The sequence below is a fragment of the Phoca vitulina genome, unplaced genomic scaffold (assembly GCF_004348235.1).
Source record: "Phoca vitulina isolate PV1807 unplaced genomic scaffold, GSC_HSeal_1.0 scaffold1, whole genome shotgun sequence".
In the NCBI taxonomy this organism is placed as follows: domain Eukaryota; kingdom Metazoa; phylum Chordata; class Mammalia; order Carnivora; family Phocidae; genus Phoca; species Phoca vitulina.
Genome location: NW_022589704.1, coordinates 104,267,175 through 104,411,353, shown reverse-complemented (window position 1 = coordinate 104,411,353; position 144,179 = coordinate 104,267,175). Strand labels below are relative to the sequence as shown.

General features: G+C 38.0%; 1 pseudogene; it reads left to right on the top strand.

Annotated features, from left to right (window-relative positions):
• The first annotated feature begins 35,681 nt into the window (after positions 1-35,681).
• On the top strand, positions 35,682-105,605 carry LOC116633139 (annotated as a pseudogene).
• Positions 105,606-144,179: the final 38,574 nt, after the last annotated feature.

Here is a 144,179-nt window from a genome sequence, read left to right as displayed (position 1 = left end):
ACTATATCCAGCTAGGCTGTCATTGAAAATTGAAGGAGAGATAAAAAGCTTCCAGGACAAACAAAAACTAAAGGAATTTGCAAACACGAAAGCAGCCCTACAAGAAATATTGAAAGGGGTCCTCTAAGCAAAGAGAGAGCCTAAAAGCAACATAGACCGGAAAGGAACACAAACAATATACAGTAACAGTCACTTTACAGGCAATACAATGGCACTGAACTCCTATCTTTCAATAGTTACCCTGAATGTAAATGGGCTAAATGCCCCAATCAAAAGACACAGGCTAACAGATTGGATTAAAAAACAAGACCCATTATTGAAAGTGAGGGGGTGGAAAACCATTTACCATGCTAGTGGACACCAAAAGAAAGCTGGGGTGGCAATCCTTATATCAGACAAATTAGATTTTAAACCAAAGACTGTAATAAGAGATGAAGAAGGACACTATATCCTACTTAAAGGGTCTATCCAACAAGAAGATCTAACAATTGTAAATATCTATGCCCCTAACATGGGAGCAGCCAATTATATAAGGCAATTAATAACAAAAGCAAAGAAACACATTGACAACAATACAATAATAGTGGGGGACTTTAACACCCCCCTCTCTGAAATGGACAGATCATCTAAGCAAAAGATCAACAAGGAAATAAAGACTTTAAATGACACACTGGACCAAATGGACTTCACAGACATATTCAGAACATTCCATCCCAAAGCAACGGAATACACATTCTTCTCTAGTGCCCATGGAACATTCTCCAGAATAGATCACATCCTAGGTCATAAATCAGGTCTCAACCAGTACCAAAAGATTGGGATCATTCCCTGCATATTTTCAGACCACAATGCTTTGAAACCAGAACTCAATCACAAGAGGAAAGTCGGAAAGAACTCAAATACATGGAGGCTAAAGAGCATCCTACTGAAGAATGAATGGGTCAACCAGGAAATTAAAGAAGAATTAAAAAAATTCATGAAAACCAATGAAAATGAAAACACAACTATTCAAATTTTTGGGATACAGCAAAGGCAGTCCTAAGAGGACAGTATATAGCAATACAAGCCTTTCTCAAGAAACAAGAAAGGTCTCAAGTACGCAACCTAACCCTACACCTAAAGGAGCTGGAGAAAGAACAGCAAATAAAGCCTAAACCCAGCAGGAGAAGAGAAATAATAAAGATCAGAGCAGAAATCAATGAAATAGAAACCAAAAGAACAGTAGAACAGATCAACGAAACTAGGAGCTAGTTCTTTGAAAGAACTAACAAGATTGATAAGCCCCTGGCCAGACTTATCAAAAAGAAAAGAGAAATGACCCAAATCAACAAAATCATGAATGAAAGAGGAGAAATCACAACCAACACCAAAGAAATACAAACAATTATAAGAACATATTATGAGCAACTCTATGCCAGCAAATTAGATAACCTGGAAGTAATGGATGCATTCCTAGAGAGGTATCAACTACCAAAACTGAACCAGGAAGAAATAGAACACCTGAACAGACTTATAACCACTAAGGAAATAGAAGCAGTCATCAAAAATATCCCAAAACACAAAAGCCCAGGGCCAGATGGCTTCCCAGGGGAATTCTACCAAACATTTCAAGAAGAATTAATACCTATCCTTCTGAAACTGTTCCAAAAAATACAAATGGAAGGAAAACTTCCAAACTCATTTTATGAGGCCAGCATTACCTTGATCCCAAAACCAGACAAAGACCCCATCAAAAAGGAGAATTACAGACCAATATCCCTGATGAACATGGATGCAAAAATTCTCACCAAAATACTAGCCAATAGGATCCAACAGTACATTAAAAGGATTATTCACCACGACCAAGTGGGATTTATCCCTGGGCTGCAAGGTTGGTTCAACATCGGCAAATCAATCAACGTGATACAATACATTAACAAAAGAAAGAACAAGAATCATATGATCCTCTCAATAGATGCAGAAAAAGCATTTGACAAAGTACAGCATCCTTTCTTGATCAAAACTCTTCAGAGTATAGGGATAGAGGGTACATACCTCAATATCATAAAAGCCATCTATGAAAAACCTACAGCGAATATCATTCTCAATGGGGAAAAACTGAGAGCTTTCCCCCTAAGGTCAGGAACGCGGCAGGGATGTCCACTATCACCACTGCTATTCAACATAGTATTGGAAGTCCTAGCCACAGCAATCAGACAACAAAAAGAAATCAAAGGCATCCAAATCGGCAAAGAAGAAGTCAAACTCTCACTCTTTGCAGATGATATGATACTTTATGTGGAAAATCCCAAAGACTCCACCCCAAAACTGCTAGAACTCATACAGGAATTCAGTAAAGTGGCAGGATATAAAATCAATGCACAGAAGTCAGTGGCATCCCTATACACCAACAACAAGACCGAAGAAAGAGAAATTAAGGAGTCGATCCCATTTACAATTGCACCCAAAACCATAAGATACCTAGGAATAAATCTAACCAAAGAGGCAAAGGATCTGTACTCAGAAAACTATAAAATACTCATGAAAGAATTTGAGGAAGACACAAAGAAATGGAAAAATGTTCCATGCTCATGGATTGGAAGAACAAATATTGTGAAGATGTCAATCCTACCTAGAGCAATCTACACATTCAATGCAATCCCCATCAAAATACCATCCACTTTCTTCAAAGAAATGGAACAAATCATCCTCAAATTTGTATGGAACCAGAAAAGACCCCGCATAGCCAGAGGAATGTTGAAAAAGAAAAGCAAAGGTGGCGGCATCACAATTCCGGACTTCCAGCTCTACTACAAAGCTGTCATCATCAAGACAGTATGGTACTGGCACAAAAACAGACACATAGATCAATGGAACAGAATAGAGAGCCCAGAAATGGACCCTCAACTCTATGGTCAACTAATCTTCGACAAAGCAGGAAAGAATGTCCAATGGAAAAAAGACAGTCTCTTCAACAAATGGTGTTGGGAAAATTGGACAGCCACATGCAGAAGAATGAAACTGGACCATTTCCTTACACCACACACAAAAATAGACTCCAAATGGTTGAAAGACCTCAATGTGAGACAGGAGTCCATCAACATCCTAAAGGAGAACACAGGCAGCAACCTCTTCGACCTCAGCCGCAGCAACTTCTTCCTAGAAACATCGCCAAAGGCAAGGGAAGCAAAGGCAAAAATGAACTATTGGGACTTCATCAAGATAAAAAGCTTTTGCACAGCAAAGGAAACAGTCAACAAAACCAAAAGACAACTGACAGAATGGGAGAAGATATTTGCAAATGACATATCAGATAAAGGGCTAGTAGCCAAAATCTATAAAGAACTCATCAAACTCAACACCAAAAGAACAAATAATCCAATCAAGAAATGGGCAGAAGACATGAACAGACATTTTTCCAAAGAAGACATCCAAACGGCCCACAGACACCTGAAAAAGTGTTCAATATCGCTCGGCATCAGGGAAATGCAAATCAAAACCTCAATGAGATACCACCTCACACCAGTCAGAATGGCTAAAATTAACAAGTCAGGAAATGACAGATGTTGGCGGGGATGCGGAGAAAGGGGAACCCTCCTACACTGTTGGTGGGAATGCAAGCTGGTGTAGCCACTCTGGAAAACAGTATGGAGGTTCCTCAAAAAGTGGAAAATAGAGCTACCATATGATCCAGCAATTGCACTCCTGGGTATTTACCCCAAAGATACAAAAGTAGGGACCCGAAAGGGTACGTGCACCCCGATGTTTATAGCAGCAATATCCACAATAGCCAAACTGTGGAAAGAGCCAAGATGTCCATCAACAGATGAATGGATAAAGAAGACGTGGTATATATATATACAATGGAATATTATGCAGCCATCAAAAGGAATGAGATCTTGCCATTTGCAATGATGTGGATGGAACTGGAGGGTATTATGCTGAGCGAAATAAGTCAAACAGAGAAAGACATGTATCATATGACCTCACTGATATGAGGAATTCTTAATCTCAGGAAACAAACTGAGGGTTGCTGGAGTGGGGGGTGGGGTGGGAGGGATGGGGTGACTGGGTGATGGACACTGGGGAGGGTATGTGTTCTGGTAAGCGCTGTGAATTGTGCAAGACTGTTGAATCTCAGATCTGTACCTCTGAAACAAGTAATGCAATAGATGTTAAGAAAGAAAAAAAGAAGAAGAATGTAGCAGGAGGGGAAGAATGAAGGGGGCGAAATCGGAGGGGGAGAAGAACCATGAGAGACGATGGACTCTGAAAAACAAACTGAGGGTTCTAGAGGGGAGGGTGGTGGGAGGATGGGTTAGCCTGGTGATGGGTATTGAGGAGGGCACGTTCTGCATGGAGCACTGGGTGTTATGCACAAACAATGAATCATGGAACACTATATCTAAAACTAATGATGTAATGTATGGGGATTAACATAACAATAAAAAATTAAAAAAAAACAAAAACTCACAATTTGAGGAAAACGTATGCTAAAATTAAAAAAAAAGAAAAAGAAAAAGAAATAGTACACACACACACACTGGAATATTACTCAACCATAAAAAAGAATGAAATCTTGTCATTTATAATGACATGGATGGAACTAGATTGTATTATGCTAAGCAAAACAAGTCGGTCAGAGAAAGACAGATACCATATTACTTCATTCATATGTGGAATTTAAGAAATAAAACAGAGTGAAGGGAAAAAAGAGAGAAGGAAACCAAGAAAGAGACTCTTATTTGTATATATGAGACCATGTTATTTATAAAAAGAGATCATTTTATTTTGTCCTTTCCCATTTGGATGCCTTCTATCACCTAAGTGTCTTGGCTAGACTAATACTGAGCAAAAGAAACAAAATTAAATTGCATACATACAATATAATTCCATTCATGTAAATTTCAAAAACAAAGAAAATTAACTTATGTTGTTTAGGAGTGCCTTGACAGATGTGAACATTATAAAGCAAACAAATAATTTAGTATCACATATTTCAGGAATTTGGTTTCTTCTGGTTGGTGTGAGAGAGAGGTTAAGTTAAGTAAGGGTGTCAAGAGTGGGGGGATTCTAGGGTTCTGACAATGCTCCATTTCTTTATCTGAAGGGTGACAAATGGGTATTTGCTTTACTGATATCTGTTTAAGTTTACATATTGATTTTATGTCCTTTTCTATAAGTATATTTCACAATAAAAACAATGTAAAAATATACTCTGCGTATATGCTGATGCCACCAACTGCTTTCTTGACCTTTTGCAACCATTTGCTTTTCAACAACTCCCTGCCAATAGGCATCTAAAAGTCCATATGCTCAAATCTTTATTCCTATCCCCCTCTCTATCTTGTCATTCTCTCAGCCTTTCTAATCTCAGTCAATAACAGTATTAATTAAGAGGCTTGAGCTCAAATATATGGAATCACCTAGGATTCCTCTTTAATTCATAGGATACTTTTAATGCAGTGGAAAATCCTTCTGGCTCTGGCTTAAAATCCTATCTTGATGCTGCAACCACTTATTTCACTGTTACCTTCTCTGAATCACACTCACATGTCCTTATGTGACTGCATTCTACCCAGTGAGTTATCAGCACGCTGCACCTCTTTATTCACTTCTCTGAACATTTCCTGAATGTTGACATTGCTTTCCCTTGAAGAAACCACATCTCTTTTAGCCTTCTCAAAAGCTGAGTACTTTCTTTTCATTTTTTTCAGCTTTATTAGGATATAGCTAATATATAACATTGTGTAAATGTAAAGTGTACCACTGTCCAATGTGATGATTTTATATATGTATATATTGCAAAATGATTACCGCAGTAAGGATAGTTAAGCCCCCTGATACCTCACATACTTAACCCTTCCTGTGAATGTGTATATGTTGAGAACTTTTAAGATCCACTCTCCTAGCGTCTTTCAAGGATACAATAGAGTATTGTTACCTATAGTCATCATGCTGTGTCTTAGATTCCCAGAACTTATTCATCTTATAACCGGAATTTTAAATCCTTTGACCACATTAAACCACTTCTTCCTCATTCCCACTCCTGGCAACCACCAATCTACTCTTTATTTCTATGACTTGCTTTCTTTCACTTTCCACATATAAGTGAGATCATGTAGTAATTGTTTTTCTCTGAGTTTTTCACTTAGCACAATGCTTAAAAAGTCCATCTGTCACATAGAGCAGATTTTCCTCCTTTTTTACAGCTGAATGATATCTGTGTGTGTGTGTGTGTGTGTGTGTGTGTGACACTTTCTTTATCCATTCATCTGTCAATGGACACTTAGGTTGTTTCCATGTCTTGGCTGCATGTACATAATGCTGAAATAAATATGGGGGAGCACATATCTCAAGACAGTGATTTCAACTCCTCAGATATAAACCCAGAAGTAGTATTTCTGGATCATATGTTAGTTCTGTTTTTAGCTTTCTAGGAAACTTCATACTGATTTCTATAATGGCTACACCAATTTACATTCCCAGGAACAGTGCACGAGGGTTCTTATTTCTCCACATCCTCACCAGCACTTGTTGTCTCTTGTATTTTGATCATAGCAATTCTAACAGATGTGAGGTGATACCGCACTGGGTTTTGGTTTGCCCTGATGATGGGTGATGTCAAGCACCTTTTCATGTACTTGTTAATCATTTGGATATCTTTTTTGAGAAGTATCTATCCAAGTATTTTGCTCATTTTTAAATTGTGCTATTTGGCTTTAGCTATTGAATTATATGAGGCTTTTATACATTTTAGATATTGACCTCTCATCAGAAATATAATTCGCAAGTACTTTTCTCTTTCAGTAGGTTGTCTTTTCATTTCATTGATCATTTCTTTTGCTGTGCAGAAGGTTTTTGTTTGATGTAGTCCTTCTTATTTATTTTTGTTTTTGTTTCTTGTGCTTTTAGTGTCACATCCAAAAGTCATTGCCAAGACCCATGCCAAGGTGTTTTTCTCTATGTTTTCTTCTAGGAGTTTATGGTTTCAGGTCTTCCTTTTAAGTATTTAGCCTATTTCAGTGGTCCAGTTTCACTCTTTTGCATATGAATATCTAGTTTCCAAACATTATTTATTGAAGAGACTAACTTTTCCTATTGTACATTCTTGACAACTTTGTTGAGCACTACTTTATTGTATATTCATGGGTTTATTTCTGGGTTCTATATTCTGTTCTATTGGTCTATGTGTCTATATTAATGTCAGTACCACACTATTTTGATTTCTATAGCTTTGTGTGAATTCAGGCAGCATGATTCTTCCAGTTTTTTTCTCTTCTTATGATTGCTTTTGTTACTTGGCATATTTTGTGGTTCTGTACAGATTTTAGGATTTTTTTTTTCTATTTCTGAAAAAAAAAAAAAAACATTGAATCATGATAGAGATCACACTGACTCTGTAGATGGCTTTGTATAGTATGGACATTTTAGCAGCATTCATTCTTCCAATCTATGAACATGATATATCTTTCAATTTATTTTTCTCTTATTTCTTAATTCATATCTTTCTTCAATTTCTTTCAGTGATATCCTATAGGTTTCAGTGTACAGCTCTTTCATCTCCTTGAATAAATTTATTTCTAAATAAGTTATTGTTTTTGATGCTATAGTGAGTGAGATTATTTTCATTATTTCTTTTCCAGATAGTTTGTTGTTAGTGCACATAACTGATTTATGTGTGTTGATTCTGTATCCTGCAACTTTACTAAGTTTACTTACTAATTCTAAGAGTTTTATTGTGGAGTTTTTAGGGTTTCCTATTTTTAGATCATGTCATCTGAAGACAGAGACAATTTTGAATCTTTCTTTCTGATTCAGATTCTTTCTGCTTCTTTAAATGTTTGGTAAAAGACATCTGAGAAAGGATCTGTTTTTGGGCTTTTCTTGGTTTGGGAGTTTTTGTTACTGAGTCAATCACCTTACTTGTTGTCTATTTAGATTTTCTGTCTCTTCTTCATTCAGTCTTGATAGGTTATTTCTAGGAAATTATTCATATCTTTAGGCTGTCCGGCACTTCCTCTCACTATCCTTACTCTTAGCCATTAACTTTGTTTCTTATTTCAATGAGAAAATAGAAGTAATTGCAAGATAACTATGAGACTCTTCCCACACATATAACCACCAATATGTATCTTGATCCTTAAAATCTCCATGCCCTTCTATTTTTGTGGGTAAATGATTCTTGAGTATTTCTCATATACTGCTTGGCCAATCGAACAGCCAGATTTTATAAAGTATATTTTTAAGGACATTGGCTGCTTTACAATTAGATTGTCTATTTCTCATTGATATAAAGATATTATTTATACAATCTGGATATGAATATTTTTTCAGCCTTTCCAGTCTTTTTGCACTATGCATTGAATAAAAGTTTCATTTTTTCCATACTATATCCAGTGGTTGCAACACCATTTATGGAAAATATTATCTTATTTTTACTGCTCTAAAAAGCTACCTATGCATGAATCTGTTTCTAATCTCTTAATTCTGTTCCATTGCTCTAACTACCTAATTTATGCCAGTGCCATTCTGTCTTAATTACTGTAGCTTTATAAGAAATCATTACATTTGTTAGGACAAATCTTTCCAACTAGAAATTCTTGATGAGTGTCTAGGCTATTCTTCTAACTTTGCATTTCCATATTGTACTGGATCCACATTCCACCCTTGATCATGTTTTTCTGTATCTTGGTGCGCTGATTTCTATGGGCTGTAGCAGAAGCTTCTAGGTCATCCAACTTCTAGTTAGGTTTAGCCACTTGGAGACATAGCCAATTAGAGTGCAGGTGGTGAGTGGAATTAGGTTCTTCATTTCCCTGGCTTCCTCATTTTCAGGTTTTCATTATTTGGCTGCATTGCCCTACCTATGGCCTCAGTTTCTAACGAACATCTCTCTCATATAATTACCTATTTTGGGGTTGGTTCAATAACAGTTTCCACTCCTTGGCCTTTCAAGAAACTGTATTGGAGGTATAACAACAACAGCAAATAAAAAAGGGCACAGCTTCATTTGTATTTGGTAGTAGAAATACATATATATTTGGTAGTAGAAATGCATATATAAATTAATTAATATGCCATCTTCCTTTCTCTTTATGATTCTTATTTAAGAAGATAAATTTTGAGAATTATAAATATGGTTATAACACAGGTGTTTGGTACAAACTAACAAAAAAAATGATGAAGTACAGAAGATTGTGAGGGATTTCATTTACAGGCTCTGACCGAGTTATCTACTTTTCCTATGGAACTATATAACACATTGGGTTTCTTTTTTGAGATGGCAAATAACTAAAGATATATGTATGTGATTTAATTTAAACATATTTTTTTCTCCTACTTCCTTATTTTTATTCTGTTTTATTCTTACATGCATTCACTTTTTTTGGACTTACCTGAAATTTTATTGTAAAATATCTGGTCCTTTCTTAGACAGATTGTATAGGTCAACCAATAATGTAAAAAGAAAAAGAGATATTCAAACATTGTCTCAAAGTTAGTAGATTCTAAAAATGTATTTTACACTGAAAGAAATGCAGTTTGTAGAAAAGAAATCAGCATTTCAACCAGTGAGAATTAGTTTCAAGGTAAAATAACTTAGCAATGTAATCATCTGTCTACCCAGTGTTTACAATGTGAGGGGCTGGCTGATTTGTTTGTGTGGTTATTTCTGAGATGCTAAATATGATTAGAATGAACTCTCCCTCTGGGTGCCTTTGCATGCCATAAAACAGACATGCACTGACTACTATTAGAAAGTCAAAATCTATAAATAAATTTAGAGTTACAAAAAATACTGGGCACTATGAACATTTTATTATTCAATATGTTTTTTGCTGGTGTCATAACTACTTATTCCAAAAGATCCATGTTTCTCTAAACCAGGCAAACATTTAATATCTAATACTTGAAGGCTCCCTTTATATAAGCAAATGTTCTCAGACACTTAACAAATAAAGATCTTTGCAGAAAACATAAAATCATAAGATGTTGGAAAAAAAAAATGCTTCCAAGCTCTGGAGGAAACCAGGGAATACCAAAGTGGAAACATTTCTTTCTTCCATCCTCCCTTCCTCCCTTCCTTCCTTCCTTCCTTCCTTCCTTTCTTCCTCCCTTCTCTTTCTTTCTTTCTTTCTTTCTTTCTTTCTTTCTTTCTTTCTTTCTCTCTTTCTTTCTTTCTCCTCCTTTTTTTGGGCAAAACTTGATAAAATATAGCTGTTGAGTCTATAAGCATATTGCCAAATCCATGTATACAAAAGAGAATTACAGAGACTACTTCCCAAAGTTACATATGGATTTTTTTTTTTTTTTGAGTGATCTTGCTTGACCTTCCAAGTTCTGTGCTGTCAGTGACAAGATGAAGAATCAGATGGGAGAGATTAGTAAATCTTCATTTGTTCTTTTAGTTGCTTCAGTTTAGCATCTGTTTTTCCAAGCTTCCAGAACTTCTAATCCACAATTTGCCTTATCCTAGGAAAAGCTAAGTGGCATTTTGACAAGAGTATGACTCTGAATGAGATAGAGACAATTTCTGCATATTGTAAACTTGCATGCAACTTTAGGCAAATCACTTAATATTCCTTATTTATTTATTTATTTATATTTTTTATTTTTATTTACATTCAATTAATTAACATATAGTGCATTATTAGTTTCAGAGGTAGAGTTCTTTGATTTCGGTTGCATATAACACCCAGTGCTCATTACATTTCTGAGTCCCAGTTTTCTCATGTGTAAAGTGGAAGTTACTGGATCTCTAGCATTTTAATACTGCATTTATCATACATATTTTATAATATTAATATTTAATATATAATAAGGGATTATAAGAGTATAAAATATTTTGTGAAGATTATGTGAAATAACATATACAAAAGTCCTGTCACATAAGAATTTGTCCTTTTCTGTTTTCTCTATTGTTTTAAATTTACTTCTTTAATTTTTCCTTCCCTCCAACAAGGATCAATTAAACATGTCTAGGACACAGATTATATGCTTAATTGATAAGTGTCAACTGTAGTAGATCATGCCCCAGAGCCTAGGGGATAGGTTGCTATGGGCAGGATATAACTTGTTCAGGAAGAGAATAAAAACTGTGTTTATTGAGTGACTAAAACAGTGAGGAAACTCAGGCTTGACTCACAAAGCAACTCCTGTCCAAGTTCTATACAGGAAAGGGAGTGGGTTTTCGACTATCGCCATCCCTAATGGAGCTCTGTAATTCACCCACTGCATTAACTCATTCTCCACACATCAACAAATACATAAGTGCCTCTCAAGATTAAGGCCTTAGATGACAGTGAATAAGACAGACTTTGGGTCAGTCTTCATCATGGAGGAAACACGGGCAGAAAACCATATCCACACAATTTCTCTGAAAAGATATATATCATGCAATTTGCTATTATAATTTTGAAACAATATTTATTTTAGGTCACCCTTAGTAGTCCTCAATTTTATTATGTACAGGCATTGTGATTTTCAATCTGAAAGATATAACTCTTAACTATTTGACTTTTAAAATATTTTTTTTCTTCCTTTTACAAAGTCAGTAATAGCCAAAGAGGTTACTAGAAGAGAGCTAGAAAAATCATTCTAATGACAAATCAGTGCCCAAGATATTGAGGACATGAGCACATATGCGCTGGAAAAGCCAGACAGTGAGAGGCACGGATGTGTTTTTTCTAACTAAAGGAAAAATAATAAGAGATTTAGTCATTTTACAAGCACATTGTAAGGTCTGGAAACTTGAAGGAAACTAAGGGTTAAGATGACTTTTCTTCTCATCTCTTAAACAACGGTGTATTTCCCAACCCACATATGCACACTTCCCAGATACTGATGTCAGAGAATTAACTTGCACAAGTTTATGACATTGAAGATTCATTAGTACATTTTGAAGAAACAGCTTGTCCATTTGTTACCGAGTAACTGACATAGACATTGCTCTTTGGGGCGCCTGGGTGGCTCAGTTGGTTAGGCGACTGCCTTTGGCTCAGGTCATGATCCTGGAGTCCCGGGTTCAAGTCCCACATTGGGCTCCCTGCTCGGCGGGAGTCTGCTTCTCCCTCTGACCCTCCCCCTCTCATGCTCTCTCTCTCTCTCAAATAAATAAATAAAATCTTTTAAAAAAAATAGACATTGCTCTTTGATAATATTATCAAATATGTTAGCTAGGACATTTCACAAAACTCAGAATAATAATCATAGTTATAAGTTAATGATTCACCCAAGGTGTTTCTTTTTCTTACATCTTCCATTCAATTTAGGTATTATTAGACTTATTTAAAGTTGTGTTATTTTTTTTTCTAAGATTGCCACCTTGATCTTATTCTTATTCTGAAAATGGAGTAATTATGTGTTCTACCTTGCTCAGAACAGTTCCCTTCCACATAAGTTGTCCTGACATTCCATCTGGCTTAGTATCAGTCTCACCATCTCTCACTATCAAAAGTGTCCTGTTTTGGACCATAGTTATATATGGTCACCCTATGACAATGACATATAATCCAAATTATAAATTTGGATACCTAAGATATTAATTAAATCTTGTAATATGTTAAATAACTAAGCAATTTAAAAATAAGGGTTCTTTAGGTCAGACTATAAATAAAGTTGAATTGCCAACAGAAAAGATATTGGCTCGGGGCACCTGGGTGGCTCAGTCATTAAGCGTCTACCTTCGGCTCAGGTCGTGATCCCAGGGTCCTGGGATCGAGCCCCACATCGGGCTCCCTGCTCCACGGGGAAGCCTGCTTCTCCCTCTCCTACTCCCCCTGCTTGTGTTCGCTCTCTCGCTATGTCTCTCTCTGTCAAATAAATAAACAAAATTAAAAAAAAACAAAACAAAACAAAAGAGATTGGCTCTCACATGAGGAAAAATTTCAGGTTTACGTAAATTGAACAGCAAGAAGTAATCTTATAAAGGAGATTAGATATTATGTCTCTTGACTTTGTAATTAACAAGCTGTCTGACCTTGACCTAATCATTTTACCTAAGCATTGTTCCTTCATCTGTCAAAGGTAAAATCCATGCTACTGAACGGCACTTTGCAGGTTAGACATGTTAGAAAATCATGCTTTAATCCTCACAATAGACTATTTTTTTCTTTTTTTAAATTTTATTAAAAGAAAGAAAGAGAGCAGAATGCTATGGCTGAATTTGTATAAAACTCTTAGTGCCAGGATTATTCTAAGAAGGCCTACTAGTGTTTGTATTGTTTTGTTTTTGTCAGAAAATTTGAATTTAGCAATAAACTGAGAAAAGACCTAAATTTATTTATTTGTCACATAAATTTTAATATGACCCTTGGAAAGGATTTTTCCTTGTTGTTTAATGATAGGGGCAACATTTGATTTACATAAATTAGAAGAAGAAGCTATGTGGCTATCTGAGATAAGTATAAATTCAATGATCAAGCTATGTGGGAAAAAAAGTAAAACATTCTGTGTGTGTGTGTGTATGTGTGTGTGCTTGTAAAGGGAGAGTGGCTAATGCTATCTGCCATTTTACACATATTACTCAATGTATTCACTACAACCAGCAGAATATTTCTATCATTAGTTTACAGGGGAGAAAATGAAACTTTCAGTGCGACTGTCCTCTCATCTATATAACCACTGTTGCCCAAACACTTGTGAAAATGTAAATTCTGTGCCCGGCATTATGCCAGACATATTACAAGATGAACTCTTTTAATTTGCACAACGAACTTGCAAAGGAAGTAAATTACTTTGCCAGATGAATTAAAAACAAACAAAAAGGATTCAAAATGAGTAAGCCTAATTCCCAATTCATGTTCTTTCCCTGTTGCACGCTTCTCCTTAACTGGGAAATAATGGGATTAAGGCAACTGCTCCCACCTCTCTTCCCACATCTGTTCCACCCCTAAATGCACACCCTAAGTGGTGCTTTTAGATTTGTGCTCACTCTCTATCTCCCTTTCTCTCTGCATGCAAAGATGTCTCTAAGAAACCACATACACACATGCACACACAACATACATACGCACGCATGCATGCACAGAATATTTTCCTCTTTTCCCACATAGCTCAGTCATTGAATTTGCATGTCTCCCAGACAGCCTCATAGCTTCTTCTTTCAATTTGTGTAAAACAAATAAGCAAAACCTACCAAACAACAACACAAATCTTACAATCTATTTCTTGATACGATAAAGTCTCATGACACAGGTAACAGAATTTTCTTTGATAATACATATTATTTCATCAAATCACAAGGCATAACTATATAACTGTCAGAGATCCTGCACTTGTTTTTTGGGGGGAAAGACTTTGCCTTAGTGCTTTAAGTGTGCTTGATTTCCTCCTCTCTCTGCTTTGCTTCCTATATGCATCTGGAGTTCAAGTGTCTCTAATTCCTTGTGCAGGCCTCTCTGACTTTTACATTTTTATAGATTTTTATTTGTCTGCAAATGAAATATTCAGCCAAATAGGCTTCTTGTCTTCCTGTGTTTTTAATTTAAGTCTAATATGTTTTTCATCAAAAAAGAGACTGCAGGGACACCTGGGTGGCTCAGTTGGTTAAGCTTCTGTCTGCCTTTGGCTCAGGTGATGATCCCAGGACCCTGGGATCGAGGCCCTTATGGGGCTCCCTGCTCAGCGGGGAGTCTGCTTCTCTGCCTGCCTGTCGCTCCCCCTGCTTGTGCTCTCTCTCTCTCTCTCTGACAAATAAATAAATAAATAAATAAATAAATAAATAAATAAAATCTTTTTTTTAAAAAAGACTGCAAAATGCAGCTTTTATTCATTTTGTTGTTTTTTGTTTGTTTTCTGGATAGGTGATCATAACTCTAGTATATGAAATCCAATTTTATAAATATGTGGATCCAAATTAATTAAGGAATCTGTAACAGAGATGTTATTTTAAGAGATGGAAATAGATAAAACAAAACATAGTAATAGCACCAGTCATGGTGATTCTAGGTGTTGTTTTTTCCATAAATACTCATGGGCCCAGAAAGCAGAGTTTTGTAGAATGTGAGCTTTTAAATTCAGACAACTCAGGTTTAAGGGAATTTACTAAAATGCCCAAGGCACTATAACCTATAAAAAGTCAGTTTTCTTATTTGCAAAATTGAGATAAAATACCGATTTAATAGTAAGAAAATATATGTTCCATGGTCATGGGAGATGTGTGCTTAATATATTTTGCAATTGCCAAGTCAGGGAAGTGAGGGGACACTGCAGAAATGAACAGCTATGAAATTTCAGTTTCTTGAAGCAACAAAGGATTATTTCTTACTCATGTCCATTGAAAGTGAACTGGGGGCTCTGTTCCACGTCATCTTCAGTCTAGAACACAGTCTGTGAGGACAATGTCTCTCTGGAACATTGCTAGCCTGCGTGGTAAAAGGAAAAATACATGATAATCACTATTAGCAAACAGTCGAAATGCTGTGGGTGCTTCTGTTCACATGACATGGGAAGAGCTTTAGAAGGATGAAGGAGTGTAATCTTCACATGTGGAAGGGAGAGAACTGGAATACTGGAAGAGCTGTAAGCATTTCCACATCTCCTTTCTCCACCATCTCCTGATTTTAGGAGTCTCAGTAATACGGACACACAGTTACACAGGTGAAAATTACCGCTGCCAGAAAGCTGGACTAAAACTTCATCAGCATGTCTTGTAGCAACAGCAGCTCACTATTGCTCGCACACTACCTTTTAGCTCAGCACAAAATTCATATTAAAGAATAGACATTTGTGTTCATAATTCGGTCTAACATGAAATTACAAAAAATACTAGAATTTACATGACTCTTGTAATGTGCATATTCTGCAAACATCTTAAGTTTCTTGATCATCAAAATGTAAAACTTTTGCATTCCAAAGTCCAGCAGGAGATAATGAAAAGTCAATCCACCGACAGGGAGAAAATATTTAGAAATCATTTATCTAAGAAGGGACTTATATCCTGAATATGAAGAATGCTTACAGCTTAATAATATGGAAGCATATAACACAATTTTAAAAAATGGCCATATGAATGACCAATTAGCAAATGAAATGATAATCCAATATGATTAGTTATCAGAGAAATGAAAATTAAACCCACAATGAGATACCACTTCACACCCACCAAAATGGCTATAAATTTAAAAATAATAATAAGTGTTGGCAAGATGTGGAGAAATTACAATCCTTGGAATTTACTGGTACATATGTAAAATGGTACCATTTTTAATGGTACATTGGAAAACAGTTTGATATTTTCCCAAAATGTTAAACACAGAGTTACAATAAGACCCAGAAATTACACTCTTAAGTATCTATACAAGAGGACAAAAACATATATTCACACAAAACACATGTTCACACATTGTACAATTCCATTTCTATGAAATGCCTGCAACAGGCAAATCTATAGAGATGAAGAGTAAATTAATTATTTCCTTGGGGTGCGGGGTATGGGAACTTACTGCGAATGGACATAACATTACTTTTTGGAACATTAAAAATGTTCTAAAATTACATTGTAGTGATGGAGGCCCAAGTCTGTAAATATGCTATAATTTACTGTATATTAAAATAGGTAAATTGTATGGCATATGAATTATATATTAATAAAATTGTTAAGTCCACAGAAGTTTTCTTTTTGGTGGGATACTCCTTTCTATCATTTATTAGGAAATCCATTCTTTAGATATCTATCCCATTGAATCCTCAATATTATTATCATTTTTTGAAGATTTTATTTATTTATTTGACAGAGAGAGACACAAAGAGAGAGGGAACACAAGTAGGGGGGAGTGGGAGAGGGAGAAGCAGGCTTCCCGCAGAGCAGGGAGGCTGATGCAGGGCTCCACCCCAGGACCCTGGGATCATGACCTGAGCTGAAGGCAGAAGCTTAAGGACTGAGCCACCCAGGTGCCCCATGAGTCCCCAATATTATTATGTAGATTTTGTTCACCTCAATTATTTGTGCATTTAAAAACTATAATTTAAAAGCCACAAATGAAGCAACTTCTATCTGAATTTGTTGACCCAAAATAATCTGATAGAAAGGAAAGCGTTTAAATGAGATCTGAATTTATCCACAGAATATTATCAGCTTGCTTTCTGAATGTTAACATATTACTATTGAATTAGATCACTCTTCATTAGCATGTTAATCAGAAATAATATAGAACTGTGAATGGAAGCCCCTGAGGAATTCATGAATCTGTCTTCAATATTTATGGGCACCTGCTGCAAATTTCAGAATCCTGCAGGGAAGAACAGAGGATAATTCTTCTTTAATCAGTCCACAATCTTTCAGGGCATTCCTATTATTATTTTGAATCAGCTTCTTTGAGAATATTATTTCTAGCTTCTCTCCCAGCATCAGTGACAAATAAATTCTCTTAAAACTGTTCAGCTATGAAAAAAAAAAAAAAAAACTGTTCAGCTATGGATTTTTAAAAAGTAAAGAACATAGTCCCTCCAAATGTGGGTTATTTTGAATGCATAACACCTACATTGACAGCCATCTGTCTGGGTTAAAAAGATTCATCTAGAGTCTCATAAGATATCAAGAAAATACTGACTATGATTAAAAATGATACTTCACTGAGTATATCATTTATGTAATTTTCCTTTACCTGTCTTAAAAAATATTCCAAATTTGACCAAAAAAATCTTCAATTTGTTTTTGTTATTTATACTGTAGATATATTTACTCTGGCAAAATGTACTAGAAAATCAATTAAATTTGCCTTGACCTATATTGCCCATACACAGTTTTTAAAAAATTGTAGTTATTTTTTAATGTATTATTTGTTTCAGGGATACAGATCTGTGATTCATCAGTCTTATATAATACCCAATGCTCATTACAATACATACCCTCCAGAATGTCCATCACCCAGTTATCCCATCCCTCCACCTCCCTCCCCTCCTGCAACCTTCAGTTTGTTTCCTATGATTAAGAGTCTCTTATGGTTTGTCTCCCTCTCTGGTTTCATCTTATTTCATTTTTTCCTCTCTATACCTATGATCCTTGTTTCTTAAATTCCACATATCAGTGAGATCATATGATAATTGTCTTTCTCTGATTGACTTATTTCGCTTAGCATAATACCCTCTAATTCCATCCACGTCATTACAAATGGCAAGATTCCATTTTTTGGTGGCTGCATAATACTCCATTATATCCTTTATCCATTTGACTGTCAATGGACATTTGGGCTCTTTCAGTAGTTTCACTATTGTGGACATTGCTGCTATAAACTTTGAGGAGCAGGTGCCCCTTCAGATCATTACATTTGTATCTTTAGGGTAAATACCCAGTAGTGCAATTGCTGGGTCATAAGGTAGCTCTATTTGCAACTTTTTGAGGAACCTCCATACTGTTTTCCAGAGTGGCTGCACTAGCTTGCATTCCCACCAATAGTGTAGGAGGGTTCCCCTTTCTCCGCATCCTCGCCAACATCTGTCTTTTCCTGACTTGTTAATTTTAGCCATTCTGACTGGTGTGAGGTGGTATCTCATTGTGGTTTTGATTTGTATTTCCCTGATGCCAAGTGATGTTGAGCACTTTTTCATGTGTCCGTTGGCCATTTGGATACCTTCTTTGGGGAAATCTCTGTTCATGTTTTCTGCCAACTTCTTGATTGGGTTATTTGTTCTTTAGATGTTGAGTTTGATAACTTATTTATAGATTTTGGATACTAGCCCTTTATCTGATATGTCATTTGCAAATATCTTTTTCCCATTCTGTCAGTTGTCTTTTAGTTTTGTCAACTGTTTCCTTTGCTGTGCAAAAGCTTTTTACCATGATGAAATTCCAATAGTTCATTTTTGCCTTTGTTTCACTTGCCTTTGGAGATATGTCTAGCAAGAAATTGCTATGGCCGCGGTCAAAGAGGTTGCTGCTTGTGCTCTCCTCTAGGATTTTGATGGATTCCTGTCTCACATTTAGGTCTTTCATCCATTTTGAGTATATTTTTCTGTATGGTGTAAGGAAATGGTCCAGTTTCATTCTTCTACACATGGCTGTCCAATTTTCCCAACACCATTTGTTGAAGAACTGTCTTTTTTCCCATTGGATATTCTTTCCTGCTTTGTTGAAGATTAGTTGACCATAGAGTTGAGGGTCCATTTCTGGGCTCTCTGTTCTGTTCCATTGATCTATGTGACTGTTTTTGTGCCGGTACCATACTGTCTTGATGATTATAGCTTTGGAATATAGCTTTAAGTCCAGCATTGTGATACCACCAGTTTTGGTTTTCTTTTTCAAGATTCCTCTGGCTATTTGGGGTCTTTTCTGGTTCCACACAAATTTTAGGATTATTTGTTCCAGCTCTGTGAAAAATGTCGATGGTATTTTGATAGGGATTGCATTGAATGTGTAGATTACTCTAGGCAGCATAGACATTTTCACATTATTTGTTCTTCCAATCCATGAGCATGGAACATTTTTTCATTTCTTTGCGTCTTCCTCAATTTCTTTCATGAATATTCTGTAGTTTTCTGAGTACAGATCCTTTGCCTCTTCGGTTAGGTTTATTCCTATTCCTACTCCTAGGTATCTTATGGTTTTGGGTGCAATTGTAAATGGAATTGATTCCTTAATTTCTCTTTCTTCTGTCTCATTGTTGATGTATAGAAATGCAACTGATTTCTGTGCACTGGTTTTATACTGTGCCACTTTATTGAATTCCTGTATGAGTTCTAACGATTTTGGGGTGGAGTTTTTTAGGTTTTCCACATAGAGTATCATGTCATCTACAAAGAGTGAGTTTGATTTCTTCTTTGCTGATTCAGATGCCTTTTATTTCTTTTTGTTTTCTGATTGCTGAGGGTAGGACTTCTAGTACTATGTTGAACAGCAGTGGTGAAAAAAAATGTAGTTATTTTTTAATTATAGCTTTTATTTTATTTTTGTTTTTTTAAGATTTTATTTATTTATTTGACAGAGAGACACAGTGAGAGAGAGAACACAAGTGGGGGGAGTGGGAGAGGGAGAAGCAGGCTTTCCACTGAGCAGGGAGCCCAAGGTGGGGCTCAATCCCTGGATCCTGGGATCATGACCTGAGCCGAAGGCAGACACTTAATGACTGAGCCACCCAGGCACCCCTAATCATAGCTTTTAAATTATCTTATGATAAAATGGACTTTTTTTTATATACTTCGACAAATTTCAGCACCCAACAGATTCCTTTAGCCACCAGCACAGTGAGGAATCAAAACATTTTCATCAATCCAAAGTCCTTCCTCATGTTATCCCTTAATAGTTGCACTATCCTTCCCACTCATAACCCCTGAAAACTACTTATGTGTTTTCTGCCACACTAGTATTTCCTTTTGGGGACTGTCACATAATTGAAAACACACAATGGGTAACTGGTTGAAATGGACTTCTTTCACTCAGCTTAGAGATTCAACTAAATTGTATACAACAGTAGTTTTTTTCTGATGTACTTGGTAGTATTCCATTGTATAGATGGACCATACTTTATTCTTTCAACCATTGGAGGGTATTTACATTATTTCTACTTTAGGATGATTATGAATAGAGCTGCTACATGCATTCATGTACACGTTTTTGTGTGAAGGTAAGTTGTCATTTCTCTTGGATAAACCCAGCAGTAGGCTTGCTGGATCATAAGATAACTGTATGTCAAATGTTATAAGAGAAAGCCATCTGATTTCCATAGTGGCTATAACATTTCACTTTGTCAACAGTCATTTATAAGAGTTCCAACTAATTTTCACCATTATTTCATCCACTTCAGCATTTGCTCTTATCAATATTTTCACCCATCTTCTTCATCATTCTAATAATTTATACAGAAGCTAATTGCCATACATTGAACTTGGTATCAGGATACATGTTATTAACTTTGCCATGAACCTGGCCTCAATTTCTGTATGTGTCAAATGGGAATTGAGATACTTTTTCTAGTTCTTATGGTGATTTGTGGAGGTGAATTAGACAGATACAAAGGAGTTGGAAAAAGAATGAAGTATGCATATGAAATATTATTTTTATAAATATCCTTTTTTTGGTAACTACAAATTTGTATTTTAAGGCAGAGAGAATAACCTTTAAACATGTCTAATGAGGTTATGTGATTTTGTGGAGATGGATGGTGGGAAGTTTGACATGCTTTATCATATTTTATCAGGTTTTTATTTAATCCAGAATGGATGCAAATTCTTAACATGCACCAGCATCTAAACTGGAAGGTGTTAGATATAACTGTGAGGAGTCTGCAAGTTTTAGGAATTGGAAATCAGAGTAATAAATCTGTTTAAACAGCACACAAATATATGAATAATTGCATCTTAAGAGATCAGAGTTAACTCATATACCCATATTGCCAGTGTTGTTCCATTAGGTTTCAGGGGAAAATATATACACGCTTCTATAAAACTTTGACTTTTTTTCTCTTTGGCTTCTTTCTTTTTCTCTCCTTAGGGAAAATTTCTAACTGGTGGACTGAGACATTTAACATCAGAAACTCCATATTTTATTTTATTTTGAGGGGACAATGGAGAGAAAAACTCAAGAACACAACATTGTGATTTGACCTGCAGAGCAAGTTCTAAATTATAATAAAGGAAATAAGAGCATTAAAAATAGTATGTGCTACAAATATGTATTTGAGTCAAATAGGAAAATAGATTCTGCATATAAATATTTTATTGATTGCAATGGACTATATCTGCTAAATATTTTACTCTGGCTTTTTAAACACTGTTTTGTTTTTTTTTTCTTTATGTTTATGTAGTTTTATCTTTTACAGAGAAAATGCTATTACATGAAATTTGTCATTTTCCAAACTAGGTTACAAAATCTACTGCCACTTTCACTTAGGCACCACAATTTTATGCAATATGCCACTTATATCATTACAGAGTTTAATTTCATATTTTGTCAGAAATGACACATATCTTGGTTATGAAAGGTTTAAATTTTGATCAAAATATTAGAGTTTAATTTTTCTTTAACTTATCCAGCCCACTATCCTCCCCTATTTTTGCTTATGGCAAAAAGCTTTGCTGTTCAAAACCCATCAAATGATAGCAAGGGCATAGAATAGGAATTTTTTATGGAAATCTTTGATTATTGTAGCCACAGTTTACTTCAGTTATTTTATGGGTAAACCTTCCATCTCAGATTGTCTACATAACATCTTCTGTCAGGATCTATGCTGTTTTGAAAAAATCTGAATTTAGATTAAAAGGTATGGTTTAAGTCCTGCCTATATGATTTATTACCTGCTAAACCTTGATCAGATACATAAATTCATTAATCTTAATCATAAATGAAAATGATAACAAAAAACATTAGTAGCATATATTCCATAAGGCTATTATGAGATTGTAAATGATATGACATATATCAAAATGTGTTGTAAACTACAATTTATTTCAAAATGTGGATATACTCATTAGTATAACCTTATTGAAGAAGTCTATCATAAGCCTCAGTTGCCCATCTGTTCACACCCATCTGTACTTCAGATCAAAAATTAGTATTTATGAAACACATGTTAGATTTATAGTATATTGTAGTCTAATCAATAGGTGACATAAGAGACCATTTTGTTGAGTTGTTTAAAATCTAGTTCTTGGTGGTTTGATGGTGGTTCTGGAGAAGGGCATGCTGGTGACAGAGGAAGAAGACCTTATCATAGATACATGAGATAAATAAAAGTATAAGTAAGCACATGTTTATGTGATTAAGACAGTTACAATAATACTTTCAGAACATTTATTTCTGATCAGCATGAACTCAGTATCCTTCAACTGTCCCACTCCTTGTTCCCCCAGTTTCCAAAACTCTTGATGTGTATGGGCAATAGGTCTGACCAGCACTAGTTTGATAAAAGCATTCTGACTCTGTTCCTCCTTTTTCCAAAATCTTCTGATTCAAGATTTTGAAACTACATAGTTTCAAATTCCTGAAGATCTTGAAAATGTCCTTTTTGTTTATCTAAATAGTGGAAGAAATTGGTTCTACAAAGATATAATTATAAGAGCATCATATGAATGAATTAAAACGTTTGGGGTTCCAGTTTCAAACTTTAACTCAATAGGTCAGGATGTCAGAAAGAGTAGGCAGATCAGGAGGTCAGTATGCTGGACAGTAAATTTGTCCCAGAACAGTTCTATTGAGGAATGTGTTGTCAGTCTTGGCAAGAGCCTATGCTACTCGCAGGAAAGCAATCCATCCATTCATAATGAATGGAGAGGAGAAAACAATAAACATGCAAATGTACTTCTACTCTTTACAAATAGATTTGTATACTTCTTCAGTGGAAGAATGGAGGAAATACAAACAGAGAGACCAAAGCGAAGTTCAATATTCTCAAGGATGAGAAAAGAAAACTTGAAAACCTATATATTACAGTCTGAAAGTATTGCCTGAAAATAAAGACTTTCAGGATAACACATTTCTGCTAAGTTACAATCAATCTTTAATCACATGTGCCATAACATAAATTTTAGACAATAAAACTACACTTATTCTTTTTTTTTATTTTTTTAAAGATTTTATTTATTTGAGAGAGAGAGAGAGAGAAAGCACATGAGAGGGGGGAGGGTCAGAGGGAGAAGCAGACTCCCCGCCGAGCAGGGAGCCCGATGTGGGACTCGATCCCCGGACTCCGGGATCATGACCTGAGCCGAAGGCAGTCGCTTAACCAACTGAGCCACCCAGGTGCCCAAAACTACACTTATTCTTGAATGTTTAAAACAGTAAGACAAAACAGAATAAGAATGACTAATATTTTTACCCTGTGTAATGTAGCCAAATTTAGTAGGAAAAAAATTAATACATAAAGTGGCAAATTCAATAAACAAAATACTTTTAAAATGAAAAATATACCTCCTTCATAAAGTCCTGAAACTTGTGGAATGCCACTAACCATCAAAAAGTAATAATTTTGACATGTTATTATCCACTAATCAAAACAAGCATATAAAAAAAAAAATGGGGGCAACGTGGGATTGATTCAGAAAAAAAATGGCAGACTAAAAATCAGCTATTATTGGGTGCCTGGGTGGCTCAGTTGGTTAAGCGACTGCCTTCGGCTCAGGTCATGATCCTGGAGTCCTGGGATCGAGTCCCCCGTCGGGCTCCCTGCTCAGTGGGGAGCTTGCTTCTCCCTCTGACCCTCTCCCCTCTCATGCTGTTTCTCTCTCTCTCTCTCTCAAATAAATAAATAAATAAAATCTTTAAAAAAAATAAATAAATAAAAATCAGCTATTGTTTCCCCACAGAAACATCAAAGGAACAACAAGAAGCTGTCTGAACCAACATTGTTAGAGGTCTGGAAAATAGTCAGAACTTTACAGCATCCAAGCAAATGCCCAATTAAGAAAAAGCAGTTTTCAAAACAGAAAGGTTTTTGGCATTTTTTACTCACCCTCTCCCTACTTCCTCCTGGTGCAGTGACAATGTTGGTCTTTAGCAGCAGCAGCTGGTTCCCATTGCCCACCTTGAACTGGAGAAAGCAGAATAGATCTTATCAGAAAATTATTGTGGAGGCACCTGGGTGGTTCAGTCGGTTAAGCGTTGGACTCTTGGTTTCCACTCAGTCGTGATCATGAGTGATCATGAGATCTAGCCCCATGTGGGGCTCTGTGCTCAGTGCAGAATCTGCTAAGGATTCTCTCTCCCTCTTCTGCCCATCCGCTTGTGTTCTCTCTGTCTCTAAAATGAATAAATAAATCTTAAAAAAAATTATTGTGTAAGTTTGTTCTAACTGGACTGAGGCCCATCTAATGAACAGAAGTGAGGTAATAATCCCTATTTTGCATATCTCAAAAAACAGAAAGGAAAAGTGGTGGGCACTGCTCATAAAGAGGATAAGGCAATAAAAAAAATCAGAAGGTAAATTAGGAAATACCTTGAGATAAATAAAAACAAAAACACAAATAACAAAAGTTGTAGGATACTGTGAAAGCAGTTCTTTTTTTTTATTTTTTTTTAAGATTTTATTTATTTGCGAGAGAGAGAATGAGAGACAGAGAGCATGAGAGGGGGGAGGGTCAGAGGGAGAAGCAGACTCCCTGCTCAGCAGGGAGCCTGATGTGGGACTCGATTCTGGGACTCCAGGATCATGACCTGAGCCGAAGGCAGTCGCTTAACCAACTGAGCCACCCAGGCACCTGTGAAAGCAGTTCTAAGAGGGAAAGTTATAGCTGGAAAATGTTACTTTAAAAAAGAAAAAAAAATGTCAAGTCAATCTAAATTTACATCTTAATAAGCTAGAAAAAAAGGCAAACAAACCTATACCTAGTAAAGGAAATAATAAGAAATATAGCAAAGACAAATAAAATAGAAAAACAATAAAATAAGACAATAAACCCAAAAGTTCGCTCTTGGGAAAATTCCAGAAAATAAAAGAACTATTAGTTTGTTAAGAAAAAAAAAAAAAAAAGATTTCAATCACTAAGTAAGAAATGGAAATAGGGTTGTTACTACAGACCCTATAGAAATAAAAAGATTATAAAATAATGATACATACATATATATTAAATATATATGAAATAATACTATTATTATGTTATAAAATAATATACCAATAAATTGAATAACCTAGATGAAATGCACACATTCTAAGAAACACACAACCTACCAGGACTAAATCATGATTCATAGAAAATCTGTATAGACCTATAAGTAATAAGTTGACTGAATTAACAATAAAATACTGTCAAAGAAAGAAAGCCCTGAAGCAGATGCTTCACTAGTAAAGTTACCAAACATTTAAAAAAATTTAATATCAATGTTACTCAAAATGTCCTCAAAAATTGAAGATGAAGAAATATTCCTTCACTCATTCGTTAAAGCCAACATTAGCCTCATACTAAAGCTAGACAAAGATGTTAAGGGAAAATTATAGACCAATACCCCTTATGATTATTGATGCAAAAATCATCAACAAAAAACTAGCAAACCAAACTTAGAGCATAATAATAAGAGTATTATAATCCTTAAGCAAGCAGAATTTATTCCCTTATTCCAAGGAAGTTTCAACATATAGAAATTAATTGATCTAATACATTACATTAATAGAATGAAAGGGAAAAATGTTCATCTCCACAAAAGGAAGAAAAACATTTGACAAAATTCAACACTCTTTCATGATAAAACACTAAACTAGAAATAAAAGGAAAATTTTCCAACATGATAAAGTCCATATATGAAAAACCTACAGCTAACATCATACTTAATGATGAAAGATAAAAGCTTTCCTTTATGATCAGGAATAAGAAAAGGACGTTTGCTTTGCTCACTTCTATTTTACATAGTAGTAGAAGGGCTAGCTAGAACAATTAGGCAAGAAAAAGAAATAAAAGTCACCCAGATGAGAAAGGAAGAAGTAAAATTACACCTGTTTACAGATGACATGATCTTATATGGAGAGAACTCTAAAGATTGTACACCAAAACAACCAGCCAAAAAAAAACCTACTAGAACTATGAATTTAGCAAATTTGCAACATACAAAATCAACACAAAAATTAATTGGGTTTCTATAAACTAAAAATAAGCAAATCAAACAGGAAGTTAAGAAAACAATTCATTTACTATAGAATAATAGAAAGTGAAATACATATAAATAAACTTAACCAAGCAGGTGACAGACTTGTACACTGAAAACTCAAAATCTTGTTGAAAGAAATTAAAGAAGACATAAATAAATTGATAGACATCTCATGTTTATTTACTGGAAAACAATATTGCTAAGATGACAATACTACTCAAAACTTTCAATAGATTTAGTGCAATTCCTACCCAATTTGCAAAGGCATCTGTAGCAGATATTTTTGGGGGGATTAAAATCTTTCTATTTGGTCTACCTATTTACTCTGATAATAGACAAATATTTGTGTAAAGCAGAAATAATAGGATCATTTTAATAATTAGCTTTTTATTCCATAAAATATGTTTCCTTTTATGGATGCTATAGTAACCTTAAAGTAATTTCACAAGTCTAAGCATCCGAACTACATATATAGGTTACTTAGTCCAAGAGTCATTCTCAGGAGGCTAAATAAGGGGGCCCTTCTCTATTTAAGGGTTATTTCAAATTCTGTTATTTTAGCTTTTCCCTCCATTTCTTCCCTATTGTGTAACTCTTCCTCTTAAATGCCAACATTTGGTTTGATATATCTCTAATCTTAGGTTGTAGGCCTTGGAAACTTAATTCAGTATTTTTTTTTTCTGCCCTGGTCCTACGTTTATTTTTCAAATGCTTTTCACTGAAGGGTTGTCAATATTGCATCTTTCCCCTCCTCCAACCTTATCTAACAACCAGTCACTGTTTCCAACCAAGCCTGTTGGGTTGCCGATGGAATAAATGATTAATCACCAACCAGTTATCCCAAACTGAATCTGACTCATGGACCTGTTTTGTTTCATTTGAGCCTTTTAGTTCACAAAAGAATTTTGCATTTAAATCAATTACTAACATAAAATTCAGGGAAATTCACAATAAATATATATTTCCAGTTTCTCTTGAAACTGGGAACGTCTGGTAAGAGAGAACCCTTAGGGCAATAGTTGGCCAGAGCTGAGTGGAGGTTGTCCCTTATAACTGGGATATATCTTCCAGCTCATTTGATTCCAACACATTTACCTTACTTCAACCAACCTGCTAAAATTAATTGGATTATCTGCCTCTCTGTGAGCATTTGAGTTTGGTGAATTGCTTGCCAACTGTCTCTGAAGGGTCTTCAAGGATGCACTCTGAGAATTACTGAAGTACTTTTGGTGGCACTAGAATATTCATGGTTTCTTCAAAAAGAAAAGCAAAGCCCTCATTTCAAGTTGTAAGTTCTGTTAAATATAAAAAAAAATACACTGAAACATAAAAACATATACACCTCAACAGTGTCATTATTTTATATTCCACTGTGTTTACTTTTAGGGTGTTTATGTGTGGCACCCGTAAGATTATTGTATTTTCTCATGTTTTCTGAGAGTTATGCAAAGAATGAACTTTGGTCTGTGGCAACAACCTATGCAATCACTTCAAATAAGATGTATTTTTTTTAATTTATTTATTTGATGTACTTATTATCTTGGCTTTAGCAATTCCATTGCCTTTGCCTTTTGGTAAGAAAATCCCTTTGCTGTGTTGCTACTGCTGTGCAGTTAGAAACATCTCACTTCCTACCTTGTTGTCTGTGCTTCATGCTCTGAGAAGACATGCGTGAGTTTGACCCTCTTGAAGTATTTGGCTCAATAACCATATTTCATATGGTTTCAAGTTCCATTTCTCAGCTCTAATTCAACTTGGAATTTTGAGTTAGAGATAAAAATCTGATAGGATTGTTAAAATAAACATGTCTTTAAAGCATACCGTGTTTGGGAAGTTTCCCTGACACTTCACCTTCTCTTTTTATTGTTTGACTAGTTTCTGTTGTTCCTTTTGTTATTTTTATGTCTTCTCAGAGATGCCAAGTTGATGGTTCTTGAATCTCCTTAACTGAAGATACTGAGTGTTATCCCTGGGCATTTTGAGAGGAAAAACAAAATATTGTCACTGCCTCTAGGTGAACAAATAACAATAAATGTCATTAGATTGCTCTAGAATAAACTGAATCAGCCCTGAAATGTTATTAAAAGATATTATGATTGTGTATTGTGCAATCTTCCCCAAAATATAATTCACTTCCAATGCCTGAGATTAGCCAAACCTTGAACAGAATCCCAATCTAGATTTGAGATTGGATATTAAATAGGGTTACAATTACCTGGTTAAATACAAATTGATGTCTTTAAAAAAGTATTTGTCTGATTTTCAGGAGTTTTCTCTCTAGTGAGAATTAGAATTTTATAAGTATCTGCCTTCTAATGCTTGTAAGACATGGCTATTTTATATCCAAGCTTAATTTTAATTTCTAAGAGTATCTAACTCATTTTAACAATTGAGAGCATGTCTTATTTCAGCAATATGTATGTCAATTTGATTAGGTCTATCCAAATCATGAAAAATAATGAGATTGCTAAACTGGGTGTGTGTTTGTGTACCTGTGCAAAACAAACTCAATAAAACTTAAACTCTCATAGCATGATGTATTAGTCATCTATTGCCATGCATATGATTGCCCAAAATGTAGTGGCTTGAAACAACAGCATTTATTATTTCATTGTTTCTGTATAGCAGGTGTGCATAAGATGTGGTTGAGCTGTGACCTCTGCCTCAGAAGCTTTCCTAGGCTGCAATCAAGATGCCAATAGGGACTGTGGTCTCATCTTAAGGCTTGACTGGGAAAGGATCTGCTTTCCAGCTTACTCATGTAGTTATTGGCAGGATGAAGTTTCTTCTGAGCTATTGGACTGAAAATCTTATTTCTTTGGCTGCCGACCAAAAGCTGCCTTCAGATCCTTGCTTCATGAGTCTCTCCATACAGCAGCTAGTTTCATTAGAACTGGCAAGCTAGAAGCTCAAAGAGGGAGTAACAGAGAAAATTCACAATCTTTTATAAATCAATTTGAAAGTGACATCCTATCACTTTTGTCTTATTCTATTGGTTAATGAAAGAAGTCATGTGGAGTGGTTCATACGCACTGGTCCAAGATAACACAAGGGTGTGAAGACCAGGAGGTGGGGATCATTAGAAGCCGTGTCAAAAGCTGTCAACTATAACTAATAGTTTCTTGTTTTTGTTTTCCAAATAGAAGTGCTGGAAGATGTTCTAGCCTTTGAAAACCTAGTAATTTGAGAAAAATTCATTTTTGATCAATTAATTCAAAGGCTTTTCTCAACCAGTCTGCTGACATGCATGGGGACCACAAAGATGAATAGAATACATGATTCTTACCTTAAAGAAGTCCACAGCTTAGATGAGAAAGTGATAAAGTAATTGATCCTCATAAATCACAGCAAAATTGCTAGGACAGAAACAACACAAAAGAGCAAATAGGACAGCATTCAAACTAACCAGGGTGGTTTGGTGGGGGCTACAGTGGTCAGGGACACTTCAGAAGCAAGGACACTGGACTGCAGACTTACAGAAAGAGGAGAATTTTTTTAATTTTTTATTGTTATGTTAATCACCATACATTACATCATTAGTTTTTGATGTAGTGTTCCATGATTCATTGTTTGCGCATAACACCCAGTGCTCCATGCAGTACGTGCCCTCTTTAATACCCATCACCAGGCTAACCCATCCTCCCAACCCCCTCCCCTCTAGAACCCTCAGTTTGTTTTTCATAGTCCATTGTCTCTCATGGTTCATCTCCCCCTCCGATTTCCCCCCTTCATTCTTCCCCTCCTGCTATCTTCTTCTTTTTTTTAATTCATTTTAAGATTCCTCCTATATATGTTATAACAGCTTCATCTATATACAGAAAGACAGAGAGAAAGGGAAGGGAATGGGCAAAGACATGGATGTGAAAACACCAAAGTGTGGTATGGAGAATTCCAAGTTGAAAACAACTCCCAGCTTTACAGAGTAGTTGGAGGATCAAATATATAGCAGGAATTGAAACTGATGAGGTAATGGTGGGCCTGAGAACAAGAGGACAGGAAGGTGAGTGAGTGTGTGATAATATGTGTGTGTGTGTGTGTGTGTGTGTGTGTGTGTGTGTGTGTGTGTGTTGGGGAGTGAGATGCTGGAGAGTGGCCAATTTCTAAAGCCACCTAAGGGTTAGGACCATATCTTTCACACAATGGTGAATCTCAGAAGTTTAACCAGGATACATACCAGGATGATCATATTTGTATTTTGGTAAATCATTTATGTACAAAATGCTTCAAAATGCTGAATTTTGGTGGTGCCTACATGGCTCAGTCAGTTAAGCATTTGCCTTCAGCTCAGGTCATGATCTCCAGGTCCTGGGATTGAGCCCTGATTCAGGCTTCTTGCTTGGCGGGGAGTCTGCGTCTCTCTCTTTCTCTCTGCCCCTCCCCAACACTTGTTCTCTCTCTCTCTCAAATAAATAAAATCTTTAAAAAAATGCTGAATTTTGCTACAGTTTACAGTGATTTTACTGTTTCTTGGCTTCCTTTATTGTGAAATAAACATTAAAATCCTAAACACCTTTTAGCTTCCTTTTACTTTCATAAAATGTTTTGTTCTCCCCCCTTTCCTGCATGCCACATCTTTGGGTTTGCCATTTTCTCCACCTAAAATAACCTAAGATTCTTTTCTTCTTTGAAGGTTCAGCCTTTCATGAAGATTAAAAGAGTATGAATCCAAAAAACCTGCTCTACTTCACACTAGCTCTGTGACCTTCATCTTAGATTCCTCATCTGTACAATGATGACAAATAATATCCAGCTTACCATGTTATGAAAATTAAATGAAAGAAGTCATGCAAAATACTTACCATGCATCTTTAGTGCCTGGCAAACAGCAATAATCTCCTTTACTCATCTTTCAAACTCCATATCCCAAATGCTTCTCTGATTTCCCCAGCCTGCAAATTCTTATTTTCTAAGCATAGGACATGTTCCAACCACATTACAAATTTGACTCTTCTATATATATATTTTTTTTTTTTTTCTGGAGTATTTGTTGAAACTTTTGTGTATATAGTTTTTAATTATGAGTTCCTAAAGAGCTTATTTTACTTGTCTTCATAGATCCCTGTATGCTCTCTCCTTGATGAGTCACTCACCCATCATAGAATAGATTTGTTCTTTTTATCTTTCTGCATAGATAAAAGTATAAATAAAGAAATAGAAAATACACTAATTAATAGATCATCAGTAAATAATTAGATATTTGGATAGGTAGATATTTTATTTAAAAATATGTATATATACACAAAATGGTTGCTATGTGCAAGGCACTGTTAAAACACTTAATAAGTGAATATATTGTCTTTCATGCATCTCATTATTTGAGGGATTAGATATTGTCTAATCCTACAGGATGACGGCAGCCAATTTTTAATACTGGAATTTGTACTCTAACAATGATATAATGCCTAAACTCAATAAATACACCTTGAGCAAGAAGAAAAGTATTTTCTGTGTAATTTTGACAATGCTCCAAGGTGTCATGGAATTGTGGTTTGAAGAATGGAAAAAGGTCAACTCTTCTCCCATGACTTTGTACCTCTGCTCCCCCATCTGAATAGTAAGGCCTGGGCCAGGTGAGTCTGGTTGCAAAGGCAAGGCTTATGTCTCTGCAATGTTAGACAGGACCAAGGAAGATATGTGGATGAAGGACATTGCTCCACTGTCAGCTGCTTTGTAGTTCCTGGCAAGAGCATAGGTGCAACAGTCTCCTGTGTGCTCTGTGTTGTGTATTCCTACTTACCGGCCCGGGCTTAGTACTGAAACTTAAGATTATGCATTTGGTTCAGGTGGTTCACCTTTAATACCTTTCATTTATCTGATTCAAGTTGATTATTAGAACAAGATACAGACACAGTTGAAGCAAGGTGAATGCTTCTGAAGAATAAATTGACATGTGGGTGAAGCCCCTACTACTCCAGTATCTCAGATGGAAGGAATTTCAGAAACTGGCAAAGAAATACAATGGAGAATTATTATTGGATAAGAGCTCTTGACAAAGCCCTTCTGTCATAGTGCATGAGCAATATTCACTGAATTTATGTATAAGGCAAGGCTAAAGACAGCCTCAGGGTCTATTTGACTGTACATGTCTGGGGAGAGCAGGGTGGTAGGTGGGAGTTGAAACAAGCAAATAAAACAAAATAAATCATAACGTTAGGGAATCTGGATTCAGAAAAGCCTAGATTTAAATTTGAATTCTCTTACTTTTTAGTTATTTGACTTTGGGCTGTTCTTTTTTCTCAATGTGATACTAATATTTATCACTTGGAAATGAATATAATGATGCTGAGTTTGCCTGACTTTGCAGGGTTATGAGTATTTAATGACATGGAATATGTAAAATGCCTTGCACAGTGTGGGGCACAGACCACATGTTCAGTAAGAATTTGTCCTCATTTTCTTTCCCCTGTTCCCCTGTGTGTCCACCACATTGGTACCAGCCTGAAAACTGACTTTACTGAGAACTGTTCAGCTAACATTGAAACCGGACAGGCTCAGTGGTGTCAGTAGGTGGAGGCCTCATCAATCTTGCTTGATGGTGAGGGCATGCTAAAGATTGTGCTATTAGCATCTCAGATTTGGATGCAGGGTGCCTTGGCTTCCACGGAAGTGTGAACCCAAGTGCTTCTGGCTCGTTTGAGAGAGTGAGGAGGGTGAATGGAAGTAGTGAGGCTTTCTATGGTCATTTGTTAAAATGACTTTTTAATGATGGTACAAACCGTTTTCACATCTTAGGTACACAGCAGAAACGGAAACATAAATAAACCACATTCTTGAGCTCTTGGCACAAAACCAATGAAAGAACCAGAACTACTTTTAAAAAATGAGAGGAAAGATGTAAAATTAACATTTAAATATGCTCACTGATTTTTCATTTGCATACAATTAGTTAACTAAAGAACAAAGGTTTCCAAAGGTCAGAAGATACCTTTTTACACATGCAAAATTCCATTTTTCTAATAATTGCAATTTTAAAGAAATCCCAAATTAGTAATTAAAATACGATTGACTTAATGTATGCTAAAATGAGATTTGGAAACTTCCACAAAGTCATATCAACTTTTCCTTTGGAGAGGAAAAAAAAAATTCCTCGCCCTTATTTTAAGGTGTTATATTGGACTATCTATTCATATCTCATGAATAAAAATTGCTTAAGTTATGTAGATATTGCTCAAGTCTGGCTCTATTTCCACCACATTAAGGTAAGAGAACTGACCTTGCCTGCCTTCATGAACTGACATTGCTTTCAAGTTTCACATGGTATCTTATCAGTAAGTCTTCTGTGTACTTCAATCATGTGGTCTCAGTTTGAGAAACCAATGACTCTATTCTCATCTTCTCTCCCTTTGTTTATTCTCACCAGTGCTTGACATTAACTTAGGACTTTCTTCTTTTGCAATTTCAGTGCTTCTTAGATATTAATTCATTTGGAAAGGGAGTGGATTGGTATGATTATGATGGTATCTTTCTCTTTCTGGGGTTTTCTATAGAGACCCTGATTCAGATGTACAATCCAAATGAAGAAATGCCTAGGATTATCAAGGTAATTTCTTCCCTCTCTTAGGAAACCAGGCATACTTGTACCTGCCAAAGTCAGAGCAGTACCAGTTATCTTCCCATAGCTACTTACAACTGCATTTAGTAATGGATAACTTGGGGAAAAGAGGGTAATCAAGGCAGAGCAGGTGATTTACCTCTTTGATCTTCTTTTTCTTCCTCTGTGAAATGGTAATATTCTACCTTAAAATGTCTTGGTGAGTACTGATATGTGGTCTTGAATGCCAGAGGCACAGTGCTTGGCTGACACTGCAAATGTATTTTGGTTTAATTCTCTTTCCATGATAACCTAAGAAACACTGACCTTCATGTCCAGAGAAGAGTTCACGCTGGGGAAAAGGGCACAAACATTATCTTAACCTGGATGGAAATTACTAGGGCAATTATAAACCAGAAAGGAGTAAAGTTATATACATTTTCTTTTCACAATCAGAGATACAGATAAAAATGTGTTACAAGCATAAAATGTTAGCTGGAATTTAAGTTTATGTTTTCTGGTGGTTGGCCCTTGCTTTTTCACCAATTTAGCGGGGAACTATGCTAAATAAACCACATACCTTTGTAACCAATCTCAAGACAAGAAATCAATATTTTTCACTAATCCAAGGAAGCATATATTTGAAAGCCAGTGAATTAAGGAGTGTGGCCGGTTTTTAAAATATCCAGATGCTGGAAGCTATTCTGGATACCTTATCTTTCATAGGATCAGACAGATTCTTTGCTCTGGCAAATTTCTTCATCCCAGCCCCTGCCTAAGGGGACAAGTTTGAAAGATATGGTAGATAATCAGCTGAGTCATATCATTTAGGATAAAAAATGAGGTTTTGACTAAAATAAAGAGGACAATGTATGCATGGGTTTACCTGACCGAAGTTATTTAAAGAGTTGGAGAATATTTTCAACCATAACAAAAATATTTCACTAAGGGCTCAGTCTTTTCCTGTGGCTATTTGGAGAACAGTGCATGACACATAGTAGGGTCTCTCAGTAAACATTAACTATTCTGAATCACTGGAGTCACAGTCAGAGGAGAATGAACGGCAGGACAAATTAAAGGGGATGCAGCAGGCTGCCTACACAGACTTCCTCAGACACTTGCAGCCTTAAGAAAGGTGGCCTTTCCATTTCAAAAGACAGCAATGGAGAATCTGCTTCTTTAGGAAAACTCCAGTCCTCTTTGAGGGCTTATCTAATTAGGTCTTGTCAACCCAGGATGATCTCCCTTCTTTGATGTCCACTGTGTCATTTAACATAACCTCCTCATGGGAATGACTATCAATCCTAATAACAAACCTTAGGGATTATGCAGGGTGTGTATCCCACAGGGCAGGAATCTTAGATGCTACCTTAGAATTCTGCCTTCCACAAGTGGGACACCTAGGTTTGCCTTCAGTGGACACTATCATTTTCCTCTCCATGAGGTGGCCATTGCTAAGATCAAGAATAGAAACTGGAGCTGGGAACTGTCTCTGTGCTAGTTACACAAAAATGACTGATTTATTTTTTAAAGGCAAAGCAATTTTCATTAGATTTTTGGGATATGAGCTTGAGAAATACTTGAAGCATCACAAAATTTTTGAGAATCACCAGGCTATATTAAAACAAACAAATGGAAAAGCAGTTCTCAAGGGCATCAGGGATGCTTGTGAACAAAGGAAATTGGAAAGAGGAAGCAAACCAAGAACTGGCCACTAAGGCTACAGAAACAGAAGCCAAGAGTAAACAAAGCCGTTTCATGAAGGTGAGGGTTACTTGTGGCTGTATGGAAGAGCCTTACATGCACAGAGACATGAGCAGTTGAGAAAAATCAAACACACAAACACACCCCACTTAGTGGTCTGACCCCATATTTTGATGTCGTGTCTGCTGTCAGCTTTTACTCTCACTCCTTCCTCATCTCCTTGTGCCCCACTTCTGGGCAAGTGGATAAGAAAGCCTGGCTGCTCTCTCCTTTGGTGCCAGTGAACGATGCTAGCCACGGGAGTCCCTGGCTGCACATGAGAAGCCAGCCCCACCCCAACCACAGTAAGCACCCAGGCCACTCTCCTTCCCGTGCCCTCGCCAGCCATTTTGGAACCCTTAGAGAGGCTTGCCCTGCTCTCCCCAAAGACCTCACTTATGTAAGTGATAAACCTTCCATAGCCTCTTGGTATGTGTGCAGTGTCATCAGTCTTGATAGATTTTGAGAACAGATCGCCCTGCTTTTGCAGAATGACCATAACACATACCTATACACCTGAAATTTATTTGGTTAACTATTAAATGCTAGATAGAAACACTCTTCAGTTGAATGATTGCAGCACATGTCTGTCTTTTTTTTCTGTGTGAAAGCCCTCCTTTCACCCCTCTTCTCCCCTGAATCTTACAATGTGCAGATTGTCCAATCTTTTTTCCTTTTTGTAATGTTTTTATTTAAATTCCAGTTAATTAATATACAGTGTAATATTAGTTTCAGGTGTACAATATAGCGATTCAACGCTTCCATATAATACTCGGTGCTCATCACAAGTGCCCTCCTTAATCCCCATCACCTGTATCACCCATCCCCCCAACCTCCCCACTGGTGCAGCCACTCTGGAAAACAGTATGGAGGTTCCTCAGAAAGTTAAAAATAGAACTACCCTACAATCCAGCATTTGCACTACTAGGTATTTAATCAAAGAATACAAAAATACTTAATTGAAAGGGATACATGCACCCCAATGTTTATAGAAGCATTATTTATGATAGCCACATTATGGAAGTAGCCCAAGTGTCCATTGACTGATGAATGGATAAAGAAGATGTGGTATATATATGCACACAATGGAATATTACCTACTCATAAAAAGAATAAAATCTTGCCATTTGCAACAACATGGATGGAGCTAGAGAGTATTATGTCTGATCTTTTTTTTTTTAAGTTTTATTTATTTAAGTAATCTTTACACCCAATGTGGGGCTTAAACTCATGACCCCAAAATCAAGAGTCACATGCTTTTCCATCTGAACCAGCCAGGTGCACCTGTCCAATCTTTTTTTTTTTTTTTTTTTTAAGTTATGCTTAAGGAAATCAAACTGATGATACAAATTAACATTGCAGAACAGCATGTTTTAATCACATTGATTAGGCACACTGTAAAAAGATGGATAAAGTCCAATTGGTATACGATATGGACTTATTCACATGATACTAGTGGAGGTTTAAAAAGTTGCAGGTGTTTTGGGATATTAGTTTAGAAATATGCATTAATAATTCCAAATAATGCATAGCACTTTGACCCAGAAATTTCAAATCTTTGGATATAAAGGGAAGCAATACTAAGAGACACATATGCAAAGATATTGAAGACTTTATGATATTGATTAAATAATTTATATATATAGCTATATATGTATTAATAGAAAGTTGATGAGGTTAGTAGTGGTGACAGAATAGGGAACCCTACATGACCTTAGGTTCCTACTCAGAATGGGGATCGATGTCTTAATATTTTCTCTAAACACATATATACTCAGTGGAAAAATTGAAATAAAAGTATTCTGGGGAAAATCCTCTAATAGTTAAATATAAATACAATAAAGTCAATAAATCAGTTCAAACATTTCTTAGTTTAATAAATTGGAAACCTAAAAAAATAATTGGAATTATCTTGGCCTCTTCTTACCTCTGAGACATTTGCATGACCAAAATTATGTTGACAATATAGTATATTATAAAGTAAAAAAGAAAATTTTAATTTAGGCTTCAAAAGCCACACGTGGCTACTGACTACCATTTTGTACAGTGTCAATCCAAGGTATATGCTGTGTGTGCGTCCCTTATACAGTTAGTCAACAGATACATCCTTTCACCTACTGTATAACTGGCGCTATGCAAGGCACATGGTCTTTCCAGAAAAAAAGAAGTCTGAAAAATTATGCACCGTTATCACAACACTGCATGATTTGAGGTTGTTATTTATGTTTATTTTATTCTTTGTTCTGCTGAATTTTATTCTATACTTCATAAATTATTGTCTCTCAATGTGTGCTTCATGGACTTTTGCAGCCCCAAGACACTTCTATGGGTCTGCAAGGTCAAAATTATTTTCATAAAACCAAGATGTTAGACATTTGCAGCAACGGTGCACAAATCAAGCAGAAGCACCAAACTCAGTGCTAGTTGTTATTGTAATTCTTCCCCACTGTGTATTTTCAGAGAAAAACAAAATATGCCACTTTCACTTAAGAATATTTTTGATGAAGAAGTAAAAATTATTTTTAATTAATTATGACTCGATAGGATACATTCTTTTAATATTTTGGGTAAAAAATATCAGAAGCACACATGAAACATTTGTGATCCAAATCACAATTATTTAATGTCCTATCCATATTGAAATATAATGGTTGATTCAAGGAAAAACAGTTGCGTGACTTGTAAGCTAAACATGTTTCTTTTTTCATGAAACCCAATTTTTACCCAAAAGAATGACACCGTGGTGGTTATTCAAATTTAGGTATTGGCAGACATTTTGAAGAAAATAAACTGAGTTTGTAACCTCAAGGACAATAACTGAGAGCATTTTTGCCAATGATAAGTTTCAAGTTTTCAAATGAAAATTAGATTTTGGAAAACCAGTATTGGTCAATATGAATATGACAGCCTCACAATACTCAAAATTTTCCTGATGAGATTGGAAATATTATTAAGGATTGGGATTTTTTGATATTGTATGATAAAATGTGTCAAAGTTTGGAGGATATACATGAATTAGTGAATTGATATGTTCTAAGTGAGCAAATTACAATGTAACAAATTCATACATGGATAAAAGATTTATTTAAAATTCAAGATATACCAATTAATTTTAATGCAACATATGAGTTCAAAAGTTCTTTGTAATGTTTCCTAATAGTACACTGTAACAAGTCTTAAGAAGTAAATACCAGTTGTCGAGTTCTAATGTAGTAGCAAAGACAGTTATCCACATGAACTGAAATGCCTATTCAAATAAATTTTATTTTCCAATGACATACCTATGTGGATTACGTTTTCTTCATATACTTAAACCAAAGGAACAAATTGCAGTTTACTGAATGTAGGTATGAGAATATAGCTGTCTTCTTTCAGACCAGATCTTAAAGAGAGATAAAAATGTAAGCCAATGACACTCTTTAATAAAGTGTTCTTGTTAAAATATATGCAGCTATCGTTCATAAAATAGTAATAAAATACATGTTTGCTGTAACTTTTAAATGAATCAAATTAATATTTAAATTAAAAGTTAATTTATAATAATAATATTGATAGCCATAACTCATATAAACATTCTGCAGGGTCCTCAAAATTTACTGGATTATAAATGAGGACTTGAAACAAAAAAATTAGAGAAACACTTCTACATGACAAAGAAATAAAGGGTATGATAAAGTTACCTATAAACCTCCTCCCCTATGAAAATTTCTCTTACAGCACCCTGCATGTAGTTTCTCTTCTTTGTTCTCTTTATATCTCATAGATAGATCAACGAATCACACGTGGTTTTATGTCACTGTGTCAACTAAATTATTTGCTTTTCGAGGACAGAGCCCAAACCTAACTCCTTATTTAACAGTGTGTTTAACTGCACCTGGCACTCTGCCTTGCTTGAAAGGCATGCTTATTGCAGATTTGTGGAACTCAGTTAAACTTGGTCACTTTTTTTTCTGACTTATTTTGATTATTTAATGTCCTATCGACAGAGTCTCAGAAAATAAGTTCATGGTGGGGAAAGACTCACTTTATCATCAATAGTTAACTCCCTTTTGTGTTACCCTTAAGGAGAAAGATTGCAGAGAGAGGCTATCTATTCAACAAGTATTTATTTGAGGTAATGACAGTAGCTGCAGGGTCTGCTGCTTTTTCTGTCGCTTTGGCACAGCTCTGTAACTCAAACAGGGCCATCTCCCTTTCTATCAGCTCTTGCCTGTGAGGCTCCATTTCAAAACCCAACTAGCTGTCGATGCCACTATAAACATGACTCAAGTGAATTACCTACATGCACACGCAGTGACAGGAATATAAGGATACAGTGTGGCTGTTACATACTCTTTGGCACTGCAAGGTAGGGCATGGTGGGAGAAAGTCCTCCTTTGTGTTCAACTCTATGGGAAATTTGGGTCAGCAGATTGGGGCCTGTATTCCCCGCCTGTGCTCAAGGTAGGAGAGAGTGATGAATATAATGTAATAAATTGTTGGCTTTATGTTTTGTCTATGATTTTATCAGTGCAATAGGACCATCTTAATGCTTTGCTAGAGGCTTGAACAACCATGGTGGCCACTTTCTAAAGTTTTAGGGGTTCAAAAACCATATAGAGCATATAGTTGCCTAGTAATAGTATTACTTGTATTTTTTTTTTTTCTAATTGGCTCAAATATTTCAATTGTCCAGCTAAAAAGCCTAAAATCTTGAAGATAATGGCACATGTTTTACTTCTCTTTTAATTCTCTCAGTGTAATGTTCACATATGAATTAAATAGCTTTGTTTAAAAATTTCTAGATGACGGGGCACCTGGGTGGCTCAGATGGTTAAGAGTCTGCCTTCAGCTCAGGTCATGATCCCAGGGTCCTGGAATCAAGCCCCACATTGAGCCCCACATCGGGCTCCTGGCTTAGCAGGGAGCCTACTTCTCCCTCTCTCTCTGCCTCTCCCTCTGCTCATGCTCACTCTCTCTCTCTCTGTATTTCTGTGTCTCAAATGAATAAATAAAATCTTTAAAAAATTTATAGATGAGGGTAGGAATAATTCAAAGGCATTTTGCTCCTTATCAAGTCCAATTTAACAGTAAAAAGTAGGATTTTTCAAAGGATTCCTTATAGCTTTGAACCAAGGTATTTGATAAATGTCTAATTTAGTGCATGCCCAGTAATATAATGGCAGCTCCTTAAGGACAGATATTTGAAATATTATCTGATACTCAAAGAGGGAACCACACAACAGATTAGGAAGATTACAAAGTAAAAACACCAGTTACAATCATAAGGAAAGAAACAGCATTTAAAAATAGAGAAAGTATGACCTTTCTTGAAGGTGCTCTAAGTGCCTCACTAGTCATAAGTAGGAGACACAGAAATCTATTAACATTTCAAGAGGAAAAATGTCATATAGATGGCAGCTTCCTATTATAACTGCCAAGGAAATTGAAGAAACATATTTAAGTGGTTGCCTCACTCACTTAAGGGGTGTGATCTATTAGCCTCCTAACGAGCACTTGTAAATTATGCAAATGCTCTACATTATTGATATAACATAGTCACTTTATTGGATTTTGATAACGTGTCAAAACATCTTGAGCCTCATCTGTCCAAGGAGCTCAGTTCACCACTCTTAATCAGTTTCTGTGCAGCTCATTGGCACTGGAAAGCTGACAAGGGTCAGTTTTACACCGTTGTCACATCATATTTAAACCCATCCAGAATCAGTCAATCTACATTCCTTGGCTAGTCCCTCTTATGGGAAAGGGATGTTTTCAGAAGGAAAGAAGTTCCAGAATGACATTTAGGAAGGGGAAGCTCTCATGTGCTAGAAAAAAACAGGCATACTGTGTAGGGTGGTCCCTGAATGCACAGTATTGTGGAGGATGTACATTTCATACAGGATGTTCATGTTTTGTGGACAACTGGGTTTATTCAATGTCTTCTCCTTGTAACAGTAAATACATTATTTTCACATAGAGACCATGCATTTGCTTAATATATACACACACACACACACACATATATATATATATATATATTTTTTTTTTTTTTTAATTCTGAGATCACTGGGTGCCTGGGTGGCTCAATAGGTTAAGTGTCTGCCTTTGGCTCAGGTCATGATCCCAGGGTCCTGGAATCAAGTCCTGCACCGGGCTCCCTACTCAACACGGAGTCTGTTTCTACCTCTTCCTCTGCCCCTCCCCCTGCTTGTGTGATCTCACTCTGTCTCTCTCAAATAAATAAATAAAATCTTAAAAAAAATAAATACTGAGGTAACCTAAACAGTACCTTAGTTGTGGTAAACAATCAATGAACATGAATAATGTTACTCATTTAACCTATATAAACTAGTCTTCATATACAATTTAAAGACGTTTTATAGTGAGACTGTAGTTCCTCCATCTCTTCCAGTATGTATTTCATCTAGAGAAAGTGCCTGGAAGATACACTTAGTGAATTGAAATCAAGGCTTATCCAGGAGAAAAGCATCTTTGATGACATTCAATAGGGCTTAATTAAGAGCAGAGAACAAACTGCTTTGTTGAGTAACACAGTAACACCTCATGTGTTAACATGGTGGGTGAACTTGGGTGGTTGGTTTAACTTCGATGATTCTCACATTTATAAATGAACTCATTAAAAACCTGAAGAACAATTTGGTGGTGCGAGTAAAGGGAAGCATCCATGGTGACCACTACCTGAAGAAGGGGCATGCAATGGTCTGCACATGGTTCAGGTGAACATCACTTCTGTGCTGTGTTAATGTGTAACCCCAGGGAGAAGAAAGTGCTTATTATCTTGGACTAGCATAAAAGGGACAACACAGTTTAAAAGGAAACAGCTGGAGTGTGATCTAATCTCCCTGTTCCAATTTACTTATGTATAAAACATGCATAAAAAATTAAACCTCACTGAACAATTTGTCTGCTCTCTGTTCCTGGCATGCCTCAGCCCTCCAGAGCAGCAGTCCTGGCTGGAGAGAACCCAGGGATGCCTTTAAATAATACATAGATTATTTAGAGAACATAGCTTTTATAAATTCAACATTAATTTGACTGCACCATGGTAATTATATCTGAATCATAAATGTATCCTGGTGTTCAGGCCTCCCTAGTTGATGCCACTTGACCCTCCCTTAACTATGACAGCAAAAATGGTAGAGATCTGCACCAGCTTTGGGGAGTGACATCAGATTAAATTAAGCACTCATACATTTATGGATCAGCATACAAAAGCAAAACTACATCCATAAGGGATGAATAATGCATCAGAAATTTGTTCTGTAGTTCCTTGGTCATATGTAGATAATGTGAACTAGTGGTCCTGCATGAAACTCCCAATATGTTTATAATAACGAGACTCTGTCCTTTAAAATTTTACACTGTATGTTTCAATATTTTTGTAGAAATTATTTATCAGCAAAGGGATATTTTCCCACCAGTATAATTTTCTATCAATGAGATATTATAAATCGAATACTTACTATGGGCCCAAGGCTGTGTTAAGCAAAAAGCAAACAAACAAGAAACACTCCTCAATCCTTAAGAAACCTAAAACTTATATGTCACTTCAAAAAGCATTAGGATGTCTATTCTCAAAAAAAAAAGGAATATAACAAGTGTCAATGAGGATTTGGAGAAATTAGAATTCTGTGCACTGGTGGTGGGAATGTAAAATGGTGTAGCTGCTGAAGGAAATGGTATGGAAGTCACTCAAAAAATTAAAAATAGAATTACAACATAATACAGCAATTGCACTTCTTTTTTTTTTTTTTAAGATTTTATTTATTTATTTGACAGAGAGAGACACAGTGAGAGAGGGAACAAAAGTGAGGGAGAGGAAGAAGCAAGCTTCCCACGGAGCAGGGAGCCTGATGTGGGGCTCGATCCCAGGACCCTGGGATCATGACCTGAGCCGAAGGCAGACGCTTAACGACTGAGCCACCCAGGTGCCCAGCAATTGCACTTCTTAATATGTTACGGAACCTGGACTGGATCACCAGACAGAAGAACCAAGCAACACCCACAGACCTTGGAACACAGGAGGTTTATTTAACAACGCCGGCTCAGAGGAGGGTGATCTCCAAAGGTCTGAGCCCCAAGCACAAACAAAGGGGGCAATTTATACACTTCTACTTCCGCATACTTGGCACTTTTGGCACTTGCGTGAAGCAGGGCAGGGAGAACCCGGAAGAGCCCCGGGGCAAGGACTGGGACTCTCTGGCTGGCTCGGTCGGCCATCTTAGGACACAGATTTTCCTTATCATCCCCCCTTTTGATGCGCCTTAAAACACCTAGTTTAGAGGGCATCATTTTCATCTTCTAAGGGGCGATAACGAGTAAGGAGTAACTGGAGTCTGATTTTAGCAAATTGAGTAGTGATAAACCTAGTAAGGGCATTAAGAATACAAGGACCAGGGATGCCTGGGTGGCTCAGTTGGTTAAGCAGCTGCCTTCGGCTCAGGTCATGATCCCAGGGTCCTGGGATCAAGTCCCGCATCGGGCTCCCTGCTCAGCAGGGAGCCTGCTTCTCCCTCTGCCTGCCACTCCTCCCGCTTGTGCTCCCTCTCTGACAAATAAATAAATAAAGTCTTTAAAAAAAAAAAAAAGAATACAAGGACCAAATGCTACCATGAGGAAAAACAATAGGAGTAGGCTGACGAGGGGGGTGAACCAAGGGAACCTCTGTGAGAGGGTATCCCACCAAGTTGTCCACTGGAGTGTTTCCCACCAGTGATGTACTTGTTCCTGTAATTGGGTCAGAGTTTCTTGGAACACCCCTGACTCATTAGCATAGAAACAACATTCCTCCTGTAAGAAGAGGCAGAGCTGCCCCTTGCGCGGCTGTGAGCAAGTCGAGCCCGCACCTGTTTTGGAGGACCACTGAGGGCATTGAATCAAGTTGTTGCTGCAGGGCCAGGGCCAATTGAGTGAGGGCAGAAAAATCTGCCGAGTTGTTTAGTTAACCCCTGGTACTGAACCTGAGACATCCTGATGCCAGTGGCACCAAGGGCAACACCTGATGTGGCCAGTAGGCTCATGATAAGAGGGATGGCCACAGGGGAGTGTCAAGGGCAGCTAGGAGGTCTCCATATGAGTGGGGCACCGCTCCCAGGAAGGACTGAAAGATTGGGTAAGAGACTGACAAGCATGCATGATTGATCCAGCGGGGTGATGCAGATGTATACACCTTGATCACAAGCCAGAAAAGTGTTGTTAGGTGCACAGACCCGACTGTGGCCTGTGATGGGAGAGGAAGAGTTGCCATACAGTGGTACTGGAGCCAGAAAGGGATAATCTGAGGTCCCTGGTGCCGAAGCGTGAGGTGACACGGTAGATTTGGTTGAGGATGACACCTAGGTATTGGATGGGACAGGGCTTCATACAGATCCAGCAGTCAGACACTAGGGGTGGATTTGAGTGGTTACGTGCTTGGTGGGAGGCATTAATCATACCTAACAGCTGCGCTATAGGCGCTTGCTGCATGTGGATGGGGGACCCAGGTGTGCGCCAGGGCAAGTTATTTTCTGTCTGACTCTGGGGGTTGACTGTAAGGCTTGGAGTGAACATGGACTTAATCATAAATTTGGCCATGGGATCGGTCCCCATAGGGTGATATTGGCCCAACAGGAGAATGATTCCTGTAGCCCATGATGTGGCACTGGGTTCTAAGACTGAGAGGGTGAGCGGTATACAGTGATTGTTAGGGCAAGAGGATGGGATGGCATTGTGTGACAAGAAAATCCGGATGTCATTGCATTGTTTGAGGCGCCACCTGGTGGACCATTGTTCCATTCCCAGCCAAGTCGCCAGCCATGACTCACATCCCCAGGCTTTCGAGCAGAACCGAGGGCAGGTGTTTGGCTGTTGAGGTATAGGGCCCCCACAGATGTAGATATCTACCTGCTAGTAACCTGAGTGAGGGCCATGGTAGGAGCACCGTCTATGAGGTTCCCAGGAGGTATCAAGAAGCTGGCATCCATCAAAATGGAGGGTAACCTTTGGTGTATGCCCATCCCAGGTGGAAGAAGTCAGTGGTTAAGGTGCTGGTGTGGGATTGAGGGGGATAAGCTGGAAAGTCCATTTGCCGGTAATGGTGATACGAGAGTTTGCCCCCCTTGTTTGGCCAGGCAAGCTAGAGGCCGTGAGGAGGAACAGCACACCAGGTAGCAGAAGACCAGGACTGACTGGAGCCAGGAAAACCATGGTGAAATGCCCTCAGGAGTAGACAGCAGAGGGCCAGTAAAAGTGGGATCTATGACCTTAGGTAGAGGGAGCCATCATGGCTAACCTGTCAGCAGATGAAACCTGTGGACAAGTAAGTGCAGTAGTACACCCTAGGGACACCCAATAAGCAATGACAATAGTAAGCCTCTGGGGGAAAGTCCAGTCAAGAGGGGCAACAGTGTAGAGTCCAGCTCCCAAGATGAGGGAAATCACACTGATGAGAGCCAATGACTACAGTAAGCAGGTGTCCATCAGTCAGTGGGGTCTCGTCAAAGGTGAAGCCGGAGTGGGTTTGTGAAGTCTGGCTAGACTCTCCACTGGTGCGGCTCCTCATCCGAATGATGAGCTTTCTTCACTCTGGAGTAGTGGACCCACGGGGTGACACCTGAGACCTTGAGGTAGTAGGGGCGGTTAGAACAACAGTGTGGGGTCCTGTTCACTGCAGTTTGAGGGGGTCTTTCTTCCAATCTTTTTCCCAAACTGAGTCCCCTGTCTGGAAGAAGTGTACCTGAGATCCTAAGGAGATTGGGGCCCTCTCAATGGTGTACTTTTGTAATTTATTTAGGGTGGCCCCCAGGACCTGAAGCTGCTCCTTTATCTCTTTATCTCCAACCTGCTGCAAGTTTCCTGGAAGGCTTTCCAAGCACAGTGGAGGCTGTCTATATATTAATTCAAATGAGGAGAAACCTGATGTCCTGGGGGTGCAGCGAGCACACTGGAGAGCTAGGGGTAGCAGATCCGGCCATGAGAGGTTAGTCTCCTAACAAAACTCTGCTAAGGTTCCCTTGAGGGTGCAATTCATTCACTCTACTTTCCCTGAACTTTGGGGCCGCTAAGCAGTGTGGAGTCTCCAGGTGATGTTGAGAGATTTGACCAAGACCTGTATAATGTCTGCCACAAATGCAGGTCCATTGTCACTATGGATTGTTAATGGCAGGCTGAACCGGGGCACGATCTCCCGCAAGAGGACTTCAGCTACTTCCTGGCTTTGCTCTGTCCTAGTCGGGAAGGCTTCAACCCACCCAGAGTTTGTGCATACTATTACTAGAAGATATCTGAACCTCCTGCTCAGCTGCACATCTGTGAAGTCTACCGCTAGATCTTCAAAGGGGGTTGCTCCCATCCTCTGGACACCTGGCAGGGGTGGTGTAGACCGAGCATTATATTTAGCACATGTTATGCATCGTTCACTCGTTGCTCAGCATGGTACTGGCAGCTGACTGATGTAGTAGTGCTTCTTGAGAAGGGCCTCTAATGCAGTTTTTCCCAGATGAGTGAGTTGGTGGTATTCCTAGACTAGATGACCTCCAGTTGTTGTTGGAACAAAGATGTGCCTGTCTGGCATTATCCACCGTCCCTTTTCAGTCAGGGTGGCTCCCTCAGCCATGACCCATTCCTTTATCTTTTTAGTGTAACTGGGTGGAGGGACTTCTTCCAGGGGTGTTAGGGCCATGGTGAGGGAAGGGGCTCTGTCCATGTCCTCACTGGCTGCGGTCTTGGCTGCCTCATCTGCTAGATGATTTCCCCGTACTATGGGGTCGTCTCCTTTCTGGTGTCCCTTACAGTGCAGGATTCCTACTTCCTTTGGGAGCCAGATGGCTTCGAGGAGTCTCAGTATCTCCTCCTTGTTCTTGATAGCTTTTCCTGCTGCAATTAGGAGGCCCCTTTCCTTGTAGTTGGCTCCATGTATATGTACAGTAGCAAAGGCATACCAAGAGTCAGCATAGACATTGACTTGCTTGCCTTCACCGAGGGCTCGGGCTCGGACTAAGGCACATAATTCAGCCCATTGAGCGACCATCCAGCTGGTAATGCCTTAGCTTCTAGGACTTCAGTGGTTGTGGTTACTGCATAACCCGCTTTCTGGGCACCTTCTTGTAGGTAACTGCTGCCATCACTGAACAGCGTGAGCTCTGGATTCTTTATGGCTTGATCCCACAGATCTGGACAGCTCACATAGACTTCATCAGTCATCTTGGAACAGTCATGGTCTGATTCCCTCTCTTCCATGGGGAGAAAGGTTGCTGGATTTAATGTCCTTACTGTCTTGAGGGTGACCCATGGGTTTTCGCAGAGGAGCCCTTGGTATTGTGCTAGCCGAAAGTTGGAAAGGAAGCGGTGTCCCTATGTGTTCATGAGGGACACAACTGCATGAGGGACCTTGATGTTAAGTTCTTGCCCCAGGGTAAGTTTGTCCACCTCCTTGATGAGTAGGACTGTGGCTGCCAGATCCCTGAGACACAGTGGCCATCCCGCTGCCACGGGGTCCAGCTTCTTTGACAGGTAAGAAACTGGCCATTGCCAGGGTCCAACAGTCTGGGTGAGTACTCCGAGTGCCATTTTTCCCTTTTCATGCACAAAGAGACTGAAGGGTTTTTCTACATCTGGTAGGCCCAGGGCTGGAGCTTGCCCCAGGGCAGTCTTTATCTCTGTGAAAGCAGCTTCTGCTTCCTCAGTCCAGACAGAGGGTTCTCTATCTGGTCCCCCTAAGAGATCATAAAGGGGTCTTGCTATTGCTGAGAACCCAGGGATCCAGATGTGGCAGAATCCTGCAGCCCCCAGGAATTCTCATAGGCCCCTTTTTGTCTGGGGCTGTGGCAGGGAGATGATAACCATTTTCCTCTCTGACCCTAGTTCTCTTTTCCCTTGGGTGAGGAGGAAACCAAGGTATCAGACCTGTTGTTGGCAGATTTGTGCCTTCTTCTATGAGGCTCGGTATCCCGAGTCTGACAGGAGCTGTAGGAGGGCCTTTGTGCCTTTTGTGCAATCTTCTTCTGTGTCACTGGTGAGGAGGAGGTCATCCATATACTGGAGGAAGGTACATCGTGTGGCCTCTCTTGGGAAGCTGATGAGGTCTGTGGCCAGCACTTCCCCAAAGAGGGTTGGTGAGTTTTTAAACCTCTGTGGGAGGCGCGTCCAAGTCAGTTGCTTCTGGCGCCCTGTATCAGGTTCAGACCATTCAAAGGCAAATAGTGGCTGGCTCTGGGGAGCTAAGCAGAGGCAGAAGAAGGCATCCTTCAAATCTAGGCAAGTGAACCATCTGGTCGACCCTGGGATTCGGCTGAGGAGGGTGTATGGATTTGGGACCACTGGGTGCAGAGAGATGATCACCTTATTGATGGCCTGCAGGTCTTGAACTGGTCAGTATCCCCCTCCTGGCTTCTTGACTGGCAGGAGTGAGGTATTTCAGGCCAACTGGAATTCGACTAGAATACCCGCTTCTTTGAGTTTGGTCAGATGTTCTTGGATGCCGATCTTAGCTTCTTGTGGACGGGGGTATTGCCTTTGCCTCTGAAGTTGGGGTCCTGGGATCAGTTCAACAATGATAGGAGCCCAATTCCAGGCTAGTCCAGGTGGGTTGTTTTTAGCCCATACTGAAGGGAAGGCGAGTCTGAACTCTGGAGGGCTGCTCAGTTGGGCCTGGGCACAGAATAACCTCCATTCTTCTTCCCCTGGTGTGGTTAATTGCTAGTATTAGAGACCCCATCTCCTCTTGCCTTGGGTGCAATCGGAGGCTAGTGTGTCCAGTGGGCTCAAAGGTTATCTGAGCCCTAAGCTTGGAGAGTATGTCTTGGCCCAGGAGAGGGATGGGGCAATCAGGCAGATAAAGGAATTCATGTTGGACTTTGTGGCCCCCAAGTTCACACTGGCAAGCCTGGCAAAAGCGCTGTTGTATTGCCCATGTCCCGGTGGCCCTGAGGATGGTCTCAGTCCTTTTGCTAAAAGGTGTCACTGGGGATGTGATAACAGAGTGCTCAGCCCCAGTATCAACCATAAAAGTCACTGGTTGGCCCCCACCTTCATTTGGACCATGGGCTCATGGGGGCCAAGGAGGAAAGAGCCTGGTCCCCCTCAGTCTGAGTCCACTCCCACAAGGCCTATGAGGTCCTCCTCTCGGGGTTCTTTCTCGTAGTGGCTGGGCTTTTGAGTCTTTACCTGGTTGGGACACTCACTTTTCCAATGCCCTTTCTCTTTACAGTAGGTTCATTGATCCCTTGCCAAGGGGGTTCTGGGCTTTCCCCTTTGGTGGTTGGGGTCTCCTGTCTTTGTGTTGTCCTTTTCTCTCAGGGTGGTGGTGAGGAGGCAGACTTTCTTTTTAATCATTTTGTTGGCTTCCCATTCAGCTGCGACCTCCCTGTTCATGTAGACCTTATTGGCCATCTCTATTAGTTGGGTGATGTTCACCCGGCAAAACCCTCTAGTTTCTGAAGTTTTTTTTCTGATGTCTGGGGTGGCCTGAGCCATGAAGGAGGTGTTTACCATCTGTTGGCTTTCCTGTGCCTCGGGGTAAAATGGAGTGTATATCCTGTAGGCTTCACATAGTCTTTTGTTGTAGTCCCCGGGGGACTCCCCTGCTTGTTGAGTGACCGAGGATACCTTAGTCATGTTCATGGGTTTCTTAGCTCCTGCCCGGATTCCGTGGAGGGGGGCCTCCTGGTACCGGCAGATGTGGGCCTGTCCCTTAGTTGTGGTAAAGTCCCATGCTGGGTGCTCTTTGGGTGTGGCCATATTAGCCCAGGCATTACGATGGATGACTCCTGCTGATGCATGCTCTTCCAGGTACTGCCGTGCACCTTTCATTATTCTCCTCCTTTCCTCTGTGTTAAACAGGGTGCATAGTAACTGTTGGCAGTCTTCCCAGGTTGGCCGATGAGTCTGGAAGAGGGATTCTATGAGGTCTATCATCCTGTGGTTTCTCAGAGTAGGATGGAGTGTTATATTTCTAATTGAGAAGGTCGGTGGTAGAGAAGGGCTGATAATACAACATGGAACGGCCGGGTTGGACCACCTCATCTTCATCGTGCCTCTCGGATTCCCACATCTCTCGTAAGGGCATTTGGAGGGCGCTTACACTTGGCCTGGGGCACAGCCTGGCTACTGTCCTGGAAAAAGTGGATCTTTTGGGCCTGGGGGCCCCGGTGGATCCTCTAGGCCTGGGGGTGCCAGTGAAACCAATGGCTGCAGAGTATCTGGAGCTGAAGGGCCAGGTGTAGACGGTCTTGTGTACATACGGTGAGGGCAGGGTCAGTTCGTCCTCGAGATCTCCAACTAGGATTTGTGGAGACTGGGGCTTTTGCTGATTTTCTTTAGGTCGCTTGGATGAGGCAATTAAGACCCTGGCCTGTCCCTGCCTATTGCAAGCAAATTGCACCCGGGGGGGGGGAAGGTTCTGAGCAATTCTTAGCCAGGAGTCAATATACAGAAACTGGTCAGGGTGTCCTGGTTCTCCTGTTATGACTCACCATACTCGATGAATCATTGGGACATCCAATGTCCCTTCTGAAGGCCACCTGACATCAAAGATGGGCCAATCCAATTCACGTAAGGTTCTCAACTTGCCGGGGTTAATCCTGACTCCATAGTCTCCCGAAAACCCCTCCTTGAAATTTTTGATCATGGTCTCTAGAACCATAGGTTTACTCTGCCCTGACCCCATGGTGATGTCCCCATGTGTGGTGGCACAGAGACAGACAAAGGGGGGGGTGCCTCCTGAGGTGAGGATGCCATCTGGCTATGTCCTGAAGGAGCTAGGTGAGGCTTAGCTGTAGTGGTCTCAGCGTTGTGACTTATGATCAGAAACTATTCCAAAGCCACCATAGACTGTATGCCATTCACTAAGGAATCACAGAGGGGCCCACTCAGACTCTGTAGGCTTCTGGGGACATTAAGGGTGCCTGCCTGTGGAGTCATAGAATCAGTCCACTTGAATAAGCCAGGTTGGACTGCACATTCACTCACACATTCACACTCCAGAAGTTATTACATTCCCTCCCTGGGAATTCCTACCTATGAGACCTCTAAGAGGTCTCTGGGAGGTGATCAAGCTCCCCTTCCACCCCAGTGGGAGTGGGCCTATCTGGACCTTACTGGAATCTGACATCGGGACCAGGTCCTCACCTGCCAAGTCTCCTCGCGTCCGGCGGGAACAGCGGAGCGGGGCCGGCCCAGGCAACCAGGGCGGGAGACTGCCAAAAATTAGTCAGGGTGCGCCTTCTCCATTACAACCCTTCGTTCCATCACCACCCGCCATTGCCCCCAAACTGGTGGCAACAATGGGCCAGCATGGTTGGGTTTCCTGGTCAGGGAACCAAAAGTTACAGAACTGGGACTGGATTGCCTGATGGAAGAACCAAGTAGCACCCAGAGATCTTGGAGGACAGGAGGTTTATTTAATGCCAGCAGGCTCAGAGGATAGTCATCTCCAAAGGTCTGAGCCCTGAGCACAAACAAAGGGGGCAATTTATACACTTCTACTTCTGCATACTTGGCACTTTTGGTGCATGTGCAAAGCGGAACAGGGAGAAGAATCTGGATTGGTGCGTTTGGGAAGCAGAGCAGGGAGAAGAACTGGGAAGAGCCCTGGGGCAGGGACTGGGACTCTCTCACTGGCTCGGTCGGCCATCTTAGGACACAGATTTTCCCTATCAAATATATATTCAGAATAATTGAAGCAGGATCTCAAAGAGATATTCGTATAACCATATTCATAGCAGCGTTATTCACAATAGCCAAGAGGTAGAAGCAATCAGATTGTCCATCTAGAGTGGAATGGATAACAAAATGTGCTATATACACACAACGGGATGTTATTTGGTATTAAAAGGAAGGAAACTGTGATACATGCTACAACATAGATGAAACTTGATGACATTATGATAAGTGAAATAAGCCAGTCACAAAAAAAACTATATGATGCCTTTTATATGAGATATCTAGAGCAGTCAAACTCATAGCAACGGAAAGGTGAATGATAGTGGCCAAGAGTCAGGGGTAGAGGGAATTGGGGAGCTGTTGTTAATCAGTATAGAGTTTGTTTTGTAAGATAAAAAAGTTCTGGAGATTGGTTGTACAACAATGTGAATATGTTTAACACTATTGAACTGTACCCTTAGAAATTGTTAAGATGGTAAATTTTATGTTATGCATTTTTATCACAATAAAATATATTTCAAAGTCTGTATCAATAATAAAGTAATATACACATGATACAATTAGAGAATTATATAAGTAAGTATATGGTTAGACACTGAATATACATCATAAGTACAGAGAGCGGATACTTAGCTGTTCTGATTGATCAGCCATTTATTCTAGGCTATTAAGTCTGGCTGGTTCCTGCTCACTCTGTATCAGTACATAAACACACACACAAATATTAAACATACACATTCACAGTATCTCACCCCTACAGAGCTGGACAGAAGAGGGAAGGAAGGGTGGCACAGAAACAGAGAAGCCTGATCTTCTCAGGTAAATCAACAAAACCTGAAAAAAAAAAGGGGGGGGCAGGGGGAGAATGAGTGAGTGCATATCCTCCCTGCTCATGAAGTCTGAGACACACAAAGAGCTTGAAATAATGTGTAATTATGTTTGGCCACTGAAAACTTGTTCCTGCATAATTCACACTCCCACAAATTTTTAAAGTGTGAATCACAGGAGAGATCTCTGTGTCAGCTTCAGAGCTTGCTATACCTGGCCTGACAGAGAGGGGTCCGGGTTATAGATTTAAACAGGCCAGGTTTGAACCTTCTCTTCATTTCTAACTACACAATGATCTTTTATATTACCAATGCAGGAGCCAAAATCTCTGCCTTAATCTATGAGGTCCTACATGATCAGATCTCGAACCCCTGAGGAAGTTCCCTTCTGTTTCAATTTGCTGAAAGTTGTTATTGGGGAAATGTGCTAGGTAGTGACAAATGGTTTGTCTGCATATTGGGATAGGCATAGGGTTTTATCTTTTTCATATTTATTAATATTGTGATATGTGGATTGATTTTCAAATGGCAAATCAATCTTATGTTCCTGAAATAAATGGCCCATGGTCGTTATATCTTATCTCTTTAATATAGTGTTGGATTTGATTTGCTGAAATTTTATTTAGGATTTTTACATGTTTATGAGGAATACTGATCTCTATTTTTCTTTATTCAATATTGGTTTTAGGGTAATTCTGATCTCAAAGAATGGGATAGGAAATATTCTCTTCATTTTTTTTTTTTTAAAGATTTTATTTATTTATTTGAGAGAGAATGAGAGACAGAGAGCATGAGAGGGGTTAGGGTCAGAGGGAGAAGCAGACCCCCCGCCGAGCAGGGAGCCCGATGCGGGACTCGATCCAGGGACTCCAGGATCATGACCTGAGCCGAAGGCAGTCGCCCAACCAACTGAGCCACCCAGGCGCCCTATTCTCTTCATTTTTTAGAAGAATCTGTATAGAATTGATATTATTTCCTGCTTAATTGTTTGATATACTTCACTGGTATTTTTGTAACAAATTTTAAATTATAAATTTAGTGTCTTTAATAAATACAGGGCCAATTTATTAATTTATTTTCGAGTAAGTCTGGTAGTTTGTTTTTAAAAAGGAAATTGAACATTTTATCTAACTTTCTTGTTTATTGGCATGAATTTATTAATAACATTGATTCATTATCTTTTAAAAGATATTTTTTTATTTATTTGACAGAGGGAACATAAGCAGGGGGAGTGGGAGAGAGAAGCAGGCTTCCCGTGGAGCAGGGAGCCCGATGCGGGGCTCGATCCCAGGACCCTGGGATCATGACCTGAGCCAAAGGCAGATGCTTAATGACTGAGCCACCCAGGTGCCCCTGATTCATTATCTTTTAATAACTTTAAAATCTACAGTTTTATCACCTCGTTCATTCCTGATATTCGTCAATTGTGTCATCTCTTTTTCCTGATCATTCTGCCTAGAGATTTATCAATTTTATTTATCTTCTCAAAGATCTAGCTTTTTGTTTCATTGATGTTCTTATAATTTTACTTTTTTGTTTCAATAATTTCCTGTGATTTTTCCTGTGATTTCTTCTGCTTTCTTTCAGTTTAATTAGGTGATGTTCTAATTTTGTGACCTTTTTTTCTTTTCTAATATTTCCATTCAGTGATGTAAAATTCTCCTATGAATTTCTTCAGCAGTGACCCATTAATTTTTGATATCATGCAATGCATTTTCATTTTGATTCAATTTAAAATATATTTTAATTTCCCTTTGATTTATTTTTTGTCCTGTGGATAATTTAGAAATGTGTTATTTAGTTCTCAAAATTGGGGGATTTTGGGGCCACCTAGGTGGCTCAATTGTTAAGTGTCTGCCTTCAGCTCAGGTCATGAACCCAGGGTCCTGGGATCGAGCCCCTCATCAGGCTCCCTGCTCTGCAGGAAGCCTGCTTCTCCCTCTCCCACTCCCCCTGCTTGTGTTCCCTCTGTTGCTGTGTCTCTCTCTGTCAAATAAATAAATAAAATCTTTTAAAAAAATGGGGGGATTTTTTAGAAATCTTTCAAAACAGCAAAAGAGAAGCAGCTCATCATGTACATGAGATTCTCAATAAGATTAATAGCAGCTGATTTCTCATCAGAAAACTTGAAGGATAGAGGTGAATGGAATGAAATATATAAAGTGCTGGGAGGAAAAAAAAAAAAAAGCTAAGAAATCTATAACCTGAGAAACTATCTTTTAAAAATGAATGAGAAATTAAGACATTCACAGATGAACAAAAGATAAGGGAGTTAGTTATCACTATGCTTGCCCTACAAAAAAACGTGAAAAAAGAGTCCTTCAGATTGAAATGCAATGAATCTAGCCACATGAAGATACTAAAAGCCACATGAAGAAATAAAGATCTCCAATAAAGATAAATAAATAGGCAAGTATAAAAGTCAGTGTTGTATTTTTGGATTGTAACTACACTTTATTTCCTATAGGATATAAAAGACAAATGCATAAAGATAATCATAATATGTTATTGGGCACATCATATTTAAAGATGTAATTTGTGACAACAATATTTGTGGGGGATGGTAAAAATGTATAGGAGTAGAGTTTTTGTATGCTGCTGAAATTAAGTTGATATCAATTTGAACTAGACTGCTATGGATCTAAGATGCAAAGTGTAACTCCCATGGTAACCATAAAGAAAATACCCTAAAAAATATACATGAAGTAAATAAGGAAAACAAAAGGATTCCCTACTTAAAAAAAAAAAAAAATCAAATTAATACAAAAGAAGTCAATAATAGAGAAAATAAGAAACACAAATATGTGCAAGATCTAGATACATACAGAAAAAATATTTAAAAAATCTAAATGGAGAGGTAAGTCCTCTTTTATCAGTAATTTCTTTAAATGTAAATGTATTACTTCTCCATTCAAAAGGCAGAGATTGCCAGTTTCTGGTCCAGCATGTAAGGAGTATGGAATTTGCTACTCAAACCTAACAAGTAAAAAACAGAATGAACTGAAAAATCAACAATACTTCTTAGATTCATCAGAAAAGTGAGGTCACAGGGCAAACAACTGCCACAAAAAATAGAGACAGGGGAATAAAGAGAATGATGACTTCCTGGAGCAAAAATATATGAGGAGAAACCTCATGGGATCCCATAGGATGGAAGGAAACCCTGAACTATAATTAAGAATTGTTGGAGGCTTGGCCTGAACAAATATGAGTAAAAAAAACATGGGGTGGGCGCCTGGGTGGCTCAGTCGTTAAGCGTCTGCCTTCAGCTCAGGTCATGATCCCAGGGTCCTGGGATCGAGTCCCACATCGGGCTCCCTGTTCGGCGGGAAGCCTGCTTCTCCCTCTCCCACTCCCCCTGCTTGTGTTCCCGCTCTCGCTATCTCTCTCTCTGTCAAATAAATAAATAAAATCTTTAAAAAAAAAAAAAAAAAAAAAAAACATGGGGTGACCTAATAATTGGGAGCCTTGACACTTTTGTGAGTTTAACATCTAGTTGTCCTAATAGGTTCTCACATTGGAGATCTGAAAAAAATTTCCTATGCTTCTGGCAGAGTGAGGGAGAAGTAGCCATTTTGAAATCAATAACAGAGAGTTGGAAAATCTCAAAATACTTGGGTTAACCAATTTGTTCTAAATAAAGCATGAGTCTAAAATGAACTCTAAAGAGAAATTTTAAAAATATTTGGACTAAATGAAAATGAAAACTTTACTTATCAAAATTTGTAGGATGCAACAAAAGCAGTGCTTAGAGGGAAATTTATAGCACTGAATGCTTATGTTAGAAAGAAAGATCTAAAATCAGCAACTTAAACTTTTATCCTAGGAAACTAGACAAAGAAAAGTGAATTAAATCCAGAGTAGGCTAAAGAAATGGTTAAAATTAGAACAGAAAAATGAAATTTAAAACAGAAAGTCAATAGGGAGGATCAATAAAACCCAAACTTAGTTCCTTGAAAAGATCAATAAAATTGAAAAATCTCTAACATGATGAAGAAGAGAGAAGACACATATTACTAATATCAGAAATGAAAGAAGGATACCACTAAAGAGCCTGTGGGCATTATAATGATAGTAAAGGAATATTATTCAACCCTATGCCCACAATGTTGATAGCCCAGATGAAATTAATAAATTCCTTGAAAGATACAATCTGCCAAAACTCACATAAGAAGAAACACATCAGTTAAAGAGGCTTATATCTACTAAAGAAATTCAATAAATAACCTTCCCAAACCAGAAAACATCAGACTCAACTGGGTTTATTGATGAAATCAATCAAATATTAAAGGAAGAAATTATACAAATTCTCTATAATCTCTTTTAGAAAGATAGAAGCAGAGAGAATGCTCCCTAGCTTATTCTATGAAGCCAGCATTACCCCAACGCTAAAACTAGACAAAGACATTACAAACAAAACAAAACCAAAAATCACAAACCAGTATCCTTCACGAACATAGATGAAATATCCTATACATATTAGCAAATTGAATCCAATGATGAGAATTATTTACCACAACCAAGTGAGATTTATTTAAGGTATGCAAAGCTGGTTAAATTTTTGAAAGTCATTAATGTAATCTGTCAAATCAATAGAAGAAAAAAATTAAAATATCATCTCAGCGAATGCAGAAAAATCATGTGACAAAATCCAACATCTATTCATAATAAAAACTCTTAGTAAACTAAGAATAGAAGGGAACTTCCTCAATTTGATAAAGAACACCTACAAAAAACCGTTGGTAATATCAAAACTGATGGTAAGAGAGTAGAGGTTCTCCCATCAAAATCAGGAACAAGGCAAAAATATGCCCTGTCAATATAAGAGTATTGTACTGGAAGTCCCAGCTAATGCGCAAAGGAATTGGAAAGGAAGGGAAATGGAGGGAAGGGAAGGGAAGGAGGGATGGGAAGAGGAGGGGGAAGGGAGGGGAAGATAAGAGAGGGGAGGGGAGGGAAGGGAAAACAGAGGGAAGGGAGGAGAAAGGAAGGGAGGGAAGAGACAGAAAAGAAGGAGAATAATGAGAGGAAGAGAAAAAGAAAGGAAACAATGTGCACAGACTGGGAAACAAAAAGTAAAATTTTTCACAGATGACATGATTGCTTATGTAGAAAATCCAAAATAGTTCTAAAAAAAAAAAAAAAAAAAAACAACTCTTAGAACTAATAAGTAATTACAGCAAGATTTTAGAAAAAAAGGTTACTATACAAAAATCAATCACTTTCCTATATACCAGCAAGTAGAATTTGAAATTACATTTTTAAATGTAATGCCATTTATATTAGCACCTCCCAAATAAAATATTTATATATAAATCTTAAAAAATATGTACAAGATCTAGATAAAGATCTAGTTTCTACAAAACTATGATGAAATAAATAAAAAAGAAATAAATGGAGAAATGTTCCATGTTCATGAATTGGAAGACTCAATATTGTCAAGATGTCAGTTATTTCCAACTTGATCTATAGATTCAATATAATCTCAAATCCAATCTCACCAAGTTATTTTGTACGTATCCATAAACTGATTCTAAAGCTTATATGGAGAGTCAAAAGACCGATAATAGCCATCACAGTACTGAGAGAGAAGAAAGTCAGAGTACTGAGAGAACCTGACCTTAAGACTTGCTATAAAGGCATAGTAATCGAGACAGTGTAGTACTGGTGAAAAAATAGAAAAATAGCTAAGTTACACAGAATGGAGTCCAAAAGCAGAACCAAATAAATATAATCAACTGATCTTTGAAAAAGGATTAAAAAAATACAGTGGGGCAAAGACTGTCTTTTCAATGCATGATGTTGGAACAACTGAATATCAACATCTAAAAAAAAAATCTCTAGGCACAGGCCTTTTATTCCTGACTAAAAAAAAAAAAAAAAGACATAATATAGATCATACACCTAAATATAAATCACAAAACTATAAAATCCCTAGAGGAGAAGATAAGAGAAAATTAAGATGATCTTGGGTACAAGGATGACTTTATTTTTTATTTATTTAATTTTTATATTTTTAAAGATTTTTTATTTATTCATTTGAGAGAGAGAGAGAGAAAGCAAGAGCACAAGCAGTGGGGAGGGTCAGAGGGAGAGGGAGAAACAGACTCCCCACTGAGCAGGAAGTCCAATGTGGGGCTCAATCCCAGGACCCCAGGATCATGAGGGAAGGAAGGAAGGAAGGAAGGAAGGAAGGTACGCAGGCAGGCAGATGTTTAACCGACTGAGCCACCCAGGTGCCCCAGGGATGACTTTTTTAGATATCATGCTAAAGGCACAATCTAGGAAAGACATGATTGATAAGTTGCACTTCATTAAAATTTTTAAAATCTGTTCTGTGAAGGACTGTAAGAATGACACAATAAGCCACAGACTCTGAGGAAGTATTTATAGGAGATGTATTTGATTAAGAACTGTTATTAAAAATATGTAAAGAACTCTTAAAATTCAACAACAGGAAAAAAAAAAAAAAACAACAACCAGTTAGCAGATTCCTACAGCTAATAAACAATCCTCTTATTCTCCAGAAAGTGCAATTGTCAAATACAAACTAACCAATCCAGAGCCCACACTCTTACCACCATCTTGATCAGGCTTTCACACTCTGGGCCACTATTCACTTGCCCTAAACACCCAGGGGTCAGGTTCTAAACAACAAGGGACAGACTCTGTGCCCCAGAGCCCACTGAAGTGATTTAAACTGACCAATCCTAAACCTCTTATCCTGCCTTTCCCTTTCTTTCTTGCAGAAACCACAATAAATTATCTTACCCATGGTTCTTGCCCCTCTCTGCCTCCTGACAGACCTCAGTACTTTACCATGTTTGGAGTGCTGACAACACGGACTCCATCTTTGGTCTTCCATCTTATTCTCCTCTCTGGCCTACAGGTGGTGCCACTTTATATAACTAGAAGGGAGCCTCTGGCGCACAATTGGCCCCAGTTTAGATCACTACCCTGTGACCTCACCACCAGTCCGCTCATTCCAAAAAGCTGGGGATTAAGTTCTGGATAGGAGTGGAGAATAGGGGCAGAGAATGCCGGTATACTGTGTGTTAGCCTGATTGCCCCTGTCAGTAAGTTACCCTGAATAAAACTCTGTGCAAATGGCATGGAGTGGCTTGCTTCATTTTTCAGCATTGAAGTGTCTTCTCAGTTGGGAAGATACATTACTGACCCCCTTCCACCTTCTAATACCATGTGCCCCAGACCAATATCCCTTATAAATATAGATGAACAAATCCTTAAAAATGACTAGCAAAATGAATCCAGCAGTATATTAACAGAATTATATATCATGGCCAGGTGGAATTTATCACAAGGAGCAAGGGGGTTCAAAATAAGAAAATCATCAGAGCAAGATGGTGGAGGACTAGGAGACCTGGATTTCATCTGGTCTCAGGAATTCAGCTGGATAGGGATCAAACCATTCTGAACACCTACACACTCGACAGGAGATCGAAGAAAATAGCAACAACTCTCTGAACAGAAAAGCGATCACTTTTTGGAAGGTAGGACATGCGGAGAAGTGAATCCGAGGCGATATTTGGGAGGATAGACAGCGGGGGAGGGGGCCTCCGTCAGCAGCTTCTGGCAAGTGATAGAGCTGCTGAGCACAAAATCGGAACTTTTAGAAGTCGGCTCCGGTGAGGGACATCGCTCCAGTGGCTAAGCGGGTGGTGGAACCCTCACGGGACAGTGTGCTCTCAGGCACCTCAGGGTCACAAAAAGACCAGGGGTGCCTGAGTGCGGCAGAGCTCCTAGGTATTGGAGTGGGGAAGCCGGCTGCAGAGACGGAATTGAGGAGTGGGCTCTCAGCTCAGAGTTGCCATAAACTGTGATCCAAGGCACAGTCGGGCCACTGCTCTTCCAGCAGGGACCCAACAAGCGGCAGATCAGGGGAGACTCCTCTTCTTCCCCTGGGAGGAGCAGCACAGGAGTGCACCACAGGGATCTGCTGGGTTTGGAGACTCTGCACAGGGTTGTGTGCCAGAGATAGAGATGCCGGTCATAGGCCGGGTGAGCACGGAGTGTGGCCAGAGACCGGGGAGACGGGAGTGACTGACTGCTTTTCTCTGGGGGCAGACTGAGGAGCAGGCCCCGAGTTCTCGGCTCCTCTGGGTCGGAGATTGGGAGGCCACCATTTTCACTCTCGGCCTCCAAAGCTGTATGGAGAACTTGCAGGGAACAAAAGCTCAGGAGAGCAAACCCAAGCGGATAACTTAGCCCGCACCAGGCAAGGGCGGGGCAATTCCGCCTCCGGCAAAGACATTTGGGAAACATGGCAACAGGCCCCTCCCCCAGAAGATCAGCAAGAACAACCAGCCAAGACCAAGTTTACCAATCAATGAGAATGGCAGAACTCCAGAGCTAGGGGAATACTGCACATAGAATCCATGGCTCTTTTACCATGATTCTTTAGTCTTTCAACGTTAATTTTTTTTTTAACTGTCTTTTTTTTTTTGAATTTTTCTTTTTCCCTTTTTCAACCATCTTATCAATCCCTTTTTTTAAAAGAAAACATTTTTATTTTTCATTTTTAGAGTCATATTCTATCACTTCATAGTAGTTACCCTTATTTTTGGCATATATATATAAGTTGTTCTCTCTTGGGGCGCCTGGGTGGCTCAGTCATTAAGCGTCTGCCTTCGGCTCAGGTCATGATCCCAGGGTCCTGGGATCGAGCCCTGCACAGGGCTCCCTGCTCAGCGGGAAGCCTGCTTCTCCCTCTCCCACTCCCCCTGCTTGTGTTCCCTCTCTCGCTGTGTCTCTCTCTGTCAAATAAATAAATAAAAAAAAAAAAAAAAAAAAAAAAAAAAAAGTTGTTCTCTCTTTAAAATTTTGAGATACAGTTTCTTCTAACAGATCAAAATATACCCTAAATCTCTAGTGTTTGGCTTTGTTCTAGTCTCCTATCTGATCATATTCTCTCCCCTTTTTTTTTTAAATCCTCTTCTTTCTTTTTTCAAACAACTACTTATAAATTCCTTTTATAAATTTTTTTATAATTTTCATCTTTACAGTCATATTCCATCCCTTCATCATATAAACCCTTATTTTTGTACATATATAACTTTTTCTTTCTTTAAAATTTTGGGAGACACTTTCTTCTAACAGAGCAAAATACACCCAAAATCTAGTGTGTGGCACTGATCTATGCACCAGCCTGATCATATTTGATCATATTCTGTTTTTTTTGTTTTGTTCTGTTTTTGTTTGTTTTTATCTTTTTCTTTTTCTTTTTTAAAATTTTTCTTTTTTCTTTCCCTTTCTTTTCCCCTGGCTTCAGATCTTTTCTGATTTGTTTAGAGTATATTTTCTGGGGACATTGTTTCCCTCTTAGCATTTTGTTCTCTCATTAATTGATTTTCCTCTGGACAAAATGACAAGATGGAAAAAATCACCTCAGCAAAAAGAACAAGAGGTAGTACCGACTGCCAGGGACCTACTCAAAATGGACATTAGTATGATGTCGGATCTAGAGTTAAGAATCATGACTTTAAAAATACTAGCTGCGCTTGAAAAAACCATGGAAGTTATTAGAGAAACCCTTTCTGGAGAAATAAAAGAACTAAAATCTAACCAAGTCGAAATGAAAAAGGCTATTAATGAGGTGCAATCAAAAATGGGGGCACTAACTGCTAGGAAAAATGAGACAGAAGAGAGAATCAGTGATATAGAGGACCAAATGGTGGAAAATAAAGAAGCTGAGAAAAAGAGAGATAAACAACTACTGGATCAAGAGGGCAGAATTCAAGAGATAAGTGATACCATAAGATGAAACATTAGAATAATTGGGATCCCAGAAGAAAAAGAAAGAGAGAGAGGGGCAGAAGGTATATTGGAGCAATTTATAGCAGAGAACTTCCCTAATTTAGGGAAGGAAACAGGCATCAAAATCCAGAAGGCACAGAGAACCCCTCTCAAAATCAATAAAAAGAGGTCAACACCCCGACATCTAATAGTAAAGCTTACGAGTCTCAGAGACAAAGAGAAAATCCTGAAAGCAGCTCGCGAGAAGAGATCTGTAACCTACAATGGTAGAAACATTAGATTGGCAACAGACCTACCCACAGAGACCTGGCAGGCCAGAAAGGACTGGCATGACATATTCAGAGCACTAGACGAGAAAAATATGCAGGCAAGAATACTATATCCAGCTAGGCTGTCATTGAAAATGGAAGAAGAGATAAAAAGATTTCAGGACAAACAAAAACTAAAGGAATTTGCAAACACGAAACCAGCCCTACAAGAAATATTGAAAGGGTTCTTCTAAGCAAAGAGAGAGCCTAAAAGCAACATAGACCAGAAAGGAACACAGACAATATACAGTAACAGTCACCTTACAGGCAATACAGTGGCACTAAATATACATCTTTCAATAGTTACCCTGAATGTAAATGGGTTAAATGCCCTAATCAAAAGACACAGGCTATCAGATTGCATTAAAAAACAAGACCCATCGATATGCTGTCTGCACGAGACTCATTTTAGACCCAAAGACACCCCCAGATTGAAAGTGAGGGGATGGAAAACCATTTACCATGCTAATGAACACCAAAAGAAAGCTGGGGTGGCAATCCTTATATCAGACAAATTAGATTTTAAACCAAAGACTGTAATAAGAGATGAGGAAGGACACTATATCCTACTTAAAGGGTCTATCCAACAAGAAGATCCTAACAATTGTAAATATCTATGCCCCTAACATGGGAGCAGCCAATTATATAAGGCAATTAATAACAAAAGCAAAGAAACACATTGACAACAATACAATAATAGTGGGGGACTTTAACACCCCCCTCTCTGAAATAGACAGATAATCTCAGCGAAAGATCAACAAGGAAACAAAACTTTAAATGACAAACTGGACCAAACGGACTTCACAGACATATTCAGAACATTCCATCCCAAAACAACGGAATACACATTCTTCTCTAGTGCCCATGGAACATTCTCCAGAATAGATCACATCCTAGTTCACAAATCAGGTCTCAACTGGTACCAAAAGATTGGGATCATTCCCTGCATATTTTCAGACCACAATGCTTTGAAACTAGAACTCAATCACAAGAGGAAAGTCAGAAAGAACTCAAATACATGGAGGCTAAAGAGCATCCTACTAAAGAATGAATGGGTCAACCAGGAAATTAAAGAAGAATTAAAAAAAAACATGGAAACCAATGAAAATGAAAAAAACAACTGTTCAAAATCTTTGGGATGCAGCAAAGGCAGTCTTAAGAGGAAAGTATATAGCAATACAAGCCTTTCTCAAGAAACAAGAAAGGTCTCAAGTACACAACCTAATCCTATACCTAAAGGAGCTGGAGAAAGAACAGCAAATAAATCCTAAACCCAGCAGGAGAAGAGAAATAATAAAGATCAGAGCAGAAATCAATGAAATAGAAACCAAAAGACCAGTAGAATAGATCAACAAAACTAGGAGCTGGTTCTTTGAAAGAATTAATAAGATTGATAAACCCCTGGCCAGACTTACCAAAAAGAAAAGAGAAATGACCCAAATCAACAAAATCATGAATGAAAGATGAGCGATCACAACCAACACCAAAGAAATACAAGCAATTATAAAAACATATTATGAGAAACTCTATGCCAGCAAATTAGATAACCTGGAAGTAATGGATGCATTCCTAGAGATGTATCAACTACCAAAACTGAAGCAGGAAGAAATAGAAAACCTGAACAAACCTACAACCACTAAGGAAATTGAAGCAGTCATCAAAAATCTCCCAACAAACAAAAGCCCAGGGCCAGATGGCTTCCCAGGGGAATTCAACCAAACATTTAAAGAAGAATTAATACCTATCCTTCTGAAACTGTTCTAAAAAATAGAAATGGAAGGAAAACTTCCAAACTTCTTCTATCAGGTCACCATTACCTTGATCCCAAAACCAGACAAAGACCCCATCAAAAAGGAGAATTACAGACCAATATCCCTGATGAACATGGATGCAAAAATTCTCACCAAAATACTAGCCAATAGGATCCAACAGTACATTAAAAGGATTATTCACCACGACCAAGTGGGATTTATCCCTGGGCTGCAAGGTTGGTTCAACATCTGCAAATCAGTCAACGTGATACAATACATTAACAAAAGAAAGAACAAGAATCATATATGATCCTCTCAATAGATGCAGAAAAAGCATTTGACAAAGTACAGCATCCTTTCTTGATCAAAACTCTTCAGAGTATAGGGATAGAGGGTACATACCTCAATATCATAAAAGCCATCTATGAAAAACCTACAGCGAATATCATTCTCAATGTGGAAAAACTGAGAGCTTTCCCCCTAAGGTCAGGAACGCGGCAGGGATGCCCACTATCACCACTGCTATTCAACATAGTATTGGAAGTCCTAGCCACAGCAATCAGACAACAAAAAGAAATTGAAGGCATCCCCAAATCGGCAAAGAAGAGGTCAAACTCTCACTCTTTGAAGACGATATACTTTATGTAGAAAACCCCAAAGACTCCACCCCAAAACTGCTAGAACTCATACAGGAATTCAGTCAAGTGGCAGGATATAAAATCAATGCACAGAAATCAGTGGCATTCCTATACACCAACAACAAGACCGAAGAAAGAGATTAAGGAGTTGATCCCATTTACAATTGCACCCAAAACCATAAGATACCTAGGAATAAATATAACCAAAGAGGCGAAGGATCTATACTCAGAAAACTATAAAATACTCATGAAAGAAATTGAGGAAGACACAAAGAAATGGAAAAATGTTCCATGCTCATGGATTGGAAGAACAAATATTGTGAAGATGTCAATGCTACCTAGAGCAATCTACACATTCAATGCAATCCCCATCAAAATACCATCCACTTTCTTCAAAGAAATGGAACAAATAATCATAAAATTTGTATGGAACCAGAGAAGACCCCAAATAGCCAGAGGAATCTTGAAAAAGAAAAGCAACGCTGGCGGCATCACAATTCCGGACTTCAAACTCTATTACAAAGCTGTCATCATCAAGACAGTATGGTACTGGCACAAAAACAGACACATAGATCAATGGAACAGAATAGAGAGCCCAGAAATGGACCCTCAGCTCTATGGTCAACTAATTATCGACAAAGCAGGAAAGAATGTCCAATGGAAAAAAGATAGTCTCTTCAACAAATGATGTTGGGAAAATTGGATAGCCACATGCAGAAGAGTGAAACTGCACCATTTCCTTACACCACACACAAATATAGACTCCAAATGGCTGAAAGACCTAAATGTGAGACAGGAGTCCATCAAAATCCTAAAGGAGAACACAGGCAACAACCTCTTCAACCTCAGCCGCAGCAACTTCTTCCTAGAAACATCGCCAAAGGCAAGGGAAGCAAGGGCAAAAATGAACTATTGGGAGCTCATCAAGATAAAAAGCTTTTGCACAGCAAAAGAAACAGTCAACAAAACAAAAGACAACCGACAGAATGGGAGAAGATATTTGCAAATGACATAACAGATAAAGGGCTAGTATCCAAAATCTATAAAGAACTTATCAAACTCAACACCCAAAGAACAAATAATCCAATCAAGAAATAGGCAGAAGACACGAACAGACATTTTTCCAAAGAAGACAGCCAAATGGCTAACAGACACATGAAAAAGTGCTCAACATCACTTGGCATCAGGAAAATCCAAATCAAAACCTCAATGAGATACCACCTCACACCAGTCAGAATGGCTAAAATTAACAAGTCAGGAAATGACAGATGTCAGTGGGGATGTAGAGAAAGGGGAACTCTCCTACACTGTTGGTGGGAATGCAAGCTGGTGCACTCTGGGAAACAGTATGAAGGTTCCTCAAAAAGTTGAAAATAGAGCTACCATACGATCTAGCAATTGCACTACTGGGTATTTACCCCAAAGATACAAATGTAGGGATGCGAAGGGATACGTGCACCCTGATGTTTATAGCAGCAATGTCCACAATAGCAAAACTGTGGAACGAACCAAGATGTCCATCGACAGATGAATGGATAAAGAAGAAGTGGTATATATATACAATGGAATATTATGCCGCCATCAAAAGGAATGAGATCTGGCCATTTGCAATGACGTGGATAGAACTGGAGGGTGTTATGCTCAGCGAAATAAGTCAATCAGAGAAAGACATGTATCATATGACCTCACTGATATGAGGAATTCTTAATCTCAGGAAACAAACTGAGGGTTGCTGGAGTGGGGGTGGGGGTGGGAGGGATGGGATGGCTGGGTGATAGACACTGGAGAGGATATGTCCTATGGTGAGAGCTGTGAATTGTGTAAGACTGCTGAATCACAGATCTGTACCTCTGAAACAAATAATGCAATATATGTTAAGAAAAAAAAAAGAAGAAGATAGCAGGAGGGGAAGAATGAAGGGGGGGAATCGGAGGGGGAGAGGAACCATGAGAGATGATGGACTCTGAAAAACAAACTGAGGGTTCTAGAGGGGAAGGGGGGTGGAAAGATGGGTTAGCCTGGTGATGGGTATTAAAGAGGGCACATTCTGCATGGAGCACTGGGTGTTGTGCACAAACAATGAATCATGGAACACTACATCAAAAACTAATGATGTAATGCATGGTGATTAACATAACAATAAAAATTAAAAAAAATAAAATCAATCAATATAACACACTATTTTAAGCAGAATTAATGAAAACACACAAACACTCATGATGACCTCAACTGATGTAGAAAATGCATTTGATAAAGTGAACACCCTTTTATGATAAAAACACTTCAACAACAAGGAATAGAAGTGAACTTCCACAATATGATAAGAAGCATTAATGAAAACCCTACAGCTAGCATTATGCTCATTGGTAAAAGACTGCAATCTTCTCTGCTAAGATTAGGAACAAGCCAAGGATACCCACTTTCATCATTGCTATTCAACCTTGTCCTGGAAGTTCTAACCAGGGCAGTTAAAAAACAGACAACATAAAAGCATCCAAATTGGAAAGAAAAAAGTATAGCTATCTCAATTCACAGATGTCATGATCCTAAATATAGAAAACCCCAAAGAACCCCAGCCAAAGCTTCTAGAGCTATTAAATAAATACAGCAAAGTGGAGTGATATAAGATCAAAATGAAAAAAAAAAAAAAAAAGTGTTTCTATACTCTCACAATGAACACTCATAAAAGGAAATTTAAAAGCAATTCCATTTATAATAGCATATAATAGAATAAAATATCGAGGAGTGGCTGAGTGGCTCAATCTGTTAAGTGTCTGCTTTTGGCTCAGGTCATGATCCCAGGGTCTTGAAATTGAGTTCTGGGACGGGCTCCCTGCTCAGCGGGGAGTCTGCTTCTCCCTCTCCCTCTCCTGCTCTCTCTCTCTGTCAAATAAATAAAATCTATTAAAGAAAAAAAGTATAAAACATTGAGGAATCAATATAACTACAAAGTGAAATGCATGTATAATGAAAACTACAAAACATTCTGAAAAAAAATCAGGGAAGACCTAAAATTAATTGATAGCTAGTCTACTGTTCATAGGTAAGAAGATTTAATATTTTAGTGATGCCAAAACTACCTAAAGTGGTATCTACAGCTTTGACACAGTCATTTATTTTTTCAAAAATGGAAACACAGGAATTCTTTAAATTCTCATGAAATTACAAACCAAGTGTATATTAATTGACAAAGATAGAATATATATTCAATGGATATTATTCAGCTATACAAATTAATGAAGTTCTGATACATGTTATCACATAAATAAACCTTAAAAACATTATTCTAAATAAAATAAGCCATTCACAAAAGAATATATATTGTGTGATTTCATTTAAATAAAATATATGGAATACAGAAATTCATAGAGAATAGAGGTTACCTGGAGCTGGTGAAATGGGAACAATATATACAGAGTTTATGTTTGGAAGGATGAAAGGTTTGGAATTAGTGGTGAGGATAATACAGCACTGATTGTAATTAATGTCCTGGAATCATTCACTTAAAAATTGGTTAAAATGGAAATACACACATAACAATAAAATATTTAGACAAATAAACAAGTCTAGGTTTAAACTCTTAACATTCTTTGTTGAATTTTTTATATTAGGTCATTTAAACTTTCTTATTTTATCCATTTAAAAATTGGAAATAGCAATGTCCTCCTACATGCTTTTATGAGACATAAAGTAAGTAAATTACACTGAATACACAATGTGTCTAGAAGAGCACCTTGCACATACTGGATGTTCCAAATATACCCATTTTCCTTTTCTTTCCTCACTTTCCCACTTTTATCTTTTTGTGTGAATTGGTAAATTTCTTTTTACAAAATCACTCAGTCAAACTTCTGGTTGTATTTTTAGATAACCTCTTTGTTGTTTTAGAATAGTTTTCGATTTTTAAGAAAGATGTGGAGAGTTCCTATTTAACCCACATCCAGTTTCCACTATTATTAACATCTCATATTAGCACAGTATTATTTGTTACAGTTAAGAGATTAATACTGACTTATTATTTTAACTGAAGTCTATACCTTATTTAGATTTATTTAGTTTTTAACTACTATCTTTTCTGTTGCAGGACCCCATTCAGTATATATATATATATTTTTTTTATTTTATTTTATTTATTTTTTATTTTATTTTTCCTTTTGTTGTCATTGCTTTTGGAGTCAGATTCAAAACTTCATTGTCAAGACTGATGTCAATGAGCTTACTCCTTAACTTTTCTTCCAGGAGTTTTATCATTTCAGGTCTTACATTCAATGTTTGGTCCATTTTTTTTGGGGGGGTGACCATTTTGAGTTAATTTTTGTGTATGGTATAAGATAGTGGTACAGTTTCATTATTTTGCATAGGACTGTCTACTTTTCCCAACATTCTTTATTGAAGAAACTATTTTTCCACATTGCATAGTCTTGCCTCCTTTGTCATAAATTAAATAACCATATATATGTGGGTTTATTTCTGGGCTCTTTACTCTGTTCCATTGATTAATGTGTCATTTTTATGACAAAGCCATACTATTTTTGATTATTATAGCTTTATAGTGTAGTTTGCAGTCAGGGAGTGTGATGTCTTCAGCTTCATTCTTTTTTCTCAAGACTGGCTTGACTCTTGAGGATCTTTTGTGGTTCCATACAAATTTTAGGATTATTTATTCTATTTGTGTGAAAGATTCCATTGGAATTTTGATAGGGATTTCATTGAATCTGCAGATTTCTTTGGGTAGTATGGACATTTTAACAATATTAATTCTTCTACTCCATGAGCAAAAAATATTTTTCCGTTTATGAGTGTCTTCCTCAATTTCTTTTGTCAATGTTATAGTTTTCAGCGTAGATCTTTCATCCACTTTATTAAATTCATTCCTAGTTTTTTTTTTTTTTTCATTTTTTTTTTTTTTTTTTTGGTGCAATTGTAAATGTGGTTGTTTTCTCAATTTCTCTTTCTGATAGTTCATGTCAGTGTAAAAGAATGAAACTGAGTTTTGTATATTGATTTTGTACCCTGCAACTTTACTGAATTAGTTTGTTTGCTAGTTCTAACAGTTTTGGGGCAGGGTCTTCAGGGTTTTCTATAAATAAACTCATGTGTCTGCAAATAGTTTTACTTCTTCCTTTCCTATTTGTATACTTTTTATTTATTTATTCTGCCTAATTGCTCTGGCTAGGCCTTCCAATACTATGTTGAATAAAAGTGGTGAGAGAGCATTCTTGTCTTATTTCTGATCTCATAGGAAAAGTACTATCTTAAAAAAAAAATGGGGCACCTGGGTGGCTCAGTCCTTAAGTGTCTGCCTTTGGCTCAGGTCATGATCCCAGGGTCCTGGGATTGAGCCCCACGTCGGGGTCCCTGCTCCACGGGAAGCCTGCTTCTCCTTCTCCCACTCTCCCTACTTGTGTTCCCTCTCTCACTGTGCCTCTCGCTGTCAAAAAAATAAATAAAATCTAAAAAAAAAAAAAAACAAGAAAACAAGAAAAGTACTATCTTTCACCATTAAGTATTGTGTTATCTGTCATATATGGCCTTTATCATGTTGAAATACATTCTGTCTATACCTACTTTTTGAGAGTTTTTATCATAAGTGCATGTTGAGTTTTTTTCAAATGCTTCTTCTGTATCTATTTAGATGATCATATGGTTTTTGAGCTTTATTTTGTTAATGTGGTGTAGCACATTGGTTGATTTGTAGATATTGAACCATCCTTGCATCCTGGAATAAATCCCACTTGATCATGGTATATGATCTTTTTTAATGTATTGTTGAATTTGGTTTGCTAATAGTTTGTTGAAAATTTTTGCAACTATATATCACAAATAATAATTTTACCATCTTAAAAATTTCTCTGTGTGCCCCCTATTTAAACCTCACCATTGCCAAAAATGTGTTAAATGTTGATCTGTGTAATTATCTCTTTTAATTTTGGCATTTACAGAATGCCATATAAATGGAATCATACATTATGTAGACTTCAGACTTGATTCTTTAGAATTTCCCAAATATTGGGTCAACAATTCTAAAACCACAATTCATTTATAATGGAAATGAAAAGTTATGTAATAAATGGCAGATAGTAGAAGCCTAGTTTCATGCTATTGGAGTAGAAGATTACATCTTCTACATTGATATTTAGCAATATGCATTTAAAAATCATCCACATATTTGTATGGCTTAATGAGATATTCCTCTTTATCACTTAGTATTCCCTTGTACAGATATACCAGTTTGGTTTTCTATTCAACTGTTGAATGACGTCTGCATTGTTTTTATTTTCTGTCTATTATGAATAATGCTGTTATAAAAATTTGCATGCAGTTTTTATATAAACAGATGCTTTCAAATCATTTGGGTATATAACTAGGAGCATGACTGCTGGTTCTTATGGCAATACTATTCATCTTTATTCCATTCTTCCAAATACTATTAATCTTTCTTCCAAAGTAGAACAGAAACTTTTGCAGTTTCTTCCAGAGTGGCTATACCATTTTAAACATTCATGAGCAATGAGCAGAGTTACTTTTGTCCTCCTTGAGATTGCACTGAATCTATAAATTGAGAGGAATTGATATCTTAATAATATTGAATCTTCCAATCAATGGGAACAAAATCTTTCCCTTTCTTTGATTTGTGATCTTCCATCAGTGTTTTGTAGTTTTCAGCATGCAGATTCCATATATGTTTTGTAATATTTATCCATGAACTTCAATTTTTGGTACAATTATAAATATTATTATTTTTAAAATTCCAATTCAAAATATCCATTTCTGGCTTATAGGAAAGTAATTGGATTTTGTATACTAAACTTGTATCTAGTGACCTTGCTACACTTGCTTATTAGTTCTTAGGGTATTTGTATAATTTTTTCTAGAAACATAATCATGTTATATTGTCATTATTTATTTGTTTGTTTGTTTAAGTACTCTCCATAGCCAATATGGGGCTCAAACTCAGGACCTTGAGATGAAGAGTGCATGTTTTATTGACTGAGGCAGCCAGGCACCTAACCATCTTATATGGAAATAAACACTCCAAGTAAATTTTGACAGTTTTAACTTTAAATTGTTGATATTTCACATTTCTATTTTATCTGAAGTTATAGTATTATTAATAGCATTAATAGCAGTAATAATAATAATAATTAAAGCATAAAATATTTATTATGTGCCACACATTATTCTAAACATTCTTTATATGTTACTTTTTATGTAATTTCTTCCATTCTAAGTTCCTTCCAGTTTTTACTGTGATGTATATTCAAGTATTAGGCGGGAGGAGAACACTATATGTGTTGGCACTTGCAAGTGAGAAATTATTTGCACTTGCCTGTGATTCTGAGGAAAGTCCATTTATTAAATCTCTGCAACACTTCAATTCTTAAATATGTTTCCTAATATTAACTCATTTTTATTAATATCTGTTCATTTTTTTTATTCAATAGCCATTTTTCATGCCTACTATTTTTGAGGTTTATTAAAATATATATTATTTTCAGACTGTTTTCAAACACAGGTGGGTTATCAGCTATAAGAATGGACATTCTTAGCATTTTATTGTAGTCTGGTTTGACTGAAGGACTTTGAGTTTTTATTTAAATAAATGTTTTGAAACTTTAGTAATTTTAAAACCTCTGTTCTTTACTAAGAACTAAGCTAAAATGTACCTATGATTCCTTAAATGGGAAAAAAAAAAAAAACTAATTCAAAAACACTTACTGATTGTTTTGTATGTATGTGCTGCTGAACCTACAAATGATGTGTAGGAAATGTCATTTAAAGCAATGGTGTTTAAAAAATTGCTAATTAAAAGTAAATTCAGACCCAAGAAGCACTTTTTCCAAAATATCCTTGAAAAGTTATGACTGAAGAATCACACTTCTAAGTTTTTTCATTAGCATGTAAACTGCCTTCCTGAATAGATTTCCAGGTTTAAAGGAAATGTGGCATTTCATTTTGCAGTTACTAATACCATGCTCATTAAAAACAGGGACTCCATAAATGTTGATGATCTGGCTGCCAAGGGAACACACAAGAAATTCACCAGCAACTATTTCTAACTGGTATGAATCTTATTCCACTAACAGATATACAAGGATATAGTTTTCTTTACTTACCTGTTTAATTCAAATTTATTTCTATTGTGCTCTTATTTCTTTTGGGAAGATAGGTACTCTTAGAATCAGAATATACCTGCATCTTAGAATTCAGTCTGAGTTGAGTAAGTCAGCTTCTTTTTCCTGGGGTGAAGACAGTGCTTTGTGCATTGTTGGAAGGAGAACATCAATTCAAGGACAGGAAGTGGATGGTAATGGACCTCTAACCTGGGTAATAGGAGGTCTGATAACACTGATAATGCATCAGCGGGGACCCTTCCAAGCTTAGCAGAATCAATTCCACTTGGCTGTACCTTCTCTGAATTGTTTTCCTTCACTGTAGGTAATTTCTGAACAGGGTCCATGTTTTTTTAACTAGTGCTTTTGGAATTTTTTTTCTTTGTGAGTCCTTTTTTTTCCCTCCAAGTGCAGTGATTAAAGTTTTCACAAAAATGAAATTGTCTTTTTCTTCCAGGGCTGGTCATAGCTAAGGTCTGACTCCAAAGACATGATGGGCTTCTTGAATTCATCATCCATATCTTCCTCTTCAACTTCAGGGAGGAAGCCCACTGACTTTTTATTCAAATTAGACGTTTTTGGTTTCCTTTCTTAAGTTTTTAGGTTATTAGAAACCTCTTTTCCCTGGGCCCCTTTCCTGTGTTTTTACTCTGGATTTTGCTTGTTTGGTTTGGTTTGATTTTCTCTGATAATATAATTTGCCTTTTTAAGATGGTTGTCTAAAGCAATCTCCAAGGGGAGTAAAAACTTCTTGATGCTGATGTCTTTTCTTTCCTTCCCTTTCTTGACACCACTAGGGAGTGGTTTCTCCTTTGTTCTAACCCTGAGAGTTGCTTTGGCTTTCCTCTTTGGAGACCAACTTGTGTGATTTCTTGATGATCAAAGCAGGGGAATTCTCATCACCCTTGGTATCCTCCAAAAGTTTCTCCTTGTGGGCACAGCCCCTTTCCTCTGGGGCTCACCCAGGTGCCATCATTGACTGAGTCCTGGTCTGTCCTGGGAGCCATTATGTGGCCAGGCTTCTGGTGTGGAAAAGTGGGCTGGTGATCCTCCACTGGAGATCTGTAATGGTCCATAGATATCTCATTGCACATGCAGATGATAAAGGTGTCTGAACATGGTAGTCATCAGAAGAATCCTGGTCTGAGGAATAAGAATAAGAATAAGCTGGTGAAACTCTGGGGTACCTCTTTCCCTCATCTCTCCTCTCACAATTGTGAGACACTTTGTAAGATCTCTCCAGCTCTGAGTTTTCTAAATTTTGTTTTTTCCCTTGTCTGTGGTCAAAGATGTGTATCAGCTTCTGGAGGCTTTCCAATTTTCTTGGTAGTCCTTCTCCATTTTCTCCTCCTTCTGAAGCTCCTCCCTGGGACGCCTTCAATAATTGCTCTTTTTCAAGTCCTTTTTATCAGTTTCAATGTTCTGTTATGCAGAAACCAACTTTTTCCACTGGGTCACTAAGTCCCTGGTAAAACTTCCAATGTGTTCACATTTTCACAAGCTATTTACTGTTCTCATGACTGCTGTCCACAACAATGGCTACTGTAATAGGCAAGATAGAGAGTTTCTTTAAATATTTCCATTGCTTCTTAGGGTTCAAGTTCACAACAGGCTGTAGGCTCCACAATTTGGAATGCCAACCCTGTGGGCAGCACTGTGACTGTTCCAGCAGTGCGGCAGCTCTGTGACTGTTCCAGCAGTGCCTCCTCAATGGAAGTGGGCTAGAACAGTCCTGTGATTGCAGTTCTGCTCTCCATGAATCCTCGGTGGAGACTGAGGTGCTCCTGGCCTCATGTGGGCTTCACATCTGTGCCTGGGTGCACATGCCACTGGGAACCATTCTGTTTGGGCCTGCTGGCTCCTTGCTGGCCTTTGGGCAGACACACTTCTTGGTGGAACTTTCCAGTTTGTCATCCAAGACTGAAGGAAACACCAGAACCAGACTCTGGACTTACAAATCCTAACCACATATTCCCTGCACCTCTGCAAAGCTCTGTGAGTCATGCCCTAATTAACACCTATCAATGGTCCCTGGGCTGGCTGCCCCACTCTGGGGCCAAAGAGTCAGTAAGATCAATCAATCATTCATAACTACCCTAGTTTGAAACTATGTGTCAGTGGTTATTTTAATTTTAGCCTCAACACAACCCAAGGAAATGGGTTATATTATCTCCATTTTACAGATGAGCCAACTGAGGCTCAGGGAGATCAAACTAACTTTCACACAATCACATAACAGACAGAAGCAAAACTAGAATTTGAATCTAAGCAGTGTAGGTCCTATGTCAGCACCCAGAGAAAGAAAGGGATGTGTCTAAAGTTGAACGGACTTAGCCTTAGAAGGCAGTAATAACCCATGTATCTTGTTTTTCCCCAAAGTAGAGTCTGATACATAGGCACCAAATAAATTTGCTTAAAGGAAATGAAAGAATGAGTCAATGGTCGTTTGCTCTAATGAACCCGCCCATCAGATTTGGGACTTAAGTCAAGCTAGCCCAGGCACCTAGTCTTAACCTGAAGGATTAATCTTTACTCTTATTATTCTTACAACTAAAAAGAACAACTAAATAATCTTCAAATCCCATCATTGATTGCAGCTCCAATGATTGGATCAGAAAAGATCAGATTAGATCCCAGCCAGAGCTCCAGCAGTAGTGGCAGGCAACTGGACTGACATCTCATCCAAAGTGAAAAGCCCCATGGTTGTTCTTCCTTAATCTTTTCCTTTTTATATAGACTTTATTTTTTAGGGCAGTTTTAGCACAAAAGCAGCAAAACTGAGCAGAGCTGCAGAGTTCCCATATGCCCCATGCCCCCATACCTGCAAAACTTCCCTCACCTCCAGAGTGGTACACTTGTTATAATTGATGAACCTACTTTGGCACATCATTATCGCTGAAATGCCATAATTTACATTAAGGTTTACTCCTGCTGTTATACATTCTATGGGTTTTGACAAGTGTATAATGGTATGTATCCACATTAGAGCATCATATAGAATAATTTTAGTGCCCTAAAAATCCTTTGGGCTTTGCCTACTCATTCACTTCCAGATAACACTATAACCACTTTATGGATAATGCAAGTACCTTATAATAATACAATATTCCAATTCCTCTCTCCCATCCCTTGTATCACTGCTGTCATTGATTTAATTTATACTTATGTAAGTAAATATATATATATATATATATGTATATGTATATATACACATATATATGCTTTAATATATATACTTTATGGTATATAAGCAAACATTAACATACAGATAAGGTTATAAATGTTTTAAACAAATTCTTTTCTGTTAGATCAATTAAGAAAAAGAAAAGCAGGGCTACCTGGGTGGCTCAGTCATTAAGCATCTGCCTTCGGCTCAGGTCATGGTCCCAGGGTCCTGGGAATGAGCTCTGCATCAGGTTCCCTGCTCGGTGGGGAGTCTGTTTCTCCCTCTCCCACTCCCCCTGCTTATGTGCTCTCTCTCTCTCTGTCAATTAAATAAATAAAATCATTAAAAAAGCACATATTTTTTTCTCTAGTATTCTTCCTTTCCTTACATAGTTCTGAATTTCTCACTTATATTAACTTCCTTCTCTCTAAAGAATTTCTTTTTAACATTTTATGCAAGGTGGATCTATGTGCAAAACATTCTTTCAATGTCTGTTTGAGAAATTCTTATATTTTTCATTTACTTTTTTTTTTTTTTTAATAAGCTGTACACCCAAAGTAGGTCTTGAACTCACAACCCTGAGATCAAGAGTTGAATGCTCTACCGACTGAGCCAGCCAGGTGTCCCCTCATTTACTTTAGAAAGATAATTTTGTAGTGTACAGAATTCTAGGTTGGTGAATTTTTCTTTCAACAATTTTATCTCCAGTCTCTTCTTGCTTGTATGGTTTCTGAGGAGAAGTCAGATGTAATTCTTATCTATACTCCTGTATAAGTAAAGTCATCTTTTACCAATGGTTTCTTTCAGAATTTTTTTTTCTCTATCTTCATTGTTCTGCAATTTGAATATGACACACCTAGGTGTAGTTTTCTGTTGTTTGTTTGTTTTGGTTTCTTTTTCTTTTTCTTTTCTTTTCTTTTTTTTTTTTGAATTTGTCTTGTTTGATGGTTACTGGGCTTTCTGGATTTCTGGTTTGGTTTCTGACATTGAATTAAGGGAAATTCACTGTAATTATAGTTTCAAATATTTCTCTGTTCTTCCTCCTCCTCCTACCTTCTCCCTCCCCCTCCTCATCCTTCCCCTTCCTTTTCTCCTTCTCCCCCTCTCCTTCCCCTTATTCTTTTGGTGTTCCCATTACAAGCATCTTAGATAGTTGTCCCTCATTTCTGGGATTTTCTTTTTATTTTTCTTTCCTTTTCTTTTCTTTTTTAGTATGTTTCTCTTTCTTTTCAGTTCTGGAGGTTTCTATGTATATATTCTCAAGTTCAGAGATCCTTTGCTCAGCCACATCCAGTGTACTAATGAGCTCATCTAAGGCAGTCTTCATTTCCACCACAGTGTTTTTGATCTCTAGCCTTTTTTTTTTTTTTTTTTGGTTCTTTCTTAGAATTTCAGCGTCTCTGTTTTCATTATCCATGTTTGTGCATGTTACCTGTTTTTATATTAGAGCTCTTAGTCTATTAATCTTAGCTTCTTAAAATTCCTTGTCTGATAATACAAAAATCGCTGCCATATCTGAGTCTGGTTCTGATGCTTGCCCTGTCTCGTCAAACTGTGTATTTTTCCTTTTAGTATGTCTTGTGTTATCTTGTTGAAAGCTCAACATAATGTCATAGGCAAAAGTAACTCTGGTAAATAGATATCTTTGGCTCTGTGGTTAGGTGTGTGGAGAGGGGAACTGTTCTGTACTCCTATGATTAGGCACATTCTCTTAATGAGCCTCTGCCTTTTAGCTGTGAAACTTACAAGTGACTCTCTGTTTTTTCCTCCTCTCTCTGATGGAACGGGATGACTGGAGGGAGCTGGAGTAGTTTTCTTCCCTATGTGGAAAACCAGAATGGGCTAGAGTTGGGTATTTCCCTTCTGCTAGGGCAGTTAGGATCTGACAATACCCCAATAGGTTAGGCACTGGTAAAATAGTTTCTTTTAAAGGCAGACCTTGTTAAAAAGAAGAGAATACTTCAGCATATTTCAAAATGGCCACTTTTCCCTTTTCCCCACCAGACGCATGAGGGGATTTTTCTCTGATCATCAATGTGAGAACCCTATAGAGCTCTAGGAGGTAAACCCCCTCTGGAACTTTTAACTCCCAGATTCATACACACTAAGCCTCCAGCAAACTATAGTTTAGACTTTTCCACCCCAGCATTACCTCAGGGATCAGATCCTACCTCAGTATCTGATGTCTTCAGCCAATGTTCTCAAAAGGTTCAGCTGTGTTTTGTTCCTTTGAAAGCCCTTACATAATATGTTCCCATTTTTATTTAGGTCAGTTTATTTCATGTGTGTGTAACCGTGATAAAGACAAAAGAACACTGCTTTGCTGATTCAGGAAGAAATCAAACAGTTCCTGGGAACTGCCCATATGTTAACAGTGAGACCGAAAGATTCATAGTACGCTCAGTGCAAAACTCAGAATGACTAGGATGTGTGTGTGTGTGTGTGTGTGTGTGCACGTGCGCGCTGGACGAAAAGGAAGGGAGAAAGAGAGCACTGAGGTGTTGAGCCTGGAAAGCTAGGTTAGAGAAAGAGTGCAGTGGGATTTGGAGCTGTAAAACAATAGGGAGCTGTCAGTTTGTCTGCCTACTACCACCTCACATAAACAACAGAGACTGGATACAAATCCATGTTTTCCACCTTCTAAACCAAAATTCTTTCTACTGCTCAGTATGTCTCAAAAATCACTGAATTTAACTTTTATCCCATTTTTAATGGCAACAGAGTCTTCTCTAAAATCTTCCAAGTTTTATAAGTAAGTGATATTTTCAGGTTCAGTCAGTATGTTGGTTTGTATCCATCCAAATGAGAGCCCAATTTGCCCAGTTTTCTGGGATTTAGAAGGTTCAGAGACACCAAATAGATGCAATGAAAGCTTGGCTTGTAAATAGGATTGGATCATGTTTGTGGTAATTAGTAGGCCTGATGCATCAAGTATGTTTGATAGAAGAAGTTGGAATGAAATCTTAGAATAAAGTAAGAAAACTATGACTAGGGTTCAAATCCCAGCTCCAGGGGTGCCTGGGTGGCTCAGTTGGTTAAGCGACTGCCTTTGGCTCAGGTCATGATCCTGGAGTCCCTGGATCAAGTCCCGCATCGGGCTCCCTGCTCGGCAGGGAGTCTGCTTCTCCCTCTGACCCTCCCCCCTCTCATGTACTCACTCTCTCTCATTCTCTCTCTCAAATAAATAAATAAAATCTTTAAAAAAAAAATCCCAGCTCCATCAATTACCAATTATTTCTAAACAATAACAACAAAACAAACAAAACCACACAAATATGAAACTGTTCTGCTCCTCTGAGCCTATTTAAAGTGAATAAAAAAATATTTACCTTTCCTTTATAATACCATGCACTTATTATAAGTACAACATATGTCAGGAACCAGATTTATTTCTTATAATTTTAAATCTGAATAAATAAAAATAGCATTTGTTTTTTTTTTTACCTGATTACAGATTTTGAGTAGAAAAACAATTCCCAATAATTTAATTTTCCAACCATATATTTCATCAACATAATGCAAATGTTTTCAAGGATGGGGTAAATACTGCTTGTGAGGTGTGTGGCACAGTTCTGTACAACTACAAAATGCCCAGCAAATGTTTTTGGTTTAAAATACATTAAGCACAAATTAAAGATATAGAGGCCAGGATGGTGGACCTTGATAATTCAGTTAATGAAAGAAAATTGAATTATTTATTACCCATGTGTGGACCAATAGTGCAAAGCAAGAAGGAAAAAAAAAAAAGTCCTAGTAAAGCTAATCTAACAAGCCAAGCATATTTATTAGAAGTCTTTGGTGTCATTTCTCCAAAAAGCTCCAAATGTTGTGCATGAAATTTTTAAAGCATGGAATATTCCAAAATAGCACTGAAATAGTTGGGAAAAGAAAGTTGGAAGAGTAAAATCAGTGATGCTTATGAAAAGTTGAGAAGAGCAGGCCACAGCAACTTTTTTAAAAATTAACTTTATACCGTGAATTTTAACACATACAGTAAATTGTATGAACATATGTATAACCTAGCAAACTACTCTAAAGTTAACAGACACTTTATATAACTACCTCTATCAAGGGAAAAGGCATTGTCAGCACTCCCAGAAGCTTCTGAACACCCCTTCTGGATCACAACCTCTCCTCTTCTGGAGGTAACCATATCCTGCCTGGAAAGGAAATCACTCACTTGCCTTGTTTTGCCACCCTATGCATCCACTAAGGAAACTATTTAGTTTTGCGTGTTCTTGGGTTATATAGAAATGGCGTCATGTTATGTGTATATTTATACATTTTAATCAACATTAACATTTTAAAATATCACTATGGATTCATGATGTGTTTTCTCTTTGACTATATAAGCTCTGTGCACTGACAAGTCCTACAAAAAATGACAGAGTCAGTAACAAAGACCACCTCTTGCACCCAGATAATATAATATTGTACCTAAAGGAACCAAGAGCTCTTAGATAAATGGCCAATTCCAGGTCTGGAGCAAGAAATGTATTAGATGAGCCTGAAATGACTTATAACTCAAAATCAAACACATTAGGAAGGGAAAGCATGTGCAGGGCAAGAAGATGAGGAGAAAGGAATGAATAAATTTAAATGAATTAAGCAATAGACAAATGATAGATGCATGGATGGATGGGTGGATGGGTGGATGGATGGGTGCATGGATGGATGGATGAAAGATTGGATGGATAAGTGGTTGACGAATATACATTCAGTTAAACCTCATTGTAGTCCACCATGAGCTTGTGCAGATTTTATCCTGTGCAGATTTTAAGGTACAGTTGAGATCTTAAGAATTTCATAGAGCTTTTCCTGATTCCATGATGATTTGGTTGATGACAGCTATCAATTATAGTTACATAATAACAGCAGTAGATGCTTAAAAGAAAAAAAAAATCCTAAGAATCATAAAATTACAGCATAAAATATGTCCACCCCCAAAAAACATGTCCCTAATATTTCATAATAGTTATTTTAGGAATCTTTGGTCCTTAGTTGTTTCCTTTCACCTAAAAATATTTATTCCTTATGTCCAATGATGTAACTTCCTTGGTTAAAATCTTTCACTGGCTCTGCATTACCCACAGGATATAATTCAAGCTCCCTCTATACTTCCAATTCTCTGGTTCCTTCCTACATCTCCTTTCTTGTCTTTCTCCTGCCTTACGTTTTATTGGCCAGCAATTCATAACTACATTATCAGTTCCCTGTGTATGCTATGCCATTTTAGTTTTCAATGACTTTACTAGGAATCATAACCATTACCTTCTAGCCCTGACCTTTGCTCTAAAATAGTGAACTCCTGCCATCCTCTTAATATACAAGACTGTCTCCCATAGGACATTTTCCCAACATTTCTGATCCTTGCCACTGGACATCACAGATAGTGCTTATTCTCCAGGGCCTAGCAAATGGCCTAAAGTGTTCAGAAAATTATTTACTTATTATGTTTTGTAATTAATGGTACATAGTTTTGTACTTTTTAAAATTTGTAAAACAGGAAGCCTTTTATTATTTGAATCAGGTCTGGTGGACTGTCAGGGATACTTAAAGTATTTATGTATACATATACACAATTATACATGGATCCTGCACATCTAACTGCTTAGAACATGACAAGATTTTTAAAAATTAGTATATCTAGGAATGCCCAGGATCTCAGATTAAATTAGCAAAGTCTTATTTATAAGAGCAGAACTACAAACAAGCATTTGAATCAGGATTGAGTTAAGAATTGCCTACGGTTTTTATACCTGAGCCTAGGGTGAGTCTTTAGCCAGAAGAGGCACATTTATATACAATTAGACAATCACAAGAAACCTTCAAATAAAATAATCCTTTTGTGTAACACAAGGTGAAGTAATAGGCTTGAAAATTTGTCCCAAAACAGAGTAAATCAATCACATTTTGGGGCATCCTATAGCCATAGATTGTAATGCTTTTTCCTCTGCCCTTAATTTCATACCTTTTTAAGCCCAGTGAGAAATCTCAGTTGAACTAGTTATTTTCTCTTTTCTGGTAGAATTTATTATGATTGCTTTTATTGAAATTTGTTTTACCTCCTGAAGTGCTAAGATATTGGTTATGTGTATCAATCAAAATTTTATTGCATTATCTTGTAACCTTTTAAAATAATTGATCACAAAATAAAAATAAAGATGGACATTAATTATGTTGAGGAAAGTTCTACTTCTTTTTCAACTTGACATATTTTTCTTCCCTGAATGCTTTGAAATTGCTAGGAATAATTTGATGATACCCATAATAAATTTGGGGAACTATGTTGAGTAGATATAAAATGACAAACTTAACTGCATTTATATTAAAGCATTTTTCTGCTCATCAGAGTGAGATGAGAAAATTAACATGTAAACCATTAAGTTATACCCAAATGCATTGTGTTCTGCAGCTGAACTATGTATTTGGTGATGTTATCTCCAACAGTTTATTGCAATTTCAAAGGGAAAATGCTTTAGAAAAATTACATGGCTATCTTCAAAAGATGTTCATTAAAATATATATTTTGAAAGACTTAACTCATGAATTATGTTACTTGTTTTCTATGTTCTTTTAATATCTTTTTACATATTTTTATGCATTATTCTATTTTCTTGGCTGTTTTGTTTCCACATTTACACTTTCAGTATGGAAGAATATATAACTGGTTCATCAGAAAAGTTTTGACTTATGTCATAATTTTCTCTTTAATTTTTAGCTACCTTAAAAGTAAAATTAAATTTTAGAACTAAATTGTATGCTTTCTTGAAAAATTAAAAAGGGGAGGGTGGGGAAAAGATGGTGGAGGAGTAGGGGACCCTATTCCAACTGGTCCTCTGAACTGAGCTGGATATCTACCAGACCACTCTGAACATCCACGAAATCAGCCAGAGATGTAAGAAGATATATCTGGATCTCTACAAACCGAATATCATAGGCAGTTGGTTTTGAGGTATGAAGCGGGGAGCTGTGATTCTGCAGGCAGATATCAGTAGATAAACAGAAGGGGGAGGGAGCCGTGGGGATCATGCACCAGTGGTGCACAAAAGCCTCCCGCGCTGGGGACAGGGCACAGACTTGCAGACAAGTAGCAGTGGGGAAAGGACTTTAGGGCAGCCCCCCCCCCCACTGAAACCTGGAACAGTGGGGCTGTGCATGCAAAATGGGGGCAGCTGGTGGTTTTAGAAGTACATAAGGCAGAGATGTGCCCTGACCTGGAGGTGAGGACTGGGAGTGCTTCTTTGGGGCACACAACCCAGGACGTTGCAATTTTTAGCAGCACAGACAGAAACGGAGATAATGTGGCCTGGAGAGCTCACTGAAGAATAGACTGTGATCTCTCTGCTCTGAGGCACAGGGTTGGAAATGGTCTCTTCTCCTCTGACTCTCAGAAGAGATGTAGAAATCCACCAGGGAAAGTGGCTAGAGAACAAAAGCCCCAAAAAACTGTTTTTCACTGAGCCTGTCCCCCACACAGGGGGCAGGGCAACTCTGCCTACACAGGGTTGCCTGAGTAACAGCACAGCAGGTCCTTCCCCCAGAAGACAGGCTGGGAGAACAAGAGGCCAACAACTCTAAGGTCCCTATAAAACAGGTGCATCTTGCTTGGGTTGTCGTCAATAATTTGGACTCTGTACTCCCTCAACCACCCCTCAACAGAATGACTAGGAGGAGGAACCCCCAAAATAGGAAAGACTCAGACACTGTAACTTCTGCCATAGATTTACAAATGGATACAGATATAACCAAGATGTCAGAAATGGACTTCAGGGAAGCAGTTATGAAGATGATAGCTAGAATGGAGAAATCAATTAATGGCAACATAGAGTCTCTAAGGCCAGAAATGAAAGCTGAACTGGCAGAATTTAAAAATGCTATCAATGAGATCCAATCTAATCTAGATACTCTAACAGCTAGGTAAACGAGGCAGAAGAACAAATCAGTGATCTAAAAAACCAATCGATAATAAAATAAGGAAAAAGAGGAGGCCTGGGAGAAACAGCTCAAAATCCATGAAAACAGAATTAGAGAAATAAGTGACACCATGAAATGTTCAATGTCAGAATTACTGGAATTCCTGAGGGGGTGGAGAAAGAGAGAGGACTAGAAGATATGTTTGAGCAAACTGTAGCTGAGAACTTCCCTAATCTGGGGAATGAAAAAAAACATTTGTGTCCTAGGGACAGAGAAGACGGCTCCCAACATCAAGGAAAACAGACCAATGCCCCGGCATATAATAATAAAACTCACAAATCTTAGAACCAAGGAAACCATCTTAAGGGCGGTTAGGGGGAAGAGATTCCTTATGTACAAAAGGAAAAACATCAGAATAATGTCAGACCTATCCACAGAGACCTGACAAGCCAGAAAGGGCTGGCAAGACATATTCAGGGTACTAAATGAGAAGAACATGCAGCCAAGAATACTTTATCTGGTAAGGCTGTCATTTAGAATGGATGGAGAGATGCAGAGCTTCCAAGATTGGTAGAAATTGAAAGAATATATGACCACTAAGATGGCCCTGCAAGAAATATTAAGGGGGGTTCTATAAAAGGAGAAAGACCCCAAGAGTGATATAGAGCAGAAATTTACAGAGACAATCTATAGCAACAGGGACTTCACAGGCAACATGATAAAAATCATATCTTTCAATAATCACTCTCAACGTGAATGGCCTAAATTCTCCCATAAAATGGCACAGGGATGCAGATGGTATAAAAAGATAGGACCCAGAGTTAGGAGGGGAGGAGAAAGATGGCAGAGGAGAAGGAAACCTGGGTTTTGTCTGGTCCCAGGAATTCAGCTGGATAGGGATCAAACCATTCTAAACACCTACGAACTCAATGGGAGATCAAAGAAAGGAATAGTAGCAACTCTCTGAACAGAAAAGTGACCACTTTCTGGAAGGTAGGACGGGCGGAGAAGTGAATCCGATTTGATATTCACGAAGATAGATGACGGGGGAGGGGGCCTCCGTCAGCCACTACTGGCAAGTGATAGAGCAGCAGAGCACAAAATCGGAACTTTTAGAAGTCAGCTCTGCTGAGGGACGTTGCTCCCCTGACTAAGTGGGGGGGGGGGGTGGAACCCTCGCTGGGCTAGTGTGGTCTCAGGACCCTTGGGGTCACAGAAAGACCAGGGTGTCTGAGTGCGGCAGGGCTCTCAGGTATTGGAGCAGGGAACCCAGCTACAAAGAAGGAGTCAAAGAGTGGGCTCTTACCTCAGGGTTGTCATAAACCGTGATCTACGGCACATTTGGGTCACTGCTCTTCCAGCAGGGACCCAACAAGTGGCAGATCAGGGGAGACTCCCATTCCTCACCTGGGAGGAGCAGCACGGGAGTGCACCACAGGAATCTACCGGGTTTGAAGACTCCAAACGGGGTCGTGTGCCAGAGATAGAAATGCTCAAACACAGGCTGGGTGAGCATGGAGTGCTGCCGGAGACGGGGAAGACAGGTGTGGTTGACTGCTTTTCCCTGAGGGCACACTGAGGAGTGGGGCCCTGAGTTCTCGGCTCCTCTAGAGGGGAGATTGAGAGGCCACCAATTTTACTCTCATCCTCCAAAGCTGTAGGGAAAGCTTGCAGGGAACAAAAGCTACCGACAGCAAACCCGAACAGATTATTTAGCCCGGCCCCTGGCAAAGGCGGGGCACTTCCGCCTCTGGCAAAGACATTTGAGAATCACTGCAACAGGCCACTCCCCCAGAAGATCAGCAAGAACACCCAGCCAAGACCAAGTTTACTGATCAATGAGAACGGCAGAATGACAGCACTAGGGGAATACTGCACATAGAATTCATGGCTATTTTCTCCCTGATTCTTTAGTCTTTCAAAGTTAATTTTTTAATTTTCTTTTTCTTTTGTTTTTTTTTTAAATTTTTCTTTTTCCCCTTTTGAACCAACATCTTATCAATCCCTTTTTTAAAAAATCTTTTTTATTTTTCATTTTTAGAGTCATATTCTATCCCTATGTAGTAGTTAACCTTATTTTTGGTATAGATATATAAGTTGTTCTCTCTTTAAAATTTTGGTATACAATTTCTTCTAACAGACCAAAGTATACCCTAAATCTCTAGTGTATGGCTTTGTTCTAGTCTCCTGCCTCATCACATTTTCTCCCTTTTTTTTAAATTCCTCTACTTTCTTTTTTCAACCAACTTCTTATCTTATCAATTCCTTTTATAAAATGTTTTATAATTTTCATCATTACATTCATATTCCATGCCTTCATTGTATTTACCCTTATTTTTGTACATATATAAGTTTTTCTTTCTTTAAAATTTTGGGAGGCACATTTTTCTAACAGACCAAACTACGTCCAAAATCCAGTGTGTGGCACTGATCTATGCACCAGCCAGATCATATTTGATCATATACTGTTTTTTTTTTTAATCTTTTTTTTTTTTTTTTCTTTTTTCTTTCTTTCCCTTTCCTTTCCCCCAGTTTCAGGTCTCTTCTGATTTGTTTAGTGTATATTTTTCTGGGGTCGTTATAACCCTGTTAGCATTTTGTTCTCTCATTCATCTGGTCTCCTCTGGACAAAACGACAAGACAGAAAAAAATCATGTCAAAAAAAGAACAAGAGGCAGTACCAACTGCCAGGGACCTAATCAATATGGACATTAGTAAGATGTCAGAACTATAGTTCAGAAAGATGATTTTAATGATACTAGTTAGGCTTGAAAAAAGCATGGAGGATATTAGAGAAATCCTTTCTGGAGAAATAAAAGAACTAAAATCTAACCAAGTCAAAATCAAAAAGGCTATTAATGAGGTGTAATCAAAAATGGAGGCTCTAGGGGGGCGGAGCAAGATGGCGGAGGAGTAGGAGACCTGGATTTCCTCTCCTCTCAGGAATCAGCTGGATAGGGATCAAACCATTCTGAACACCTACAAACTCAACAGGAGATCGAAGAAAAGAATAGCAACAACTCTCTGAACAGAAAAGTGACCACTTTCTGGAAGGTAGGACATGCGGAGAAGTGAATCCGAGGCGTTATTCGGGAGGATAGACGGCGGGGGAGGGGCCTCCGTCGGCCGCTTCAGGCAAGTGATAGAGCCACGGAGCACAAAATCGGAACTTTTAGAAGTCTGCTCCGCTGAGGGACGTCACTTTGGTGGCGAAGTGGGGGGTGGAACCCTCGCGGGACAGTGTGGTCTCAGGACCCTCGGGGTCACAGAAAGACCGGGCGTGCCTGAGTGACGCAGAGCTCCCAGGTACCGGAGCAGGGAAGCCGGCTGCAGAGACGGAGCCCAGGCGCGGGCTCTCAGCTCGGGGTTGCTATAAACCGTGATCCGCGGCACAGTCGGGCAACTGCTCCTCCAGCAGGGACCCAACAAGTGGCAGATCCGGGGAGACTCACCTTCCTCCCCCGGGAGGAGCGGCGCGGGAGCGCACCGCAGGAATCTGCTGGGTTTGGAGACTCCACCCGGGGTCCGGTGCCAGATAGAAAGGCGCGGTCACAGGCCGGGTGAGCGCGGAGTGTGCCCGGAGACCGGGGAGACGGGAGTGACTGACTGCTTTTCTCTGGGGGCTCGCTGAGAAGCGGGACCCCGAGTTCTCGGCTCCTCCGGGGCGGAGACTGGGAGGCCGCCATTTTCACTCTCCGCCTCCAAAGCTGTATGGAAAGCTCGCAGGGAACAAAAGCTCTGGAGAGCAAACCCGAGCAGATTACTTAGCCCGGGCCGGCAAGGGCAGGGCAATTTTGCCTCCGGCAAAGACATTTGGGAACCACGGCAACAGGCCCCTCCCCCAGAAGATCAGCCAGAACAGCCAACCAAGACCAAGTTTACCGATCAATGAGAACGGCAGAACTCCAGTGCTAGGGGAATACTGCACATAGAATTCATGGCTTTTTTTACCATGATTCTTTAGTCTTTCAAAGTTAATTATTTTTTTTAACTTTTTTTCTTTTTTCTTTTTTTCTTTTTTTTTGAATTTTTCTTTTTCCCTTTTTCAACCAACATCTTATCAATCCCTTTTTTAAAAAAAAACATTTTTATTTTTCATTTTTAAAGTCATATTCTATCCCTTCAGAGTAGTTACCCGTATTTTTGGCATATATATATATAAGTTGTTCTCTATTTAAAATCTTGAGATAGTTTCTTCTAACGATCAAAATATACTCTAAATCTCTAGTGTATGGTTTTTTTCTACTTCCCTGCCTGATCACATTCTCTCCCTTTTTTCTTTCTTTCTTTTTTTTTAATCCTCTTCTTTCTTTTTTCAAACAACTTATCAAATCCTTTTTTAAAATTTTTTATACTTTCCATCTTTACATTCATATTTCATCCCTTCATCATATCAACCCTTATTTTTGTACATATATAAGTTTTTCTTTCTTTAAAATTTTGGGAGGCACTTTCTTTTAACAGACCAAAATACACCCAAAATCTACTGTGTGGCACTGATCTATAAACCAGCCTGATCATATTTGATCACATTTTGTTTTTGTTTTGTTTTGTTTTGTTCTGCTTTTGTTTGTTTTTATCTTTATCTTTTTCTTTTTCTTTTTTCGTTTTTTCTTTCTTTTTCTTTTTTCTCTCTTTCCCTTTCTTTTCCCACTGCTTCAGGTCTTTTCTGATTTGTTTAGAGTATATTTTCTGGGGACGTTGTTACCTGCTAGCAATTTGTTCTCTCATTAATCTATTCTCCTCTGCACAAAATGACAAGATGGAAAAAATCACCTCAACAAAAAGAACAAGAGGTAGTACCGACTGCCAGGGACCTACTCAATACGGACATTAGTACGATGTCAGATCTAGAGTTCAGAATCATCACTTTAAAGACACTAGCTGGGCTTGAAAAAAGCATGGAAGTTATTAGAGAAACCCTTTCTGGAGAAGTAAAAGAACTAAAATCTAACCAAGTCGAAATCAAAAAGGCTATTAATGAGGTGCAATCAAATATGGGGGCGCTAACTGCTAGGATAAATGAGGCAGAAGAAAGAATCAGTGAGATAGAAGACCAAATGATGGAAAATAAAGAAGCTGAGAAAAAGAGAGATAAACAACTACTGGATCATGAGGGCAGAATTCGAGAGATAAACGATACCATAAGACGAAACAACATTAGAATAATTGGGATCCCAGAAGAAGAAGAAAGAGAGGGGCAGAAGGTATAATGGAGCAAATTATAGCAGAGAACTTCCCTAATTTGGGGAAGGAAACAGGCATCAAAATCCAGGAAGCACAGAGAACCCCTCTCAAAATCAATAAAAATAGGTCAACACCCGACATCTAATAGTAAAACGTACGAGTCTCAGAGACAAAGAGAAAATTCTGAAAGCAGCTCGCGAGAAGAGATCTGTAACCTACAATGGTAGAAACATTAGATTGGCAACAGACTTATCCACAGAGACCTGGCAGGCCAGAAAGGACTGGCAGGACATATTCAGAGCACTAAATGAGAAAAATATGCAGCCAAGAATACTATATCCAGCTAGGCTGTCATTGAAAATTGAAGGAGAGATAAAAAGCTTCCAGGACAAACAAAAACTAAAGGAATTTGCAAACACGAAACCAGCCCTACAAGAAATATTGAAAGGGGTCCACTAAGCAAAGAGAGAGCCTAAAAGCAACATAGACCAGAAAGGAACACAAACAATATACAGTAACAGTCACTTTACAGGCAATACAATGGCACTAAATTCATATCTTTCAATAGTTACCCTGAATGTAAATGGGCTAAATGCCCTAATCAAAAGACACAGGCTATCAGATTGGATTAAAAAACAAGACCCATCGATATGCTGTCTGCAAGAGACTCATTTTAGACCCAAAAACACCCCCAGATTGAAAGTGAGGGGGTGGAAAACCATTTACCATGCTAATGAACACCAAAAGAAAGCTGGGGTGGCAATCCTTATATCAGACAAATTAGATTTTAAACCAAAGACTGTAATAAGAGATGAAGAAGGACACTATATCATACTTAAAGGGTCTATCCAACAAGAAGATCTAACAATTGTAAATATCTATGCCCCTAACATGGGAGCAGCCAATTATATACGGCAATTAATAACAAAGGCAAAGAAACACATTGACAACAATACAATAATAGTGGGGGACATTAACACCCCCTCACTGAAATGGACAGATCGTCTAAGCAAAAGATCAACAAGGAAATAAAGACTTTAAATGACACACTGGACCAAATGGACTTCACAGACATATTCAGAACATTCCATCCCAAAGCAACGGAATACACATTCTTCTCTAGTGCCCATGGAACATTCTCCAGAATAGATCACATCCTAGGTCATAGATCAGGTCTCAACTGGTACCAGAAGATTGGGATCATCCCCTGCCTATTTTCAGACCACAGTGCTTTGAAACTAGAACTCAATCACAAGAGGAAAGTCGGAAAGAACTCAAATACATGGAGGCTAAAGAGCATCCTACTGAAGAATGAATGGGTCAACCAGGAAATTAAAGAAGAATTAAAAAAATTCATGGAAACCAATGAAAATGAAAACACAACTATTCAAAATCTTTGGGATACAGCAAAGGCAGTCCTAAGAGGAAAGTATATAGCAATACAAGCCTTTCTCAAGAAACAAGAAAGGTCTCAAGTACACAACCTAACCCTACACCTAAAGGACCTGAAGAAAGAACAGCAAATAAAGCCTAAACCCAGCAGGAGAAGAGAAATAATAAAGATCAGAGCAGAAATCAATGAAATAGAAACCAAAAGAACAATAGAACAGATCAACGGAACTAGGAGCTGGTTCTTTGAAAGAATTAACAAGATTGATAAGCCCCTGGCCAGACTTATCAAAAAGAAAAGAAAAATGACCCAAATCAACAAAATCATGAATGAAAGAGGAGAAATCACAACCAACACCAAAAAAAATACAAACAATTATAAGAACATATTATGAGCAACTCTATGCCAGCAAATTAGATAATCTGGAAGTAATGGATGCATTCCTAGAGACGTATCAACTACCAAAATTGAACCAGGAAGAAATAGAAAACCTGAACAGACCTATAACCACTAAGGAAATAGAAGCAGTCATCAAAAATCTCCCAAAACACAAAAGCCCAGGGCCAGATGGCTTCCTAGGGGAATTCTACCAAACATTTCAAGAAGAATTAATACCTATTCTTCTGAAACTGTTCCAAAAAATAGAAATGGAAGGAAAACTTCCAAACTCATTTTATGAGGCCAGCATTACCTTGATCCCCAAACCAGACAAAGACCCCATCAAAAAGGAGAATTACAGACCAATATCCCTGATGAACATGGATGCAAAAATTCTCACCAAAATACTAGCCAATAGGATCCAACAGTACATTAAAAGGATTATTCACCATGACCAAGTGGGATTTATCCCTGGGCTGCAAGGTTGGTTCAACATCCGCAAATCAATCAACATGATACAATACATTAACAAAAGAAAGAACAAGAATCATATGATCCTCTCAATAGATGCAGAAAAAGCATTTGACAAAGTACAGCATCCTTTCTTGATCAAAACTCTTCAGAGTATAGGGATAGAGGGTACATACCTCAATATCATAAAAGCCATCTATGAAAAACCTACAGCGAATATCATTCTCAATGGGGAAAAACTGAGAGCTTTCCCCCTAAGGTCAGGAACGCGGCAGGGATGTCCACTGTCACCACTGCTATTGAACATAGTATTGGAAGTCCTAGCCACAGCAATCAGACAACAAAAAGAAATCAAAGTTTCCAAATTGGCAAAGAAGAAGTCAAACTCTCACTCTTTGCAGATGATATGATACTTTATGTGGAAAACCCAAAAGACTCCACCCCAAAACTGCTAGAACTCATACAGGAATTCAGGCAAGTGGCAGGATATAAATTCAATGCACAGAAGTCAGTGGCATTCCTATACACCAACAACAAGTCAGAAGAAAGAGAAATTAAGGAGTCGATCCCATTTACAATTGCACCCAAAACCATAAGATACCTAGGAATAAATCTAACCAACGAGGCAAAGGATCTGTACTCAGAAAACTATAAAATACTCATGAAAGAAATTGAGGAAGATACAAAGAAATGAAAAAATGATCCATGCTCATGGATTGGAAGAACAAATATTGTGAAGATGTCAATCCTACCTAGAGCAATCTACACATTCAATGCAATCCCCATCAAAATACCATCCACTTTCTTCAAAGAAATGGAACAAATAATCCTAAAATTTGTATGGAACCAGAAAAGACCCCGCATAGCCAGAGGAATCTTGAAAAAGAAAAGCAAAGCTGGCGGCATCACAATTCCAGACTTCCAGCTCTACTACAAAGCTGTCATCATCAAGACAGTATGGTACTGGCACAAAAACAGACACATAGATCAATGGAACAGAATAGAGAGCCCAGAAATGGACCCTCAACTCTATGGTCAACTAATCTTTGACAAAGCAGGAAAGAATGTCCAATGGAAAAAAGACAGTCTCTTCAACAAATGGTTTTGGGAAAATTGGACAGCCACACGCAGAAGAATGAAACTGTACCGTTTCCTTACACCACACACAAAAATAGACTCCAAATGGTTGAAAGACCTCAATGTGAGACAGGAGTCCATCAAAATCCTAAAGGAGAACACAGGCAGCAACCTCTTCGACCTCAGCCGCAGCAACTTCTTCCTAGAAACATCGCCAAAGGCAAGGGAAGCAAGGGCAAAAATGAACTATTGGGACTTCATCAAGATAAAAAGCTTTTGCAAAGCAAAGGAAACAGTCAACAAAACCAAAAGACAACTGACAGAATGGGAGAAGATATTTGCAAATGACATATCAGATAAAGGGCTAGTATCCATAATCTATAAAGAACTTATCAAACTCAACACCAAAAGAACAAAGAATCCAATCAAGAAATGGGCAGAAGACATGAACAGACATTTTTCCAAAGAAGACATCCAAAGGGCCAACAGACACATGAAAAAGTGTTCAATATCACTCAGCATCAGGGAAATGCAAATCAAAACCTCAATGAGATGCCACCTCACACCAGTCAGAATGGCTAAAAATAACAAGTCAGGAAATGACAGATGTTGGCGGGGATGCGGAGAAAGGGGAACCCTCCTACACTGTTGGTGGGAATGCAAGCTGGTGCAGCCACTCTGGAAAACAGTATGGAGGTTCCTCAAAAAGTTGAAAATAGAGCTACCATATGATCCAGCAATTGCACTCCTGGGTATTTACCCCAAAGATACAAAAGTAGGGACCCGAAAGGGTACGTGTACCCCGATGTTTATAGCAGCAATGTCCACAATAGCCAAACTGTGGAAAGAGCCAAGATGTCCATCAACAGATGAATGGATAAAGAAGAGGTGGTATATATATACAATGGAATATTATGCAGCCATCAAAAGGAATGAGATCTTGCCATTTGCAACGACGTGGATGGAACTGGAGGGTATTATGCGGAGCGAAATAAGTCAAACAGAGAAAGACATGTATCATATGACCTCACTGATATGAGGAATTCTTAATCTCAGGAAACAAACTGAGGGTTGCTGGAGTGGGGGGTGGGGTGGGAGGGATGGGGTGACTGGGTGATGGACACTGGGGAGGGTATGTGTTCTGGTAAGCGCTGTGAATTGTGCAAGACTGTTGAATCTTAGATCTGTACCTCTGAAACAAATAATGCAATATATGTTAAGTAAGAAAAAAAGAAGAAGAAGAATGTAGCAGGAGGGGAAGAATGAAGGGGGGGAAATCGGAGGGGGAGAAGAAACATGAGAGACGATGGACTCTGAAAAACACACTGAGGGTTCTATAGGGGAGGGGGGTGGGAGGATGGGTTAGCCTGGTGATGGGTATTGAGGAGGGCACGTTCTGCATGGAGCACTGGGTGTTATGCACAAACAATGAATCATGGAACACTATATCTAAAACTAATGACGTAATGTATGGGGATTAACATAACAATAAAAAATTTTTTTAAAAAATGGAGGCTCTAACTGCTAGGATAAATGAGGCAGAAGAGAGAATTAGTGATATAGAAGACCAAATGATGGAAAATAAAGAAGCTGAGAAAAAGAGAGATAACTACTGGATCACGAGGGCAGAATTTAAGAGAAAAGTGATAGCATATGATAAAACAATTTTAGAATAATTGGGATCCCAGAAGAAGAAGAAAGACAGAGAGGGGCAAAAGGTATATTGGAGCAAATTATAGCAGAGAACTTCCCTAATTTGGGGAAGGAAACAGGGATCAAAATCCAGGAGGCACAGAGAACACGCCTCAAAATCAATAAAAATAGGTCAACACCCCAACATCTAATAGTAAAACATATGAGTCTCAGATCAAAGAGAAAATCCTGAAAGCAGCTTGGGAGAAGAGATCTGTAACCTTCAATGGTAGAAACATTAGATTGGCAACAGACCTGCCCACATAAATAAGTCAAGAATGAAAGAGGAGAGATCTCAACCAACACGAAGGAAATACAAACAATTATAAGAACATATGATGAGCAACACTATGCCAGCAAATTAGATAATCTGGAAGAAATGGATGCATTCCTAGAGATGTATCAACTACCAAAACTGAACCAGGAAGAAATAGAAAACCTGAACAGACCTATAACCACTAAGGAAATAGAAGCAGTCATCAAAAATCTCCCAACAACAAGAACCCAGGGCCAGATGGCTACACAGGTGAATTCTACCAAACATTTAAAGAAGAATTAATACCTATTCTTCTGAAACTGTTCCAAAAAATAGAAGTGGAAGGAAATTTTCCAAACTCGTTTTAGGAGGCCACCATTACCTTGATCCCCAAACCAGACAAAGACCCCATCAAAAAGGAGAATTACAGACCAATATCCCTGATGAACATGGATGCAAAAATTCTCACCAAAATACTAGCCAATAGGATCCAACAGTACATTAAAAGCATTATTCACGACGACCAAGTGGGATTTATCCCTGGGCTGCAAGATTGGTTCAACATCCACAAATCCATCAGTGTGATACAATACATTAATAAAAGAAAGAACAAGAACCATATGATCCTCTCAATAGATGCAGAAAAACTATGTGACAAAGTATACCATCGTTTCTTGACCAAAACTCTTCAGAGTATAGGGATAGAGGGTATATACCTCAATACAATAAAAGCCATCTATGAAAAACCCACAGCGAATATCATTCACAATGGGGAGAAACTGAGAGCTTTCCCCTTAAGGTCGGGAACACAGCAGGGATGTCCACTATCACCAGTGCCATTCAATATAGTATTAGAAATCCCAGCCACAGCAATCAGACAACAAAAAGAAATAAAATGCGTCTGAATCAGGAAAGAAGAAGTGAAACTCTCACTCTTTGCAGATGATATGGTAAGGATGGGGCGCCTGGGTGGCTCAGTTGGTTAAGCGACTGCCAAAAGACTCCACCCCAAAACTGCTAGAACTCATACAGGAATTCGGTAAAGTGGCAGGATATAAAACCAATGTACAGAAATCGGTGGCATTCCTATACACCAACAACAAGACAGAAGAAAGAGAAATTAAGGAGTTGATCCCTTTTACAATTCCACCCCAAATCAGAAGATACCTAGGAATAAATCTAACCAAAGAGGCAATGAATCTGTACTCAGAAAACTATAAAATACTCATGAAAGAAATTGAGGAAGACACAAAGAAATGGAAAAATGTTCCATGCTCATGGATTGGAAGAACAAATATTGTGAAGATGTCAATGCTACTTAGAGCTATCTACATATTTAATGCAATCCCTATCAAAATACCATCCACTTTTTTTCAAAGAAATGGAACAAATAATCCTAAACTTTGTATGGAACCAGAAAAGACCCCGCATAGCCAGAGGAATCTTGAAAAAGAAAAGCAAAGCTGGTGGCATCACAATTCCGGACTTCAAGCTCTATTACAAAGCTGTCATCATCAAGACAGTATGGTACTGGCACAAAAACAGTCACATAGATCAATGGAACAGAATAGAGAGCCCAGAAATGGACCCTCAACTCTATGGTCAACTAATTATTGACAAAGCAGGAAAGAATGTCCAATGGAAAAAAGACAGTCTCTTCAACAAATGGTGTTGGGAAAATTGGACAGCCACATGCAGAAGAATGAAACTGGACCGTTTCCTTACACCACACACAAAAATAGATTCAAATGGTTGAAAGACTTATATGTGAGACAGGAGTCCATCAAAATCCTAACTGAGATCACAGGCAGCAACCTCTTCAACCTCAGCCACAGCACCTTCTTTCTAGAAACATTGCCAAAGGCAAGGGAAGCAAGGGCAAAAATGAACTATCAGGACCTCATCAAGATAAAAAGCTTTTGCACAGCAAAAGAAACAGTCAACAAAACCAAAAGACAACCGACAGAATGGGAGAAGATATTTGCAAATGACATATCAGATAAAGGGCTAGTATCCAAAATCTATAAAGAACTTATCAAACTCAACACCAAAAGAACAAAGAATCCAATCAAGAAATGGGCAGAAGACAAGATCAGACATTTTTCCAAAGAAGACATCCAAATGGCCAACAGACACATGAAAAAGTGCTGAACATCGCTCAGCATCAGGGAAATGCAAATCAAAACCTCAATGAGATACCACCTCACACCAGTCAGAATGGCTAAAATTAACAAGTCAGGAAATGACAGATGTTGGCGTGGAACCCTCCTACACTGTTGGTGGGAATGCAAGCTGGTGCAGCCACTCTGGAAAACAGTATGGAGGTTCTTCAAAAAGTTGAAAATAGAGCTACCATATGACCCAGCAATTGCACTACTGGGTATTTACCCCAAAGATACAAATGTAGGATGGGGCGCCTGGGTGGCTCAGTTGGTTAAGTGACTGCCTTCGGCTCAGGTCATGGTCCTGGAGTCCCGGGATCGAGTCCCACGTCAGGCTCCCTGCTCAGCAGGGAGTCTGCTTCTCCCTCTGACCCTCCTCCCTCTCATGCTCTCTGTCTCTCGTTCTCTCTCTCTCAAATAAATAAATAAAATCTTTAAAAAAAAAAAAAAAGATACAAATGTAGGAATCGGAAGGGGTACGTACACCCCGATGTTTTTAGCAGCAATATCCACAATAGCCAAACTATGGAAAGAGCCAAGATGCCCATCAACAGATGAATGGACAAAGAAGATGTGGTGTATATATATACAATGGAATATTATGCAGTGATCAAAGGAATGGAATCTTGCCATTTGCAACGATGTGGATGGAACTGGAGGGTATTATGCTGAGCGAAATAAGTCAATCAGAGAAAGACATGTATCATATGATCTCACTGATATGAGGAATTCTTAATCTCAGGAAACAAACTGAGGGTTGCTGGATTGGTGAGGGGTTGGAGGGATGGGGTGGGTTTGTGATATTTATTAGGGAGGGTATTACTACGGTGAGTGCTGTGAATTGTGTGAGACTGTTGAATCACAGACCTGTACTTCTGAAACAAATAATACATTATATGTTAAAAAAAAAAAAAAAAAAAAAGGAGAAGAAGATAGCAAGAAGGGGAAAAAAGGAGAAGAAGATAGCAAGAAGGAGAAGAAGATAGCAAGAAGGGAGACGATCCATGAGAGACTATGGACTCTGAGAAAAAAACTGAGGTTTCTAGAGGGGAAGGGTGTGGGGGGATGGGCTAGCCTGGTGATGGGTATTAAAGAGGGCACGTTCTGCATGGAGCACTGGGTGTTATACACAAACAAGGAATCATGGAATACTACATCAAAAACTAATGAGGTAATGTATGGTGATTAACATAACATAAAATAAATAAATAAATAAATAAATAAATAAATATTATTGGTAAAGAGGGCATGTACTGAATGGAGCACTGGGTGTTATACGCAAACAATGAATCATGGAACACTACATCAAAAGCTAATGATTTAATGTATGGTGATTAACATAACATAATAATAATAAAAAAAAAAAAAAGACAGGACCCATCCATATGCTGTCTACAAGAGACTCTTTTTGAACCTAAAGCTACATCCAGACGGAATGTGAAGGGATGTAGATCCATCTTCCATGCCAACAGACCTCAAAAGAAAGCTGGGGTAGAAATTCTTATATCAGAAAAATTAGATTTTAAGCTAAAGACTGTAGTTAAACACACAAAAAGTCACTATATCATTTTTAAAAAGTCTAACCAACAAGAAGATCCAACAATTGTAAATATATATGCCCCCAACTTGGGAGCAGCCAACTACATAAGCCAACTGTTAACCAAAATAAAGAGTCATATTGATAGTAATACATTAATTGTAGGAGACCTCAATACTCCACTCTCAGCAATTGACAGATCATCTAAGCAGAAAATCAATAAAGAAACAAGAGCTTTGACTGACACACCACACAGACCTCATAGATATATACAGAACATTCCACCCTAAAACAACAGAATACTTATTCTTCTCGAGCACACATGGAACTTTCTCCAGAATAGACCACATACTGGGTAACAAATCAGGTCTGAAAGGATACCAAAAGATTGAGATTATTCCCTGCATATTCTGAGACCATAATACTTTAAAACTGGAACTCAATCACAAGAAAAAATTTGGAAGAAATTCAAACACTTGGAAACTAAAGACCACTCTGTTCAAGAATGTTTGGGTCAACAGGAAATCACAGAAGAACTTAAACAATTTATGGAAAACAATGAGAATGAAAACACATAGGTCCAAAACCTATGGGATACTGCAAAGGTGGTCTGAAGGGGGAAATACATAGCCATCCAAGCCTCACTCAAAAAAAAAAGAAAAATCCCGAATTCACCAACTAACTCTACACCTTAAAGAACTAGAGAAAAAGCAACAAATGATGTCTAAGCCATGCATTAGAAGAGAAATAATTAAGATTAGAGCAGAGATCAATGAATTAGAAACCAGAAACACAGTAGATCAGATCAATGAAACTAGAATCTGGTTCTTTGAAAGAATTAATAAGATTGAGAAACCACTGGCCAGACTTATCCAAAAGAAAAGAGAAAGGACCCAAATTAATAAAATTATGAATGAAAGGGGAGAGATCACGACTAACACCAATGAAATAGAAACAATTATTAGAAATTATTATCAACAACTATATGCCAATATATTAAGCAACCTGGAAGAAATGAATACCTTCCTGGAAACCTATAAAGTACCAAGGCTGAAACAGGAAGAAATTGACAACCTGAATAGGCCAATAACCAGTAACAAGATTGAAGCAGTGATCAAAAACTTCCCCAAAAATAAGAGTCCAGGGCCTGATGGATTCCCTGAGGAATTCTAACAAACATTCAAAGAAGAAATAATACATATTCTCCTGAAGCTGTTTCAAAAAATAGAAAGAGAAGGAAATCTTCCAGACTCATTCTATGAGGCCAGCATTACCTTAATCCCCAAACCAGGCAAAGACCCCATCAAAAAGGAGAATTTCAGACCAATATCCCCGATGAATATGGATTCCAAAATCCTCAACAAAATCCTAGCTAATAGGATCCAACAATACATTAAAAGGATCATCCACCACGACCAAGTGGGATTTATCCCTGGGATGCAAGGGTGGTTCAACATTCGCAAATCAATCAATGTGATAGAACACATTAATAAGAGGAAGGAGAAGAACCATATGGTCCTCTCAACTGATGCAGAAAAAGCATTTGACAAAATACAACATCCTTTCCTGATTAAAACTCTCCAGAGTATAGGGATAGAGGGAACATTCCTCAAGTTCATAAAATCCCTCTATGAAAAACCCACAGCGAATATCATCCTCAATGGGGAAAAGCTGAGAGCATTTCCCTTAAGATCAGGAACATGTCAAGGGTGCCCACTCTCACCACTGCTGTTCAACATAGTACTAGAAGTCCTAGCAACAGCAATCAGACAACAAAAAGAAATAAAAGGTATTCAAATTGGCAAAGAAGAAGTCAAACTCTCTCTTTTCGCAGACAACATGATACTTTATGTGGAAAACCCAAAAGACTCCACCCCCAAATTACTAGAACTCATCCAGCAATTCAGTAATGTGGCAGGATACAAAATCAATGCACAGAAATCAGTTGCTTTCTTATACACTAACAATGCAACTATAGAAAGAGAAATTAGAGAAACGGTTCCATTTACAATAGCACCAAAAACCATAAGATACTTCGGAATAAACCTAACCAAAGAGATAAAGGATCTATACTCTAGGAACTACAAAACACTCATGAAAGAAATTGAAGAAGACACAAAAATATGGAAAAACATTCCATGCTCATGGATTGGAAGAATAAACATTGTTAAAATGTCTATGCTGCCCAGAGCAATCTATACCTTCAATGCCATCCCGATCAAAGTTCCAACGACATTTTTCAAAGTACTGGAACAAACAATTCTAAAATTTGTATGGCATCAGAAAAGACCCCAAATCACCAAGGAAATATTGAAAAAGAAAAATAAAGCTGGGGGTATCACATTGCCCGATTTCAAACTATATTACAAAGCAGTGATCATCAAGACAACATGGTACTGGCACAAAAACAGACATACAGACCAATGGAACAGAATAGAGAGCCCAGATATGGACCCTCAAATCTGTGGTCAAATAATCTTCAACAACGCAGGAAAAAATATGCAATGGAAAAAAAGACATTCTCTTCAATAAATGGTGCTGGGAAAATTGGACAGCTATATACAGAAGAATGAAACTCAACCATTTTCTAACACCATACACAAAGATAAGCTCAAAATGGATGAAAGACCTCAATGTGAGACAGGAATCCATCAAAATCCTAGAGGAGAACATAGGCAGTAACCTCTTTGACATCGGCCACAGCAACTTCTTTCAAGATACATCTCCAAAGGCAAGTGAAACAAAAGCAAAAATGAACTTTTGGGACTTCATCAAGATAAAAAGCTTCTGCACAACAAAAGAAAGAGTCAACAAAACAAAGAGGCAACCCACAGAATGGCAGAAGATATTTGCTAATGATACCAAGATCTTGGTATCCAAGATCTATAAAGAACTTCTCAAACTCAACACCCAAAAAACAAATAATCAAGCCAAAAAATGGGCAAAAGACATGAACAGACACTTCTCTGAAGAAGACATACAAATGGCTAACAGACACATGAAAAAATGTTCATCATCATTAGCCATCAAGGAAATTCAAATCAAAACCACATTGAGATACCACCTGATACCAGTTAGAATGGCAAAAATGGACAAGGCAAGAAACAACAAATGTTGGAGAAGTTGTGGACAAAGGGGAACTCTCTTACACTGTTGGTGGGAATGCAATTTGGTACAGCCACTTTGGAAAACAGTGTGGAGGCTCGTCAAAAAAAATAGAAATAGAGCTACCCTATGACCCAGCAATTGCACTCCTGGGTATTTACCCCAAAGACACAGATGTAGTGAAAAGAAGGGCCATATGCACCCCAATGTGGGGCTTGAACTCTTGACCCCAAGATAAAGAGTCACATGTTTTACTGAATGAGCCATCCAGATACCCTTTTTGTTTTTTACATTTAAAGCATTGTTTTTATTGTGGCAAAATATGTATAACATAAAATTTTCAATTTAGTTCATTCTTAGGTGTGCAATTCAGTGGGTTTTTATTATATTTTATTGAAGTATAATGAACATACAGTGTTATATTAGTTCCAGGTATACAGTATAATGATTTAACAATTCTATACATTTTTCAGTGCTCATCCATATAAGTGTACTCTTATTCCCCTTCACCTATTTCACCCATTTCCCCTGCCCACCTCCCCTCTGGCAACCACTCATTTGTGTTCTGTTTTTAAGAGTCTGTTTTTTGTTTGTTTGTTTGTTTGTCCCTTTTTTTCCTTTGTTCATTTGTGTCTTTCTTTTCTTAAATTCCACATATGAGTGAAATCATAAGGTATTTGTCTTTCTCTGATGGACTTATTTCACTTTGCATTATACCTTCTAAGTCCATTCATGTTATTGCAAATGACAAGATATCCTTTTTTTATGGCTGAGTAATATCCCATTCTTTTTCCAATCATTTATGGATGGATACTTCGATTGCTTCAATATCTTGGCTCTTGGGAATAACACACAATAAATATAGAGGTGCATAGATCTTTCCAGACCTACTGTTCAGAAAAAAATATGACTGCCCATTGACAATGTACCAGGTCACTCAAGAGCTCTAATGGAGATGTACAAGGAGACTGATGTTGTTTTCATGCCTGCTAATGCAACACCATTTCCAAAGCCCATGAATCAAGCAATAATTTTGACTTTCATGTCTTATTACTTTTAAAAAATGCATTTTGCAAGGCTATAGCTATCACAGATAGTGAAATTTCTGTAAAATTGGTAGTAATGTCTCCTCTTCATTTCTGATGTTATTTGCTTGAGTCCCCTATTTCTGTGTCAGTCTTACTAAAGGTTTGTCAATTTTGTTGTTATTGTCAACAACCCAACTTGATTATTGGGTTATCTATTTTATCTATTATCTATTTTATATTTCATTTATCTCTATTTTTGTTTTTATTATTTCATTTATCTATTTTATATTTCATTTATCTCTATTTTTGTTTTTATTATTTCCTTCCTCCACTAGCTTTGGCTTTAACCTCTTTTTCTACTTCCTCAAGGTGTAAATTCAGGTTGTTGATTTGAGTTAGGTCTCCTTTCCTTTATATTTTATTTAATGTAAACATTTACAGCTATAAATTTCCCCCTTAGCACTGTCTTCATTGCATCCCGTAAGTTTTGATGTGTTGTGTTTTCATTTTTTTCAAGATATTTTAAAATTTCCTTTATTGTTTCTTCTTTGACCCATTGATTAAAAGTGTTTTGTTTACTCTTTAGCGTTTGCGCCCGCGGTAGCCGCGTCTGGCTCAGCTCGCCCTTCCTCTGAGCCCCCAGCCCCACAGAGCCCACCTCCTCTGCGGCCACTCCGCCCCTTCCCTCCACCATTCCCTTCCTCCTCTCCCTTCTTCCTTCCTCCTTCTCCTCCTCGCCACCCTAGCCGCCCCCGCCGCTACCTCTGCTGCCCAGGACCGCCGGCTGGGGGCCGAGCTCGGGGCAGCAGCCAGGAGTTTCCTAACCACATAACCTCTCAGAACTGAACCAAAACAGCATTATTCCCGGAGCACCTCTTTTTAAGAAAGCATAACCCCTACTGCAGAACTAAATGCACTGTGCATGAAACTTGGAAAAAAACCCAGTGTATAAGCCTGTCGACCCTTACTCTAGGATGCAGTCCACTTAAACTACAACATGAAAGGAGGTGCTTATCCCCCAAGGTACTTTTACCCATTTCCAGTACCTCCTTTACATTTTCAAGTTGAGCTTTCTGTGGGAGGAGAGCAGTTTAACCGGAAAGGCAAGACGAGGCAGGCCGCAAGACACGATGCCGCTGGGAAAGCTTCGCGGACCCTGCAGAGCGAGCCCCCGCCCGAGAGGCCGGAGGGGAGGCGGCCAGGCGAGCAGGTGAATGGAAGAGAATCAGAAGAAGAAAATCTCAATAAATTGGAAATAAATCAAGTGTTTGAGGTTGCACTTAAACGGAACTTGCCTGTGACTTTTGAGGTTGTCCGGGAGAGTGGACCCCCCCATTTGAAGAGCTTTGTGACCAGTTGGGGAGTTTGTGGGGGAAGGTAAAGGGAAGAGCAAGAAGATTTAAAAGAAAAACGCTACTATCGCCATCCTCTAGGAGCTGAAGAAGCTACCACCCCTGCCTACGGTGAAGCAAGTGAAGCCCAGAATCAAAAAAAAAACCAAACAAAATCCATAGGCTGCAGAGCAGTACAGACTTCAGCCAGGGGAGGAACCGATCAGCAGACTGGGCCAGATCCAGCAGGCAAAAAAGGAGAAGGAGCCAGAGTACATGCTCCTCACAGAGCGAGGCCTCCCGCGCTGCAGAGAGTTTGTGATGCAGGTGAAGGTGGAAAACCATACCGCAGAAGGAACAGGCACCAACAAGAAGGTGGCCAAATGCAACGCAGCTGAGAACATGCTGGAGATCCTTGGTTTCAAAGTCCCACAGGCTCAGCCCAACGAACCAGCCCTCAAATCAGAGGAGAAGACACCAATAAAAAAACCAGGGGATGGAAGAAAAGTAACCTTTTTTGAACCTGGCTCTGGGGATGAAAATGGGACTAGCAATAAAGAGGATGAGTTTAGGATGCCTTATTTTAGTCATCAGCAGCTGCCCGCGGGGATTCTTCCCATGGTGCCTGAGGTTGCCCAGGCCATAGGAGTCAGTCAAGGATACCATGCCAAAGATTTCACCAGGGCAGCTCCGACTCCTGCCAAGGCCACGGTAAACTGCCATGATATCCTGTGAGTTGTTGTATGGGGGCACCTCGCCCACAGCCCAGACCATTTTAAAGAATAACATCTCTTCAGGCCACGTACCCCATGGACCTCTTACAAGACCCTCTGAGCAGCTGGACTATCTTTCCAGAGTCCAGGGATTCCAGGTTGAATACAAAGACTTCCCCAAAAACAAGAACGAATTTGTATCTCTTGTCAATTGCTCCTCTCAGGCACCTCTGATCAGCCACGGTATTGGAAAGGATGTGGAGTCCTGCCATGACATGGCTGCACTGAACGTCTTAAAGTTGCTGTCTGAGTTGGACCAACCGAGTACAGAGATGCCAAGAACAGGAAATGGGCCAATGTCTGTGTGTGGGAGGTGCTGAACCTTTTCTGGCCACAAACCATTGTAAAACCCCAACATATATACTGAAAATACGCAAACTTTAGCTTTGAGAATTTGGAATTTCTGATACCTCCAGTGGGCTGAGAGACATGCTGAGTAAAGAACCAGAGGCGGCAGTGGTGAAGAAGAGGGGAACACCAGGAGGTGGCCGTGGCTGCGCTCACAGGTGCTGTTTTGTCCCCACACACAGGCAGCTGCTCGGGGGCCACAGTGGGGCCTGTCAAGTGGCCCCGGACCCCTTGGTGCTTGGCTGTGGCCGCTGCTCTTTGGGCTGTGTGAAGGAAACTGGGAACAGAGCACGACCCTTTCTCAGAGTGGCTCACTCAAACCCTTGGGACACACCCTGGACACCCACGCTGGGGAGCGGGGCCGTAGACCAGCCCCAGAGCCGAATGCACCAGAGAAAATCAAATGCTTCCTACTCAGTGCCAACTAACTATTCTAGCATGCTCTGGCCCCCGCCTCCCGTGGTACCTACACTGTCATCACCACGGCTTTCTCTCCCAAAAGAGATACATATTCTTAGTTTTATTATTTTCTTTTGACTGAAATGACACTATATAAATTTTAATCTGAGAGTTTCTCAATTGTATCTAGTTACATAGCACAGTTTAGAAATGTGTCTGAGACTGACTCTATCAGTAATCTAATCAGCAAAGATCACATCCATGTGTATGTGGTTATACATTTTGGTTTTATTGGACTAACCCAGGACCATTTCAGTGATGCAAATTGTGTGCCCTCTGGTTTAGCTGAAACAGTCCTGGACTTCTCAGAGTCCTTGATGAAGTCTCCCACGGTTGTATAAATTGGACAATTTAGGAATTTTAAACTTTAATGATCATTTGGTTCCTTTTCTATTTTATTTTTGTTAATGCAATAGGACTTAAATAGGCTTTGATCTTTGTTTTAAAGATTATTTAAAAAAATCGTGTGTACATACACATGGCTCTTGAGGACACGTAGCTTTCACTACACTACAGGATATGGTCTCCATGTAGTACATATAAACCCACAGATGGATTTCCTTGAGTGCTTTGTACTTGATTACATCTCCATGCAGGGCTGAAAAGAATGACCCGTGTTTATCTCTGAAACTGTGTTGCTTTTGATGTGTTACTGTGCACAGAATCGTGTGCAGTTAAGGTCCTGCATATGGTCCAGATGAAAAGAACCGTAGCCTTGCGAGTTAAGTACCGCTTTGATTCATTGTTTGCGCTGGAATTTTTTCTCCCCATAGAATGTAAGTAAAACTTAGTGTTTGTCACCAACAAATGGTAATACTAAAAAAAAAAAAAAATGTTTTGTTTATTTCCACATGTTTGTGGATTTCCCAATTTTCCTGCTGCAGTGATTTCAAGTTTCATTCCACTGTGATTGGAAAAGATACTTTGTATGATTTGAATCCTTATAAATTTGTTAAGATTTGTTTCTGTGTGTGGCCTAAAATGTGGTCTATCCTGGATAATATTCCATATTCACTTGAGAAAACTGTGTATTCTGCCTTTGTTGGATGAAGTGTAATTTCCTTCCCCCTGTGTCTGCAGGTCTGTAGTCCCATTTTGGCTTTCACAACACAGGCCCACTGCTAATCACAGGTCTTGGCCACTTGAGCTCTGAGTTAGGTGATATAGAGACAAATCACTCAGGCAGCCTGTGCACAAGGTATATATTTGCAAATTCTATTTATTCTGTTCTCTGTTGCTCATGGATGGGAACTAGGGACCAGCCCACTGCTATCCCCAAACTGGGCCATGCTATGACAGAGAAGAGGTGGAACAAGGGCAAGTAAAAACAACAAAAGTTCCTACCATTTGAATTTTGTTTTTAACTGGGCATTCTCTTGGTTGCTGTAGTTCTTTTAATCATGCCCAAAACTCCTATAATGTTAGTCACTGTCTAGGTCTTTATTTTATGTCTCCATGGGAGAACAAGGGCCTGATGTTCCTCAATCCACCTTTTCGAATACATCATGCCTGGCCTGGCATTTAAAAAAAAAAAAAAAGTACAAAAAGTAAAAACAGAATGTATAAAAAAGAGAAAAATGGGATTTAAGTTTAGAGAGGTAATGGGGAGCCAGTTAATAAGATAATATAGGGCATTTTAGACCATTTAAACCATAAGGGACATGTTTTTTTACTTTGAGAGAAATGGGGAGCCACCACAGTGTAGAGGCTGCCTAGTCACATGAACTGAGTTAAAATTAGCAGTAATACACTGAATGACATGTGAATATGATAGACTGTTCATGAGTAAGATGGAAGCACTTAGCAAGCTATTGTAATAATCATGCAATCAAGCCCAGGTAGTACCAGTGAAAATATTGTGAAGTGTTTATACTTTGGATATATTAAAGCCAGAATGGCTTCCTGAAGATTAAATATGTGATGTGAGCAAAAGAAAGGGATCCAGGGTGGCTTCAAGTTTTTGGCCTAAGCAACTGGAAGGACTAATTGCCGTTGTTCCCAATTAACTTTTGGAGCAAAAAGTATCTGGAATCGTTTAGGACAAGTTATTTCCAGTTTTTGGAGAATCAGCTATTGCCCACCAAAGTGAATCCTTTTAAGAATACTCACCCTCTAGGAGTTCAACTATGTTTAAATTCCTAAAAGGGGAAGTGTTTTCTCTCTCCATTTAATCTATGGTTGGCTTCCCCATTTCTCACCTCCCATCCAAAGTTAAGTCTCATCTCAGGATACTTCTGTTGGAAACATCAGTCTCCTTGAAAGAAAACCTCACCCGTAAGTCATATTCTCCTACACTGTCCCAATACAACAATAACATCAAAACGCATAGTCCAACATCATCACTTTCCTTAATAATGCCATGTGTAGGGTATTCAAATTCCAACCCAGGTTCAATCATGGCAAACTCTTTTGAGCTCCTTGTCACAACCTTTCCTCTTGCAGGAAGGGAGAAGCATCTTTCATGGCCCTCTCCAGCAATTTCTACCTCAGCTTCTCATTTCCGAGGAGTAACTGCTCAAATAAGAGCACACATGTGTCAAGATCCTGCAATAATGTATAGGTCACATTGCACACTATATATATCCATCAGACAAAAACAAACAAACAAAAATCTCTACCAAGTAGACCAAGACTTACCTGTGACACCTAAAGCAGATATAAAATTATGTGCCTTATCAAACCACATTGGACTCCTCAGTCAACAGCACACATTCAGGATTACTTCAATTTTTCTTCAATAACAATGAGTATGGGAGTACGTGTTTGACATTTTTGTTACCAAAAGATCTATTTCAAGCTGGCCCCAACCCTAGCTAAAGAAAAATTCTTCCCAGGTTGAATTTAGCTTCACTGCTTACTAGATAGAAACTCATCATAGGTCTTATGTACTATTTTTAACTCCACCATAATCTACTTATATATTTTTCAATTAAAAGTTAGATCTTAGTTTCAGGCTGATAACCTTTTATATAATAATTAGAAACATCATTTGGAAAGTTTGTAACACAATTTTGGGGAATAAGTCTTTATTTGAATAAAATTATTGTAGATATTATTTTATTTTTAAGTAAAAGATCTGTTTGTTGTTTGGCCTTCTTTCAGTTTGAGTAAATAAAAAATGGCAGACATGCTTTAATCTTTAGTAGAAAGTGAAGATGTCTCTATACTGTTGGGAAGGGTTTACTCTGAGGACCTCTTTCTAGGCTGTCAATTTTAAATAAAAGGAACAGGGGAGCAGGTATTGTATAACAAGCTCTGGCAGATCAGACTGGGAATTAGCCCCAACTGGATGGATCCATACAGAGAAGAATATGACTAACAAAGTCGGAGCTAAAAAAAAACTCTAGGCAATGGAGGGATAATCAATCCTTTCTCAGCTAAGAAAACAGAATGTAGTCAGAAAGGGATGACAAAACCAAAAGGTCTGGAAAAAAAGGGGAGGGCAGGTGCCAAATAGCCCTAAACTACACAGAAAGGAGAGGAATACAGGGCCCAAATCAAGAAAAACACATGGTGGGTTTCTGAGCCAGAGTTTTCTTTGTTGGGCCTTTATTGAAGAGGACCTAATTTTACCTGAGGTGGCCCTATGAGCATGGGAAAAAAAAAAACACCAAAAGCAAAACAGTGAATTATGCAGTTCCCATGCAGATGGAGGGTCTAGAAGCTGGGGAATTCCTAAAGCCACAAACAAACACCACCTCAGTTTGATTTTGACTTACTGCCCTCAGCTTTCTAGATTTCAATTCCTACCTCTTCTAGAATTATTTTTAACTCTGGTTCTCCACTATTAAAATATATAAAATATTTTGCAAAGTAATTTGTAAGACATTTCTTGAATAAAATAAAGCTTCAAACTTGCCACTATTACTGTCATATAGAAAGTGAATGGATGGAAAATATTGAAAACCATGTACTTTTTATGGTGTGTGTATTTAAATGCTTACATTTAATCTCCAAATGGAGCAGTTAAGCCATTCACTTTGATTTAGGTTTGATTAATGGTCTTCAGTCTTTCATTTAGAGAGTATTTTACTATTGATCTGACAAAGTATTTGTGCTATTTAAGTGTTTTTTTTGGGAAAAAAAACAAGACAATTTAGCAGGATATGTTGCAACCACCTTTAAAACTGTTTGCCAAATTGCCTTACTTACAGCATAAAGGTTTGAAATAAAAGAAACTCAGAAGCCGGTGCTAACTAAAGATGACTGAAAAGTCTCACACATAATGTGAATCACAGGGAGGCAATCTAAGATGTTTCAACACTGTTTTCTTCTGCTTTACAGTTTGTTTAAATATATTAATGTACCTCTTAATCAGTGATCCTTTTTCAAGTTTTGATTCTTTCTAATTTCTGCAGTGGTTCAGCAGCATCATATCTTCTGTATGATTTTATGTCATTTTTTGAGTGTTTTGCATAAATGCTTAGTGATTTAAAAAATACATTATAATGTTAGTTATGCAATTATATATTCACATTTACAATTCTCAGGGTCTACAAGATAATGCTTTTTGGCAAATTTCTTTTATAGGTTTAAGTGCATCTTGAAAGCTTGTATTTGCATGTAATGCAAACAATTTCATTTTTAAAGAATTTGGATGTTTGTTTTCAATGGTTTTACAGAAATGACTTCCTTTTCTTTAGTCTATTTAAAATGTTAGTATTCCCACACTTGAATTTTGGTGGATGTTAATTTTTTTCTTGCATAATCATAGCCATGGTAATAATAATTGTCATGTATTTAATACTTTGTAGTGTTTTCATATTGTCTATCAACTTCTTTTTTCCACACGAGATGTGAGTCAACAAAGATTGTAGCATGTTGGCATGTATATTATTGACTGATATAGAAGACTCTCACCTGTTCATATGTACATATACACACATGTATATATATATACACACATATATAAAATATATATTATATGTAATATATAATATATAAATATTTAATGCATACAGACATACAAAATTCATATCTTGATATCTTGCATAATTGCAATGCAATTCCTTATTTGATCTTGTTCCAATTAATTGTGTGCCTGCAAGTCCTTGTCTAGACAAAAGTAGGATTAAGTAAGAAATTTATAGATATTATCCAGCTTTTTTTTGTTTTGCCACCAGAAAACAATGATCAAATATCCCTTCATTCTTTTCAAACTTAAATAGATTATGATTCATTATTTTCTTTCCACCCATTTTTTTATCAGATATTAGACAACTTAATCAGTATCTTATTCAGATGGAAGATCTTTATCAATGAATAAAAGTCCATAGCAATCTTATCTGGAATGTTAATAGTTTGTTGGCATTTCTTTGGGTTTTTTTGGTAGCTTGTATTTCTTAATTAGATTTCAGAATACAAGCCGGATCTTTTAAAATGTACAATATTTATTTGGTATGTGTATCACTCAATTCTATTTCAAATGATAGAAAAAAAGGATAAAAAATAAACATTAGTAAAATGAAATTTATTTTCTCAGAAAAAAAAAAAGTCCTAATGGTAGACTTCAGGAGTAATTGATTAGGATGCCCCCAAAAATGTTAAGAAGATCCAGTTTCTCTCTCCCTCCCTCTTTTTCTTGCTTTCTCTTTCCCTCAGCTCCACCTCTTCTATATTGACTTTACTTTTAGATTAATTTTCTCCTTCAGACAGGAAAATGGACATCAGTTCCACACCATATAGCTTCTCATTCTCAAGATCAAAGAAAAAAGACAAGCTTTGACTATTCATAAAAAAAAAAAAAAAAAAAAGTCCATGCCTGGCTCTCATTGGTCTAAAATAGTGCATATGACCATTCTTGGTCAATTGCAATTGCCTGGAATATGGGACATGCCAGTTGGCTTAAGCCATTTAGGGCCTACACCTGCAGACTGGAGAAGGCTATGACTACCCCAACCTGGCTTGAGAGAAGGAATATTGGCACACTGATTTGCTAGGTTGAAAGGTAAAAAAAAATGCTCCCTATAATCATACTTTTTTTTTTTCCTTTTCAACTAACTTTTTGACATCGATGGATGAAGCAAAGTGTTAATTTGGTGACATAAACTTTCAAAGAAAAATCTATTGAAAAATGAAGTTACAGGATATATATGACAAATACGTAACTATGCCAGAAATGATTACAGTCATGTTTCCTCTTCCGTAGTATTTACTAAGTTGCCCCTAAGAAGATTCTCAGTCATGAGATCAATTTCCCAACTCTTTCCTTGCATGTAACTGTTTTCCTTGACTCTATAACTAGATCTTGCCTATGAATATATCCCAAATTATATATGCTACTGTGGTCAGGGCTTCTAACAAAAGTTTGTGCTATCTCTACTCTTTCTTAATCTGCCATCTGGATGTGGAAAACTCTAAGGACTAAAAGATTTCAAGGCTTTGAAATGGAGGCACCCTGGGTCCCTGAATCACCATATGATGGTAAACGGCCCTAGTCAGAAACACCAGCAATGGACTAATACATAAGAAAGAAATAAACTTCTGAGAATTGGTGGTTTGATTATTGGCTAGTTGCTGGTACTCTAATTAATACAAAATCAAATGAAGATGGAATAATTTTTATATCAGCTGTTTCGAAGTATCACTGTTCATCCTATTATTAACACATTATTGGGAAAATGAACAAGTAGATGAACCTTATTTCTTTTTATAATATTTTTCCTTTTGAAATGGAAATGAATCCAATTTTTAAAACTACATCCCTGGAGAATAAAAATATGTTCATTCTATCTTGCATGTCATTATAAAAAGAAATTACTATTTGGAATAATTATCTCAGCATTCTACCCACAAGCAACTTAAAATTGTCTGTCTCACTTTAAAGGAAAATCCAGACAAATGACAGAGGCCTAGAGGTCAACAGAATTGGGATATTTGAAGGAGATTTTGAGTGGTTATGACTCAGGATGTCTTGAGTCTGGAATATGAAAGGATAATTTTTAGCAATAATGCTGGAGAGTTGACAGGGATCAGATCATGAAGGCTACTGAAGGTCAGTGTAAGGACTTTAGATGAGCCCTGAGGATAGTAGAGTCACTGAAGGATTTTAAACAAAGGACTCAGGATTTTGTTTCAAGTGGATTTCAAGTAAATGGTAGCTAAGGACTCCTCTCTGCAATCAAATCAAAATTAAAAGAATAAGACATGGAAAATGTCATCTATGAAAACTATGTAAAACTACCCAATTGCAAACCATAATAAAGTTCTGCCAACTGTAGTGAAAATTGTTCATGTAAGGACATTGAAGACAAATTCACGCCATAGAGGCATTGACAACACAGATCTCCAAAGTTTATATGCTTATTAAGAATCCATTGTGAAGATCAACAGGCTCTAGGTCAGTGAAAAAGTTTCCAGAGCATTCCACAGCTCTCTCTTGACATGGCTGAGTAGCACGGAAGGTACAGCTGAATAAAGAAACAGGCAAGAACTCCATTTGTGCAAAAGAAAGTTGTCAGAATAGAAGATAGCAATCAGTTGAGGATCTTACTTTGCCAAAGAGAAATAAATGCCAAGTGGTCTCATAAAGGACCTGTTACATATAAGGCATCATTTCTACCCAAGTAATTTCCTGTTGGCTCAGAGAGGAGCCAAGCTCATGGAGCTGAGTCTTAGTGACAGGGTTCAGAGACAGTGCAACAGAATCCAATAATCTTTGGGCCCAATTCATTCTCTTGGCCTTTCTTCTTCACTGCCTATCATTAAATGAGTGGGGCATAAAAGGTTCCCAAAATGTATAATAAAAATAAATGTATCAGCATGGGACCCATGTAAGATATTGCAAGAAAGGGGATTGAGCAAAAAGACTACAAGAAAAGAACAAGATAAATTATACAATCAAGTCAAAGCATAATACTCACAGCATTGCTTTACCAAATCTGCCTGTAACTAAAAGAATTATTTGGAGACAAGCCATACTGGAGGCAAAAAGTCCAGTTAGGAGAGAATTTAAATAATCCTGATGCATTCTAAATTAGGACTCCAACAGTGAAAATGGATAAAACGGTACAGATCACTGTCATCTGCCTTTGATTTTCAGGTATTTGTGTGCATCAGACTTGGGTCAAGTTCAGTTTCAGTGGGTACAATATGCATATAGAAATCTCACCCCTTTGAGCCATTTGAGCAAAATTTAATTATTATTAAGTATTTAAAAAATAGGAACCAAATAGAAATTAGTGTCTTTATAAGTATGGGCATTGCTCTGATATGATTGTCTCACATAGGACAAGAAGAATTACAAAAAAGTTCTCCATGACCCATTCTTCTCCAAATGCCCTGACCATGTATTGAGGATTGTATCACTTGTACTGAGATTCTCCACTCCAAAAATACTCCACAGTTTTATTAGTACCAACTCACCTGTTTGTTTTTTGATTCATTTAATATTCCATAAGGTTTGGTCGATAATTTGCTGAATCTTTTTGCAAAAGAACGATCCTTTTAGATGTTATTAACTGCTGACTATTTTGCTTCCCACCAGCTACACAGCTTCCAGGGTGGTCCACCTATACTCCCTTTATCCCATACTCATGGACCAGATAATTTCAGAATTCAGAACTTTAGTAGTTTACAAAGCCGTGTTATATTGTTAATTTTATAACAAGCCGGTAAGTTCTGGAGATGTATCTCATATTATAACCTGTTAATATTTCTCCAGCAAAACAAATTACCATGCATTCTATGTGGAATAAATAAGGACTATAGATAGCTTGCATCGTTTCAGGTCAGGTGTTATCATAAAATGAGTTAGCAGCAAATGTTTTTCAGATTTTAAAAAATTATTATTTTTTGACTTTGTAAAAACAAATAAGAAGGTATTTTAGATTTGTTTTTTTGCAAATCTCGTGTGACCCTGCCACTCCCCTGCTTCTGGTATTTCAATTGATGCTTCCCAATTACTGCATGATGGATAATCAAAACTTGTAAAATGGTATATAAGATTATCTGTGCTTTGATCCCATCTTACTGAGCCAGAATTATCTTTGACCTGTTCTTGCTTTGAAGTTTATATTCTAGTAGTAAGAAGCCCCTTGTTTTCCCCTGTGTGAGTTTACTCCTTATATTTCCAAGGAAATACCAAACTTTTTGTCACTTCCTTTGATTGGCTTTATCGGGACTGCCAATCCTACCTTTCATTTTCCCTTCAGCTACATTAACTTCATACATATTTGAAGGCTTATCCAGATGTCACTGCTTCCGGGAACTGCTCAAATGGAATATTGTGCCATTCAGCCATTCACTCCACTATTCCCCCCACTCAGACACACACACACCCTACACACATAGGAGCCCAGCTGAGCTCGGTGTCCCTGTCCCTGTTCTGTGATCTTCTATGATCTTATTTATAATCTCTATCAGTGAATGTACCACATTGTATCATACATTTTTGTTTATATCACTTTTTTCCTGTCCACATTGAGTCTTTAGGGAAAATAATTATACTTTTCTCATCTTTGAATCCCTAATTTTTTAAAAATAGTTGATGATATTTAAAAGATGTTCATTGTTGAGAGGAAACAAAGAAGCAAAAAAAAAAAAATAAATGAGTGACAGAATGAGTAAGTGCATGGGTTTACTGTAATGGGAGACCTTGTGATTTTCTCAGCTGTGAGAAAATATGAGCAGAAGCAATGCCTTTGTGAGTGTTGGCAAAGGTCACCCCACTTGAGGATTCTTGAGTCATTTGGATGATATTAATTACCAAATTTTACAACAGGCTCATCAACATGTTGCCTGCTCTAAAAACCCAATTTATACACCAGTAAGTCCCTGAATCATCCATGTGTTTATAGTTTTAAAAGTAGCTTATATTAGCAATAACTTTCTCACAGAAGATATTTCTTTAGGACAAATGGCCAGCTGATATTAATGGGATTTTTCTACCTGAAACCATCAGCACCACCCAGAAGGTCATTTGTCTTTCCAAATACCCTGGAGAACAACGGTCTCCATTAAAATGCAGTGCATTTTAAATAATTGAGTTTTAATTTCAGTAGAGTTCACTGAAAAATATATCAATATGACTACACTGAGCTGAGATATTAGGAATTGGTTGTATGCACTTCATATGTCATGTTTTCACTTGGTCCGCTGTCAGCAAAAACAGTGTGGCCTGAGTTTTTTTTTTTTTTTTTTAAACATATAATGTATTATTTGTTTTAGGGGTACAGGTCTGCAATTCATCAGTCTAACACAATTCACAGCGCTCACCATAGCACATACCCTCCCCAGTGTCCATCACCCAGCCACCCCATCCCTCCCTCCCCCATCCACTCCAGCAACCCTCAGTTTGTTTCCTGAAATTAAGAGTCTCTTATGGTTTGTCTCCCTCTCTGGTTTCATCTTGTTTCATTTTTCCCTGCCTTCTCCTATGATCCTCTGTCTTGTTTCTCAAATTCATCATATCAGTGAGATCATATGATACTTGTCTTTCTCTGATTGACTTATTTCGCTTAGCATACCTTCTAGTTCCAGCTGTTTTTTAGTGAATAGAATGCTTGGTTATGGAGTATGTTTAAAAGGTTGAAGACACCATAGTTTTGTTTTGTCTTTTGTTTAGGATGACACTTAGCTTTATCAGCTAGCTCTGACTAAAGACTGACAGGACAATCCCACCCTTCGAAGGCTCTGGTTAAAGACTGAGAGTTTTGGATACACCGACTCTAGTCCTGCTAGCCTAGAGAAAGCAACTTAATGACTCATTCTTCTCTCTCCCTCCCTCCATCCCTTATTCAAAAAAAATATTTTTGAGTACTGGCATAAGCCAGCATTGGGGCACTAGAATTCCAATTCAAATAAGATATGGTTTCTGCATTCTAATAGCTTATTTAAAAGTTAGGGATTGGGGCGCCTGGGTGGCTCAGTCGTTAAGCGTCTGCCTTTGGCTCAGGTCATGATCCCAGGGTCCTGGGATCGAGCCCCGCATCGGGCTCCCTGCTCCGCGGGAAGCCTGTTTCTCCCTCTCCCTCTCCCCCTGCTTGTGATCCTGCTCTCACTGTGTCTCTCTCTGTCAAATAAATAAATAAAATTCTAAAAAAAAAAAAAAATAAATAAATAAATAAAAGTTAGGGATACTTCTGCCTATATTGCAGTACTTGTTGATAACAAGTAAAACACTGGCCCACAAGGAGTCTTCAGAAATGGATAGCTATGTGTTCATCTCTCTCTCTCTCTCTCACTCTCTCTCTCTCATTCCAGCTATTTGCTATCCTAGGAGTTTTTCAAAATTTTTTAGGCCTGGGAAGAGGAAAGACATCACTCAAATTGGTCAATGGTTCTGGTAATCAACATTTTGGTAGAGAAAAATGATTGTGGAGAAAGTACTATCTGAATTTAACATCATCTTTGATAATAATGCGTTACCTCTGTAAAACTAAATGTCTTACCTCTAGACATTTTGTTTTCATTCAGTTTAGGATCTAAAGTTTTATTTCACAGGATCTCAAAACTAAATTGGTCCCACAGAATTATACAGGGAAGGAAACTTAAGCCCACAGAGGACTCGAGGGGTAAAGAAATTAGAAGTGACATACAGCTAATCAATGGCAGTCTATAGACCACTCACGCCTTACCCAGTGCCCCTAGATCATGCTATGTCATCTGAAAGTCAGAGAAGTAAACCAAGATTGGAAGGAACAGATGAATAAGGAGGACTTGTTAGATAAAATGCAAAGCCCCTGAGACTTGAATCTATATGAGCAACAGCAGACGATGACAGCTAACCAGGTGGTACTGTAGTGAGCACTGCTTCCAGAAGAGAGAATCCTCCTCTGTTGTTACCACATAGCCATGAATGGTAAGTCCCTGGGCCCACAGGTCATTTGCTAGCTAAACAGAGGCCAGGCTCACTGACATGATTTCGCCAAAAGGGCCTGAATATTTATTTTGTTTTTCATAGTAGTGTTAAGTCCATCCAAGTTTTAATTGAGCTATCTCTTTCATACGAAGAAAAAAACAAAAGAAGAAGAAAACAGGTAGCAGTTTAAAACGCTGTGTAATGCTGAAGGCAGAGGACGGGCAGCCTGATGGTGGAAGCCAGCATTCAGTCTCTGGTGGCTGATGTGTGGACTTAGTCTTCATCATCTGAGATCTGCTCAATGCATTGTTCTCATTTTCTTTCCTGATCGGTAAAGGAAGCTTTACGGGCTTCCAACCCTACATCATGTCAGACTCAGAAACATACACCCAAAATCGTGCAGCTCTTAGGTAAACTGAGAGATACTTGAGTTCCCCACAAAGTGAGATAACATCTTGGTGGTAGGAAGAGAATTGCTGTGGATTAATCTTCCTCATTTTGTGAGCAGAGTGGAAGCCATGAACGTCAATCCTAAAGTGATTTAGGACACGTGAAATTCCAACATCCACTTTCTGCTCTGGGAGCTTCGCAGATACCAACAACTTCCTGTTTCAAGCTGTAAACAAGGGTAGTGTTCAAAGGTCTGGTTTTCCTTGGCAAAAAAAATCGTATTTATTTGTCATTACCATTTTTCTTCAAACAGAACAGATTGAAATACACACACATTTTTTTCCCCCCCTAAGGGACCTGTTCCTTCTGATATGTGGGTTTGTGTGGGCTGGTTCCTCAATCTGGAATCCTGTGGCTTCTCCCTCCAAATAAATCATCCTAAACCCTACAACTTCAGTACTTCTCAGGTTCTGTTTCGTCTTCTTAGCTCTTTTGTCCTTCTGTGATTTCTCCCTCCTTTGGCTTCCAACATCATTTGTAAAGTCTGCTCTCCTCCTTTAAGGACTTAGTATTTACCATCTAGAACTATCTTCTGTGCAGAGACAATGAAGAAGAAACATAATTCAAAAAAAGAAGAAACATAATTCAAAACCCAGAGATTTTTGCTACGTTGTGATTCCACTTCTAATTTGCTTTCCAAGCCTAAATTTCTCACCTCCAAAATGGGGAAAGCATATAGATGGCATGTGGATTATGTTGAAGAGGTGACATAGGGTTTATCTGTGTGTTCATGGGTGTATGTTACATTTCACTTATACAGTACAGTTTTTGAGGGAAGGAAGTTTTCTCTGGGCCTTTTACAGTGTGGCTGCAGTTCTAAGTTAAAAAAAAAAAAAGCTCAATAAATCAATCAATTTACTCCACTACTCCAACCCCTGTTTAAAATTACAAAGGATTCCTCATACAACTTTATACTATCTCAGCTATGAACCTAAAGGGCAGAAAGTGAGACACAAGTCCATCAACTTAACTCTCACCCTCTCACAGCCCTTCTTTCTTTTGACATGGAAGAGGGCTTGGAAGATGCACATTCCTGCCCTTAGCCTCCCTCCTAACATTAGAATGCAAGGTGAAAGGATCCAGGCTGTATAATTTGCTTTGAATAACAAATTGCATTTACATGCATACATCCAGTAAGTGCTTCTGGATGTTAATGGCATTGATGATCACTCACACCAAAAAATGATTGAGTGGCAACTGGAAGGATGGAGTTTATGAAGTAAAACTGAAAGAATTAACATGTTTATTATGACCTAGCAATAGCTAGGGGGAAAGTATCTTTAAGCATTCTTATTTCCTTCCATTTCTGCATGTATCTGGCACTTGTCATAACAGCCCCAGGCAAGTTACAATAATGAGAACAACATATGGCATTTGAAGAGTGCCAGCGCCAAGGAGGGAGCATGATTTACAGGGGCACCATCAGGGGAAGGAATGGAGCAAATACTTGTGTCAAGTTTAGGAAATTGGTTCCAGAAGATAGTTAGATCCTATTTCTATGTTCTGTGAAGTCTATTCTCTCATTTTTTTTCTTACCATTGTTCTCCTTTTTCTACTTCCTTTCTTTATTTTTAAACATACTGACCACTGAAACAGGCTGTGAAGGTTGCCTAAGAATAACAGCTTATGTTCCGTCACTTCCGGAAAGACAGATTTTGATGCGACACAAAGAAGCACGGACTTAGTTTAAGGTTTGTTGAGACATTTCTACATGATGACCAAGAGGAGACAAATAGGTTGTAAATGATCAGTTATAGTCAAATAAATTATTTGGTATTATATAAAAAACAAAACATAAATGTTTAGCTTTTAAAACATCTAGATCAATCCATTTGGATATGTAGTCATGATTATTAGAAAAGACTGATAGGGGTTGGGTAATCCTCATAAAACCCTAAAACTGACTTGGACAACTATTTCCTTGCTAAATATTAAGATGATATCCTCACTCAACATTTTTTAAGAGCATGTTTTCTTTCTATGTTTTTTTTTAAAGAAAATACAAAAATTTTAAAAGGAACTCAAATTTTTGGAAATCATGTTTTTTTTTGTTTTTATTTAATCTCTAGAAATTTCTCATAGTTCCATGGAGAGCAAGGCTGTGTTCTAATGAGTTTAATAAGGGTTGTGCCAAGAAGAGGAGACTGTGACTAAAACTGTTTGGAAAACACCTTGCTCCATGTGTCTCTTAGAGAAATTTGCTTACAAATGAGATGTCTCTAGCAACAGAATAAGCTTTTATTTTTTAGGAAAGAGGAATAGCTGTTGGCCATCATATTCTGTTCGAGAATTGTGTCATAGGGGTATAAAAACCTGAAAAGAAGATTCTCTTTTATAAAATGTAACTAAAAAGGATCAACTTTGGGGATTGTTAAGATATTTAGAGAAACTACAGCTGTATGATCCTACACTAGGCAGATAGGAGCTGGAGCCTTACACTCCTCCTTGTAAAATAGGCACAATAATATTTAAATCATAGAGGTGTTTGGCAGAATAATTATAATATATGTGAATACCACTTTAAATGGAGTTTAAGATCATTCAAGGATTTCATCACTGGAGATGTTTCTGGCCCTAAGTCTTGAAAATAAGCTAAATTATATCTTATGTAAAGATATATAAAAATTATGTGTCTTTTTTTCTATTGGAAAAAAAAGCTATGTTAATTTTGATCCATTTCTTGACAAAAACAACGAGTCAATATATGCAATACAATTCAAATAAAGGGCCTGTCTATTTAAAAACTCTTGCAAATGGACAGACTTCCGTTAGATTAACATTTTAACTGACAGGAGCCTGGTAAGTCACAGTTCAGGGCTGATTTGTTAGCTGAATACTGTTGTAACCAATAATAAATGTTCCTACAAAAAACCAGTCATGAATACACAAGATCTAAATATGCATGAGGTTATTTTGTTTCAAGAGTCATAACTCAAGCTGGCATCTAAATTCTTCATGGAGATTATCTTTCATTTGTAAAAGCTTGTAGGACAGAGCTGAAATTGTCCAGTTCTATTCAGAACCAATGAATATTTTATATTAGTTCATCTCCACATTGTAAAAGATTTACATCTTGAGGACATTAAAATTAACTTAAGAGATTAATGCGCAATAACAAAAAAAGTAGATTCACTTTCAAGTTAAAATCATGGGGAAGACCTTGTTCTGGGATTGGCAGCCTGCCATCAAACGCACAACCCTGTCCAATACTGCTCTGCCATGATATTCCCTCCAGTCATAGGTCAACAGAATTTTATTGTATTTATTTAAATAATCAGTCTGACGATTGTTTCTTTGATGAAATAGCTATTTCCAAAAGGTGCCCTGGGGCAGAAATGATGAGTCTCAAGACAAGATGATCTCATCTTCCATAATTACAAAGGACCTAGTGAGAGACAATCTCTAGACATTCAGAGTTCAAATTTTGGTTGTGTATTCCAAAGTGTGCTTTCTTTCTTTGAAGCATCACCATCAATAATATGGTTAAAAGCCCAATGACAATGAAGTCTTAAACAAAAAATTGTTTGGTTATTCATGCTAATTTGGATCTGTGGTTTGCTCAAAGGAAGAATTTGTTGTAGAATTTCAAATGACAGAACCAGGTTGAAAATATTTTGGAAGAATTAAAACCACTCAAACATCTTCAGTGAAGTGGAAGTAGCATGTGAGGGTAACATAACATTTATTTCAGTAGCAATTTCAAGAGGCCCACTTACAGCCAAGAGACTTTTCATCATGAGCATATATACTCAAAAGACCTAAAGTCAAATTTAGGTGTGACTTTGAGCAAATTGTTTTGACTTTGTAAACTTGGTTTTCTCCTCTAAGAAGTAGTGATAATAATATTTACTGAACTAGATTGCTGATTGAATGTGATAATTAATGTACAGGGCACAGAGTAGCTCTTCACTAATAATGCATGGATAGTCCAAAGCTGTTCACTAGCAGTGAAATATACTTACTGATTTCAGGAGTACACTCTTTTTGTAGATCTGAATTTTAGTGTGTGTATGTTTACCTCTGACTGTGAGTGTGTGTGAGAGAGAGCAGAAAAGAAGAGACTGGGAAAGAGCATGTGAGAACAAGAAATTCTCTCTGGTAGAGAAAATGGTGAGCTATCTTGTCAACACTTTGGTTAAGTAGGATAGAAATGTGAGCCGGCTTTCTCCTCCTGACCTATCCTTGGCTCCCTTAGGTCCAACTTCTGATGGAGGTGGTGCAAATCAGTGGTAGAAAGCCATTCTGCTCTTCAGCCTTCTGAGCTGACCCAGGGGCGAGGGTTGGAAGTCTTCTTTCTACTCCCAGAGATGATTTTTGACGTTGGTGGTCCTTGTGACTGACATAGATGCTACCATCAGTTTCAATCCTAGTATACATTAAACTACTAAATTATAGTGCAAGAGGACCTGGTGGGACCACCTTCAACTTTCAGTAATAATATAATTCTGAAAGACACACCATACCCCATATATCCACTGGCTCTCAACTGAGTAGGAGGAAGACCAGCTCCCTAGGTTCCTGAGGAATTCAGGGAAGGCCCACAGTGATGGCTCCCTTGTTTGCCAGCACCTCTCCCGTGCTGACTCTGATCTGCCTTACAGCCCCTGCTCTGGCCTCTGCTTGCCCCCATGGGCTGCAGGCAGTGCCATCCAGAGAGAAAGGCCTGTCAATGTTGGTGCCAAGAACAAGTTGCGAGACCCCCTCACAGCTTCTGAGCCTTGGAGGGGGATGAAAATGTGGGATTCAGGACAAAGCTATGCTGTGTTCTCTGCCGGAGAGGTTGGAGGCAGGTAGGACAGTTTGGGTATATTTTGTCTCTTGCGCCCAGAAGAATTTCTTTATAGCCAGAGACTTTAATATTTCTGAATATCTCCTTCAAACCCCTCTTTCACCAAAGAGCTGAAAACCAACTCAAATTTCTTATCTCTAAGAAGTAAACACAATACCTACCTCACTGAATTTCTGTTAAGATAAAATGTGATACTCTGTGGAGAATTTCTGGAACAGTGCATGGTGCACAGAGAATGTTCCAGAAATGGGAGACACACTCTCATCGTTGTTTTTAGGATTATCATTACCACCAAGAAACACATTTGTGGATTTCTTTGATTTTGTTTTTGTTTGGTTTGGTTTTTTAGTTAGAAACTAAAACATGACATAGTCAGGAGTCCTGGGGGAAAAAAACTGTGATCTGTTACTGTCTAAAAATGTCTCCACTGTCTCTGGAGAGCCTCTTCACTGTGATGATCTCATCTTTCAAGATTTCTGTCCTTTTAAGTCTTTTCAGGATTGCATTTGTGAAAGGGAGTTAGGATGACTTGAAAAGAATGTGTTTGGAACAGGTGAGAATCTTCACAGTGAATTATTTAGGTTTCTTGAGAATGTGAGAGGAGAGAATAGTTGCAGAGGAGTGGTTAGGTTAATGATATTCTGTCTTTTGCATATTGAATGAGCGTAGTTCACTTCCCAGAAATTGGCTTTTTATGTCAGATGTCAGAAACATGTTCAATTTCACTCAGTGTTTGATCTCTATCAGAAACCTCCTGTCAACATAAAATTTAGGACCATTGTTATCTTGAAATCTCAGCTAAGAAACTTTCTAAGTTTGTGTGCTACCACACAGAATAGAATTTTTTTTTTCTTTCATGTTTTTCTAGAAATGTCTTTATTCTGTCAACATTCAAGCAAGGACTTACACATTTGGTTGCATAGCATTTTCTCCACCTGGTGATAAGTATTTTCTGATTTGTTTCTAAATCATTCTAAGCACAATGATTCCCAAACAGTGATCCCCCTACACTGTCAATGTGTATCAGGATCCTCTGGAAGGCTTGTTAAAACATAGATTGCTGGACCTCAACCCGAGAATGTCTGATTTGGTAGGTCTGGGGTGGGATCTGAGAATGTGCATTTCTGGCACCTTCTCAAGAAGTGCTGCTGCTGTTGTTCCAGGGACAAACTTTGAGAACCACTGTCCTGGAGGACATCTCTCTTGCTGTGGATTTCTGGAAACAGAGGATAAAGTGTCTGAGTTTTCTTTCCTGACATGCGACAAATTCCATACTATATTTTGGATGCATTTGTACTTCCAATTTCTCACTAAAATGCTTTGTTTGGTAAAACATGCACTTTGAATTTTTGTGCAGAATAAGGGATAAATAAAGAGCTGTTAAACTTTTTCTGTAAAGGATGAGATATTAATTATTTAGGCTTTGTGGTTCACATACAGTCTCTGTTGCAAATATTTAGCTCAGCCATTGTGGTGTGAAAACAGTCATTGACAATATGTAAACAAACGGGTGTGTCTGTGTTCCAATAAAATGTTATTTACAGACACTGACATTTGAATTTCATGTATATCTTAATGTGACATGAAACACAGCTCTTCTTTTGATTTTGTCCCCCTGTGTAAAAATAGAAAAAGATTCTTAATTCTCAGGACATAAAAAAAGCAAGGAACAGAGCCAGGGTCAGCCCACAAGTCTCACCTTGTTGACACCAAGGATAAATCCTTGCATCTAATGCATCAAATGATAAGCAAAATGCTTTTATCTTATCAGTATACAGATGACCAGACAATGAAGCCCTTGCTCTGTTGTCCCCTACAGCAGAAGTGTCTAAGGACCAGGTGGGTTGCATCAGAATCTCCTGAGAAGATTATTATATTGATAATTCCCATCTTGGCTACCCTACTCCCTACTCAGATTCTGATATATTCAAGCAAAAAGGACCTGGGATATCTGCTTTGCAAACAAACAAACAAAAACCTAAAGGTATCTGTGATTTTAATGCTTAGTGCGTTTGCTTTGTAGTACTCAGCACAGTGCTTGGCAGACAGGGTCCTTGATGAATATTAGACGTGAAGAAAACACATCCTGACAGAGAAATTCTCAATATCAATAAATTCATAGCAGCATTCCATTTTTTATATAAAAAGATTAAGTCCATTGTTCAATTCACAAGGACCCTTTTATTACCTTCATCCCTTTACCTTAATATTTTTTAAAGTCTTGTATAATATTTTTACTTCCCCCTATCACTGCATTACCTATGTAGATCTAAGTGTGGACATAAAGCTCCCAAGGGATTTGTGTACCCAGGCACTTGGTTGAAGGTGATGAAACAGTTTATTATATTTTCAGTCAGATTTTTTTGCTGGGACTCTGCATTACAGTATCTAGGAAGAGAAGACAGGAATCAAAAATAAAGTGGAATTGGTTAATGTGTACCTAGCCTGGGACCCGGGAATTCAGCAGCCGGAGCTGATTGAGCAAGTAACTGTTCACAACTGAGTGGAATTAAACTTAATTTTTTCACTGACTTTTAATCTCCAATTAAAAGCGAGCTACGGAAAATAGATTTAGGAAAAAAAAATGCAGACCTAAGTTGTGTGTTTGACAATTATTGTGAAATTCGTTGCAAATACTGACAGAAACAAGCTAACTTGACCCCACACTATGAGTCATGATGTTTGTACCAAGAAGGATGGCTCTGCTGAGTGGTTTTCTTTAAACTGCAAGAGATAGGTTGGAGGAATTTGAGGCATAAAGATGCATGTCTTTGAGAGAATGCATTAATTAATGATGGCAAAGTAATCTCACATTAAAGTGCTGCATTATTGTTAAAAGTGCTATTATAATTGAATTACATGTTCTGTGGGGGAGGAAAAGCGCTCATTATGAATGTACAATTAATTTTCATTTTATAAATCCTCCAGCAGTGTCACCAAACCTGAGTTGAAGATAACAGTGGCATTTTTTTCCTCCCCCACAGAAGCCTCAACATCTGCTAGGGGAATGACTTGACAGTGACACTTCTCATCTGATTTGGCAAATTTTCATCATGGAAATAGCAGTGACCAGGCTGTTAGGAGTCACTTAATAGCTTAAACATTGTTCTTTCTTTATACCAAAATTTTCTCATACAGAAGGCGGAGTTAACCCATGGGATTTTCCTCTCTGTAGGGATTAGTTGAGAATGATACACAGATCTAAGAACTTGTTATTATAATTATCATGGTAACTCTGCTTCAGCTGGGTCTGCTTTGGAGTTTGAGTCTTGGGTGCTGTAGTTATGATGGGGCATCCTTCTTGGTGAGGCCACGAATGGGTAGAGACCGCGAGTCAATGTCCTCACATAAATTTCAAGGCTGGCCAAGCCGGGCAAGCCACAGTTAAGTCATTTATGTCCATAGGAATGATGCAGCCCCAAACCTGGGGGGACAAGATCCTTCATTGGCACCTCAGACAGCTTAAAGGCAAGGAGCCGGGGGAAAAAAAAAATCTGAACAAAAAGTAGAAAGAGTGCTGCTCATTTTCCTGAATTGATATTAAGAAGGACATCTATTGCATTGTACCCATTTCTTTAACTTTGCTGACCATGCGTGACGGTTCATTATGCTGCCTTCCCTTTCTTGCTTGTGATGTACATCATTAATTACTTCCTCAGATGCATGAAGCCTCACAGAAATTTTGTTTGTTGAGGTTGTTAGTGATGGTTTGCTTTTTCTTTTTTCATAGTTGTTTGGTCAGTTAACCCTCAAGGTTTGGCAATAAAGGGAGTGAAGTGCTATCAGACCAAAATTTATTTATCCCCTTTTTCTGTTTCATGGTTTATCACATCTCTCCATTTATAATTTGAAGTACATCCTATCTTTTGATATAATTGCATTTTGCTGAATTAATCAAAGATACTCTCCAATGCTATGAGGATCCTATGCTTTCAAAACTTCATTTGCATTCATGGAAGTGATTTGGTTTTTATTCACTTAAAGAAAATACTTGGCTTTCCTTTGACTTTAAAACCAGTCATATCAGGGTCTAGATCTTCACCTAGCTTATTATTTGCTGCAGAGTATTAAGCAAATTACATATTTTCTCTGAGTTTTAGATTTTTTTTTTACTTGTAAAACGGAAATAAGAATTTTTCATAGACCTGAAATAAAAATAAAATGGCCTAATAATTTAAAGCACCATAGTACCTTCTAAAGAATTATCCTTTAGAAAAAAAAAAAAAAAAAAAGTTCTTCTTTAGGAAAAAAAAAGATGCATAAATGAGATGTTAATGTCCACTTTTCAGAGTGAATGTCAAAAAGAAATGCAGAACTTTTTGTTCTCTGTAATTAGCATGATGTTAGGTGGATAGAAAGACCTCTTATGTATGAGTGTGAGGCTTGCTACAGCCAGAAGGTGAACAGTAGTTGTCTTTCATTACTCCTGAAATATGGCTTGTACATCCCAAACTTCAGCCCTTTCTGCCTATCAAATGCCTACCTGACCTTCTGTTCTTAGGTCAGTTCCCATTCTTCCAACAAACCTTCCTTCATTACCTCTGGCCCCAGCCCCCTCTCCCATCTTAAACTTCCTGTCTATGTTTTGTGATACACTACTATGTTACTTACCAGTGGTTCCCAAACATTGGTCAGATCAAAGGAATTGCCTGAAGCTTATTAAAGTACAGATGAAAATCTTGTTAGAAAAGAAGAGAATACAGTTGGCCAAGGTTCATTCATGTCTCACCAACCTTCTCCACCAACTGTAGAAGTTTTCATTTGCAACCTGAATACTGTATATCAGGTAAGCATTTCCTGTGGTGTCCATGCATCTACAGATTTGGTAATATTATTTGAGTGGGCTGTTAGAACCTATGAGTGGTTTCCCAAACTTTACCCTGCCAGGCATGATGTAGATCTGTGGTGTTCAAGCCTGCCTACATATTAATCTTATCTAGGAAGCTCCTAGCACATACCAATGTGTGGCCTTCATTCAGACAATTAAATCAGAATCTGTAGTGTGTTCCAGTGATCCCTAGGTGATTCCAGTGTGTGGCCAGGGTTGAGTGACTATTTAGTATTCATCTATTGATTTATTCATTAGGAGAGTGAATCATAGGAAACCATGTTTAGTTGGCTGCAGTAGAGAGAGTAATCAATTCTCTGTGTAGAATTTCCAAAGGAAGCCAAAACAAAATGAAGAAAGGAAAAAGATGAAGCAGTTTGAATTAGGAAAACTGAGATATGATCCCGGGCTTTTGGCTGATGACTGAATTTGCTTCACACACACCCTGCTCTCCCCACTTCTGTTGCCTACCCCACTTCCGTTGCCCCACGTCGCCATTCAGAGGAGCTCCTGGAAGAATCAAGGATAAAAGCGGGTCCTCAAATGCATCTTTCTGCCTTTGCTTGTTGTTGTGTGAATGCAGAGCCACGGTGCTTTATTCCTTCAACCAAGAGTGACTCAGAGAAGCCATAGTAAAATCTCCAAAGGGAGAGAGTTTGAGGTAGCAGTCCTCTGGGCATGGGCTTGGCTCATGGGGATGGGGAGGGCAAAGGAAGTCATTGAAGATCCCAAGCTGTCAGTCAAGCTTGCCACAGTAGGAAATGACATAAAGATTTTGAATCTGACACTCACACATGGACAAAGCATCTTCAGTGTATACCCTGACAGAGAACAAAGGCAAAGATGTTTACTTTGCCATGAGGCAAGAAAATAAAATAAGTGACGTATAGGGTAAAACAACAACTAAAATAACTGTCCCCATTAGCACACAATAAGATTGCATATACAGGATATCTCATGAAACCTTTAAAGATATACTTCACAGGATTCAAAGTCAACAGACCAAAATCTATTGTATTTATATTTACTAGCAATGAGCAACTAGAAATAAATAAGAAAAATACTACTACTTTTAACAGATTGAGAAATATTTTTTTGAATCTAAGCTAAAATTTATACTTAATTGTAAATCTAAGAGATCATACTCAGATTCTTTATGCTGAAAACTATAAGAGGCTAATGAAAGAAATCAAAGGCCTAAATAGCCAGAGAATAAATCATATTCATGTACTAGAAGACTCAATCTTTTAAAGATGTCAATTTTGCCCAAATTATCTATAGATTAATGCAATTCCAATCAAAATCCCTGAAGGATTTATTATAAATATATACAAGTTGGTTCTAAATCTTATGCAGAAAAAACAAACAAATAGAATAGGTAAACCGATTTTGAAAAAGAAGAAAAAAAAGAAGCAATTATGTTGCATGATTTTAAGGCTTACTATAAAAGTACAGCAATCAAGATATCGTGGTATTTGCAAAGAGATGAACATAGATTGATGGCAGTGAACAAATAATTGAAGAAAAGTCCTGCACAAATATGGCCAATTTGCTTTGGCAAAGATGCAAAGACAAGTCAGTGAGGCTAAGGGGTGTTTTAACAAATGGGGTTGGAATAATTAGACATCCAAATATGAAAATATATATCTTGATACACATCACATGTCACATAAGTGTCAACTCACAATTGACCATAGATCTAAATATAAAGTATAAAGGAAGACAAGAGAAATCCTTTCTGATCTGGGTTTAAGTAAAGAATTTGGGGACATAATACCAAAACATAACATAAAAGGTAAAAATCATATTTCATTAAATTACACGTATTTGCTCTGCAAAGTACACTATTAAGAGAATGAAAAGAATATTTAAAACAAGTGTAAATCACACATCTGTTAAGATTTGTATCTACACTATATAAAAAACTCAGAATTCAATAAAAGAAAACAAAAAATGCAATTAAAAATGAATCAAGTATTTGAACAGATATTTAATCAAGACAACATATGGATGATAAATTGAAATGATGGTCAATATCATTAATCACTAGAGTAATTCAAATTATAGCTACAATTAGATATCCTTACCTCCTATTAAAGTCTTTAAACGCACACACACACTCACACACACTCACACACACACACACACACACCAGCAGGTAAAGGCAGGAAAGAAATCTCATACATGACTGATGAGAATTCAAAATGGTAGAACCACATTGGAAAACAATTTGACAGACTCTTATAAAGTCTTACATACATTTACTATATGTATCTATTGGTATATAACAAATTACCCTAAACTTATTGGCTTAAAATAACACATACCGCATAGTTTCTGGGTTGAGTCTAGGGACAACTCAGCTGGGTCTTCAGCCTAATATCTCACATAGCTGAAGTCAAGGTGTCAGCTAGGCTGTGTTCTCATTTGGAGGTTTATGGGGAATAATTTTCTTCCAAGGTTTCTACTGGCAGAATTCCTTTTCTTGTAGCTGTGGGACTAGTTTTTGGCTTGTCATCAGCTGAAGGCTGCTGGGGCAATTCCTTGCCACATGGGATTTCCATAGATGGCTGCTTACTTCACTAAGTCAGCAAGGAGAGTCTCATAGCCTAATATAATCACAGGATGAGATCTTTTTCCTATTTTGTTAGTTAGAAGCAAGTCAGAGGTCTTGTCCATGATTGAGGGAATATCATGAAGGAATGAACACCTACTGGCAGAGATTACTGAGACCCACCTCAGTCTGTCCACCACACCAAAAAACCTAGCTAGCACAGTCCTGGGTATTTATCCTAGAACAGAGGTAAGAAAACTTTAAAACATGTAATAAATATTTTAGGCTTTAGATTTGAGGACCATAAGGCTCTATTACAGCTACTCAACTGTAGACTGAACACAGCCATGGACAATATGCAAAAAAATTGAGCATGGCAGTGTTCCAGTAAAATTTTATTTAAAAAATCAAGCAGTAGGCTGGATTTGGCCTGTGGGCCTTAGTTTTCTAATCCCTGTCCTAGAGAAATGAAAATGTGTGTTCACAGAAACAATCCGTATACAAAAGTATATAGCAACTTTATTAATGATTGCCAAAATTGGAAACAACCCAAATATCCTTCAACAGGTGAATGGATAAGCACAGTATAGTGCATCCTAAGCGAGGAATACCACTTGGCAGCAAAAAGGAATGAACTCTTGTTATAGAGGAAAACTTAGATGACTCTCAAAGACATTTTCAATGGCATTCCACTGAATGAAAGAAGCCAGTCTCAAGAGGTTGCATGTTATATAATGCTATTTATAATATATATATATTATATACATATAATATAATACGATTTTTGATTCTCACAAAGGCTCAGCTGTACAGAAAGAGACCATCTCAGTGAAGGGGAGTGGTGTGTCATAGGGTGATGGAGCTGCTCTGTATTGTGATTATGATGGTGCTAGCAGAATTTACACACTTGTCAAGATTTGTGGAACTGCATACCACAAAGAGGTAAATTGTACTTTTTTTTCTTTTTAATTTAAAGACAACATTTAAAATTTTCAGAATGTTTTACTCTGTTTGAAATAAATTTTTCAAATTTATATGCTGGGTCCTGGGTCAGAGGTTTGCATAAAGAACTATGGAACCAAGGAGAATATCTTAATTTCTCTTTTAAAAGGAGGTGGCTAAAAATGCAATATATTTAAGGTTAAGGTGTCACATTTAAGTTCATATTATGAATGACGCTACCACCTTTCCATTCATCTTGCAAATGTCATCCATGTAACTTATTCAAAGAGTTAGGCTCCACAGCACCTGGCTTAGCATATTTCCTCTGCTTCAAATATCATTTTAAAATGACTGATGCTCTCAGGGAGGGCAATCTTTGGAGAAACCTAGCCCTCTGAGACCACCACAGCCCATATCAATTACTTCTTTGTGATAGGCGAGTCTCTTCATGTATTAGGACTTTGGGTATCCATCTCTGTAAGGAAAGAGTTCAACTAGAAAATGTTTCAAGTTATCATTTTGATTTTAGAAGTCTGATGTTCCAGTATTATAGAGACATTCGTGTAGGACAATCTAAATGTATGTAAGTTCTGGTTCCAACATTTCCTGGTGGTTTCAGCTCAAAGAGATCCCCAGAATGTATATACTACCGCAAGGAGCTCCAAGTGTAAATAATGATTTTTCATTGTAAATATTTTAAATATTTTTGTGCATTGAACTAGATAGAATTGTGAAACACATCCTTAACTACACTTTCTTGCACTTTTTTCTTTTTTTTATTATGTTATGTTAATCACCATACATTACATCATTAGTTTTTGATGTAATGTTCCATGTTTCATTGTTTGTGTATAACACCCAGTGCTCCATGCAGAACGTGCCCTCTTTAATACCCATCACCAGGTTAACCCACCCCCCAGCCCCCTCCCCTCTAGAACCCTCAGTTTGTTTCTCAGAGTCCATAGTCTCTCATAGTTCATTTCCCCTTCCGATTTCCCCCACTTTCATTTTTCCCTTCCTACTATCTTCTTCTTCTTCTTCTTCTTTTTTTTTTTAACATATAATGTATTATTTGTTTCAGAGGTACAGGTCTGTGATTCAACAGTCTTACACAATTCACAGCACTCACCATAGCACACACCCTCCCCAATGTCTATCACCCAGCCACCCTATCCCTCCCACCCCCCACCACTCCAGCAACCCTCAGTTTGTTTCCTGAGATTAAGAATTCCTCATATCGGGCGCCTGGGTGGCTCAGTTGGTTAGGCGACTGCCTTCGGCTCAGGTCATGATCCTGGAGTCCCTGGATCGAGTCCCGCATCAGGCTCCCTGCTCGGCAGGGAGTCTGCTTTGCCTTCTGACCTTATCCCCTCTCATGTGTTCTCTCTCATTCTCTCTTTCGCTAATAAATAAATAAAATCTTTAAAAAAAAAAAAAGAATTCCTCATATCAGTGAGATCATATGATACATTTTTCTCTGATTGACTTATTTTGCTCAGCATTCACTTTCTGTCCTTAGAAAACTTTAAGGGTACTTTCTTCATTTACTGGTGAAGCCAAACATTGGTCTATGGTTGTTGATTAAGACTGTAATTTAACATTAACTGTTCAACAAATGTTTGTTGAGCTGCCGCCATGTGCCAGGCACTCTGATAGATGTCAAAACTACAACACAAACAAAGCAGATGTGTCTGTACTGACATGGAGACTATAGCCAAATGGTGGGCCAGATCTTTACAAAATAATCACAAAACAAGTATAAATTTGAAACTGTTGCAAGTTCTCAGAAGGGAAAACAGAAGATATTTCATGTGATGTATTATATTTCCCAAAGTATGTAATTTGTCATGGAAAGCAGTACAAGATAGTTTTACTGTTCTTTGGCTATCAAAGAAGTTCAGCTGCATGGAGATTTAGCGGCTTGCCAAGTTATCACAAATGTGAAGCAAGCCTATTTCTAACTTAAGTCAGTCCCTTTCCATTCTACCATATCACCATAACCAATTACAGGGAAAGAGGAATTTAATTTTTACCCATACAATTATGTGGACATTTTAGAATGATTATGATATATCAACGAGTCAACATCAAATATGACAAAGTGTCAGGAATATTAAACAACAATTGGCAGGAGAAAAGGTGATTCAGGCAGTCAATCCTAGATTTCCACTTTGGTTGGAATATGTATTCTCAGAGAACTTAGAGAGAATTAAAAGAAAACCACCCCCTTTACCAAAATGTAATAGAATAATTAGAATTACAAAAATTACTTTCATTCCTGCTTTCAGGAAAGAAAAAAAATTAAAACACTCTTAAATCAATTCAATGCACTCTTATAATTAGAGAGCATTTAGCAAGCTCCAATATTTCAAGCCAGATGGTATTCCTCAAGGATGTGAGAAAGGAGATTTCTAACTGTAACCTGAATAAATACTGGTAATTTTCACCATCATTATATATGTCTTTTTCTCCCTAACCAAGGAGTTAAATATAATAATGACTTACGTATAATTAATGTCAGTCTTAATTCTCTAATCTTAAGAGGCTTATTCACTGCAAAATTGCATTTGTCTACAGATGATTATCTTCCTCCTAAACTAGCCTCAAGAATAAGCTACTATAATTAAACTAAGTATGCATAAATTCAGGTTATTTTTTATACTTTAGAAGTCATCAATTTGCATGTGTTACAAAGCATCCTATATTATTATAGTAACAAGATATTTCAAAGAGCATTCAGGTGGATTCTCTTCCAAATTGCTGTCTGCACTTGACCAAGATATTTAATATCTCACAGTTCACCTCGAGAGCTGTGAAAACAAGCTATAGGGAGATTAATCAATAGATTATACATACATGCATAGTCCTCAGTATGATGCTGTAAGACATTAGTCAATAGGCAGCAAAGCTCCCCACAGACATGGCTACTATTTTCCTATCATGGCCTGAGGATGTAGGGGAAGGCGGCTCTTCTTACTGAGCCTCTGCTGTGTGCCATTTAGTGTGTGTGTTAGTAGGGATACAAAAAGTTAAAATACTAACAAAAGCATCCACAGTCAAACCATTTGTGGCCCCTCACAGTGTTTCATTAGTAGAGGAGACAAAACAAAATGCAGTGTGATGCAGTATGGTGTGTGGCATTACTGGGGTCTGCATGCACAGTGGAGGTCTGACTAATTCAGATCTGTGGGGAAATACAGCCAAAGAAGCCTCCAGAAGAAAGCCACATTTGAGATCAGTTCTGAAGAACAGGCTTTAATCCAAGGACATAATCCATTTGGTAGAGCAGAGGGCATGAAGTGAGTAGAAACAGAAGATAAAAGGCCACTAGAGGCAAATCATAAAGGTGCTTGCATGCATGGTTAGGAATCTGCATTCAGTAAGCAACAGGGAATCATGGAGGGAATTCACCAGAGAAATGACAGTCAAATGTTTCTGGTATCGTAATGCTGTCTGTGAGAGCAGCTTCCACAGTCTTCCAGGCTACAGGTGAGATAGGTGAGGGCCTACATTTAAATAGTGTCAGAAAGGATGAAAAACATGCAACTTGAATGAAAACCTATTAAGGAGGTAGGATGATATGACCTTGGAGGAATCTCAAGGCTGTTTTCCAGATTGCAGGCTTGGAAGATGGTGGAAAGGAGTGCACAGAGGCATGCATGTGAGAAAAGAGGTTCATAGGGGAAATGCTGATTCCAGTTGTACATGTATTGTGCTTGTGGTTCCTTTGGGGTATCTAAGCAGTTGTTCAGAAGCCAGATCTGATTCTCAGGAAGGATTGCTGAGGTGAGAGGTATATTTGAACTCTCAAACTGGGTGCCTAGATGGGCAGTAGCAGTAACATCTGGGAACTTGTTAGAAATGCATATTTTTGGCCCCAGCCAAGCCCAGTGGAATCCGAGATTCTGTGCTTTAATAAGGCCTCCAGGTCATTCTGATATACATTAAAGTGTGAGAATTGGGGGGGCTTGGGGGCTGTGGAAATTTTGAGTGTTTGATGAAACTTATACACTTTGTTGTGGATGGGGTCAGGTTACTTCAGGAAATAAACATTTTATATTCAATACCCAAGAGTTCATGGAAAGCTGAAACTCATCCAATGACACTCTAAAAACACACCGAGCAGACCTAGTTCTGTGAGAGCATCATAATACCCTTGCATTCACCTGCTTGGGCTCCCAAAACAAAATACCACAGACTGGGTGGCTTAAACAACAGAAATGCATTTTCTCACAGTTCTGGAGCTGGGAGTCCAAGGTGCCATCAGGGTTGGTTTCAAGGCTTTCCTCAAAGCTTGTAGAAAGCCACTTTCTCCCTGTGTGCTCACATGGCATTTTCTCTGTGTGGAAAGAGGTGGAGAGATAAGGAGAGAGAGGGAGAGAGAAAGAGGGAGGGGCAGAGAGTATCTCTTCCTCGTCTTATAGAGATACCGGGTCTATCAGATTAGAGCTCCACACTTAGGATCTCATTTAACATTAGTTACCTCTTTAAAGGCCCTATCTCCAAATACATTCACATTTGGGGTTAGTGCTTCAACATAGGGACAGAATCCAGTCCATAGTGAGCCTGGATAACAAACTTGAGTTTGAGGACTCAGTCTGAGCTGCTATAATAAGAATTTCAGTGGACATCTGGAAAAAGAGATTCCTCTCTTTCCTTCTGACTTTAACCTGAATTTGTCATCAAGAAATATTGGCAACCAGGATGCCTGGGTAACTCAGTCAGTTAAGCCTATGTCTTCAGCTCAGGTCATGATCTCAGGGCCCTGGGATGGAACCCCATATCTGGCTCCCTGCTCAGCGGGGGGTCTGCTTCTCCCTCTTCCTTTGCCTGCCGCTCCTCCTGCTTGTTCTCTCCTTCTCTCTCTCTCTGTCAAATAAATAAAATCTTAAAAAAAAAAAAAAAAAGGAAATACTGGCAATCATTTTGACACCAAATGAGATGAGGTGGTCTCAGAATTGGTGAGTAGATTTTAAGGAAGTCGAGTCAGGGAATGGAAAAAAAAAATGGTGTTGGAAAAATACTTGGGTCCTATGTGAAACTTTACCTGAAGGCTCCCTCTGGTATTTTAATCTCAATGAGTAAGTAATACCCATTTTGGCTTGAGGAAGCCCCAGTTAGGTTTTCTGTCACTTATAAATAAAGAATTCAGTGGCAACAAAGATTGTACTGGAAAGTCATCAGGAGCCGTTCTCTGCCCCTCCTTGGACATATACTCTCTCCCTTCCTTTCTTTCTGTATATCCACTTCATGCTTTTCTCTCTGCTTCTTGTCTTATTGTCTCTTTCATGCACATGTTGTAGTTGGAAAGCTCCAGGATCTTACTGCTCCAAATCAATAACCAACTGACCCAAACCTCAATTTCCTTATTCCAAGTGTTCTTAATATAAAATATCATTAAGTAAAATTAATTTAAAAGTCCACCCTAGTCTTGGGAGCTGTGGAATCACAAAAGATCATCCTTCTGGAGATTCAGCCATATTGCTAGAGAAGCTTCAGCTGAGATGGAAAAGAAAACCTTATACAATGTGAAAGGCATTTGTGCTGATGACCAGCTCATCATTAGCCAAGTGGGAGAAGTCGCACTGAAGATCTTGTCAGCTCTGATCTTGCACATTGGTCCAGTTGCTTATAGGTGATTGAAGTCATTCTGCCAGTCACCTATATGTCTTTAGTACTGGAAGTCTAGTGCGCAGATATATAAGAAACCTATCAAAATTATAGTTCCTAAATGATGAGTCTCCATATATGTCCAAAATATAACACTGAAGCCATATTCTGCTTTTTTTAAATTTAATTTAATTTTATTATGTTATGTTAGTCCCCATACAGTACATCATTAGTTTTTGATGTAGTGTTCCATGATTCGTTTGCATGTAACACCCAGTGCTCCATGCAATACGTGCCCTCCTTAATACCTATCACCGGGCTAACCCATCCCCCTGCTTCCCCTCTAAAACCCTCAGTTTCTCAGAGTCCATAGTCTCTCATGGTTCGTCTCCCCCTCTGATATCCCCCCCTTCATTTTTCCCTTCTTTCTCCTAATGCCTTCCATGCTATTCTTTATGTTCCACAAATAAGTGAAACCGTATGATAATTGACTTTCTCTGCTTGACTTATTTCACTTAGCATAATCTCCTCCAGTCCCATTCATGTTGATGCAAATGTTGGTTATTCATCTTTTATGATGGCTGAGTCATATTCCATTGTATATATGAACCACATCTTCTTTATCCATTCATCTGTTGAAGGGCATCTCGGCTCTTTCCATAGTTTGGCTATTGTGGACATTGCTGCTATGAATGTTGGGGTGCATATGGCCCTTCATTTCAGTACATCTGTGTCTTTGGGGTAAATACCCAGTAGTGCAATTGCTGGGTCATACGGTAGCTCTATTTTTAATTTTTTGAGGAACCTCCACACTCTTTTCCAAAGTGGCTGTACCAACTTGCATTCCCACCAACAGAATTAGAAGGTTCCCCTTCCTCCACAACCTCTCCAACATTTGTTGTTTCTTGTCTTGTTAATTTTTGCCATCCTAACTGGTATAAGGTGGTATCTCATTGTGGTTTTGATTTGAATTTCCCTAATGGCTAACGATGATGAACATTTTTTCATGTGTCTGTTAGCCATTTGTATGTCTTCTTTGGAGAAGTGTCTGTTCATGTCTTCTGCTTTTTAATGAGAACTAAATAAAAAGTTTCTTCATTGGTTTTTTAAGTATAGGCTTGCTCTCCTAATTATAGGCTCCCTTAGGATCGAGAGAGAGAGAGAGAGATGATTCACAGCATTGGGAGAGAAAAAGAAATTCCACAACACATAAACAATTCAGTGAATCAGTACCCAGAAAATATTTTGTAAGAATAGTCAGTAGGTGCTGATGTGTTTACATTTAGGAATATGAGCATACAATGAGCACCATATCACCAGCAGAGAGACAAAACAAGTGTGAAATGAGATGTCCAAATTGGGTATCTCATTAAAGGGAAATGAGGAAGTTGAGGTCCTGCAGCCCACTGTCTCTGGACATGAATTGTTCGGAGACTGCAAAATTATACAGGCAGGTTTTCATGATATCCCGGGAACAAAGCAGGAAATTGAAGCTTTTCTGCTCTGTCCACACAACTTCTCAAAGAGCAGTAGATGATATATTTCCTTTACACAAATGTTCACGATGACAAACAGCCTCACCAGGATCCAGGGAGGGCAGGAATGTGTCCACAGTTAATCATGTGAAATCCTAGCATAAGCCTCAGCCATTCTTTTGGTTTTAACATAGTCTATGTTCATAAAAAAGCAGAAATCCAGCCCAATACCACTACCACTTAACTGTGACATCTACATTTTTTTTATTTTTTATTTTTACATTTTAAAAAATATTTATTTATTTATATATTTTTATTTGACAGAAAGAGAGACAGCAAGAGAGGGAACACAAGCAAGGGGAGTGTGAGAGGGAGAAGCAGGCTTCCCACTGAGCAGGGAGCCAGATGCAGGCTCTAACCCAGCACTCTGGGATCATGACCTGAGCCGAAGGCAGAGGCTTAATGGTCGAGCCACCCAGGTGCCCCATTTTTACTTTTTTTTTTTTGACATCTGCATTTTTAAGTCAATTAAATGATTCATTATTATAAAAATATTGTCAAAAATAATTTTAAAAAAACTAAAAAGAATTAATCCCCCAGCCCTGATTCCTAATTTCAAAAGATAAGCTCATTTAAAATTAAAATTTTTATGTAATTGTTAAGAAATTTTCCATGCATGTACTTACATATATAGGAGTGTTTTCTTGTAATTTAATTTTTCTTCTTGCTTATACCTTTCACTTCATACTTCTCTGAAGCATATAAATTCTCCTCATTCTTTTTAATGAATACATTATATCTCTCATAAAGTTTATATATTAACTACTCTTTTCTTGGTTAATTTTTTGGTTATTTCTAGTTTTGTTTTATTTTTTGAATTTGTGTTTGTTGTATTTATGATCACAAGCAATGCTTCAAAAGACATTTTTTTTTTTAAGTTTGTGTGTTTGAGAGAGAGAGCAGAGCAAGAGAGAGAGAGAGCATAAGCAGGGGTGAGGGGCAGAGGGAGAGGGACAAGCAGACTCCCCGCTGAGCAGGGAGCCTGATGCAGGGCTGGATCCCAGGACCCCGGGATCATGACCCAAACCAAATGCAGAAGCTTAACTGATTGAGCCACCCAGGCACCCCCAAAAGACATTCTAGTACACAAATTTTTGTATCACATGAAAGTGTATATTCAGAACAAATTCTTAGAAATGGAATTGCCACTGTTGGTGGGTAATGCCAGATAGCTCTTCATTGAGTCTACACCCAAATTCGCTAACAAATATACAATGGGCCTGTATTCACATTCTATCATAGTTTGGGCTGTTAGGTGGCTTTGTCAGTTATGTTATTTAGATCTGCTATATGCCTACTTATGCTTTGCTACTTTACCCATCATGGAGTTAGATAGGCAGGCTAATTATTCATTACTCATTTGACTATTTTTAAATTTAATTTATTAGTGTTTTTATTAATATGTTTTGATGCCATGATATATGGGGAATAAAGATTCCTGTCATTTAGATCTTTAATAGTTATAATATGCTTTTCTAGAATAACTAGTGGTCAACAACATTTTCTGAAAAGGGTCACACAGTAAATACTTTAGTCTCTTGGGGCCATATTGTTACCATAACTACTGTTCAACACTGCACTTAAATTGAAAGACAGAACTGTATTTCATTTGCATAATTATCTTCCCTTATTTTCTATTAAATTTTAAACATTTTTATTTACACTTTATCTAATTTTACCTTTTTAAACTTTGTCATATTTTTATACTTTGGAAGATTGATAGTTTATTCCTTTCATTTTTTAGTTGATTCTTTTATAATTTTATATACTTAAGCATATCTTTGTTGATTTAGGTTTAAGTAGTATTTATCAACTTTGAAATGAATAATGAGGAAATAAGCAAACTTACACTAGGTCCATCTTCTTTTTACTTCTTGGTTTGACTAGTATGAAAGAAATACATTGTGTTCTATCAACATAATTCGCACAGCTTATTGTGCTTTAATTATGTATTTAAATCCATTTAATTTTCAATGCACTTCTCTAGATAAAACATAACTGTCTAGATTTTTTTTAAAGCCAATTTTGAGAAAACAATCAAGGGTGCTGTGTCTTGAATTCTTACAGTTTTGAATAATTCTTGACCATATGGACACTGTTTTTATTTTTTTTGCCTTTACATTTGAACAACATAGTTGTTAAGTATTAAATTCCTTCTTTCTGTTTCTTTTTCTTTTTTCTTTTTTTTTTTTTTTTTTGGTGAGTATCCAATTCTCAGTTCATGCTTTCTTCCCATGAATATTTTGTGGATTTTCTTCCACTGTTTCCTGCACTATGTTCTATTGTTGCTGGAAAGTCTATAGCTAGCCATTCCCTTTTCTAAGTTATTTGATGTAAGAACTTTGGGCCTGGATTGAAAAAGAACATCCTCTTTTTGTTACAATTGTTGTAGCTTCAAGTGGATATATTTTAGATTAATTGTTCTCTGAAAAATTTTTCCTAGATGTCATACATGATTTTATCTACAGATTCACATATTCTTTATTTCAAGAGGGTTTCTTCTACTATATTTTTGATAGGTGTATGTATTATTTGTTCCAGGGATAACAGATATGTTGGATTAGCATCACTTGTTTTTAATATCTATCATTTTCTCTATTATTATTGTTTTTAACACATTTTTTCTTTCAAATTTATTCTACTAAATGCTAATAGGACTTTTTTTTTTTTTTTCCCATACCCCTAATGTGTCTTCAGCAGTGGCTTCTTACATTTTTTTGTTTGTAAGGTACACATTCTTATCACTGGATTGTATTTAATTTAATTATTTAATTATTTAATTCTTTCCTGGATTGTATCAATTGCCATTTATATTCTTCTGTTGTATATGCAGCTGTTTTTTAAAGGGCTTAATTAATTAATTTTTTAAAAGATTTATTTATTTATTTAAGTAATCTCTCACCCAACATTAGGCTAGAACGCATAACCCTGATGCTCTGCCAACTGAGCCAACCAGGCACCCTAGGTCTTAATTTATTTAATTTATTTTATATCAAATAGAAATGTTTCTTTGACATCTACTTTATGATATGATTCTTCTTTTCATTTATATCTATTTTATGCCTTGACTTAAGATTCTTTTTTTTTCTCTCTCTCATTTTTCCCCCATAATTTGTAGCCATAAGACTTCACTCTGGTTCTGTTACGATTCTCACTCATCTTTGAATGAAGCATGTGTTTTGCAGAATAGCTATTTCCCAAAGAATATTTTAGAGAAGAATTTGGGATATGAGCTGGTGAAGTAGACAACAGGAATTCTCTCCATTTTCAGGTCACTTTCTGGTGAATTCTGCTATGTAGCATATTGTAGGGAGCATGTATCTATATATTCTTCATCTTTTTGAAGTAATAAAAATGTCTCAATAGGTAATTGTGTAACTCTATATGGCATAGTGTGTTTGTGTATGCCAATTTTTTGTTTAACCTATTTGGGTTGGTGAAATCAGTAGCTACTTATCCCTTTTCTATCAAAGATCTATTCTGCATGCAGGCTCATATGGAGCCTGATTCTGAACAGAGGACAATTTGGCCTGATGCCTCATTTAGGGTTGTCCACTGTGTCTCCAAGGCACACAATGTGGTGAGAAGCACACCTGCAGCCCTGACACTCTCCAGACTGTGGTGTTTAAAGTAAAGAAATTTGTTGGGCTTTCAGAATAGACCTCCCTATTTTAAAGATTTCAGCATATCACTAGATATATTTAAAACTATATGTCTATTTGCCATTTTGTTAAAACTCTCCAGAATTTGGAAAATACTCCACCTATTTGACTGTACGAAGTTTAATTTAGTATCACTTAAGATCATTTCACTCCCTTCCATCTATAGAGGAGAGAGAGGTTGAAGGTCACTTGGTTTCAGAAAAGAAAGTAGTCAAGGTGTCCTCCTGGACTCTGCCATATTAATAAAGTCAAATGTCTGCATGTGAGATATGAACTTTGCAGAACCATCAGAGCTGCCCAAGAGGCTTTTTAAATGAGAAAGAAAAAAAAAAAAGGGAACTCTAAACTCTGATTACAAGGCCCCTTTTTTCCATTTGCAAACATGACTTCTCTCCTTGAACTTGACAAACACTAGAGGGGCACTTTAGTTGGGAGTCTTGGAGCATGGCACTTGACTTACATCTATGATATAATGCTTTGATAATTTTAATTGCATTTTCCTACGTTATGCATTTTTTTCTTTCCTGGACTGAATTATTTGAGGGTAGGGATTTTAAAAATTTTAAATTTTAAAAATTCATCTTTATTTTGCAAACATGCAGGACAATACCTGGCACTGAGTAAGTGTTCAATTATTGTTTGCTGCTGAAATAATAAGTAAACATAGAGGCTTTGTTCCACTGACAAAGTTTATCTAGAACACGTTTGTTAAAAGTGGAAGCAGTCCATATAAAACTCCTTTGTGAAACTTTGTTGGATTTACTTTCTTATAAGACTCCCACAACAATCTCCTTTGCTGCCTCCATCTGTTCTCCCCAGTACCCTAATATTAGTATATCTAATGCTTTAGCCATTGATTCTCTTCTCAGTTTTCACTATATTTATACCCTAAATAATCCCATTTGGTCTCATGGCTTTAAATATTATCTTTATATATGGGTTACCATATGTATATATCCACCCTAGGTCACTGACCTGAACTGCAGACTATATATCTACCTTTCCACTCAACATCTCCAATTAACCTGTGCAAATCATATCTCAAACCCAGCAGGTTCCAAACGTACTCCTGATTCACACCAGCCCCCATGCATTCACCAACACCCTCCACTATGAGTCTTTTCCATCTCAATCTGTGGCAGCCTTCCACTTATCCAGGCCAAAAGTTGAATTCTGTCTTTACTCCTCTCTCTCTCTCTCTCTCACCAAAATTTCTTATTCTTTAGGAGATACTATTAACTACTTTCAAAATATATCCATATTCCTACCACTTCTTCCTGCCTCTATTGTTATACATGGGACACTGAAGTGATTTCTTAACACATCTTCCTTTCTCTTTCCTTGTTTCCGTCAAGTGTATTCTCAAGCCAGCAGTCAGAGTGATCCTGTTTTAATAAAGTTTAGATAATATCATTCAACCTCATAATCCTCCAATGGCTGCCATTTCACTCATTGCTGCTAGCTTCTAACTCATAAAAAGAGAATGTGTATGTTTTTGTAGGTAGGGAATGGGGAGGGGTCATATATAAATATCCTTAATCAGATGACTGCAGATTCTTACCTTCGGTGACATATTTAGAGGTGGAGGAAAACAGGAGTACATGGATGCTAGACTACAGACAATATAATTGAGGAACGTAGCTTTGAGGTCAGACACATGGACATGTAGTCTAGCAGTATCACATTCCAGCTGAGAGATCATGGGACAATTTCTTGATATGAAAATAGCATCACACAAGAATTGAGTAAGACAAGGTAAGATTATTAGTACAAGTTAAAGTAAATTGTACAGGTCTACCACACAGTCCAACAAATATTTGGTCCCCATTAAGCACTTTTTAATTACTATCAAATGCATTAAATCCTACATTTATAAAACAGAGCCATGGCTTCCATTAAGAGATTATCTTGAAGCAA